The sequence below is a fragment of the Heterodontus francisci genome, chromosome 8 (genome assembly GCF_036365525.1).
Source record: "Heterodontus francisci isolate sHetFra1 chromosome 8, sHetFra1.hap1, whole genome shotgun sequence".
NCBI classification, from domain to species: domain Eukaryota; kingdom Metazoa; phylum Chordata; class Chondrichthyes; order Heterodontiformes; family Heterodontidae; genus Heterodontus; species Heterodontus francisci.
In genome coordinates this window covers 119,466,666-119,570,406 of record NC_090378.1, presented here as the reverse complement: position 1 = coordinate 119,570,406, position 103,741 = coordinate 119,466,666, and the positions used below count along the sequence as shown (strand labels likewise).

General features: G+C 42.9%; 1 protein-coding gene, 1 long non-coding RNA gene and 1 gene segment (V, D, J or C); 1 reads left to right on the top strand and 2 right to left on the bottom strand.

Annotated features, from left to right (window-relative positions):
* Positions 1-19,063: 19,063 nt before the first annotated feature.
* LOC137373107 (uncharacterized) lies at positions 19,064-27,351 on the bottom strand. Its single transcript, XM_068037977.1, has 2 exons — positions 20,465-27,351; positions 19,064-19,331 (listed from the first exon to the last, which is right to left on the bottom strand). Exon 1 carries the CDS (start codon positions 26,990-26,992, stop codon positions 25,979-25,981), a length of 1,014 nt encoding a protein of 337 aa, XP_067894078.1. The 5' UTR covers positions 26,993-27,351; the 3' UTR covers positions 19,064-19,331; positions 20,465-25,978.
* A 10,072-nt stretch (positions 27,352-37,423) lies between these two features.
* On the bottom strand, positions 37,424-94,729 carry LOC137373109 (uncharacterized). Its single transcript, XR_010975585.1, has 2 exons — positions 94,286-94,729; positions 37,424-37,484 (listed from the first exon to the last, which is right to left on the bottom strand). It is a non-coding gene; the product is annotated as an uncharacterized lncRNA (long non-coding RNA).
* Positions 41,961-102,708, top strand: LOC137373108 (Ig kappa chain V region Mem5-like). The segment is given in 4 exon segments: positions 41,961-42,071; positions 42,258-42,563; positions 94,041-94,079; positions 101,762-102,708. Coding segments are annotated over 4 exon segments (723 nt in total).
* The last annotated feature ends 1,033 nt before the right edge of the window (positions 102,709-103,741 follow it).

The following is a 103,741-nucleotide window of genomic DNA, read 5'->3' as shown; positions in this document are numbered from 1 at the left end:
GAAGATTGTATTATAACGATCTTTACAAGGAGACCAATATAGCTGCCCCACCATGTGACTTCTCACAGCTCCTTTGCCAAATATGGTGGGGGTCTAGTTTTATTAACTCCATTTTGGTTTATTGTTGTAAGATATTCATCCTGAGAAGGGTTAAGGAAATCAGTTTCTTTGTCCTCGGAGAAAACCATTCAATTCAAGAATGTCTCCTGATGGTTTCAGGATCGACGTTGGTGACACCTCTTCATGAGTTTTTGAATACACAGATCAGGCCAGCAGGGAGGTGGGGAGAGGAGCAGAGAGGAGTGGAGAGGAACAGAGAGGTGGGGAGAGGAGCAGAGAGGAGTGGAGTGTGAAGAAGCGATCTTCTGGAATGCCTTCAGTGCTGAACTTACTCCGTTGGGCATTCTGCAGTACTGAAACACACATTCATGAGTAACAAAAGCTGTAAGTTATCGGCTTTGTTCTGCTCGAGGTATCTGAAGATAACTCCCTTGCATATCAAGCTTTGTGAGGATTGTGGAGGTATGAAATGATGCTGACAGTTCTTGAATTGTAGGAAGTGGTTACTTTTCTGGTATGATAGCTTTATTGACCGCCTTAAGGTCAATGAATAGTCTAATTTTGCCATTTTTTCTTTGTTGAATGACTAGATTTGATATCCACAGCAATGAATCGATTTAGTCAATTATGCCATCTGTTCCTAGTCGTTTCAGCTCCTGTGACACTTCAGCATGGATTGCAAATGGCAACTGCCTGAAATGTTGTGAAACTGGTTGATTGAATGTGTCAATGCAAGGAACATGACAGTAGCCCTTGATCTTCCCAAATCCAGTAAATAAGGAAGGATACTGGTGTGTATAATCTGCATCGTCAATCCTGTTAATGTGTGCTGCAGCAGACCTTTAAGCTTGAATCCAAGCCTATTGAAAAGGTTTACCCCATAAGGTTTCGGCCTTTGGCTACATAGAAAATGAACCTGTCTAGGGTGATATTTTTACAGCGTACTGAAACTGTGATCATTTCCAAAACTGAAATGATAATGTACTCATAAGCTTGAAGTGTGTCTGTTGCAGGAGTGAGAGAGAATTGCAAAAAATACTGATTCTAGAGTTTGTCACTCAAAATAAGATACTTTCACGCCAACATCAATAAGAAATGACAAAGGGATGGCTGCGATCTCGACTGAGCTCTCCTTAAAATGACCTGGTGCTTTACTTTTTGTGATGGTATATACATGTTATACCTCACTCTCAGGAAGAGACTCCCCCCATGTGTCGAACTGATGACGTCTTTTTCTTTGACGACCTGCAAATCTTTGCAAAATGGTTCCACTTTAAACATGAATTACACTTTTTCCCTCGAGTGGGACATGGTCTTGTGACTTGATGAGCATTTCCACAATATGGGCACAGTTTTGAAGGTAACTGACCTTGATGGGACACCTTTGATGAGGTTGTTAAAGTCTCTTTGTCCTTAACCCCTGCACTGAAACTGGTTGGAGAAGCTGTGTCTGCAACCCTGAGTCGAAGGATGCATGTTTGTGTAACCTCTTTGAATCTAACATGGCAGATTTGATTTGGACTGCCAAGGTTGTGGTGTTTTCCAAGCTTAAATCTTCATCCTCCATGAGGAGGCATTCCCTAATTCATGGAATTGAAGCCTTTTCAATTAATTGGTCACAAATTAGTTCATTGCTTAGTGTGCCAAATTTACATGTAGATGCCTATTGCTGCAATGCTGCCCGTAGTGTTTAATGGACTCACCATGTCTCTGCGATCTCTGGTGGAATGTATCTGGCTCTATCATCACACTTTTCTTTGGCCCGCAGTATTTTTCAAGAGCACTTACTGCTGTATCAAACTTAGACGTATCTTCTGTGAACTGCTTGAATATGCGCTGTCTTTCTGCTCACAATGTACAGGATCGCTTTCTTGTGAATCGCTGCTGCATCTTGGCTGTCAATCCCCAAGGCAAGCAAGTAGGTCTTGAATCCCGAAATCCACCACTTGCAGGACATGGGAGGATTTCCTGGCTTTGAGAGAAATGGTTCTGAAGCTGATAAAGTGAAACATTGCTCAACCAGCCTCGTAGTCACTTCTTAATGGTTGAAAATTAGAGGGAGCGAGAGAGAGAGATGGAGCTAGAGTATGGCAGAAAGAATACAATGTTACAAATACTAAGCAAAATCAATTCATTCAGTTACTTACTAATTATTCCTAGTTTTTAAAATATTTTCCTTCCAATCTTATTTGAGGGAAAGTCACTCATTTGGATTTGTTAGCGTGGGAAGATTGTTTCAAACTTTTAAAAAAAACTCTTGTTATGCGCAGGTGAGGAGGGGTCGAATGGCTCTCCTCTTGTCCCTCTCCTTGCTTGATGGCAACAGAGTTTTTCTTTTAAGCAGTAGGTGTGCCTCCCAATTCAATGAGTGTTTAACCCTTTTAGGTGCTATGATCATAAAAGAACCAATCGGACAGGTTTTCTTGAGTTTAAACAAGAAAGAGTCAGTTTATTATACTTCAAATCAAAACCCGATCTAAGTAAAATAATAAACTATGCTCCAACTTTTACACACATACACACACATGCATGCACACACACACACGAATAGGCTGCAGACTGAAGAAAAATAGATTGGTTGGATTAGAGTCCAGACAAATAAAAGAATAAAGGGCTCAATTTTATCAGCCCCTCAATGCCGCAGGTTGCGGCACACGGACTGGCAAAGTTCTGCGGGGTGAGGCCTGCCTTGACGCATGACGTCGAGAAAGGATGCCGCATCTTAATAGCAGTGGGGGGACCTCAGTGCGACCCTCCCTCCGTAAACAGTGTACGCACTGCGTTTGTTTGTGTTTGTGAAGGAGCAATGGCACTCCAGTCACCCTGTCCGTGGGCAGGGTGCCAGAAAGGGTAGGGAGCATTAAGCTTATATGGATGGTGGGGGCAATCAATGCAGCTGGAAGATCTTGATGTGGTCAAGCTGTACCACTCTGAGTGTTGGCCAAGCTGGGCAATGCCATGCCATGCCACATAGTTGATCCATGAAAGCAGCTGATGTACCCGTCAACACCAATCCCTGCCCTGGAAATAGGAATGGCTCATCCTACATTGTGTGATCCTCTGCTCTTGCGTATCCGTTTGCACCAGAGGCAAAATCAACAGGCAGGTGCGATCCATGTAGAGGCCCCCGGTCGTGAGCAGCAACCCCCAAGGGGAGCTCGCCTTTACGATTGCCGTGCATCTACAGGCCCTGCATGACATGCCATCAGATGTCAGAGTACTAGTGTCAGAGGAGTTTGTGTGTGTAGAGAAGGTGGTGACATGTCTCTGTGCCCTGATCAAGGATGATCTGCAGCCCATGGGCTTTGGTGGAAATCCCATGTCATTGTTCCTCATCATGGCAGCGGTTCTCAAGCTTGACGCCTTTGCAGCTTTTCAGGGGCCTACCAGAGACCTTTGTGGGGTCACACAGTCAGCAGTGCACCGCTGCATCAGGGAGGTCACCAATGCCCTGCACTGGAGGGCCAGTGAGTATGTCCACTTCAGGACAGACTCTCACAGCTAGGCCCAGAGGGTCACCGGTTTCGCCACCATTGCCAGATAACCAAAGGTTTTAGGGTTTAGAGATTGCACCCATGTGGCCATCAGGCCTCCTGCCAGGCTACCACCTGCAGATGTCATCATTAAAGGAATCGTCTCAATCTGGGTGAAGCTGGTAAGTGATCACCGGAGATGCTTCATGAAAACCTGTGCCTGCTTCACAGACAGCTGCCATGACGCCTGAGACCTGTGCCATTCCCAGCTGCCGCCTCTGTTCACTGAACTGGCTCAAATGGAGGGGTGGCTTCTTGGAGATAAGGGCTATCCCTTGTAGACATGGCTCCTGACACCAGTGAGAGACCCCAAAACTGCTGCAGAGGAGAGATACAATGCCAGTCACTGAGCTAAAAGAGCTGCCATTGAGCAGGAGATTGACATGCTGAAAGAGCTTTTCCAATGCCTGTACGGATAGGGAGATGCCCTGCACAACTACGCACCCAATAGGGGCCAGGTCTGGCATGATGAGGAGAGACATCAACAGCATTCCTCCTTGGACTATGAGGACACTGAGGACCGACAACATCATTAATAAGTGAGAATGTTGACTAAAAACCTCAACCTACCCCTAGTGTAAATTAAAAAGTGTAAAGAACATCTTAAAACTATGTACTATGGGGCCTAATGCCCCTCCAGATCCTTCTTCACTTCCCTCTGACCCCACCCCTTCTGATCTGACCCCTTGCCGTGCAATCACTATACTCTCTGACCTCCCTTTCTCTGATGCTGAACATTCTGTACTCAGCAAGGACTCAGTTTTATCCCCTTACGCCCCCACTTCAATGACATTCGCACTGGGCATGACATTGCGCTCGTCTTCTGTCGCCTCTGCCTCCGGGCTCACTTCTTTGACCAGGAATCCTTACCCCGATCAGTAGACCCATTCATCTGCCTCCAGCATTCTCCCTCTACTGGGACCCCTCCGCGGCCTCTTACCCGCTCTTGATCTTTTCTTTGAAAACTGTCGGTGAGACATTGGTCACCTCAATTTCTCTGCCCCTCTCACTCACTCTAACCTGTCCCCCTCTGAACCTGAGGCACTCCGTTCTCTCAGGTCTAACCCTGACATGGTCATCAAACATGCAGACAAGGGTGGTGCTGCTGTTGTGTGGCATACCGACCTCTGCCTTGCAGAGGCTCAGCGCCAACTCTCAGACACTTCTTTATACCTCCCTCTGGACCATGACCCCACCACCGAACATCAAGCTACTGTCCACAGGACTGTCACTGACCTCATCTCCTCTGGAGATCTTCCCTCTACAGCATCCAACCTCAAAGCACCACAACCCCGGACAGGCTGCTTCTACCTCCTTCCCAAAATCCACAAACAGGACTGTACCGGCAGACCCATTGTGTCAGCCTGCTCCTGCCCCACTGAACTTATTTCTTCCTATCTTGACTATCTTTTCTCCGCTGGTCCAGTCTCTTCCCACCTACATCCGTGACTCTTCTGATGCCCCACCTCATTTTGACAATTTCCAGTTTCCTGGCCCCAACCGGCTCCTCTTCACTATGGACGTCCAATCTCTCTACACCTCCATCCCCCACCAGGACGGTTTGAGGGGTCTCCGCTTCTTCCTGAACACAGGCCCAACCAGTCCCCATCCTCCTCCGCCTGGCTGAACTTGTTCTCACATTGAACAACTTCTCCTTCAACTCCACTCACTTCCTTCAAATAAAAGGTGTTGCTATGGGTACCGCATGGGTCCTAGTTATGCCTGTCTTTTTGTGGGATATGTCGAACATTCCTTGTTCCAGTCCTACTCAGGTCCCCTCCCCCACCTCTTTTTCCGGTATATTGATGACTGTATCGGTGCTGTTTCCTGCCCCCGCCCCAAACTGGAAAACTTTATCAACTTTGCTTCTAATTTCCACCCTTCTCTCACCTTTACATGGTCCATCTCCGACGCTTCCCTTCCCTTCCTTGACTTCTCTATCTCTATTTCTGGGGATAGGCTGTTCACTAATATCCACAGCTACCTTGACTACACTTCTTCACTCCCCGCCTCCTGTCAGGACTCCATTCCATTCTCCCAGTTTCTCTGTCTCCGACGCATATGCTCTGATGATGCTGCCTTCCATGACAGCGCTTCTGATATGTCTTCCTTTTTCTTCAACCGAGGATTCCCCCCCCACTGCGGTTGACAGGGCCCTCAACCGTGTCCGCCCCATTTCCCGCACCTCTACCCTCACACCTTCCCCTCCCTCCCAGAACCGCGACAGGGTTCCCCTTGTTCTCACTTTCCACCCCATCACCCTCCATATCCGAAGGATCATCCTCTGCCATTTCTGCCACCTCCAGCATGATGCCACTACCAAAGGCATCTTCCCCTGTCAGCATTCCAAAGGTATTGTTTCCTCCGTGACACCCTGGTCCACTCCTCCATTACCCCCACCACCTCATCCCCTTCCCACGGCACCTCCCCTGCAATCGCAGGAGGTGCAATACCTGCCCATCTCCTCTCTCCTCACTATCCAAGGCCCCAAACCCTCCTTTCACGTGAAGCAGCGATTTACTTGTACTTCTTTCAATGTAGTATTCGCTGCTCACAGTGTGGTCTTCTCCACATCAGAGAGACCGAAAGCAGACTGGGTGACCGTTTTGCGGAACACCTCCGCTCCGTCCGCAAGCAGGACCCCGAGCTTCTTGTTGCTTGCCATTTCAACACTCCCCCCTGCTCTCATGCTCACATCTCTGTCCTGGGATGCTGCAGTGTTCCAGTGAACATCAACGCAAGCTCGAGGAACAGCATCTCATTTAATGATTAGGCACACAACAGCATGCCGGCCTGAAAATTGAGTTCAATAATTTCGGTGCGTGACAGGCCCCCCATTTTACTTTTATTTTTAGTTATTTTTTCTTTTTCTTTTTTAAATTTTTTTTTGTGTTCATTTTGTTTTATTTCATCTCAGTTCAGTTTGCTTACCCACCGTTTTTTTTCTTGTTGGTACCTGTGGCTGTTCAATTTTCAGTCCGTTAACATCCTATCTGTACCAATGCTTTGTCTTTCAACACACCATTAACATATAGTTTGCCTTTGCTCCACGACCTTCTGGTCAGCTATTCTGTGACATTGTCCTATCTACACCTTCTCCTTTGTTATCTCTTGCCCCACCCCTGCTTTACTTGCTTATAACCTTTCACATTTCTAATATTTGCCAGTTCTGAAGAAGGGTCACTGACCTGAAACGTTAACTCTGCTTCTCTCTCCACAGATGCTGCCTGACGTGCTGGGTTTCTCCAGCACTTTCTGCTTTGCTGCCAGATTGACAGCAGCCCCAGTCTTCAACAGAGAGCTAAGTATTTGTTGGACAACTGTCAGGAAGCAGGTGCAGGGGCGCTTTAAATAGGGCCCCAGCACCTGCTGCACAGCTATCAACAGGTTCCTCACTTTGCCAGATTCCCGTCTCTCCCCACGTAATATGGGGGGCAGGGGACGGCTAATCGCAGTGATGCTAATGAGCCCCTGTGCGAAATATCACGGGGCTTTGGCAGTCGCAGCTGAATGCGGGCACCCCGCAGAGTTCAAAGTCTCTGTCTGCAGCAATGATAAACTTGGGTGTTTTGCAGCCCCAGGCAGGGTTTGAATTTACAGCGCTGCCTGGAGAGAGAGAGACAGACAGACCCACTACTTGCATCTGCACTGGTCAAAAGCAGGTGCTTGTCTCCCGTAGTGAAAAGAAACTGCCAATTTTCACACAGATGGAAAGACTGTCATGTCATGGCTGTCCAATGTTTTCTCTCTTTTGTAATTTAGTTAGATCATGTCTGGATTCCAATCTCTCAAGGCCCCACTGTTTCAGTGTTTACCCTTTGAAGTTAGTCTCCAACAGTGTTAATGTTCCAAGATGGCTTTGAATGTCTTGTTAATGGAGGTAAGGCAGAGCTCATTCAAAATTCGCAAGCCATTGTTCTGGTGGGAAATTAATCAGATATTCGTCTCTGCCTTGATACACTGGTATGTGAGATATTTCAATGCAAATTGTGGTGGCCATTTTAGCTGCTTTCTTTTTCAAGTTTAATTCAGGTTTCCAACCAATGGATTAAAAAAATCATTCGGCGTAGCACATGTTTATAACACTCTCCAGTTTGGTTAAAGCTTATTCAAATCATTCAACTCATAGCAACCTCGGAACACCAACTTTGAAACTGATCAAGCTAGTGGTGATAGAGATAAATAGATACACATAGAAGGGTCACTGACCCGAAACGTTAACTCTCCTCTTTCCACAGATGCTGCCAGACCTGCTGAGTGGTTCCAGCATTTCTTGTTTTTATTACACATAGAATTTGGGAAGGAGAGAAGACTGGGATACAAGGAAAACTGAGGAAATACCATAGGCAACAGCAAAAAAATCCAGACATTTCAGCATGGGATGGGGGCAGACAATATAAAATAGGGAATGTGGAAGTGGCCACACAAGAAGTTGTAAATCAAATTGTTCAGACCACCACTTAGGTGAATATCTTTTTGCCTCTTACACTGAAATGGAGGATGGTGGGGGCAGGGAGGGCGGTGGGGGGTTGGAGGTGTGGGCTGATGTTGGAAGTCATACTGACCAGACCAAATAGTCTGTGGGTATGCCCAGTGTCATTTTACAGCTGATGATCAATAATAAAATAATAAAAAAATTCGTACTGGGGAAAACTGGGACAAATCAGGAGGAAAAACAAAGACCTTGCATATGAGGAATGCAAACCAGCGACTAGACTATTGAAGTGTATGTGGTTTTGTTACTCTGTTTTGATCAGCTGTTGTAAAAACATGGTAACACTGCTGTTACCCAGTCACTGGCCTTGGTTTCGAGGATACGGCTATCAATAAAGGTCAAATAGTCACATTCAAGTAGGTGAGCTCTCAATGCATGAAACATGCAGATGGCAGTAATTATGGGCAGTGAAGTAACATTATTTATATATGAAGTACTCACATCATACCAGAACTTTGCTTCCATTTCAAAATAAAATCACGGAGCATTTATGCACTGAAATTTATTTTAGTAACTTTTTAAAACAAATTACATAATATAAAAGGAATATGGAAAATATTTACAAAAATGTACACTTAGAAAATTTCACAAATAACTCAGATGATTTCCTTTAATATCTGTGTCGACTGTTGTTGGCAAAGCCCAGATTCTGAACCTTTTTATAGTGAGTGGCTTTCTGTAATTGTGTCTGATTAGTAAATCCTTTACAGGGCACCAAGTGATGGATAGGAGGAGGAAAGAAAATACATTGGCCTCCCGAAACCAGGGTAATGAGCTCCATAAAGACCCTCCTCATCACAGCACATAGATTCAGATTGGGAAAGGACACTGGAACAGTGTGTGTGGAAGACACTAGAAATGTTAAAGTGCTTCAACACTTGCTTTCTCTGCTGGTTAATTTACACATAGTGCAAAACTGAATTTGATAGGGTCTCATATACTGTTAAGACATTCTTGGAATTTTTGCTACTTTGAAGGGATTTTGTTTTGGATAAATCTATTGAGTGAACATACAGAATCAATGCTGTCCTACACCTGTGAAGTGATTGCACGAAAATGAAGAGGTCAAGGAATTAGTGTCTTATTCGGATCTTGAACATCAAGGCCCCTGCACTTTCACTCACAAAGGGTATTGCTTATTCTTTTAACAGATCACTGTAGGCTAGCCCACACTAGATAATGGCAGTTTCAAGTAATTGAACACAAATAAGGATAAATGGGGGACAAAAATAAGTGTAAAAGTATTCATATCTCAGGGATCTGGTCCCCCCTCTGCATCCTTTGAAGATTTCTTTCCCAAACAAGGCTAACATTTACAAATATATATATACATTGTCATGCAGGCCCCCACCAGCCAAGAATGAGGCACATTAATTTCACCACATGCACGTTAAACTTCAAATTGTTGCTGGGAAAAGAGGGCCTATTACAAGAAATTCCAGGCCCCTAGCCTGGAAAATACATTTTTGCGAACTAGCAGACAGTGTTGGCACAAAGGAACCAGTCCCTGCTCCCGACACACAGAAGACATGGTCAGACTACTTTAGTCACATAAATAATTATAATATAGCATCTGCAGTATTGTGCTTTTATTTTAGTCACCTGACTAACTGGCTGTTGCAGGTTTTGAACTCGCCACAGTGAATTTGAAGACAGAAAGCTACTGGCTCCTGGATTGAGAACATCTCTCTCCTGTCTGCTCTCATTTCATTCTTCCCAGCTTTGGAATCCATTGAAGACACAAGAACCCCAAGAGAGAGAAATGTCTCCAACAGTGAGCAAAGTTTAAGAAGAATACTGGGCCCCAATGAAAAGCAAGAATTACCTACAAGAAAGAACTACCTACAAAAGGACTCTATAGTGAGCTCGAAGCACAGTAACAAGAAACTGTTCAGAGATTGCCTCAAAGTTCTCCACTTGATTTTTCTTCTGCTCTTTCTGTCTCTATTTGCATGTGCCCATCGCGTATGCATGCGAGCTAAAGGATTATCGTTTTTAATCCAAGACTTTATTTGCCACGATTAAAACCCCAGTTGGGGGGAAATGGCTGTGAAAAGAACAGTGTTTAAAACACAATTACCAGAGGACAGGCTGTTGGTCTCACATCAGAAAGGACAAGCTTTTCAAATGCTAAACCAAAACCCACTCCACCCAACAGAGACATTGCCTTCTGCTCTCAACCAGCCACCCACATCATCACTGGCTCCAAGGTGCCTAAGGAGACAATGAAATCCACTGGTTTTATATATAATCAAGTCAATCGGACAACAGAACCCATCGGAAGCAGTTCACACTTCGTATAGTACTCAACTAGATGATGCAAGACCAACAGTTCCCATTGTCCGTCCTCCCCACTCCCCCACCGAAACCAGCCAGATGAAAATACCACAGATTCAAACAAAGCTTTCTCACCAGGGACATGACAAGATCAGTCAGAAAAAAGGGAACATTCCGATTTTGGTGGAAAAAGCAAGACCGCTGAAACAGTAGAAGTGAAGCAGCCTGAGGAAGGAGAGGATTGAACAGTTGATGTCAAATGGACAGCAGCCACACAGCTCTACAGGACAGAAGATCAGAGCACGCTGCTCCCTCTACAACCAGGACCAAAGGAAGTTGCATGCCCTAAGGAATGGTTACAGCCCCAAGGACTTTGATCGTAGAAGACACGACCCGGCATTCAAAGTCAGCAGGGTGAGCAGCCTGCAGAATACTCAACTCACAGTCATGTGGAGAGTTACCTCTGCATGTCCCGACCAAACTTTAGAAAAGGGGGTTAGTGTAGTGTTGGGAATTAACCGACTGTGAGTTAGGGAACACAGAGGGGCTTAGTTTAAGAAGTCCAAGGGGAAGTAATCGATTTGTTGTTAGTCATATAGGAACATTAGCATGGGTTTTGCCACACTGAGATCCGCAGTACATATTGAACATACTTTCATTATTCGAAATCTGAAACCTGCATCGATTGCATTATTCATCATCCTTCAGTTTGATTCATGAAGGTAAGCCCAGACCTTCGACCGTAAATAAGTGGGTTCGGTTGTGACCAGCAAGGCTAAATGAACCTCACACAATCGGAAACACTCTGCAGAGCATGGGGCATGATGTGTATCCGTAGGCGTTAACCGAATTACCATTTAAATTTTAATAAATTTGACTTTTCTTCTTTAAACCTAAAAAAGCCTGTTTGTGCTCATTTCTTTGCCTTATATTTGGAAAGTGGTGAACAAGGATTCACCAAAGGGGGAGCTCAAAACACGGCATGTTTAAAAGTAAAGCCTGTTACAGGAAGACCAGGTGAAGGCTGAAGCGGATCCCCAGACACCTTTCTCACCTGGTCATAATAGAAATTTGGGTGCCTGTGTCCGTAACTTTACCCATAGACAAACAAGAGAAATTGGAAATGGGAAACCTAATTGTTCACAATCAAAAAGAGCAAGTTTTCAATACAGGTTTTCTCCTGGTCGTGTGTGATTGAATACTAACATGTCTGCAACTGAAGCTAGCAGCTCTCCAAGCCAGGGTGAAGTAACTTGGGATAACTTAAAAGCACTGTCTATGGAGGTGTTGAGGAACACGGCTGAGCAGTGTGGGATCACAGTACTAGGAAGTCTGAACTCCGAAGGCTAGTGGCCAACTATTGTCTCCTTGAATCTGAAGAAGCAGAAACAGGGTCCGAAGCAGAATTCGACAGGGTATTGTTCGCAAAGGTACAATTGGAACAGAGGAAACTTGGCTTTGAGGAAAGAGAGTGGGAGAAGGAGAGAGCCTTCCAAAGGAATGTGAAGAGAAAGAGAGAGCCTTCCAAAAAAGAATGGGAAAAGAAAGAGAGAGCCTTCCAGAAAGGAATGAGAAGAGAATGAAAGGCAAAAGAGAGAGAAAGACAGGAGAAGGAACAAGAGAGAGAGGAGCGAGAGAGAGAAAGAATATTCCAGAAAGAATCCGAAGAAAGAGAGCTGAAGCGGCTTGAGTTAACTCAGGGGTGACAGAGTAACCTCAGTGCAAGCATGGCCAATATGGAGGAGCATAATTCAGACTGGGCAAAAAATTGCTAAAACTTACTAATGCCAAAATTCAATGATGAAGATGTGGAGGCCTTTTTTGTGTCTTTTGAGAAACTGGCAAGGCAGCTGAAATGGCCAGCTGAGACCTGGTCTCTTTTACTTCAAAGCAAGCAAACTGGAAAAGCCCATGAGGTTCATTCCTTGTTGCTAGATAAGAGTTCAGCAAATTATGAACTGACCAAAAAGGCTATCCTTGGGGCATATGAACCCTCAGGAAGCAAGCTAATCAAACCTACCTGGAGTTTAAAAGAAGTAAGCAGCTGGCTTTTGACCAGTGGCTGAGGGCTCTTAAAATACCGCAAAGCTATGTGAATCTCAGGGAAGTAGTTCTGTTGGAGGAATTAAAAATCTCTCTCCCACTCTCAATAAAGACCCATATAGTGGAGCAGTGCGTCCAGAATGGCTGGCAAGAGGCCATTCTGGCTGATGTGTTTGCTTTAATTTATCGGTCGGTTTCCCAGGGGAAAACCTTTCCTAATCACTCCCACAAATCCGAAAAGGACAAAGGGTGGGAAGGTGATCTCCACCCAGGCAATCCTGGGAGAGAAAGGAAAGCAGGAGACACAGGGGGCCCTCCTCCAGACAAAAAGGAAGGTGCAGTGAGCAAGAGTGAGACTCGGAGACCTGTGTGCTTCCATTGTAATAAAGCAGGGTATTTAAAAGCTGACTGCTGGAAACTAAAGGGAAAATCGATAGGATTAATCAGGGCACACCTGCTCAGTGAAGACGGGGACCTGGTGCAAAACACAGAACAAGCTGTGGCTTTAACTGCAGCAAGAATGCAACCCAGGAAGCTTACTACAGCCAGTGCTGGAAAAGCTGATAGGATTCCTGAAGGCTATCAGGGTTTTGTGTTTGAAGGGAAATTAACCCCATACCCCTCGAGTGAGGCCAGCAAGCCCAGAGTAATTCTCAGGGACACAGGACCCACTCGATCCCTTTTACTGGGAAAAGGCCTGACCTTTCCCCCAGGGAGTGCAGTGAATACCAAAATGGTTGTGAATGGTGTTGGAGGGCAGTGTATAACTGTACCTGATTACCGGGTGCACCTGGAGTGCAACGTTGTTTCGAGATCAGTGACCGTAGGGATTGTCCCTAGTTTCTCTGTGGACAAGATTGACCTGTTCCGTGGTAATGATCTGGCGAGGGTGAAGGTGGTAGCCCCAATCCCCCCACCAAGTAGTGAAAGAAAGACCACAGGAGGTCAGAAAGACAGGGCAGTGGCAGGAGATGGTCTCCTGCAGTTTCCCTGAATGTGTAGTGGATCGGGCCATGATCAAACCAGCTCCCCCAGAAATTACTGCATTTGCACTGCAGGCAGATGACCATGAGGTCTGCCTGTCCGAGACATTCTTTGGAAAGTTAGAAGACCCAGGGAATGAATTAAATGGATTATCCCTAGCTGTGGCTCAGCAAGCTGACCCAGTATTGCGAGAGTTAGCATGGGTTGTCTGGTCTGAAAGAGAAGCAGAGGGAGTCCCTAATTGCTACTATTTAAAGAATGAGGTACTGATGAGGAAATGGAGTTCTCCTCACAGACCTGAGAGCAAGGAGAGGGCATTAGTTCACCAATTAGTGGTTCCGCAGAGGTACCGGTTGGAAATATTAAGAAGGGCCTACGAGGCCACAGTGGCTGTACATGTCAGTATACGAAAGACCAAAGCCCGCATAAGACAGCAGTTTGACTGGCCAAAACTGCACAAAGATATGGCGGAGTACTGGAGGAGTTGCTACATATGGCAGATTGAGGGGAAACCCCGACCTACGATGAAACATGCATCCCTATGTCCTGTACTGGTGTTAGGCAGACCCTCCATCTGAAGGCTGGTGCACTGTAAGAGACCTCGACCAAGAACAAAAAGGGACAGGCAGGTGCAAGGCTGGCAAAAGTTCAGAAAAAGTAGGGGAAAAAGTGACCAAGAGGGCAGGTTAAAGGAAGCCCGAGAGAAAGTCCTGAAGAAAATCCCTACTGTCTGGTCAGCCAACCCCGAAAAGTGTGAAAAGTTGGACCCCACATCCTCCTACGTAAATGCAGACTCTAGAAGCACCCCACCAGAATTGCTAACATCATTTACAGGAACCTGCAGCGATAAAGAGAGACCTCTAGGGGAGGCACAGAAACCATGAGGGTGATGCCTCACCTAGCCAAAGTGCCACAGGAGAATACGGTCAAGTCTGCACAACTACCTACAGGTATGAGTGTCTCAGAGAACAAAGGGCAGATTAACAAAGAATTTTCCCTTACAGTCAGAGAAAAAGGGAACCAAACATCCCCTGAAGTCATTGGGCATTGGGCAAACTGAAGAAAAGCTTCCCCAAAGAACCACCTGGTTGCTGGGATGCCAAAAAGGGGAAATTAAAGCAGCACCCAGAAAAGACAATTTTATTAAGCTTTAAGATTTATGAATGCATGGAAATGAATGAGCGAAATACATGGTTTTCTTTCTCTCGCACCTTTTAATGAAATATCTTTTTTTCAAATCGCATTTCATTCCCCAGGGTCTGAAGGTGTTGTGCAGGCCCCCACCAGCCAAGAATGAGGCACATAAATTTTGCCACATGGACATTAAACTTCAAATTGTTGCTGGGAAGAAAAGAGGGTCTATTACAAGGAATTGCCAGGCCCCTAGCCGGAAAGACTAGCAGACAATGTTGGAATAAAGGAACCTGTCCCTCCTCCCAGTACACAGAAGACATGATCAGACCAGTTTAGTCATATGACGAACTGGCTGTTGCAGGTTTTGAACTCGCCACAGAGAATCTGAAGACAGAAAGCTGCTGGCTCCTGGATTGGGAACATCTCTATCTTGTCTCCTCTCATCTCATTCTCCCCAGCTTTGGAATCCATTGTAGACAATGGAACCCTAAAAGAGAGAAATGTCTCCTACAGGGAACAAGGTTTAAGAAGAATACTGGGCCCCAACGAAAAGCAAGAATTACCTCCAGCAAGAACTGCCTACAAAAGGACTCTACAGTGAGTTTGAAGCACAGTAACAAGAAACTGTTCAGAGATTGCCTCAGACCTCTTCACTTTATCTTTCTTCTGCTCTTTTCTGTCTCTATTTGCATGTGCATATCGCGTATGCATGCTAGCGAGGGGCGCAGCGTGTATCCGTAGGCGTTAACCGGATTAGAGTTCAAATTTAAGTTTTAATAAATTTCACTTCTCTTTAAACCTAAGAATGCCTGTTTGTGTTCATTTCTTTGTCTTATAATTGGAAAGCGGTGAACAAGGATTCACCAAGAGGGAGCTCAAAACACAGTGTGTTTCAAATTAAATCCTGCTGCAGTAGTCCAGGTGAAGGTTGAAAAGGAGCCCTCGACACCTTTCTCACTTAGTCATAACAATGTATACAAAATAACAGTAAAATATAAAGCTGAACATGAATTCAAAACAATTGGAACATAATGGCAATCATAAACTTTTTTCTAATTTCTTGCAGTTGTCCTTTGTTGAAGATAAGTCTGATTCTGTGCCTGCAGAAGAGATTGAAGAACTGGAAAAATAAGAGAAGGCAGGAAAGGTCTGCTAAAGATCTCAAGGGCTATCCCACTACTGAGTGGTAGATCACACCTGCATAAAACGTTTGTCTCCTCACAGTGTAATCCTGCTTAGTGTATGCATCAAGGTTCCCTCTTTGGGTGCTCTGGGTAGTGTCGAGCACGATTGCGTTTGCAGCCAAGCCAGTTCGTCTGTGTTTGGAATTCTCAGGAGAAGGTCAAGGTTCGCAGGGTACCAAGCACGGACCAACTCTGAAAAGCAGGAGAAATGTACATTGGTATTTACACATACATTTTTATCGTGTTGATTGGATAAAGCATCCAACTATAATCTAGATGTAGAATTATGAATGGCTGAGAGTAATAGGATTAGAATTTGTTGCAAGGATTCAGAATGTATCACAAACCCACAAGTGAAAAGTTTGAAGGTTTACACCATTATTGCATAGGCCCAATAACTGAAAAGAAAAACATTTTAAAATCCATTCTCAGGATATGAGTATTGCTGGCACAACCAGAATTTATTCCCTGTCCTTAGTTACCCCCCCCCCCCCGAGAAGATCAGTACTGGCTGCCTTTTTCGTCACAGTTTGATAGAATTAGGTGGCTTGCTAAGCCTCTTTAGAGGGCAGTTAAGGGTCAACCATGCATGGGCCAGGCCAGGTAAGGATATCAGGTTTCCTTTCTTAAAGAACATGAATGAACAATTGGGTTTTTACTCTGGTCCAACAGTTAAACAGCTATTGAGTTACCACTGCAAAACATTGACAAACGTCATTCTTCCTTCATTGTTGGGTCTGAATCTTGGAATTCCCTACCTAATACAAATGGGGAAACACCATCATCAAAAAAACAGCAGCGGCTCAATGATAGGGCCTGTCCCACCACCTTCTCAGGGCAATGAGGGATGAACAATAAATGACAGCTTTACCAGTGATGCTTGTATTCAGAGAATTTTTTAAAACTCTGACTGGAATATCATTCCACAGGCACTGGGAATCCTCACCTAATGAGGCCTTCTGCTTGGTGGAATCTGGACAGTGGGAGTTGACAGGATTTTTAATCATGAGAGAATCACAGCCATGAAGGCTGATCCTGTCTTCAACTTTTTTCTGGTTTTCACCAGAAAAGGTGGTGGGGAGGGTGTCACTGATTAGCACATTAGGTGCTGAGGACCCCATTGAATTTTCCTGCTTCATCGTCAAGGTGCTCTGCAGCCAACTGAAAAAAGATGGTTCTTGATTTCAGTAAAATAAAATGTTTAATGCATTGTTGAATAATCAATTTGAATTACAATGAAGAAACCAGAATAATGCTGATAAATTCTGAATTATTTTTAGTTAAATCCACAATCAACTCCAGATTTTTACCTATGACACAATATAGCTTTTCGAGGGATTAGCTGACATGAGCCACTAAACTGGAGGAGGCTTTATGCTTTCATTAGGTGCTGACAAATAGCTTGTTACTGAGTAATGTGAAGCTAAATGACTCCAAGTTGGATCCTGCTGAGTGCAGTTGGGTTAGTTCAATTATAAGAATCTGGATTTTCCCAGCTTTTTGTGAAATCAGAAGAAAATATAAATCTGCTGGCAGAGGTTTATGTATCTTTTGGGATAGATTTATCAAATTGAGACAATTTTCACCCCTCACCTCGATCTTGTGAAATGGTCTGTGTGAACTGAGAATTCTCTGGAGGTTCTGTTTCCAGGGTCTGATTGGATGAGGCTCTCTGCAAAATAACAGGTGTCCTATCTTGGTCAGTAACATGAAGAAATAGAAAATTAATTACATTTCATGAATATATTTTATAAAAAGTGCAAAACCTTTCTAAAAGGCAAGGTTCGCAAGTGTTCTGTCTCAGCAACCTCTTCTCAAAGTATGTGAGACAAGGCTTCAATATCATCATCTTCAAATTTGGATACTAACCAGGAATAGCGTAAGAAATCACAGCTTGTCTCTGGACTAGGATCATTTGAATTACCAGCGGCTTCTCCACTACGTAAAGACAATTTTTCCCTCACCAATTCTATCTGTCTGATTTCACTGTCTTTTTGTGCTTGTAATTCCTTCTCAAACTTTTCCCTCTGGAAAGCACTCTCTCTCTCCCTCTCCTCTCATTCCTCCTTTCTCACCTGAAATTCTAATTCAAAGCTGTGGTTGTTCTCCTTTCAGCAGAGAAGGTGATGTGAAGATTTGATACAGGCTGTAAAGGCTGATTAGATCAGTAATAAGATGAAAATTCTGACCATTCGTTGCCTTTATACACCCACTCTGCTGTATTAAAAATTCCCATTTCATATCTTGCAATGGACTGATTCCATGTTTTCAATCAAAGAGGCTTGAAATAATTTTTCCCAACATAAAATATACGAGTGGGTCATTAAGTTATATGGCCTGCGTGTTACCCATGTGACCAATATTGTTTAGATTTGAATAGTCATTTTTGAATCAGTCACATGGTGACAATTCTATTTTGGACTGTACCTTTCTCCACTCCTATTTTTCATTTGCTCTCTTCCCATCTTTGAAACTTCACGTGAGCCAAGGCCAAGGAAGAAAAACTGTTCAAGGACTCTGCTATTATTACTCAATTAACTAACAGGAGGTGCCTGTGGTTAGCTACACACTAATTGTAGAACCCAGCGTTCAATCTGTACCTGCTTGGGACATTGTTGCAATCAGGTACAAGGATGGGGAGAAATCAGAAATTAATAGATTTCAGCTCATTCCCTGAATAAGGGTATGAGTGTGCCACACCTTGGTGTGGCCTGTACATTTAATGAGTAATGTCAGCAAAACTCAAACAGTATTGCAACATTCCAAAAGAAAGTTGAAATGATGGCCAAAATACTCAAGAGACAGAAAAGATATCAACAATGTGGAAATTAGACATTGCGAATTAGCACTAATAGCAGCCACACCGCCATCTTCAATATGACTAGATGGCAACAAATGGTCTGAGGTAATTTTTTTCTTAAATACAAGAGGAACTTTTTTTAAATGTCTGTGAATATATTGACCGAAGCAACAGCCATTGAGCAGCATGAACATGACTAATAGAAACAATCCATGTACTTACCAAAGTGCTTTGGTACAGATCGTCATCCTCTTGCCTGATTCCGATGTTATCGTGGCCATTCTTCTGCCTGCACCCAGGAAATGCCACTTTTGAAATGCAGGCAGTCACTGAGGCCGAACACTTGAGAGCCCAATTGCCGGAAGTTGTTCTGACAGAACACTTCTGAATCCAACTGCAGACGGCTGCGAAGATGGAACGCCTGGGAACCTTGGGAGTGTGGGACGATGATGATGATGATGACGACACACTACTCAGCGAGGATGATACTCCCGAGGAGACAGTGTCCACAGGGCGAATGGGTGAATGAGACGATACTTCAGATGACTGCAGAAATTTATTTTTGATAAAGTGTGTCAATGATTATATCTCAGAAAGTTCCCTCTTCCCAGTTACATCTATTGTGCCATGAAACTCCCTGGCACTTACCACACCCCACCCCGCAAAAAAAATGGAGGCATTGTGGATACAACAGCTTGGTCTTGAGAAGGGGAAGTAATGCATGATTCCATGATAGTTAAACTGTGAAATCTTTCCATTGGTTTTCCTCCCTCGCTCAGCCAAAGTCTGCTCCGAAGAATGATGCCGCCATCTCACATCCACTGGTTGATAAGCCAACATTGACAGTTCATCATTTAGCACGTTTGTAAATTACCCAGTTAGATTGTTAGCACATGGCATGCACAAATTCATCACGGCCATTACATTTGAATACTTATGCTACTGTTTTAACTCTAAGTTATCAAATAATCCCTTTGCTTTTCAGTTGAACACTCAGTATTTGAACACTCCTATATCTATGCAGATATTTACTTGCCTGCCTCACCCAGTTACTCATTGTAACTTTGCAGCATCCACCTATATAGGATGAAGTTAAAACATATCCTGTGGTGCTGCTGGGCTTGAACAAGTCAAGAAAGAGCATGAGTGCAAAAAAGTATTGGTGAGCTTGCCTGAATGAGAAAGCCAGCCAGCGCACATGCAGGCAAGAGCTCGAGAGACAGAAAGAGACAGCAAGAACTAGAAATAGAGAGAGTTAGAAGTAAGGAAATTAGGAGTCAAATCACTCAGTTCATTCTAATGCAGCTCTTACCAGGTGAGTGCAGAATATTGGTAATGAAGAAGCAATAAAGGCACTGAAGAGGGGGTGTATAAGGACCAAAAGAGGAGAATCCATAAATAGGGAGGGTATTTTAAAGCAGAAATAGGACCCTAAAGATGCAGAACAGATATAATAATGGTTAACTGAACTGCTAAAAGACTGAATTGCTGAAATTTCCAGGGAACAGGTGAGAGACACTTTCTACTAAAACCAATGATACCAGCTTACTGATAAACTTCCAGGAAACACCACCCTTCTGTAGAGAAGATGCTAAATAGCAACTAAAGGTCAACTATAGAAAAAACAAAGCCTGCATTCAAGAGGGAATCTGGTGTGCATGCAGGGAGGTGTATTACGTTGTTGCGATTTGGGCAGCAGTTTACTAGATTTGATCCCAAAATACCGTTTTTGATGGACTATGCACTTTAAGCTGCTACAGTCACAGCCCAGGTGCTAACTTTATGGTCAACCATGAAGTCATTAATGATCTTTAAAGAATTAAAATTAAAGATTTTGGTTATTAGTGTGACAATATGTTTTAACACGCAAAGCTTCCTTCGAACATATTTAAAGGATATAAAATATTACACAAAACAAGCCAAGCTTGTATTTCACATAAATCAAATCACTGACCAAGTCCATGTTCTCCCCCGAGCTCCCGCTCTGAGGGGATTTCGGCTGGTCACTGCTCTTGCTTGGAGTGCTGTCTGTGACATCTGTCCCGTGAAATAGCCGACATGAGGGAAAGGGATTCATCAGCAAAAACACTGAAAGAATACTAAAGTTGCTACGCTGTACAGAAAGAGTTTACTGCTGATTCAGGTAGCACTTGGTAGTTGGTCACTCAACAATGGCCCGATATAATGAATAGTTTTTGCAATTTATTAGAATCACCTGCTCGATTCCATCCTGGGCCTGTAATGCAACTTATTGAAATAAAAACAGAAAATGCTGAAAATACTCAGGAAGTCTGGCAGCATCTCTGGAGAGAGAAACTGAGTTAGTGTTTCATGTCTGTGATCTTTCATTAGATCCCATTTATATTTTGATCACAAAGAATTACATTTGAAAAAGGTTCTGTCAGAGGTAGTAACAGTAATAATAACTTTATTTATCTCGCTTTTATCAACATCATAAAATTGTCCAAGATGCATCACAGGAGTGTCAGGCCATAAATTTTGTCAGCCGGTCACATGAAGATAAGGTATATTTTTATGTTAACAGCATTTTGGAATCTGGCAATGCTTTTGTATAGAACTGTCTGCATTAAGGCAGTAAAGTTTCAATGTACAGGTATTTGATTTCTGTGCCTGATTGAAGTAAAGACCTGCTCAGGTTAGGGAAAAAGAACCCAACCCAAACCAGACGGAACCACAGTGGACCCGAGCCCGACCCGGCCCCAGTCCCTCCGATTTTGCCCCAAGCCCGACCCGAGCCCGACTCGACTATCCCTTTACTTACCTTCCGACTCGGAACGTCCAGGAAGCTGCAGCATGTGTGTGATGGCATCATGGAGACGTCACTCACTAACTGCACACACTCAGTTTCCCTGCTTGACGTCCCGCACTCCCAGCTCAGGTACGTTTTATTTAATTTTAATACTGACCAGCAGAGCAATAACCATCTGTGTCCGGCCTGACCCGGACACGGACCCGAACCCGGCCCGACCTGAGCCCGAAAGCCGGACCTGGAAGAGGGGCCCAACCCGACCTGAACCCAACACATGTCGTCGGGTCCCGGTCGGGTCACAGGCCTTTACATTGAAGTCCAAATCATTGATATATCCTGCAAAAAGCAAGGGACCTGGTACTGAACCCTGCAGAACCCATTTGGAAACAGTCTTCCAGTCACAAAAACACCCATCAACCATTATCCTTTGTTTCCTGCCTCTGAGCCAATTTTGAATCCATCTTGTCACTTTGCCTTGGTCCCCTGGGCTTTTTCTTTCATGACCAGTCTGTCATCTGGGACTTTATCATAAACCTAGGTATAATCCATATAGACTACATCAAATGCACTACCCTCATCGACCCTCCTTGTTTCCTCTTCAAAAAATTCAATCACGTTAGTCAGACACAACCTTCCCTTAACAAATCCATGCTGAATATCTTTGACTAATCCATGTATGACTAAATGAAGATTTATCCTGTCCCTCAGAGCTTTTTCCAATATTTTTCCCACCACCGGAGGTAGGCTGACTGGCCTATAATTACTCGGTCTATTCCTTTCTCCCGTTTTAAACAATGGTACAATGTGAACTGTCCTCCAGTCCTCTGGCACCACACCTGTAGACAGAGAATATTGGAAAATGATGGTCAGAGCCTCTGCTGTTTCTTCTCTTGCTTCATTTAACAGCCTAGGATGCATTTCATCTGGGCTTGGTGATTTAACCACTTTCAAACATGTTAAATCCCTTAATATCTCATCTCATTATATTAGTTTTATCTAACATTGCACACTCCTCCTCCCTGATTGCAATTTCTGTATCATCCCTCTCTTTAGTGAAAATAAATGCGAATCCTCCTCCTTCATCCACAGGTTACCCTGGTGGACCCAAATAGGCTCTACTCTTTCTTTCATTATAATCCTGCCTTTCTGTATTTATAAAACAACCTTTAGTTTTCTTGATTTTATTTGACTTGCCAATTTTTTTCATGCCCTCTCTTTGCTTTCCTAATTTCCTTTTTAATTTCACCCCTACACTTTTTATACTCCTCTCGATTTTCTGCCTTGGTATCTGTCATTAATCTTCCTGTTTTACTTTATCCTCTCCTTTCAGCCCCTTGACATCCACAAGACTCTGGATTTGTTAGTCCCACCCTTTTTCTTTAAGGGAACATATTTCTTTAAGGGCGGCACAGTGGCGCAGTGGTTAGCACCGCAGCCTCACAGCTCCAGGGACCTGGGTTCGATTCTGGGTACTGCCTGTGCGGAGTTTGCAAGTTCTCCCTGTGTCAGCGTGGGTTTCCTCCGGGTGCTCCGGTTTCCTCCCACATGCCAAAGACTTGCAGGTTGATAGGTTAATTGGCCATTATAAATTGCCCCTAGTATAGGTAGGTGGTAGGGAAATATATAGGGACAGGTGGGGATGTGGTAGGAATATGGGATTAGTGTAGGATTAGTATAAATGGGTGGTTGATGGTCGGCACAGACTTGGTGGGCCGAAGGGCCTGTTTCAGTGCTGTATCTCTCTCTAAACTAAACTTGCTCTGAACCCTCACTATCTCTTCCTTGAATGCCTCCCACTGATCCAGCACTGATTTACTTTCAAGTAACTGTTTCCAATCCCATATAGCTAAATCACATTTCAGCTTAGTAAAATTAGCTTTCCCCAGTTGAGAACTTTTATTCCTGGTCTGTCTTTGTCCTTTTCCATAACTATTCTAAATCAAACTGAATTATGATCACTTCCATCAAAGTGCGCCCCGTCCGATCCCCCTTCCACCTGCCCAGCTTCATTCCCTAAAATTTTGTCCAGTCTCACAATCCCTCTTTTTGGACTTGATACATACTGGATAACAATGTTCTCCTCAATGCATTTGAAGAATTCTGTGACCACTGAGTCTTTCACATAAACTCTACCCCAGTTAATATTGGGGCAGTTGAAATCCCCCACTGTTTAATTGTTTTTGCAGTTCTGAAATTTGTCCACATATTTGCTCTTCTCTCTCCTTCTAACAGTTTCAGGGTCTATAGCACACTCCCAGTAGTGTGATTGCCCCTGTTTTGTTCTTCAGTTCAACCCATATGGCAACATTTGTTTATCCTTCTACCATATCTTCTCTCCTCACAGCTATAATTGTTTCTTTAATCAATATTGCAACTCACCCCCTCCTGAGATATCCCCATCTCTGTCTCGTCTGAAAACCCTGTAATTAGGAATGTTGAGCTGCCATTCCTGCCCTTCTTTCAGCCATGTCTCAGTAATAGCTAAAATATCATACTGCCATGTGTCAATCTGTGCTGTCAGCTCATATGCCTTATTTCCTCAACTTGTATTGAAGGATATATTATTTAGCTCTGTCAAACTCCCTTGTTTATTTTCTAACCTTCGTTTTCTCTGCCTTCCAAAGACGCTGACTAATTTACTGCCTTCCATTTCGAACTTTTCTTCTCTCTCTTCTGAATCTACTCTCAGGTTCCCATCCCTGTGCTCAGCTAGTTTAAACTCTCCCCAACAGCACGAGTAAAACTCACTGCGATGATATTGGTCCCGGCCCTGTTGATTTGCAAACAGTCCGTCTTGTACAGGGTCCAGCTCCTCCAGAAGCAGTCCCAAAGCCTCAGGAATCTAAAGCCCTCCCTCCTGCATAATCTCTCCAGCTCTATGTATTCATCAGTTCTATCTTCCTATTTCTGTAATCACTAATACGTGGCACTGGGAGTAATCTGGAGATTAATACTTTTGAGGTTCTGCTTTTCAATCTCCCTCCAAGCTGCCTAAATTCTGCTTCAGAACCTCATCCCTCCTTCTGCCTCTGTCATTGGTGCCAATATGGACCACGACCTCTGGCTGTTCACTCTCCCCCGTCAGAATGTCCTGCAGCCGCTCAGTGATATCCTTGTCCCTGGCACCAGGGAGGCAACATACCATCATGGAGACACCTCTGCAGTCACAGAAGTGCCTGTCTATTCTCCTCACTATCGAATCCCCTCCCACTATTGCTCTTCCACTCTTCTTCCTCCCTCCCTGTACAGCTGAGTCACCCATGGTGCTGTGGACTTGGCTCTGCCTGCACTCCCCAGTGGAACCATCACTCTGACCAGTATTCAGAACTGAATACCAGTTGGAGAGTGAGATGCACTCATGGGATCACTGTCCTGCATGCCTGGTCCTCCTTGTTCTTCTGGCCCTCACCCATTCCCCCTCTGCCAGCACATTTTTAAACTGTAGGGTGACCACCTCCAGAAAGCTCTCAGCCTCGTGGATGCTGCATAGTGACTCCAGTCAGTGCTCAAACTCCGAAACCCAGAGCTCGAGCTGCTGTAACCGGTGACACTTCCTGTACATGTGGTCATCCAGGTCATGAGAAGTGTCCAGGATTTCCCACATGACACAGGATGTGTATTCCACAGGGCTGAGGTTCCCTGCCATGTTTTACTTTCTAGACTATTATCTAGAAACACTTAGAGCTGATCACCAGGTCTCGCTGTCTCCCGCTCCATCACTCTACTGCTCCGTGTTTTGTCAAAGATCAGAATAGAATCTCTTCAGTCATTGCACTGAATTCCCTCAATCCCCAATTCTCCGAGTTAGGTATCTTTTGAAGCAGTACTCCATCAAGCTGGACTTGGTGCTGGGCTGCTGGGTGAGCCTGCAAGCCCCTTTGAGCACTGGCATCCACAGCCATGATGGCAGCAGTCTGAGCCTGTGTGGCAGCAAGCTCAGATTACAATACCACAGTCTGAGCTTCGACTGGAGCACTCAGACATTGGGGTGGCCTCTACTTGTACTGCAATTCACTCATCCATGTCTCTGATACTCTGGAAATGTTAATCTGCTCACTTGTGTTTATATTATTCAAATCATCAGAGGAATTTGTAACAGCAATATAATCATGGAGCTTCAGAGGGCAATGTAACCATTGGAACAGGATGATTTGAAGGGATAGAGAGGAATAAAGAGCCTTTGCTGGCTCCATGTGGTTATTCTGAAATCACTTTTATGTATCTTTGATGTCCTCTGACTCAGTGGCAGTATGAATGGAATGTAGCTGTAGATAAAGTAGAATTAGGATAAGACTTGTGAGTGAAACACTGCATGTTGTATTCATACTGGATTGTGAAGTGTGATGTCCACCACCACCGAATGTTGCAGACTGGCACATTCCAAGGTCCAGGACTACGTGCTGAGGGACGCACTAAAGCTTGGGGCAGCCGCAGCAAAGGCTCAATGGGGAAAGACCACAGTGTAAGGTTCCCCCACCAAGCTGGACTGAGGGGCTGGATCCATGGGAAACCCCTCGAACTGTATCGTTAATATTCTGAATTGTTGTAAATGTAAAACTGTAATTGACATGACAATTGTGAAACGGAGGGGTTGGGAAGAAACTCATGACAGTATTGAAGGAAACTGATCTCCCTTGCAATGTTTGTATTTTTTGGTGCAGTTTGGAAACTGTTTGGCAATGTAATTTTTACAGATTTTTATGAATAAAGTATATTTTGGAAATAAAAAAAAAAAGTACCTGAGTACACAGACTGGATTGTGAAGTGTGATGTACCTGAGTACACAGACTGGACTGTGAAGTGTGATGTACCTGAGTACACAGACTGGATTGTGAAGTGTGATGTACCTGAGTACACAGACTCAACTGTGAAGTGTGATGTACCTGAGTACACAGACTGGACTGTGAAGTGTGATGGACCTGAGTACACAGACTGGACTGTGAAGTGTGATGTACCTGAGTACACAGACTGGACTGTGAAGTGTGATGTACCTGAGTACACAGACTGGATTGTGAAGTGTGATGTACCTGAGTACACAGACTGGATTGTGAAGTGTGATGTTCCTGAGTATGCAGACCGGATTGTGAATTGTGATGTTCCTGAGTACATAGATTGGATTGTGAAGTGTGATGTACCTGAGTACACAGACTGGATTGTGAAGTGTGATGTACCTGAGTACACAGACTGGACTGTGAAGTGTGATGTACCTGAGTACACAGACTGGATTGTGAAGTGTGATCTACTTGAGGACACAGTTTGGATTGTGAAGTGTGATGTACCTGAGTACACAGACTGGACTGTGACGTGTGATGTACCTGAGTACACAGACTGGATTGTGAAGTGTGATGTACCTGAGTACACAGATTGGATTGTGAAGTGTGATGTTCCTGAGTACACAGACTGGATTGTGAAGTGTGATGTATCTGAGTACACAGACTGGATTGTGAAGTGTGATGTACCTGAGTACACAGACTGGATTGTGAAGTGTGATCTAGTTGAGTACACAGACTGGATTGTGAAGTGTGATGTATCTGAGTACACAGACTGGATTGTGAAGTGTGATGTATCTGAGTACACAGACTGGATTGTGAAGTGTGATGTACCTGAGTACACAGACTGGACTGTGAAGTGTGATGTACCTGAGTACACAGACTGGACTGTGAAGTGTGATGTACCTGAGTACACAGACTCAACTGTGAAGTACCAAAACATGGGAGGAGCGAGTAGCCAAGGTACGACAAAAGTTGGGCATGTGGGGGCAGCGATCTCTCTCCATTGTGGGTAAGAACCTGGTCATCAGGTGCGAGGCGCTCACGTTGTTGCTCTACGTGGCGCAGGTCTGGCCCATATCCCACTCCTGCGCCGTGGCAGTCACCCGAGCCATTTTCCGCTTCGTCTGGGGATCTAAAATGGACCGGGTCCGGAGGGACACGATGTTCAAATCTCTGGACATGGGCGGGAAAAATGTACCCAACGTGGCCCTCATCCTGATGACCACCTTCGTGTGCGGCTGCATCAAGCTATGTGTAGATCCCCAGTACGCAAACTCCAAGTGTCACTACGTGCTGAGGTTCTATCTGTCCCCGGTGTTGCGAAGGATGGGCCTGGTCACATTGCCGCGGAACGCACCATGCAGTTGGGCGGCGCCATACCACCTATCCTTCGTGGAGCAGTTTCTGCGGAAAAACACCTTTGACCACCGGTCCATCAGGCAGTGGTCTTCACGGAATGTCCTCAAGGCCCTACGGGAAAAGGAAACGGTGGATCCTGTCGGATGGTTCCCCGAGCAGACCGTCAAAGTCATTTGGCGGAATGCCTCATCACCAGAACTTTCAAACAAGCACCAAGACGTAGCTTGGCTGGTGGTGAGAAGGGCCCTCCCCGTCAGATCCTTCATGCACACCCGAAGTCTCGCCCCCTCCGCACAGTGCCCCCGCGTTGGCTGTGGTGGGGAAGAGACGGTCGCCCACCTCCTCCTGGAATGTGCCTTTGCAAAGCAGGTGTGGAAAGAGATGCAGTGGTTTTTGTCAAGGTTCATCCCAAGCAGCTCTGTAACACAGGAGTCTGTGCTCTACGGGCTGTTCCCAGGGACGCACACCGAGACAAACATCAACTGCTGCTGGAGGACTATCAATTCGGTGAAAGACGCCCTTTGGTCTGCCCGAAACTTGCTGGTCTTCCAGCGCAAAGAGTTGTCCACCACCGAATGTTGCAGACTGGCACATTCCAAGGTCCAGGACTACGTGCTGAGGGACGCACTAAAGCTTGGGGCAGCCGCAGCAAAGGCTCAATGGGGAAAGACCACAGTGTAAGGTTCCCCCACCAAGCTGGACTGAGGGGCTGGATCCATGGGAAACCCCTCGAACTGTATCGTTAATATTCTCAATTGTTGTAAATGTAAAACTGTAATTGACATGACAATTGTGAAACGGAGGGGTTGGGAAGAAACTCATGACAGTATTAAAGGAAACTGATCTCCCTTGCAATGTTTGTATTTTTTGGTGCAGTTTGGAAACTGTTTGGCAATGTAATTTTTACAGATTTTTATGAATAAAGTATATTTTGGAAATAAAAAAAAAAAGTACCTGAGTACACAGACTGGATTGTGAAGTGTGATGTACCTGAGTACACAGACTGGACTGTGAAGTGTGATGTACCTGAGTACACAGACTGGATTGTGAAGTGTGATGTACCTGAGTACACAGACTCAACTGTGAAGTGTGATGTACCTGAGTACACAGACTGGACTGTGAAGTGTGATGGACCTGAGTACACAGACTGGACTGTGAAGTGTGATGTACCTGAGTACACAGACTGGACTGTGAAGTGTGATGTACCTGAGTACACAGACTGGACTGTGAAGTGTGATGTACCTGAGTACACAGACTGGATTGTGAAGTGTGATGTACCTGAGTACACAGACTGGACTGTGAAGTGTGATGTACCTGAGTACACAGACTGGACTGTGAAGTGTGATGTACCTGAGTACACAGACTGGATTGTGAAGTGTGATGTTCCTGAGAACACAGACTGGATTGTGAAGTGTGATGTACCTGAGTACACAGACTGGATGGTGAAGTGTGATGTTCCTGAGTATGCAGACCGGATTGTGAATTGTGATGTTCCTGAGTACATAGATTGGATTGTGAAGTGTGATGTACCTGAGTACACAGACTGGATTGTGAAGTGTGATGTACCTGAGTACACAGACTGGACTGTGAAGTGTGATGTACCTGAGTACACAGACTGGATTGTGAAGTGTGATCTACTTGAGGACACAGTTTGGATTGTGAAGTGTGATGTACCTGAGTACACAGACTGGATTGTGAAGTGTGATGTACCTGAGTACACAGATTGGATTGTGAAGTGTGATGTTCCTGAGTACACAGACTGGATTGTGAAGTGTGATGTATCTGAGTACACAGACTGGATTGTGAAGTGTGATGTACCTGAGTACACAGACTGGATTGTGAAGTGTGATCTAGTTGAGTACACAGACTGGATTGTGAAGTGTGATGTATCTGAGTACACAGACTGGATTGTGAAGTGTGATGTATCTGAGTACACAGACTGGATTGTGAAGTGTGATGTACCTGAGTACACAGACTGGATTGTGAAGTGTGATCTACTTGAGTACACAGACTGGATTGTGAAGTGTGATGTACCTGAGTACACAGACTGGACTGTGAAGTGTGATCTACTTGAGTACACAGACTGGATTGTGAAGTGTGATGTATCTGAGTACACAGACTGGATTGTGAAGTGTGATGTTCCTGAGTACACAGACTGGATTGTGAAGTGTGATGTATCTGAGTACACAGACTGGATTGTGAAGTGTGATGTATCTGAGTACACAGACTGGATTGTGAAGTGTGATGTACCTGAGTACACAGACTGGATTGTGAAGTGTGATCTACTTGAGTACACAGACTGGATTGTGAAGTGTGATGTATCTGAGTACACAGACTGGATTGTGAAGTGTGATGTTCCTGAGTACACAGACTGGATTGTGAAGTGTGATGTATCTGAGTACACAGACTGGATTGTGAAGTGTGATGTATCTGAGTACACAGACTGGATTGTGAAGTGTGATGTTCCTGAGTACACAGACTGGATTGTGAAGTGTGATGTATCTGAGTACACAGACTGGACTGTGAAGTGTGATCTACTTGAGTAAACAGACTGGATTGTGAAGTGTGATGTATCTGAGTACACAGACTGGACTGTGAAGTGTGATCTACTTGAGTACACAGACTGGACTGTGAAGTGTGATCTACTTGAGTACACAGACTGGATTGTGAAGTGTGATCTACTTGAGTACACAGACTGGATTGTGAAGTGTGATGTATCTGAGTACACAGACTGGATTGTGAAGTGTGATGTTCCTGAGTACACAGACTGGATTGTGAAGTGTGATGTATCTGAGTACACAGACTGGATTGTGAAGTGTGATGTATCTGAGTACACAGACTGGATTGTGAAGTGTGATGTTCCTGAGTACACAGACTGGATTGTGAAGTGTGATGTATCTGAGTACACAGACTGGACTGTGAAGTGTGATCTACTTGAGTAAACAGACTGGATTGTGAAGTGTGATGTATCTGAGTACACAGACTGGACTGTGAAGTGTGATCTACTTGAGTACACAGACTGGACTGTGAAGTGTGATGTACCTGAAAACACAGGCTGGAGAGCAGAGAGAGGGCTCCCAAGTTTCCCGATGTGACACTGGAGACATTAATAGAGGAGGTACAAAGGAGGAGAGAATCAATGTTTGCACAAGAAGCCAGGAGGCCCTCAAAGCAAAACTCTCAGAAGAGAATGGGAGCGATGACCAGGGAGGTCAATTCCTGGAGTCTGGACCTGAGGACCTGACAGCAGTGTCGCGAGAAGTTCAGTGACCTCACAGGGTGGTCAAGGTCAGTGAATGTATCTTCACAGGACATCTCCCACCAAGCACAGCACCAACCTCTCCTCCTGCTCATTGTACCACACCCCCATCACTCACCCAGTAACAATCCCGAGCACTCAGGATTCACTCCTGACAGTCAAATACTCCACCTCACCCTCACACACCCACCAATGCATCCTAACCGCAACCCCCACCCCCTGAAGAACCATGGTATCTCTGCTCCTACCCACCTCCACTGTTCATGCCTCTGTCATCCTTGAAGCCCCTCCCTCCCCTGGCATTCTGTTTGGCATCATTTAAACTGCAGCAATATTATTCAGTTCAGATTTCCTTTAAAAGGGACAGCCTGCCTTTAAGAAGAGCAGCCTGGCTGCAAAACATGGTTTGTGAACAACACAACTGGGACCCTCTGAGGAACACAGAGGCTGTCATCAGCATCTGTAAACAATTTCTGCTCATCTTGTTCACATCTTGTTAACTTAATTCTGCTTATTGTTAAAACATGAAATCAACATCTCAACATTGTCCAACTTTAGCACAGCCTGTCTGCATATATTACTCAACAGGATATATCTTTACTGACAAGGAGACCTTTTTAAATATAATAATGACACATTTCTGATAATCATATTCATAAAGTTTTTATTCTCCCTTTCATTAGTTCTATGCTCATTGACACAATGCTGTGGTTTCTACTTTGCCAAATGTAGTAGCCATTTGTAATGTTTTTGGTGCTGTTCAAATTTATTTCATCAAACTTACACTTAAAATATGCAGACATTATTCTGAATGGTATTAAATGTAACAAACTCAGGTCTGACTCCCAGCAGCTCAAATAGAGGGAGGGATGGAGCTCAGACAGAGGGAGGGATGGAGCTCAGACACAGGGAGGGATGAAGCTCAGATAGAGGGAGGGATGGAGCTCAGACAGAGGGAGGGATGGAGCTCAGACAGAGGGAGGGATGGAGCTCAGATAGAGGGAGGGATGGAGCTCAGATAGATGGAGAGATGGAGATCAGATAGAGGGAGGGGTGGAGCTCAGACAGAGGGAGGGATGGAGCTCAGACACAGGGAGGGATGAAGCTCAGATAGAGGGAGGGATGGAGCTCAGACAGAGGGAGGGATGGAGCTCAGACAGAGGGAGGGATGGAGCTCAGATAGAGGGAGGGATGGAGCTCAGATAGATGGAGGGATGGAGATCAGATAGAGGGAGGGATGGAGCTCGGATGGAGGGAGGGATGGAGCTCAGATAGAGGGAGGGATGGAGCTCAGACAGAGGGAGGGATGGAGCTCGGACACAGGGAGGGATGAAGCTCAGATAGAGTGAGGGATGGAGCTCAGACAGAGGGAGGGATGGAGCTCAGATAGAGGGAGGGATGGAGCTCAGATAGATGGAGGGATGGAGATCAGATAGAGGGAGGGATGGAGCTTGGATGGAGGGAGGGATGGAGCTCAGGGAGGTGTGTATCTGAGAGGAAAGAGGATGTCCCTCCACCAATCCATGCAGCTCCCTGCTCCCCCATCCTGACGACAGTCTCCACTATTACAGTTCGATGGTTTTCACCTTGTACGTTTTACTGATGTGATGGATGAATGGAGCCTTGGCTGGAGACGGCACTGGATGGACGGAGCCCTGGCTGGAGCCTGCACTGGATGAATGGAGCCCTGGCTGGAGACTGCACTGGATGAATGGAGCCCTGGCTGGAGACTGCACTGGATGAATGGAGCCCTGGCTAGAGACTGCACTGGATGAATGGAGCCCTGGCTGGAGACGGCACTGGATGAATGGAGCCCTGGCTGGAGACTGCAGTGGATGAATGGAGCCCTGGCTGCAGACTGCAGTGGATGAATGGAGCCTTGGCTGGAGACTGCACTGGATGAATGGAACCCTGGCTGGAGACTGCACTGGATGAATGGAGCCCTGGCTAGAGACTGCACTGGATGAATGGAGCCCTGGCTGGAGACGGCACTGGATGAATGGAGCCCTGGCTGGAGACTGCAGTGGTTGAATGGAGCCCTGGCTGCAGACTGCAGTGGATGAATGGAGCCTTGGCTGGAGACTGCACTGGATGAATGGAACCCTGGCTGGAGACTGCACTGGATGAATGGAGCCTTGGCTGGAGACTGCACTGGATGAATGGAGCCCTGGCCTGGAGACTGCACTGGATGAACGGAGCCCTGGCTGGAGACTGCACTGGATGAATGGAGCCCTGGCTGGAGACTGCAGTGGATGGATTAAAGGAAAATGTACATTTTAAATACAGTAACTCAGAGACTAGTCAGGGAGGGCGGGACAGTAACCAGTTCATGTTGACCAAGAGCCCGAGTGGTGAGTTTCTGGTTAGAAACTGGACCTTCTGCAGCTTATCCTGGGTAACAGCTCAATCATTAAATAATGACCAGTTAAAACAGAGGAAACCCATTTATTATTAACACACACTGACACAATTATAATCACACCAGAAATAGGAGCAGGGGAGGCCATTCGGCCCTTTGAATCTACTCCACCATTCAATATGATCATGGCTGGTCTTCTCACTCAATTCCACCTTCCCGTACTATCCCCTATTCCTTAATTTCTGTTGTAACCAAAAATGTATGGACCCCTGTCTTCAATATACTCAAGGACTGAGCATCCACAGCTCTCTGGGATACAGAATTCCAAAGATTCCAAAGATTCACAACATCTTGAGTGAAGAAATTTCTCCTTATCTCAGTCCGAAATGGCCGACCCCTTATTCTGAGACTGGGACCCCTAGTTCTAGATTCCCCAGCCAGGCGAAAACATCCTCCCAGTATCTACCCTGTCAATCACATTACAAATTGTATATCTTTCAATCAGATCACCTCTCATTCTTCTACATTTCAGGGAATAATGTCCCAGTCTACTCAATCTCTCCTCATAGGACAATCCCCTCATCCCAGGAATCAGTCTGGTGAATCTTTGCTGCACTCCTTCCAAGGCCAGTATATCCTGCCTTAGGTAAAGAGACCAAAACTGTCCACAGTTCACCAGGTGTGGTCTCAGCAAGGTCCGATCGAACTGCAATAAGACTTCTTCACTCTTACATGTGGGGAGGTGGTGGTGTAGTGGTACTGTCACTGGACGAGCGACCCAGGGTATTACTCTGGGGAGATGGGTTCAAATCCCATCAGTGCAGAAGGTGAAACTTGCATTCAGTTAATAAATCTGGAATTAATGATGGCTATGAAACCATTGCCGATTGTTGTCAAAGCCCATCTGGTTCTCTAATTCCCTTTAGGGAAGGAAATCTGCCATCCATACTTGGTCTGGCCTATATGTGATTCCAGTCCCAATGCGTTTTATACTTAATGCCTTCTGAGATGGCCTAGCAAGCCACTCAGTTGTATCTAGTTGCTACAAAGTCAATAAGGAATGAAACTGGACGGACCACACATCATTGACCTGGGCACCAGAAATGACAACGAAAAATCCAGTCCTGTCAACCCTGCAAAGCCCTCCTTCCTAACACCTAGGGATTGTGCCAAAATTGGGAGAGCTGTCCCACAGACTAGTCAAGCAACAGCCTGACATAGATATACTCACGTAATCATACCTTGCAGACAATGCCCCAGATACTGCCATCACCATCCCCATCCCCGCCTATGTCCTGTCCCACCGGCAGGACAGAACCAGCAGAGGGGACAGCACAGTGGTATACAGTTGGGAGGGTGTCCTCAACTGTGACTCCAGACCCCATGAAGTCTCATGGCATCAGGTTAAACATGGGCAAAGAAACCTCCTGCTGATTAACACCTACTGCCCCCCTCAGCTGATGAAGCAGTACTCCTCCATGTTGAACAGCACTTGGAGGAAACACTGAAGCTGGCAAGGGCACAGAATATACTCTGGGTGGGAGTCTTCAATGTCCATCACCAAGAGTAGCTCGGTAGCACCACTACTGACTGAGCTGGCCAAGTCCTAAATGACATAGCTGCAAGACTGTCTGCAGTAGGTGGTGAGTGAACCAATAATAGGGTAAAACATACTTGACCTCATCCTCACCAAGCTGCCTGCCACAGATGCTTCTGTCCATGACAGTATTGGTCGGAGTGACCACCGCACAATCAATGTGGAGACGAAGTCCCGTCTTCGTATTGAAGATACCCTCCATAATGTTGTGTAGCACTAGCACCGTGCTAAATGGGATAAATTTTGAACAGATCTAGCAACTCAAAACTGGGCATCCATGAGGCACTATGGGCCATCAGCAGCAGCAGAATTGTACTCAATCACAATCTGTAACCTCATGGCCTGGCATATCCCCCACTCTATCATTACCATCAAGCCGGGGGATCAACCCTGGTTCAATGAAGAGTGCAGGAGGGCATGCCAGGAGAAGCACCAGGCATACCTCAAAATGAGGTGCCAACCCGGTGGAGCTACAACACAGGACTACTTGCCTGCCAAACTGCGTAAGCAGCATGCGATAGACAGAGCTAAGCAATCCCATAACCAACGGATCAGATCTAAGCTCTGCAGTCCTGCCACATCCAGTCGTGAATGGTGGTGGACAATTAAACAACTAACTGGAAGAGGAGGCTCCACAAATATCCCCAACCTCAATGATGGGGGAGCCCAGCACATCAGTGCAAAAGATAAGGCTGAACCATTTGCAACAATCTTCAGCCAAAAGTCCTGAGTAGATGATCCATCTCAGCCTCCTCCTGAAGTCCCCAACATCACAGATGCCAGACTGCAGCCAATGCGATTCACTCCGCGTGATATCAAGATACAACTGAAGGCACTGGATACTGCAAAAGCTATGGGCCCTGATAACATTCCAACAACAATACTGAAGGCCTGTGCTCCAGAACTTGTTGCGCCCATAGCCAAGCTGTTCCAGTTCAGGTACAACACTGGCATCTACCCTGCAATGTGGAAAATTGCCCAGGTATATCCTATACACAAAAAGCTGGACAAATCCAACCCGGCCAATTACCGCCCCATCAGCCGACTCGCAATCATCGGTAAAGTGATGGAAGGTGTCATCAACAGTGCCATCAAGCGGCACCTGCTTAGCAATAACCGGCTCAGTGACGCTCAGTTTGGGTTCCGCTAGGGCCACTCAGCTCCTGACCTCATTACAGCCTTGGTTCAAACATGGACAAAAGAGCTGAACTCAAGAGGTGAGGTGAGAGTGACCGCCCTTGACATCAAGGCAGCATTTGACAGAGTATGGCATCAAAGAGCCCGAGCAAAACTGAGGTCAATGGGAATCAGGGGGAAACCCTCCACTGGCTGGAGTCATACCTAGCACAAAGGAAGATGGTTGTGGTTGTTGGAGATCAATCATCTGAGCTCCAGGACAACACTGCAGGAGTTCTGTAGGGTAGTGTCCTGGGCCCAACCATCTTCAGCTGCTTCATCAATGAGCTTCCTTCAATTATAAGGTCAGAAGTGGGGATGTTCGCTGATGATTGCACAATGTTCAGCACCATTTGTGACTCCTCAGATACTGAAGCAGTCCGTGTAGAAATGCAGCAAGACCTGGACAATATCCAGGCTTGGGCTAATAAGTGGCAAGTAACATTCGCGCCACACAAGTGCCAGGCACTGACCATCTCCAACAAGTAAGAATCTAAATATTTTCCCTTGACATTCAATGGCATTACAATCGCGGAATGCTCCACAATCAATATCCTGGGGGTTACCATTGACCAGAAACTGAACTGAAGTAGCCATATAAATACCGTGGCTACAAGAGCAGGTCAGAGGCTAGGAATCCTGTGGCGGGTAACTCACCTCCTGACTCCCCAAAGCCTGTCCACCATCTACAAGGCACAAGTCAGGAGTGTGATGGAATACTCTCCACTTGCCTGGATGGGTACAGCTCCAACAACACTCAAGAAGCTCGATACCATCCAGGACAAAGCAGCCTGCTTGATTGGCACCCCATCCACAAACATTCACTCCCTCCACAAGAGACCTACAATGGCAGCAGTGTGTACCATCTACAAGATGCACTGCAGTAAGACACCAAGCCTCCTTAGGCAACACCTTCCAAACCTGTGACATCTACCACCTAGATGGACAAGGGCAGCAGATGCATGGGAACACGACCACCTGCAAGTTCCCCTCCAAGTCACACACCATCCTGACTTGGAACTATATTCCCATTTCTTCACTGTCGTTGGGTCAAAATCCTGGAACTCCCTTCTTAACAGCACTGTGGGTATACCTACCCCAAATGGACTGCAGCGGTTCAAGAAGGCAGCTCACCATCACCTTCTCAAGGGCAATTAGGGATGGACAATAAATGCTGGCCTAGCCAGTGATGCCCACATCCCATGAATGAATAAGAAAAAACATGTACAGGAGCTGACACAGAGTCTATCTCTCTCTCTCTCCATCTCACTCTCTCTTTCTATCTATCTCTCTCAATCTCTGTCCCATCCTCTACCTCTGAAGGTGTTCTATGGATGTGAGTGTTTAATATAAGGTGGTGTTTGTCAGTATATTTTCTCTACTGTATGGTTTATGAACATGGTGAGAGGGGATAAGGGGTCTGTTCTTTGATGTGAGGCAGTGATGTCTGTCCCAGTGACTCAGACTGTGATGCTGTTGTTTTCTGTGACTGACACTATGATATCGATTGTAATTTCACTCAGTGTGACAGGAGGTTACATGGCTTGATCAGTGGTGAGGGCGGAGCAGACTGAACAAGGAGCTGTAATCATCAGTCACTGCCGAACACCTTCACACACACCGCACAGTCCGGAAACTTCTTCACTAAATATTCTTTCAGCTCCTTAATTACAGCCCTGGACCTGAAAAAGGAAAAAGAGAAAGACATCTTTTAGAGAGGGTCCTGGACACAATGTAGACTGTGCATTACCCACTAATGACACTACCTCCATATTTAACTCATTGTTTAAACTCCAGCACACCTCCTGTTCCAATCCACATGTTTCAGCCAAAAAGCAGTATAATTCTGCAGCACAGGAGGAGGCCGTTCAGCCCTCGTCTCTCTGACGGCTGTTTGCTTGAGTAATTCACGACTAACATCTCAGTTTAACATCTGTTTTGGGGAAGTTATTTGAATCTGTTATTAGGGACAGAATGACTGACAAATATAAACTGATCAGAGAGAGTCAGCACGGATTTAAAAAGGGTGAAACATGTTTAACTAACCGAGTTGTATTTTTTGAAGCGGTCACTAATGTGGTCGATAAGGGAATGTCTATGGATGTTATTTATATGGATTTCCAGAAGGCATTTGAGAAGGTTCCACACAAGAGACTGTTCGCAAAATGGAAGCATATGGAATGTGAGGAAATGTTTTGACATGGGTAAGGAATTGGTTAGGAGGTAGGAGACAGAGAGTAGGGATAATGTGTATTTACTCCAGTTAGCAAGCTGTGAATAGTGGTGTCCCCAGGGATCTGTGCTGGAGCCTCAACTTTTCACGATATTGATCAATGACTTGGATGAAGGAATAGAGACATCTATCCAAGATTGCTGATGACACTAAGTTCAGCAGCTTGGAGGAGGTTCCAGAGATAGGGAGGGATTTGATAACAAGGATGAGAATTTTAAAACTGAGCCATTGCCGAACCAGGAGACAATGTTGTCCAATGAGCATCGAGGTGATGGGGGAACAGGACAGGACTTTCTGCGAGTTCGAACGCAGGCAGCAGAGTTTTAGATGAGATCAAGTTTACAGTGGGTAGAATGTGTGAGACCTGTCAGGAGAGCATTGGAATACTCAAGTCTAGAGGTAATAAATGCATGGATGAGGGTTTCAGCAGTGGATGAGCTGAGGTGTGGTAGAAACTGGTAATGTTAGCAATGTGGAAATAGGTGGTTTTAGTGATGATGTGGTTTATGTGGTCAGTAACACATCTCAGCATCAACTACAATGCCATGGCTGTGAACTGCCTGGTTCAGTCTCAGACAGTCCCTGGGAGAGGGATGGAATCAGTGGCTCGGGAATGGAGTTTGTGATGGGGACCGAAGACAATGGCAGATGGAGTTCAATGTGGACAGTGTGAGGTCATCCAGTTTGGACCTGAGAAAGATAAATCAGAGTAATTTCTAAATGGTGAGAAGCTGAGAACTGTGGAGGAACAGAGAGATTTAAGGGTCCAAGTACAGAAAGTACTAAAATCTAGTGACAGGTACAAAACATATTGAATAAGGCTAATGGAATGTTGGTCTTTCTATCAAGGGGACTGGAATACAAAGGGGTTTTACTCCAGTTGAATAAAGCTCTGGTTTAACTGCATCTGGAGTAACTGTGTTCAGTTCTGGGCCCCGCACCTCAGGAAGGAGAGATTGGCCTTGGAGGGGGTGCAGCACAGATTCACCAGAATGATACCGGGACTGAAAGGGTTAAATTATCAGGACAGATTGTATAGACTAGGCTTGTATTCCCTTGAGTTCAGAGAATTTAGGGGTGATCTCATTGAGGTATTTAAGATGAATAAAGGATTAAAATGATTCAGAGAGATCAAGAGAAACTGTTTCCTCTGGTGGGGGAGTCAAGAGTATTCAGAGAATTCACTAAACAATCAGCTTTGATCTTCCCAATGTGTTTCCCAGTGAGACTGGGTCCTCAGTGCTGACTGCTCTCAGCTGCTGTTATTTTCACTGATTGGACGGTTATTATTAGAGACTCAGACCACAGCAGAAATCCCCAATGTAAAAAATAACTGCAAAGACTGTCAGTTCGGAAGATTGAAACTTAACCAACAGAGGAAGTGAAAGAAGGAGCTTGGAGCAGCTGGACGTTTGTTAATGACACGGGAGAAAACTGTGAACCGCACACACTATCTAGAATTTTACAGCACAGAAGGAGGCCATTCAGCCCATCGTGCCTGTGAGCTACCCAATTAGTCCCACTGCCCCTCTCTAGCCCTATAACCCAGAAAATCTTTCCTTTTCAGGTATATCTCCAATTCCCTTATCGAGACCTGGGCCCACAGTACGAGACTGTCCCTAACCTGGGCTCGAAATTGGCATCTCATTCATTCATTGGAAGACAAAATGCCTGGTGTGGGAAATGGAGCTCAGGACTCCGAACATTCCCTCTCCCCTCCTGAGCGACACTTCATGCTGGGGTGACAGTTCCATGGGCCCCGACAGCACATTCCTACCTCACCCACTTCCCCATTCTGTGTCTATAAGCCTGGACCCTGTCAACAGGATATTTGACTACAGGGACCATCACCACTGTATCCAATTCTGTCCCCACCCGAAATCCACACCCAACTTGAATTTATATAGCGCCTATAATATACAAAACGTCACAAGATGCTTCACAGAGCTGCAGTATGAGGAACGGAGGAGGTGGTGAGGGGTCTTTAGGAAGAGTGATCAAAGGCTTGGGTGAAAGGATAGAGTTTGATGGAGCAGAGAGAGACCTGGAGAGGGAGAGGGATTAATGGCGGGAGTTCAGAGAGCAGGGCCGAGGCATCTGAAGACCCTGCTGTCAATGGTGGGATGAAGGAAGCAGCGATGGGCAGGAAAGCAGTGTCAGAATATGGAAGAGTGAGAGAGGGAATGTGAGTCTGCAGCAGGAGGCAAAGGTAGGGAGGAGTGAGGCCATGGAGGAAAACAGAGGCCCATGTTTGCTGGTCCCTATTGGATGCCCAGTAGGAAGGAGGCCCATGTTTGCTGGTCCCTATTGGATGCCCAGTAGGAAGGAGGCCCATGTTTGCTGGTCCCTATTGGATGCCCAGTGGGATGGAGGCCCATGTTTACTGGTCCCTATTGGATGCCCAGTAGGAAGGAGGCCCATGTTTGCTGGTCCCTATTGGATGCCCAGTAGGAAGGAGGCCCATGTTTACTGGTCCCTATTGGATGCCCAGTGGGAAGGAGGCCCATGTTTACTGGTCCCTATTGGATGCCCAGTGGGAAGGAGGCCCATGTTTACTGGTCCCTATTGGATGCCCAGTGGGAAGGAGGCCCATGTTTACTGGTCCCTATTGGATGCCCAGTGGGATGGAGGCCCATGTTTACTGGTCCCTATTGGAGGTCCAGTGGGAAGGAGGCCCATGTTTACTGGTCCCTATTGGAGGACCAATGGAACATGGACACTATGGTTGATGTGGAGGACAGCTCCTTCATGTTGTAAATGTTTGATTGTCCGCCCCTCATCCCAGTAAAACTCCAATGACCTGGAGCCTGACCATGGAAGGGGATGGAGACGGGAAGGGATTTGAACATGTTATGAGCTGACAGGATGGGGCAGTGGGTCAGACTCTGTCCTGTCCCTCCAGCTCACACTGATGGGGTGAGGATCTCCTCTCTCTGCTGGGCCTTCATGAAATGAGCTTTCTGTCCAAACCAGTCCCATTGAGAATAGACCAACAGCACAGAACTGCCCTAAATTTAACAATAATCTGCCAGTCTTACTGAGAGAGGCCAAAGCATGGTCACTGTGGGTAATGGGGCCTTACTCCAGGAGAAGGCATGTTTCTGGTGTCAAGGGTTAACATCCATTGGTGGGGCAGAGCAGAGGGAGTTTTACCCTTCATTTAACTGTGCTCCACCTGGGAGACTGTGGGAAAGAGAGAGTGAGGTGGAGGCTGTGAGACAGAGAGAGATAGAGGGGGAGACATTTAACTGCTGCACCAGGCCTCAAAGTGTTCCAGTCTCCAGTAATAACTCCTGTTTTAGAGATCAGTTACAGAATTACAGAACAATGGAGGGTGGGAGAGAGATGAGTAGGCAGAGGAACAAAGACAGAGAGATAGAGAGATGGGGAGGGAGAGAGACAGAGACAGGGAGACAGGGAGAGGAGGAGAGAGCAAAATAGGGAGAGTGAGATTGGAAGAACAAGATGGGGAGACAGGCAAAGAGTGAGGGAGAGAGAGATGAGTAGGCAGAAAGACAAAGACACAGACAGAGAGAGATACAGACAGAGAATGAGGGAGAGAGAGCGGACAGAGAGCAGGCAGAGAGACAAAGAGTGAGAGGTAGGGATGGGGAGAAGCAGAAAAAGAGAGAAAGAGATATGGAGAGAGAGACAAGGAGAATGAGGGAAGGGGAGTGAGAAAGATTTCAGGAGGGTGGGGGAGAGAGAGACAGTGAGTGAGAGGGAGAGGGCAAAAGAGGGAAAGGGATTGAGATAGGAGATAAAGAGGCAGAGAGAGAGGGGGTGAGAAATAGAAGGAGGGAGGTAGTGAGGGAAACAGAAAGAGAGAAGAGGAAGTGAGAGTTGCTGACGTGCCTTTCTCTGGGTGATACCATTTACATACTGAGAAACAGGCAGTCAGACTCTCACAGGCTGCAGCTTTATAAAGCAGAGCCCAGTGAAGGGAGAGTTTATCAGTAACCAGGCACAGAGACAGGAGCAGGCACCATGATTTCACCCATCCAGCTGATCTGGCCTCTGGCATTCTGCGTCGCAGGTACAAATCTCTCTCCTTCCACGGTTAATATTTTCCTGCTGTTTGTTTCAGTCCAATTCTACTGACTTGTGATTGGAGAGAAAATGCTGAAACATGAGGAGCGGTCACTGTCTCTAATAATATCTCATTTTACAGGGTCTTTCTGTGACAGTTCTTACTTCACTCTGTTTCTCTATTACCCCTCAGGTATCAGTGGAGACACCATCATCATGACCCAGTCTCCACCGGCACTGTCAGTGACACTGGGACAGACCGCAACGATCACCTGTACGGCCAGCCAGTCCGTGAGCAAGTATGTAGCTTGGTATCAGCAGCGAGACGGTCAGAAACCCACTCTCCTGATCTATTATGCAACAACTCGATACACAGGAACATCCGAACGATTCACCGGCAGTCAACAGAACCTCAAATTCACTCTGACAATCAGTAATGTACAGAATGAGGATGTCGCAGATTATTACTGTCAGCAAGCTAAAAGCTGGTCTATCCACAGTGAGACAGAGCCTTACAAAAACCTCAATACACACAGTCCCACCTCCTGTCCTGACACATCCCACAGTTATATATAATATATAATAATGGACACACAGTCCCACCTCCTGCACTGACACATCCCACAGTTATATATAATATATAATAATGGACACACAGTCCCACCTCCTGTACTGACACGTCCCACAGTTATATATAATATATAATAATGGACTCACAGTCCCACCTCCTGTACTGACACATCCCACAGTTATATATAATATATAATAATAGACACACAGTCCCACCTCCAGCACTGACACGGCCCACAGTTATATATAATATATAATAATGGACACACAGTCCCACCTCCTGTACTGACACATCCCACAGTTATATATAATATATAATAATGGACACACAGTCCCACCTCCTGTACTGACGCATCCCACAGTTATATATAATATATAATAATGGACACACAGTCCCACCTCCTGTACTGACACGGCCCACAGTTATATATAATATATAATAATGGACACACAGTCCCACCTCCTGGACTGACACGGCCCACAGTTATATATAATATATAATAATGGACACACAGTCCCACCTCCTGTACTGACACGGCCCACAGTTATATATAATATATAATAATGGACACACAGTCCCACCTCCTGTACTGACACGGCCCACAGTTATATATAATATATAATAATGGACACACAGTCCCACCTCCTGTACTGACACGGCCCACAGTTATATATAATATATAATAATGGACACACAGTCCCACCTCCTGTACTGACACATCCCACAGTTATATATAATATATAATAATGGATACACAGTCCCACCTCCTGTACTGACACGGCCCACAGTTATATACAATATATAATAATGGACACACAGTCCCACCTCCTGTACTGACACGGCCCACAGTTATATATAATATATAATAATGGACACACAGTCCCACCTCCTGTACTGACACGGCCCACAGTTATATACAATATATAATAATGGACACACAGTCCCACCTCCTGTACTGACACGGCCCACAGTTATATATAATATATAATAATGGACACACAGTCCCACCTCCAGCACTGACACGGCCCACAGTTATATATAATATATAATAATGGATACACAGTCCCACCTCCTGTACTGACACGGCCCACAGTTATATATAATATATAATAATGAACACACAGTCCCACCTCCTGTACTGACGCATCCCACAGTTATATATAATATATAATAATGGACACACAGTCCCAGCTCCTGTACTGACACGGCCCACAGTTATATATAATATATAATAATGGACACACAGTCCCAGCTCCTGTACTGACACGGCCCACAGTTATATATAATATATAATAATGAACACACAGTCCCACCTCCTGTACTGACGCATCCCACAGTTATATATAATATATAATAATGGACACACAGTCCCAGCTCCTGTACTGACACGGCCCACAGTTATATATAATATATAATAATGGACACACAGTCCCACCTCCTGTACTGACACGGCCCACAGTTATATATAATATATAATAATGAACACACAGTCCCACCTCCTGTACTGACGCATCCCACAGTTATATATAATATATAATAATGGACACACAGTCCCAGCTCCTGTACTGACACGGCCCACAGTTATATATAATATATAATAATGGACGCACAGTCCCACCTCCTATACTGACGCATCCCACAGTTATATATAATATATAATAATGGACACACAGTCCCAGCTCCTGTACTGACACATCCCACAGTTATATATAATATATAATAATGGACGCACAGTCCCACCTCCTATACTGACGCATCCCACAGTTATATATAATATATAATAATGGACAGACAGTCCCACCTCCTGTACTGACACGGCCCACAGTTATATATAATATATAATAATGGACACACATTCCCACCTCCTGTACTGACACGGCCCACAGTTATATATAATATATAATAATGGACGCACAGTCCCACCTCCGAGACTGACGCATCCCACAGTGATATATAATATATAATAATGGACACACATTCCCACCTCCTGTACTGACACGGCCCACAGTTATATATAATATATAATAATGAACACACAGTCCCAACCCCTGCACTGACACGTCCCACAGTTATATATAATATATAATAATGGATACACAGTCCCAACCCCTGCACTGACACGTCCCACAGTTATATATAATATATAATAATGAACACACAGTCCCAACCCCTGCACTGACACATCCCACAGTTATATATAATATATAATAATGGACACACAGTCCCACCTCCTGTACTGACACATCCCACAGTTATATATAATATATAATAATGGATACACAGTCCCAAGCCCTGCACTGACACGTCCCACAGTTATATATAATATATCATAATGAACACACAGTCCCACCTCCTGTACTGACACATCCCACAGTTATATATAATATATAATAATGGACACACAGTCCCACCTCCCGCACTGACACATCCCACAGTTATATATAATATATAATAATGGATACACAGTCCCAACCCCTGCACTGACACGTCCCACAGTTATATATAATATATAATAATGGACACACAGTCCCACCTCCTGTACTGACACATCCCACAGTTATATATAATATATAATAATGGATACACAGTCCCAACCCCTGCACTGACACGTCCCACAGTTATATATAATATATAATAATGGACACACAGTCCCACCTCCTGTACTGACACATCCCACAGTTATATATAATATATAATAATGGATACACAGTCCCAACCCCTGCACTGACACGTCCCACAGTTATATATAATATATAATAATGGACACACAGTCCCAGCTCCTGTACTGACACGGCCCACAGTTATATATAATATATAATAATGAACACACAGTCCCACCTCCTGTACTGACACATCCCACAGTTATATATAATATATAATAATGGATACACAGTCCCAACCCCTGCACTGACACGTCCCACAGTTATATCTAATATATAATAATGGATACACAGTCCCACCTCCTGTACTGACACATCCCACAGTTATATATAATATATAATAATGGATACACAGTCCCAACCCCTGCACTGACACGTCCCACAGTTATATATAATATATAATAATGGACACACAGTCCCACCTCCTGTACTGACACATCCCACAGTTATATATAATACATAATAATGGATACACAGTCCCAACCCCTGCACTGACACGTCCCACAGTTATATATAATATATAATAATGGACACACTGTCCCACCTCCTGTACTGACACATCCCACAGTTATATATAATATATAATAATGGATACACAGTCCCAAGCCCTGCACTGACACGTCCCACAGTTATATATAATATATCATAATGAACACACAGTCCCACCTCCTGTACTGACACATCCCACAGTTATATATAATATATAATAATGGACACACAGTCCCACCTCCCGCACTGACACATCCCAAAGTTATATATAATATATAATAATGGACACACAGTCCCACCTCCTGTACTGACGCATCCCACAGTTATATATAATATATAATAATGGACACACAGTCCCACCTCCTGTACTGACGCATCCCACAGTTATATATAATATATAATAATGGACACACAGCCCCACCTCCTGTCCTGACAGATCCCACTGTTATCTAGAATATATAATAATGGGCTCACAGTCCCACGTCCTGTACTGACACATCCCACAGTTATATATAAGACATAATATTGGACACACAGTCCCACCTCCTGTACTGACACATCCGACAGTTATCTAGAATATATAATAATGGACACACAGTCCCACCTCCCGCACTGACACATCCGACAGTTATATATAATATATAATAATGGACACACAGTCCCACCTCCTGCACTGACACATCCCACATTTATATATGATACATAATAATGGACACACAGTCCCACCTCCCGCACTGACACATCCCACAGTTATATATAATATATAATAATGGACGCACAGTCCCACCTCCTCGACTGACACGTTCCACAGTTATATATAATATATAATAATGGACACACAGTCCCACCTCCTGTACTGACACATCCCACAGTTATATATAACATATAATAATGGACACACAGTCCCACCTCCCGCACTGACACATCCCACAGTTATATATAATATATAATAATGGACACACAGTCCCACCTCCTCGACTGACACTTTCCACAGTTATATATAATATATAATAAGGGACGCACAGTCCCACCTCCTCGACTGACACGTTCCACAGTTATATATAATATATAATAATGGAGACACAGTCCCACCTCCTTGATTTACACGTTCCACAGTTATATATAATATATAGTAATGGACACACAGTCCCACCTCCCGCACTGACACATCCCACAGTTATATATAATATCTAATAATGGACGCACAGTCCCACCTCCTCGACTGACACGTTCCACAGTTATATATAATATATAATAATGGACACACAGTCCCACCTCCTGCACTGACACATCCCACAGTTATATATAATATATAATAATGGACGCACCGTGCCACCTCCTCGACTGACACGTTCCACAGTTATATATAATATATAATAATGGACAGACAGTCCCACCTCCCGCACTGACACATCCCACAGTTACATATAATATATAATAATGGACGCACAGTCCCACCTCCTCGACTGACACGTTCCACAGTTATATATAATATATAATATTGGAAACACAGTCCCACCTCCCATTATGACACATCCGACAGTTATATATAATATATAATATTGGACACATAGCCCCACCTCCTGTCCTGACAGATCCCACTGTTATCTAGAATATATAATAATGGGCTCACAGGCCCAAGTCCTGTACTGACACATCCCACAGTTATATATAATATATGTTCATGGACACACAGTCCCACCTCCCGCACTGACACATCCCACAGTTATATATAAGACATAATATTGGACACACAGTCCCACCTCCTGTACTGACACATCCGACAGTTATCTAGAATATATAATAATGGACACACAGTCCCACCTCCCGCACTGACACATCCGACAGTTATATATAATATATAATAATGGACACACAGTCCCACCTCCTGCACTGACACATCCCACAGTTATATATAATATATAATAATGGACACACAGTCCCACCTCCTGTACTGACACATCCCACATTTATATATGATATATAATAATGGACACACAGTCCCACCTCCTGTACTGACACATCCGACAGTTATCTAGAATATATAATAATGGACACACAGTCCCACCTCCCTCACTGAAACATCCGACAGTTATATATAATATATAATAATGGACACACAGTCCCACCTCCTGCACTGACACATCCCACAGTTATATATAATATATAATAGTGGACACACAGTCCCACCTCCTGGACTGACACATCCCACAGTTATATATAATATATAATAATGGACACACAGTCCCACCTCCTGCACTGACACATCCCACAGTTATATATAATATATAATAGTGGACACACAGTCCCACCTCCTGTACTGACACATCCCACATTTATATATGATATATAATAATGGACACACAGTCCCACCTCCCGCACTGACACATCCCACAGTTATATATAATATATAATATTGGACGCACAGTCCCACCTCCTCGACTGACACGTTCGACAGTTATATATAATATATAATAATGGACACACAGTCCCACCTCCTGTACTGACACATCCCACAGTTATATATAATATATAATAATGGACACACAGTCCCACCTCCCGCACTGACACATCCCACAGTTATATATAATATATAATAATGGACACACAGTCCCACCTCCTCGACTGACACTTTCCACAGTTATATATAATATATAATATTGGACGCACAGTCCCACCTCCTCGACTGACACGTTCGACAGTTATATATAATATATAATAATGGACACACAGTCCCACCTCCTGTACTGACACATCCCACAGTTATATATAATATATAATAATGGACACACAGTCCCACCTCCCGCACTGACACATCCCACAGTTATATATAATATATAATAATGGACACACAGTCCCACCTCCTCGACTGACACTTTCCACAGTTATATATAATATATAATAATGGACGCATAGTCCCACCTCCCACACTGACACGTTCCACAGTTATATATAATATATAATAATGGACACACAGTCCCACCTCCCGCACTGACACATCCCACAGTTATATATAATATATAATATTGGACACACAGTCCCACCTCCTGCACTGACACATCCCACAATTATATATTATATATAATAATGGACTCACAGTCCCACCTCCTCTACTGACACAACCCACAGTTATACATAATATATAATATTGGACACACAGTCCCAACTCCTGCACTGACACATCCCACAGTTATACATAATATATAATATTGGATACACAGTCCCACCTCCCGCACTGACACATCCCACAATTATATATTATATATAATAATGGACTCACAGTCCCACCTCCTCTACTGACACAACCCACAGTTATAGATAATATATAATAATGGACACACAGTCCCACCTCCCGCACTGACACATCCCACAATTATATATTATATATAATAATGGACTCACAGTCCCACCTCCTCTACTGACACAACCCACAGTTATATATAATATATAATATTGGACACACAGTCCTACCTCCCGCACTGACACATCCCACAGTTATATATAATATATAATATTGGACACACAGTCCCACCTCCTGCACTGACACATCCCACAATTATATATAATATATAATAATGGACTCACAGTCCCACCTCCTCTACTGACACAACCCACAGTTATATATAATATATAATAATGGATACACAGTCCCACCTCCCGCACTGACACATCCCACAGTTATATATAATAGATAATAATGGACACACAGTCCCACCTCCTCTACTGACACAACCCACAGTTATATATAATAGATAATAATGGACACACAGTCCCACCTCCTGCACTGACACATCCCACATTTATATATTATATATAATAATGGACACAAAATCCCACCTCCCGCTCTGACACATCCCACAGTTATATATAATATATAATAATCGACACACAGTCCCACCTCCCGCACTGACCCATCCCACAGTTATATATAATATATAATAATGGACACACAGTCCCACCTCCTGTCCTGACACATCCCTCAGTTATATATAATAAATAATAATGGACACACAGTCCCACCCCCTGTACTGACACATCCCACTGTTATCTAGAATATATAATAATGGGCTCACAGTCCCACGTCCTGTACTGACACATCCCACAGTTATATATAATATATGTTCATGGACACACAGTCCCACCTCCCGCACTGACACATCCCACAGTTATATATAATATATAATAATGGACACACAGTCCCACCTCCTGCACTGACACATCCCACATTTATATATAATATATAATAATGGACACACAGTCCCACCTCCTGTACTGACACATCCCACAGTTATATTTAATATATAATAATGGACACACAGTCCCACCTCCTGTACTGACACATCCCACAGTTATATCTAATATATAATAATGGACACACAGTCCCACCTCCTGGACTGACACGTCCCACAGTTATATATAAGACATAATATTGGACACACAGTCCCACCTCCTGTACTGACACATCCCACAGTTATATATAATATATAATAATGGACACACAGTCCCACCTCCCGCACTGACACATCCCACAGTTATATATAATATATAATAATGGACACACAGTCCCACCTCCTCGACTGACACTTTCCACAGTTATATATAATATATAATAATGGACGCATAGTCCCACCTCCCACACTGACACGTTCCACAGTTATATATAATATATAATAATGGACACACAGTCCCACCTCCCGCACTGACACATCCCACAGTTATATATAATATATAATATTGGACACACAGTCCCACCTCCTGCACTGACACATCCCACAATTATATATTATATATAATAATGGACTCACAGTCCCACCTCCTCTACTGACACAACCCACAGTTATATATAATATATAATAATGGACACACAGTCCCACCTCCCGCACTGACACATCCCACAGTTATATATCATATATAATAATGGACACACAGTCCCACCTCCCGCACTGACACATCCCACAGTTATATATAATAGATAATAATGGACACACAGTCCCACCTCCTGCACTGACACATCCCACATTTATATATTATATATAATAATGGACACAAAATCCCACCTCCCGCTCTGACACATCCCACAGTTATATATAATATATAATAATGGACACACAGTCCCACCTCCTGCACTGACACATCCCACATTTATATATAATATATAATAATGGACACACAGTCCCACCTCCTGTACTGACACATCCCACAGTTATATATAATATATAATAATCGACACACAGTCCCACCTCCTGTCCTGACACATCCCTCAGTTATATATAATATATAATAATGGACACACAGTCCCACCTCCTGCACTGACACATCCCACAGTTATATATAATATATAATAATGGACACACAGTCCCACCCCCTGTACTGACACATCCCACTGTTATCTAGAATATATAATAATGGGCTCACAGTCCCACGTCCTGTACTGACACATCCCACAGTTATATATAATATATGTTCATGGACACACAGTCCCACCTCCCGCACTGACACATCCCACAGTTATATATAATATATAATAATGGACACACAGTCCCACCTCCTGCACTGACACATCCCACATTTATATATAATATATAATAATGGACACACAGTCCCACCTCCTGTACTGACACATCCCACAGTTATATTTAATATATAATAATGGACACACAGTCCCACCTCCTGTACTGACACATCCCACAGTTATATCTAATATATAATAATGGACACACAGTCCCACCTCCTGGACTGACACGTCCCACAGTTATATATAAGACATAATATTGGACACACAGTCCCACCTCCTGTACTGACACATCCCACAGTTATATATAATATATAATAATGGACACACAGTCCCACCTCCCGCACTGACACATCCCACAGTTATATATAATATATAATAATGGACACACAGTCCCACCTCCTCGACTGACACTTTCCACAGTTATATATAATATATAATAATGGACGCATAGTCCCACCTCCCACACTGACACGTTCCACAGTTATATATAATATATAATAATGGACACACAGTCCCACCTCCCGCACTGACACATCCCACAGTTATATATAATATATAATATTGGACACACAGTCCCACCTCCTGCACTGACACATCCCACAATTATATATTATATATAATAATGGACTCACAGTCCCACCTCCTCTACTGACACAACCCACAGTTATATATAATATATAATAATGGACACACAGTCCCACCTCCCGCACTGACACATCCCACAGTTATATATCATATATAATAATGGACACACAGTCCCACCTCCCGCACTGACACATCCCACAGTTATATATAATAGATAATAATGGACACACAGTCCCACCTCCTGCACTGACACATCCCACATTTATATATTATATATAATAATGGACACAAAATCCCACCTCCCGCTCTGACACATCCCACAGTTATATATAATATATAATAATGGACACACAGTCCCACCTCCTGCACTGACACATCCCACATTTATATATAATATATAATAATGGACACACAGTCCCACCTCCTGTACTGACACATCCCACAGTTATATATAATATATAATAATCGACACACAGTCCCACCTCCTGTCCTGACACATCCCTCAGTTATATATAATATATAATAATGGACACACAGTCCCACCTCCTGCACTGACACATCCCACAGTTATATATAATATATAATAATGGACACACAGTCCCACCCCCTGTACTGACACATCCCACTGTTATCTAGAATATATAATAATGGGCTCACAGTCCCACGTCCTGTACTGACACATCCCACAGTTATATATAATATATGTTCATGGACACACAGTCCCACCTCCCGCACTGACACATCCCACAGTTATATATAATATATAATAATGGACACACAGTCCCACCTCCTGCACTGACACATCCCACATTTATATATAATATATAATAATGGACACACAGTCCCACCTCCTGTACTGACACATCCCACAGTTATATCTAATATATAATAATGGACACACAGTCCCACCTCCTGGACTGACACGTCCCACAGTTATATATAAGACATAATATTGGACACACAGTCCCACCTCCTGTACTGACACATCCGACAGTTATATATAATATATAATATTGGACACACAGCCCCACCTCCTGTCCTGACAGATCCCACTGTTATCTAGAATATATAATAATGGGCTCACAGTCCCACGTCCTGTACTGACACATCCCACAGTTATATATAATAAATGTTCATGGACACACAGTCCCACCTCCCGCACTGACACATCCCACAGTTATATATAAGACATAATATTGGACACACAGTCCCACCTCCTGTACTGACACATCCGACAGTTATCTAGAATATATAATAATGGACACACAGTCCCACCTCCCGCACTGACACATCCGACAGTTATATATAATATATAATAATGGACACACAGTCCCACCTCCTGCACTGACACATCCCACATTTATATATGATATATAATAATGGACACACAGTCCCACCTCCCGAACTGACACATCCCACAGTTATATATAATATATAATAATGGACGCACAGTCCCACCTCCTCGACTGACACGTTCCACAGTTATATATAATATATAATAATGGACACACAGTCCCACCTCCTGTACTGACACATCCCACAGTTATATATAATATATAATAATGGACACACAGTCCCACCTCCCGCACTGACACATCCCACAGTTATATATAATATATAAGAATGGACACACAGTCCCACCTCCTCGACTGACACTTTCCACAGTTATATATAATATATAATAATGGACGCACAGTCCCACCTCCTCGACTGACACGTTCCACAGTTCGATATAATATATAATAATGGAGACACAGTCCCACCTCCTTGATTTACACTTTCCACAGTTATATATAATATATAGTAATGGACACACAGTCCCACCTCCCGCACTGACACATCCCACAGTTATATATAATATCTAATAATGGACGCACAGTCCCACCTCCTCGACTGACACGTTCCACAGTTATACATAATATATAATAATGGACACACAGTCCCACCTCCTGCACTGACACATCCCACAGTTATATATAATATATATTAATGGACGCACCGTGCCACCTCCTCGACTGACACGTTCCACAGTTATATATAATATATAATAATGGACAGACAGTCCCACCTCCCGCACTGACACATCCCACAGTTATATATAATATCTAATAATGGACGCACAGTCCCACCTCCTGTATTGACACGTTCCACAGTTATATATAATATATATTAATGGACGCACCGTGCCACCTCCTCGACTGACACGTTCCACAGTTATATATAATATATAATAATGGACACACAGTCCCACCTCCTGCACTGACACATCCCACAGTTATATATAATATATATTAATGGACGCACCGTGCCACCTCCTCGACTGACACGTTCCACAGTTATATATAATATATAATAATGGACAGACAGTCCCACCTCCCGCACTGACACATCCCACAGTTATATATAATATATAATAATGGACACACAGTCCCACCTCCTGCACTGACACATCCCACAGTTATATATAATATATATTAATGGACGCACCGTGCCACCTCCTCGACTGACACGTTCCACAGTTATATATAATATATAATAATGGACAGACAGTCCCACCTCCCGCACTGACACATCCCACAGTTAGATATAATATATAATAATGGACACACAGTCCCACCTCCCGCACTGACACATCCCACAGTTATATATAATATATAATAATGGACACACAGTCCCACCTCCCGCACTGACACATCCCACAGTTATATATAATATATAATAATGGACGCACAGTCCCACCTCCTCGACTGACATGTTCCACAGTTATATATAATATATAATAATGGAAACACAGTCCCACCTCCCGCACTGAAACATCCCACAGTTATATATAATATATAATAATGGACACACTGTCCCACCACCTGCACTGACACATCCCACAGTTATATATAATATATAATAATCGACACACAGTCCCACCTCCTGCACTGACACATCCCACAGTTATATATAATAATAATAATGGACACACAGTCCCACCTCCCGCACTGACACATCCCACAGTTATATATAGTATATAATAATGGACACACAGTCCCACCTCCCGCACTGACACATCCCACAGTTATATATAATATATAATAATGGACACACAGTCCCACCACCTGTACTGACACATCCGACAGTTATATATAATATATAATAATGGACACACAGTCCCACCTCCCGCACTGACACATCCCACAGTTATATATAGTATATAATAATGGACACACAGTCCCACCTCCCGCACTGACACATCCCACAGTTATATATAGTATATAATAATGGACACACAGTCCCACCTCCCGCACTGACACATCCGACAATTATATATAATATATAATAATGGACACACAGTCCCACCTCCTCGACTGACACTTTCCACAGTTATATATAATATATAATCAGGGACGCACAGTCCCACCTCCTCGACTGACACGTTCCACAGTTATATATAATATATAATAATGGAGACACAGTCCCACCTCCTTGATTTACACGTTCCACAGTTATATATAATATATAGTAATGGACGCACAGTCCCACCTCCTCGACTGACACGTTCCACAGTTATATATAATATATAATAATGGACACACAGTCCCACCTCCTGCACTGACACATCCCACAGTTATATATAATATATAATAATGGACGCACCGTGCCACCTCCTCGACTGACACGTTCCACAGTTATATATAATATATAATAATGGACAGACAGTCCCACCTACCGCACTGACACATCCCACAGTTATATATAATATATAATAATGGACGCACAGTACCACCTCCTCGACTGACACGTTCCACAGTTATATATAATATATAATAATGGACACACAGTCCCACCTCCCGCACTGACACATCCCACAGTTATATATAATATATAATAATGGAAACACAGTCCCACCTCCCGCACTGAAACATCCCACAGTTATATATAATATATAATAATGGACACACTGTCCCACCACCTGCACTGACACATCCCACAGTTATATATAATATATAATAATGGAAACACAGTCCCACCTCCCATTATGACACATCCCACAGTTATATATAATATATAATAATGGAAACACAGTCCCACCTCCCGCACTGAAACATCCCACAGTTATATATAATATATAATAATGGACACACTGTCCCACCACCTGCACTGACACATCCCACAGTTATATATAATATATAATAATGGACACACAGTCCCACCTCCCGCACTGACACATCCCACAGTTATATATAGTATATAATAAAAGACACACAGTCCCACCTCCCGCACTGACACATCTCACAGTTATATATAGTATATAATAATGGACACACAGTCCCACCTCCCGCACTGACACATCCCACAGTTATATATAGTATATAATAATGGACACACAGTCCCACCTCCCGCACTGACACATCCCACAGTTATATATAATATCTAATAATGGACGCACAGTCCCACCTCCTCGACTGACACGTTCCACAGTTATACATAATATATAATAATGGACACACAGTCCCACCTCCTGCACTGACACATCCCACAGTTATATATAATATATATTAATGGACGCACCGTGCCACCTCCTCGACTGACACGTTCCACAGTTATATATAATATATAATAATGGACAGACAGTCCCACCTCCCGCACTGACACATCCCACAGTTATATATAATATCTAATAATGGACGCACAGTCCCACCTCCTGTATTGACACGTTCCACAGTTATATATAATATATATTAATGGACGCACCGTGCCACCTCCTCGACTGACACGTTCCACAGTTATATATAATATATAATAATGGACACACAGTCCCACCTCCTGCACTGACACATCCCACAGTTATATATAATATATATTAATGGACGCACCGTGCCACCTCCTCGACTGACACGTTCCACAGTTATATATAATATATAATAATGGACAGACAGTCCCACCTCCCGCACTGACACATCCCACAGTTATATATAATATATAATAATGGTCACACAGTCCCACCTCCTGCACTGACACATCCCACAGTTATATATAATATATATTAATGGACGCACCGTGCCACCTCCTCGACTGACACGTTCCACAGTTATATATAATATATAATAATGGACAGACAGTCCCACCTCCCGCACTGACACATCCCACAGTTATATATAATATATAATAATGGACAGACAGTCCCACCTCCCGCACTGACACATCCCACAGTTAGATATAATATATAATAATGGACACACAGTCCCACCTCCCGCACTGACACATCCCACAGTTATATATAATATATAATAATGGACACACAGTCCCACCTCCCGCACTGACACATCCCACAGTTATATATAATATATAATAATGGACGCACAGTCCCACCTCCTCGACTGACATGTTCCACAGTTATATATAATATATAATAATGGAAACACAGTCCCACCTCCCGCACTGAAACATCCCACAGTTATATATAATATATAATAATGGACACACTGTCCCACCACCTGCACTGACACATCCCACAGTTATATATAATATATAATAATCGACACACAGTCCCACCTCCTGCACTGACACATCCCACAGTTATATATAATAATAATAATGGACACACAGTCCCACCTCCCGCACTGACACATCCCACAGTTATATATAGTATATAATAATGGACACACAGTCCCACCTCCCGCACTGACACATCCCACAGTTATATATAATATATAATAATGGACACACAGTCCCACCACCTGTACTGACACATCCGACAGTTATATATAATATATAATAATGGACACACAGTCCCACCTCCCGCACTGACACATCCCACAGCTATATATAGTATATAATAATGGACACACAGTCCCACCTCCCGCACTGACACATCCCACAGTTATATATAGTATATAATAATGGACACACAGTCCCACCTCCCGCACTGACACATCCGACAATTATATATAATATATAATAATGGACACACAGTCCCACCTCCTCGACTGACACTTTCCACAGTTATATATAATATATAATCAGGGACGCACAGTCCCACCTCCTCGACTGACACGTTCCACAGTTATATATAATATATAATAATGGAGACACAGTCCCACCTCCTTGATTTACACGTTCCACAGTTATATATAATATATAGTAATGGACGCACAGTCCCACCTCCTCGACTGACACGTTCCACAGTTATATATAATATATAATAATGGACACACAGTCCCACCTCCTGCACTGACACATCCCACAGTTATATATAATATATAATAATGGACGCACCGTGCCACCTCCTCGACTGACACGTTCCACAGTTATATATAATATATAATAATGGACAGACAGTCCCACCTACCGCACTGACACATCCCACAGTTATATATAATATATAATAATGGACGCACAGTACCACCTCCTCGACTGACACGTTCCACAGTTATATATAATATATAATAATGGACACACAGTCCCACCTCCCGCACTGACACATCCCACAGTTATATATAATATATAATAATGGAAACACAGTCCCACCTCCCGCACTGAAACATCCCACAGTTATATATAATATATAATAATGGACACACTGTCCCACCACCTGCACTGACACATCCCACAGTTATATATAATATATAATAATGGAAACACAGTCCCACCTCCCATTATGACACATCCCACAGTTATATATAATATATAATAATGGAAACACAGTCCCACCTCCCGCACTGAAACATCCCACAGTTATATATAATATATAATAATGGACACACTGTCCCACCACCTGCACTGACACATCCCACAGTTATATATAATATATAATAATGGACACACAGTCCCACCTCCCGCACTGACACATCCCACAGTTATATATAGTATATAATAAAAGACACACAGTCCCACCTCCCGCACTGACACATCTCACAGTTATATATAGTATATAATAATGGACACACAGTCCCACCTCCCGCACTGACACATCCCACAGTTATATATAGTATATAATAATGGACACACAGTCCCACCTCCCGCACTGACACATCTCACAGTTATATATAGTATATAATAATGGACACACAGTCCCACCTCCCGCACTGACACATCCCACAGTTATATATAATATATAATAATGGACACACAGACCCACCTCCAGTCCTGACAAATCCCACAGTTATATATAATATATAATAATGGATACACAGTCCCACCTCCCGCACTGACATCCCACAGTTATATATAATATATAATAATGGACGCACAGTCCCACCTACCCGACTGACATGTTCCACATTTATATATAATATATAATAATGGACTCACAGTCCCACCTCCAGTCCTGACAAATCCCACAGTTATATATAATATATAATAATGGATACACAGTCCCACCTCCCGCACTGACACATCCCACAGTTATAGATAATATATAATAATGGACACACAGTCCCACCTCCCGCACTGACACATCCCACAGTTATATATAATATATAATAATGGACACACAGTCCCACCTCCTTTACTGACACATCCCACAGTTGTATATAATTTATGATAATGGACACACAGTCCCACATCCTGTACTGACACATCCCACAGTTATATATAATATATAATAATGGACACACAGTCCCACCTCCTGCACTGACACATCCCACAGTTATATATAATTTATAATAATGGACACACAGTCCCACCTCCTGTACTGACACATCCCACAGTTATATATAATATATAATAATGGACACACAGTCCCACCTCCTGTACTGACACATCCCACAGTTAAATATAATATATAATAATGGACACACAGTCCCACCTCCTCGACTGACACGTTCCACAGTTATATATAATATATAATAATGGACACACAGTCCCACCTCCTGTACTGACACACCCCACAGTTATATATAATATATAATAATGGACACACAGTCCCACCTCCTGTACTGACACATCCCACAGTTAAATATAATATATAATAATGGACACACAGTCCCACCTCCTCGACTGACACGTTCCACAGTTATATATAATATATAATAATGGACACACAGTCCCACCTCCCGCACTGACACATCCCACAGTTATATATAATATATAATAATGGATGCACAGTCCCACCTCCTCGACTGACACGTTCCACAGTTATATATAATATATAATAATGGACACACAGTCCCACCTCCCGCACTGACACATCCCACAGTTATATATAATATATAATAATGGACACACAGTCCCACCTCCCGCACTGACACATCCCACAGTTATATATAATATATAATAATGGACACACAGTCCCACCTCCTGTACTGACACATCCCACAGTTAAATATAATATATAATAATGGACACACAGTCCCACCTCCTCGACTGACACGTTCCACAGTTATATATAATATATAATAATGGACACACAGTCCCACCTCCCGCACTGACACATCCCACAGTTATATATAATATATAATAATGGATGCACAGTCCCACCTCCTCGACTGACACGTTCCACAGTTATATATAATATATAATTAGGGACGCACAGTCCCACCTCCTCGACTGACACGTTCCACAGTTATATATAATATATAATTAGGGACGCACAGTCCCACCTCCTCGACTAACACGTTCCACAGTTATATATAATATATAATAAGGGACGCACAGTCCCACCTCCTCGACTGACACGTTCCACTGTTATATATAATATATAATATGGGACGCACAGTCCCACCTCCCGCACTGACACATCCCACAGTTATAGATAATATATAATAAGGGACGCACAGTCCCACCTCCTCGACTGACACGTTCCACTGTTATATATAATATATAATAATGGATGCACAGTCCCACCTCCCGCACTGACACATCCCACAGTTATAGATAATGTATAATAATGGACACACAGTCCCACCTCCTGTACTGACACATCCCACAGTTATATATAATGTATAATAATGGACACACAGTCCCACCTCCTGTACTGACACATCCCACAGTTATATATAATATATAATAATGGACACACAGTCCCACCTCCTGTACTGACACGTCCCACAGTTATATATAATATATAATAATGGACACACAGTCCCACCTCCTGTACTGACACATCCCACAGTTATATATAATGTATAATAATGGATACACAGTCCCAAGCCCTGCACTGACACGTCCCACAGTTATATATAATATATCATAATGAACACACAGTCCCACCTCCTGTACTGACACATCCCACAGTTATATATAATATATAATAATGGACACACAGTCCCACCTCCCGCACTGACACATCCCACAGTTATATATAATATATAATAATGGAGACACAGTCCCACCTCCTGTACTGACACATCCCACAGTTATATATAATATATAATAATGGATACACAGTCCCACCTCCTGTACTGACACATCCCACAGTTATATATAATATATAATAATGGACACACAGTCCCACCTCCTGTACTGACACATCCCACAGTTATATATAATATATAATAATGGACACACAGTCCCACCTCCTGTACTGACACATCCCACAGTTATATATGATATATAATAATGGATACACAGTCCCAACCCCTGCACTGACACGTCCCACAGTTATATATAATATATAATAATGGACACACAGTCCCACCTCCTGTACTGACACATCCCACAGTTATATATAATATATAATAATGGATACACAGTCCCAAGCCCTGCACTGACACGTCCCACAGTTATATATAATATATCATAATGAATACACAGTCCCACCTCCTGTACTGACACATCCCACAGTTATATATAATATATAATAATGGACACACAGTCCCACCTCCCGCACTGACACATCCCAAAGTTATATATAATATATAATAATGGACACACAGTCCCACCTCCTGTACTGACGCATCCCACAGTTATATATAATATATAATAATGGAGACACAGTCCCACCTCCTGTACTGACGCATCCCACAGTTATATATAATATATAATAATGGACACAGAGCCCCACCTCCTGTCCTGACAGATCCCACTGTTATCTAGAATATATAATAATGGGCTCACAGTCCCACGTCCTGTACTGACACATCCCACAGTTATATATAAGACATAATATTGGACACACAGTCCCACCTCCTGTACTGACACATCCGACAGTTATCTAGAATATATAATAATGGACACACAGTCCCACCTCCCGCACTGACACATCCGACAGTTATATATAATATATAATAATGGACACACAGTCCCACCTCCTGCACTGACACATCCCACATTTATATATGATATATAATAATGGACACACAGTCCCACCTCCCGCACTGACACATCCCACAGTTATATATAATATATAATAATGGACGCACAGTCCCACCTCCTCGACTGACACGTTCCACAGTTATATATAATATATAATAATGGACACACAGTCCCACCTCCTGTACTGACACATTCCACAGTTATATATAACATATAATAATGGACACACAGTCCCACCTCCCGCACTGACACATCCCACAGTTATATATAATATATAATAATGGACACACAGTCCCACCTCCTCGACTGACACTTTCCACAGTTATATATAATATATAATAAGGGACGCACAGTCCCACCTCCTCGACTGACACGTTCCACAGTTATATATAATATATAATAATGGAGACAGTCCCACCTCCTTGATTTACACCTTCCACAGTTATATATAATATATAGTAATGGACACACAGTCCCACCTCCCGCACTGACACATCCCACAGTTATATATAATATATAATAATGGACACACAGTCCCACCTCCTCGACTGACACGTTCCACAGTTATATATAATATATAATAATGGACAGACAGTCCCACCTCCCGCACTGACACATCCCACAGTTACATATAATATATAATAATGGACGCACAGTACCACCTCCTCGACTGACACGTTCCACAGTTATATATAATATATAATAATGGACGCACAGTCCCACCTCCTCGACTGACACGTTCCACAGTTATATATAATATATAATATTGGAAACACAGTCCCACCTCCCATTATGACACATCCGACAGTTATATATAATATATAATATTGGACACACAGCCCCACCTCCTGTCCTGACAGATCCCACTGTTATCTAGAATATATAATAATGGGCTCACAGTCCCAAGTCCTGTACTGACACATCCCACAGTTATATATAATATATGTTCATGGACACACAGTCCCACCTCCCGCACTGACACATCCCACAGTTATATATAAGACATAATATTGGACACACAGTCCCACCTCCTGTACTGACACATCCGACAGTTATCCAGAATATATAATAATGGACACACAGTCCCACCTCCCGCACTGACACATCCGACAGTTATATATAATATATAATAATGGACACACAGTCCCACCTCCTGCACTGACACATCCCACAGTTATATATAATATATAATAATGGACACACAGTCCCACCTCCTGTACTGACACATCCCACATTTATATATGATATATAATAATGGACACACAGTCCCACCTCCTGTACTGACACATCCGACAGTTATCTAGAATATATAATAATGGACACACAGTCCCACCTCCCGCACTGACACATCCCACAGTTATATATAATATATAATAATGGACACACAGTCCCACCTCCTCGACTGACACTTTCCACAGTTATATATAATATATAATAAGGGACGCACAGTCCCACCTCCTCGACTGACACGTTCCACAGTTATATATAATATATAATAATGGAGACAGTCCCACCTCCTTGATTTACACGTTCCACAGTTATATATAATATATAGTAATGGACACACAGTCCCACCTCCCGCACTGATACATCCCACAGTTATATATAATATCTAATAATGGACGCACAGTCCCACCTCCTCGACTGACACGTTCCACAGATATATATAATATATAATATTGGAAACACAGTCCCACCTCCCATTATGACACATCCGACAGTTATATATAATATATAATATTGGACACACAGCCCCACCTCCTGTCCTGACAGATCCCACTGTTATCTAGAATATATAATAATGGGCTCACAGTCCCAAGTCCTGTACTGACACATCCCACAGTTATATATAATATATGTTCATGGACACACAGTCCCACCTCCCGCACTGACACATCCCACAGTTATATATAAGACATAATATTGGACACACAGTCCCACCTCCTGTACTGACACATCCGACAGTTATCCAGAATATATAATAATGGACACACAGTCCCACCTCCCGCACTGACACATCCGACAGTTATATATAATATATAATAATGGACACACAGTCCCACCTCCTGCACTGACACATCCCACAGTTATATATAATATATAATAATGGACACACAGTCCCACCTCCTGTACTGACACATCCCACATTTATATATGATATATAATAATGGACACACAGTCCCACCTCCTGTACTGACACATCCGACAGTTATCTAGAATATATAATAATGGACACACAGTCCCACCTCCCGCACTGACACATCCGACAGTTATATATAATATATAATAATGGACACACAGTCCCACCTCCTGTACTGACACATCCCACAGTTATATATAATATATAATAATGGACACACAGTCCCACCTCCCGCACTGACACATCCCACAGTTATATATAATATATCATAATGGACACACAGTCCCACCTCCTCGACTGACACTTTCCACAGTTATATATAATATATAGTAATGGACGCATAGTCCCACCTCCCACACTGACACGTTCCGCAGTTATATATAATATATAATAATGGACACACAGTCCCACCTCCCGCACTGACACATCCCACAGTTATATATAATATATAATATTGGACACACAGTCCCACCTCCTGCACTGACACATCCCACAATTATATATTATATATAATAATGGACTCACAGTCCCACCTCCTCTACTGACACAACCCACAGTTATACATAATATATAATATTGGACACACAGTCCCACCTCCTGCACTGACACATCCCACAGTTATATATAATATATAATATTGGACACACAGTCCCACCTCCTGCACTGACACATCCCACAATTATATATTATATATAATAATGGACTCACAGTCCCACCTCCTCTACTGACACAACCCACAGTTATATATAATATATAATAATGGACACACAGTCCCACCTCCCGCACTGACACATCCCACAGTTATATATAATAGATAATAATGGACACACAGTCCCACCTCCTGCACTGAAACATCCCACATTTATATATTATATATAATAATGGACACAAAATCCCACCTCCCGCTCTGACACATCCCACAGTTATATATAATATATAATAATCGACATACAGTCCCACCTCCTGTACTGACACATCCCACAGTTGTATATAATATATTATAATCGACACACAGTCCCACCTCCCGCACTGACCCATCCCACAGTTATATATAATATATAATAATGGACACACAGTCCCACCTCCTGTCCTGACACATCCCTCAGTTATATATAATATATAATAATGGACACACAGGCCACCTCCTGTACTGACACATCCCACAGTTATATTTAATATATAATAATGGACACACAGTCCCACCTCCTGTACTGACACATCCCACAGTTATATCTAATATATAATAATGGACACACAGTCCCACCTCCTGGACTGACACGTCCCACAGTTATATATAAGACATAATATTGGACACACAGTCCCACCTCCTGTACTGACACATCCCACAGTTATATATAATATATAATAATGGACACACAGTCCCACCTCCCGCACTGACACATCCCACAGTTATATATAATATATAATAATGGACACACAGTCCCACCTCCTCGACTGACACTTTCCACAGTTATATATAATATATAATAATGGACGCATAGTCCCACCTCCCACACTGACACGTTCCACAGTTATATATAATATATAATAATGGACACACAGTCCCACCTCCCGCACTGACACATCCCACAGTTATATATAATATATAATATTGGACACACAGTCCCACCTCCTGCACTGACACATCCCACAATTATATATTATATATAATAATGGACACACAGTCCCACCTCCTGCACTGACACATCCCACATTTATATATTATATATAATAATGGACACAAAATCCCACCTCCCGCTCTGACACATCCCACAGTTATATATAATATATAATAATCGACACACAGTCCCACCTCCTGTCCTGACACATCCCTCAGTTATATATAATATATAATAATGGACACACAGTCCCACCTCCCGCACTGACACATCCCACAGTTATATATAATATATAATAATGGACACACAGTCCCACCTCCCGCACTGACACATCCCACAGTTATATATAATAGATAATAATGGACACACAGTCCCACCTCCTGCACTGACACATCCCACATTTATATATTATATATAATAATGGACACAAAATCCCACCTCCCGCTCTGACACATCCCACAGTTATATATAATATATAATAATCGACACACAGTCCCACCTCCTGTCCTGACACATCCCTCAGTTATATATAATATATAATAATGGACACACAGTCCCACCTCCTGCACTGACACATCCCACAGTTATATATAATATATAATAATGGACACACAGTCCCACCCCCTGTACTGACACATCCCACTGTTATCTAGAAAATATAATAATGGGCTCACAGTCCCACGTCCTGTACTGACACATCCCACAGTTATATATAATATATGTTCATGGACACACAGTCCCACCTCCCGCACTGACACATCCCACAGTTATATATAATATATAATAATGGACACACAGTCCCACCTCCCGCACTGACACATCCCACAGTTATATATAATATATAATAATGGACACACAGTCCCACCTCCTGTACTGACACATCCCACAGTTATACTTAATATATAATAATGGACACACAGTCCCACCTCCTGTACTGACACATCCCACAGTTATATCTAATATATAATAATGGACACACAGTCCCACCTCCTGGACTGACACGTCCCACAGTTATATATAAGACATAATATTGGACACACAGTCCCACCTCCCGCACTGACACATCACACAGTTATATATAATATATAATAATGGACACACAGTCCCACCTCCTGCACTGACACATCCCACATTTATATATAATATATAATAATGGACACACAGCCCCACCTCCTGTCCTGACAGATCCCACTGTTATCTAGAATATATAATAATGGGCTCACAGTCCCACGTCCTGTACTGACACATCCCACAGTTATATATAATATATGTTCATGGACACACAGTCCCACCTCCTGTACTGACACATCCCACAGTTATACTTAATATATAATAATGGACACACAGTCCCACCTCCTGTACTGACACATCCCACAGTTATATATAATATATAATAATGGATACACAGTCCCACCTCCTGTACTGACACGTTCCACAGTTATATATAATATATAATAATGGATACACAGTCCCACCTCCTGTACTGACACATCCCACAGTTATATATAATATATAATAATGGACACACAGTCCCACCTCCCGCACTGACACATCCCACAGTTATATATAATATATAATAATGGACACACAGTCCCACCTCCCGCACTGACACATCCCACAGTTATACATAATATATAATATTGGACACACAGTCCCACCTCCTGCACTGACACATCCCACAGTTATATATAATATATAATATTGGACACACAGTCCCACCTCCTGCACTGACACATCCCACAATTATATATTATATATAATAATGGACTCACAGTCCCACCTCCTCTACTGACACAACCCACAGTTATATATAATATATAATAATGGACACACAGTCCCACCTCCCGCACTGACACATCCCACAGTTATATATAATAGATAATAATGGACACACAGTCCCACCTCCTGCACTGAAACATCCCACATTTATATATTATATATAATAATGGACACAAAATCCCACCTCCCGCTCTGACACATCCCACAGTTATATATAATATATAATAATCGACATACAGTCCCACCTCCTGTACTGACACATCCCACAGTTGTATATAATATATTATAATCGACACACAGTCCCACCTCCCGCACTGACCCATCCCACAGTTATATATAATATATAATAATGGACACACAGTCCCACCTCCTGTCCTGACACATCCCTCAGTTATATATAATATATAATAATGGACACACAGTCCCACCTCCTGTACTGACACATCCCACAGTTATATTTAATATATAATAATGGACACACAGTCCCACCTCCTGTACTGACACATCCCACAGTTATATCTAATATATAATAATGGACACACAGTCCCACCTCCTGGACTGACACGTCCCACAGTTATATATAAGACATAATATTGGACACACAGTCCCACCTCCTGTACTGACACATCCCACAGTTATATATAATATATAATAATGGACACACAGTCCCACCTCCCGCACTGACACATCCCACAGTTATATATAATATCTAATAATGGACGCACAGTCCCACCTCCTCGACTGACACGTTCCACAGTTATATATAATATATAATATTGGACACACAGCCCCACCTCCTGTCCTGACAGATCCCACTGTTATCTAGAATATATAATAATGGGCTCACAGTCCCAAGTCCTGTACTGACACATCCCACAGTTATATATAATATATGTTCATGGACACACAGTCCCACCTCCCGCACTGACACATCCCACAGTTATATATAAGACATAATATTGGACACACAGTCCCACCTCCTGTACTGACACATCCGACAGTTATCCAGAATATATAATAATGGACACACAGTCCCACCTCCCGCACTGACACATCCGACAGTTATATATAATATATAATAATGGACACACAGTCCCACCTCCTGCACTGACACATCCCACAGTTATATATAATATATAATAATGGACACACAGTCCCACCTCCTGTACTGACACATCCCACATTTATATATGATATATAATAATGGACACACAGTCCCACCTCCTGTACTGACACATCCGACAGTTATCTAGAATATATAATAATGGACACACAGTCCCACCTCCCGCACTGACACATCCCACAGTTATATATAATATATAATAATGGACACACAGTCCCACCTCCTCGACTGACACTTTCCACAGTTATATATAATATATAATAAGGGACGCACAGTCCCACCTCCTCGACTGACACGTTCCACAGTTATATATAATATATAATAATGGAGACAGTCCCACCTCCTTGATTTACACGTTCCACAGTTATATATAATATATAGTAATGGACACACAGTCCCACCTCCCGCACTGATACATCCCACAGTTATATATAATATCTAATAATGGACGCACAGTCCCACCTCCTCGACTGACACGTTCCACAGATATATATAATATATAATATTGGAAACACAGTCCCACCTCCCATTATGACACATCCGACAGTTATATATAATATATAATATTGGACACACAGCCCCACCTCCTGTCCTGACAGATCCCACTGTTATCTAGAATATATAATAATGGGCTCACAGTCCCAAGTCCTGTACTGACACATCCCACAGTTATATATAATATATGTTCATGGACACACAGTCCCACCTCCCGCACTGACACATCCCACAGTTATATATAAGACATAATATTGGACACACAGTCCCACCTCCTGTACTGACACATCCGACAGTTATCCAGAATATATAATAATGGACACACAGTCCCACCTCCCGCACTGACACATCCGACAGTTATATATAATATATAATAATGGACACACAGTCCCACCTCCTGCACTGACACATCCCACAGTTATATATAATATATAATAATGGACACACAGTCCCACCTCCTGTACTGACACATCCCACATTTATATATGATATATAATAATGGACACACAGTCCCACCTCCTGTACTGACACATCCGACAGTTATCTAGAATATATAATAATGGACACACAGTCCCACCTCCCGCACTGACACATCCGACAGTTATATATAATATATAATAATGGACACACAGTCCCACCTCCTGTACTGACACATCCCACAGTTATATATAATATATAATAATGGACACACAGTCCCACCTCCCGCACTGACACATCCCACAGTTATATATAATATATCATAATGGACACACAGTCCCACCTCCTCGACTGACACTTTCCACAGTTATATATAATATATAGTAATGGACGCATAGTCCCACCTCCCACACTGACACGTTCCGCAGTTATATATAATATATAATAATGGACACACAGTCCCACCTCCCGCACTGACACATCCCACAGTTATATATAATATATAATATTGGACACACAGTCCCACCTCCTGCACTGACACATCCCACAATTATATATTATATATAATAATGGACTCACAGTCCCACCTCCTCTACTGACACAACCCACAGTTATACATAATATATAATATTGGACACACAGTCCCACCTCCTGCACTGACACATCCCACAGTTATATATAATATATAATATTGGACACACAGTCCCACCTCCTGCACTGACACATCCCACAATTATATATTATATATAATAATGGACTCACAGTCCCACCTCCTCTACTGACACAACCCACAGTTATATATAATATATAATAATGGACACACAGTCCCACCTCCCGCACTGACACATCCCACAGTTATATATAATAGATAATAATGGACACACAGTCCCACCTCCTGCACTGAAACATCCCACATTTATATATTATATATAATAATGGACACAAAATCCCACCTCCCGCTCTGACACATCCCACAGTTATATATAATATATAATAATCGACATACAGTCCCACCTCCTGTACTGACACATCCCACAGTTGTATATAATATATTATAATCGACACACAGTCCCACCTCCCGCACTGACCCATCCCACAGTTATATATAATATATAATAATGGACACACAGTCCCACCTCCTGTCCTGACACATCCCTCAGTTATATATAATATATAATAATGGACACACAGTCCCACCTCCTGTACTGACACATCCCACAGTTATATTTAATATATAATAATGGACACACAGTCCCACCTCCTGTACTGACACATCCCACAGTTATATCTAATATATAATAATGGACACACAGTCCCACCTCCTGGACTGACACGTCCCACAGTTATATATAAGACATAATATTGGACACACAGTCCCACCTCCTGTACTGACACATCCCACAGTTATATATAATATATAATAATGGACACACAGTCCCACCTCCCGCACTGACACATCCCACAGTTATATATAATATATAATAATGGACACACAGTCCCACCTCCTCGACTGACACTTTCCACAGTTATATATAATATATAATAATGGACGCATAGTCCCACCTCCCACACTGACACGTTCCACAGTTATATATAATATATAATAATGGACACACAGTCCCACCTCCCGCACTGACACATCCCACAGTTATATATAATATATAATATTGGACACACAGTCCCACCTCCTGCACTGACACATCCCACAATTATATATTATATATAATAATGGACTCACAGTCCCACCTCCTCTACTGACACAACCCACAGTTATATATAATATATAATAATGGACACACAGTCCCACCTCCCGCACTGACACATCCCACAGTTATATATAATATATAATAATGGACACACAGTCCCACCTCCCGCACTGACACATCCCACAGTTATATATAATAGATAATAATGGACACACAGTCCCACCTCCTGCACTGACACATCCCACATTTATATATTATATATAATAATGGACACAAAATCCCACCTCCCGCTCTGACACATCCCACAGTTATATATAATATATAATAATCGACACACAGTCCCACCTCCTGTCCTGACACATCCCTCAGTTATATATAATATATAATAATGGACACACAGTCCCACCTCCTGCACTGACACATCCCACAGTTATATATAATATATAATAATGGACACACAGTCCCACCCCCTGTACTGACACATCCCACTGTTATCTAGAAAATATAATAATGGGCTCACAGTCCCACGTCCTGTACTGACACATCCCACAGTTATATATAATATATGTTCATGGACACACAGTCCCACCTCCCGCACTGACACATCCCACAGTTATATATAATATATAATAATGGACACACAGTCCCACCTCCTGCACTGACACATCCCACATTTATATATAATATATAATAATGGACACACAGTCCCACCTCCTGTACTGACACATCCCACAGTTATACTTAATATATAATAATGGACGCACAGTCCCACCTCCTCGACTGACACGTTCCACAGTTATATATAATATATAATAATGGACACACAGTCCCACCTCCTGTACTGACACATTCCACAGTTATATATAACATATAATAATGGACACACAGTCCCACCTCCCGCACTGACACATCCCACAGTTATATATAATATATAATAATGGACACACAGTCCCACCTCCTCGACTGACACTTTCCACAGTTATATATAATATATAATAAGGGACGCACAGTCCCACCTCCTCGACTGACACGTTCCACAGTTATATATAATATATAATAATGGAGACAGTCCCACCTCCTTGATTTACACCTTCCACAGTTATATATAATATATAGTAATGGACACACAGTCCCACCTCCCGCACTGACACATCCCACAGTTATATATAATATATAATAATGGACACACAGTCCCACCTCCTCGACTGACACGTTCCACAGTTATATATAATATATAATAATGGACAGACAGTCCCACCTCCCGCACTGACACATCCCACAGTTACATATAATATATAATAATGGACGCACAGTACCACCTCCTCGACTGACACGTTCCACAGTTATATATAATATATAATAATGGACGCACAGTCCCACCTCCTCGACTGACACGTTCCACAGTTATATATAATATATAATAATGGAGACAGTCCCACCTCCTTGATTTACACGTTCCACAGTTATATATAATATATAGTAATGGACACACAGTCCCACCTCCCGCACTGATACATCCCACAGTTATATATAATATCTAATAATGGACGCACAGTCCCACCTCCTCGACTGACACGTTCCACAGATATATATAATATATAATATTGGAAACACAGTCCCACCTCCCATTATGACACATCCGACAGTTATATATAATATATAATATTGGACACACAGCCCCACCTCCTGTCCTGACAGATCCCACTGTTATCTAGAATATATAATAATGGGCTCACAGTCCCAAGTCCTGTACTGACACATCCCACAGTTATATATAATATATGTTCATGGACACACAGTCCCACCTCCCGCACTGACACATCCCACAGTTATATATAAGACATAATATTGGACACACAGTCCCACCTCCTGTACTGACACATCCGACAGTTATCCAGAATATATAATAATGGACACACAGTCCCACCTCCCGCACTGACACATCCGACAGTTATATATAATATATAATAATGGACACACAGTCCCACCTCCTGCACTGACACATCCCACAGTTATATATAATATATAATAATGGACACACAGTCCCACCTCCTGTACTGACACATCCCACATTTATATATGATATATAATAATGGACACACAGTCCCACCTCCTGTACTGACACATCCGACAGTTATCTAGAATATATAATAATGGACACACAGTCCCACCTCCCGCACTGACACATCCGACAGTTATATATAATATATAATAATGGACACACAGTCCCACCTCCTGTACTGACACATCCCACAGTTATATATAATATATAATAATGGACACACAGTCCCACCTCCCGCACTGACACATCCCACAGTTATATATAATATATCATAATGGACACACAGTCCCACCTCCTCGACTGACACTTTCCACAGTTATATATAATATATAGTAATGGACGCATAGTCCCACCTCCCACACTGACACGTTCCGCAGTTATATATAATATATAATAATGGACACACAGTCCCACCTCCCGCACTGACACATCCCACAGTTATATATAATATATAATATTGGACACACAGTCCCACCTCCTGCACTGACACATCCCACAATTATATATTATATATAATAATGGACTCACAGTCCCACCTCCTCTACTGACACAACCCACAGTTATACATAATATATAATATTGGACACACAGTCCCACCTCCTGCACTGACACATCCCACAGTTATATATAATATATAATATTGGACACACAGTCCCACCTCCTGCACTGACACATCCCACAATTATATATTATATATAATAATGGACTCACAGTCCCACCTCCTCTACTGACACAACCCACAGTTATATATAATATATAATAATGGACACACAGTCCCACCTCCCGCACTGACACATCCCACAGTTATATATAATAGATAATAATGGACACACAGTCCCACCTCCTGCACTGAAACATCCCACATTTATATATTATATATAATAATGGACACAAAATCCCACCTCCCGCTCTGACACATCCCACAGTTATATATAATATATAATAATCGACATACAGTCCCACCTCCTGTACTGACACATCCCACAGTTGTATATAATATATTATAATCGACACACAGTCCCACCTCCCGCACTGACCCATCCCACAGTTATATATAATATATAATAATGGACACACAGTCCCACCTCCTGTCCTGACACATCCCTCAGTTATATATAATATATAATAATGGACACACAGTCCCACCTCCTGTACTGACACATCCCACAGTTATATTTAATATATAATAATGGACACACAGTCCCACCTCCTGTACTGACACATCCCACAGTTATATCTAATATATAATAATGGACACACAGTCCCACCTCCTGGACTGACACGTCCCACAGTTATATATAAGACATAATATTGGACACACAGTCCCACCTCCTGTACTGACACATCCCACAGTTATATATAATATATAATAATGGACACACAGTCCCACCTCCCGCACAGACACATCCCACAGTTATATATAATATATAATAATGGACACACAGTCCCACCTCCTCGACTGACACTTTCCACAGTTATATATAATATATAATAATGGACGCATAGTCCCACCTCCCACACTGACACGTTCCACAGTTATATATAATATATAATAATGGACACACAGTCCCACCTCCCGCACTGACACATCCCACAGTTATATATAATATATAATATTGGACACACAGTCCCACCTCCTGCACTGACACATCCCACAATTATATATTATATATAATAATGGACTCACAGTCCCACCTCCTCTACTGACACAACCCACAGTTATATATAATATATAATAATGGACACACAGTCCCACCTCCCGCACTGACACATCCCACAGTTATATATAATATATAATAATGGACACACAGTCCCACCTCCCGCACTGACACATCCCACAGTTATATATAATAGATAATAATGGACACACAGTCCCACCTCCTGCACTGACACATCCCACATTTATATATTATATATAATAATGGACACAAAATCCCACCTCCCGCTCTGACACATCCCACAGTTATATATAATATATAATAATCGACACACAGTCCCACCTCCTGTCCTGACACATCCCTCAGTTATATATAATATATAATAATGGACACACAGTCCCACCTCCTGCACTGACACATCCCACAGTTATATATAATATATAATAATGGACACACAGTCCCACCCCCTGTACTGACACATCCCACTGTTATCTAGAAAATATAATAATGGGCTCACAGTCCCACGTCCTGTACTGACACATCCCACAGTTATATATAATATATGTTCATGGACACACAGTCCCACCTCCCGCACTGACACATCCCACAGTTATATATAATATATAATAATGGACACACAGTCCCACCTCCTGCACTGACACATCCCACATTTATATATAATATATAATAATGGACACACAGTCCCACCTCCTGTACTGACACATCCCACAGTTATACTTAATATATAATAATGGACGCACAGTCCCACCTCCTCGACTGACACGTTCCACAGTTATATATAATATATAATAATGGACACACAGTCCCACCTCCTGTACTGACACATTCCACAGTTATATATAACATATAATAATGGACACACAGTCCCACCTCCCGCACTGACACATCCCACAGTTATATATAATATATAATAATGGACACACAGTCCCACCTCCTCGACTGACACTTTCCACAGTTATATATAATATATAATAAGGGACGCACAGTCCCACCTCCTCGACTGACACGTTCCACAGTTATATATAATATATAATAATGGAGACAGTCCCACCTCCTTGATTTACACCTTCCACAGTTATATATAATATATAGTAATGGACACACAGTCCCACCTCCCGCACTGACACATCCCACAGTTATATATAATATATAATAATGGACACACAGTCCCACCTCCTCGACTGACACGTTCCACAGTTATATATAATATATAATAATGGACAGACAGTCCCACCTCCCGCACTGACACATCCCACAGTTACATATAATATATAATAATGGACGCACAGTACCACCTCCTCGACTGACACGTTCCACAGTTATATATAATATATAATAATGGACGCACAGTCCCACCTCCTCGACTGACACGTTCCACAGTTATATATAATATATAATATTGGAAACACAGTCCCACCTCCCATTATGACACATCCGACAGTTATATATAATATATAATATTGGACACACAGCCCCACCTCCTGTCCTGACAGATCCCACTGTTATCTAGAATATATAATAATGGGCTCACAGTCCCAAGTCCTGTACTGACACATCCCACAGTTATATATAATATATGTTCATGGACACACAGTCCCACCTCCCGCACTGACACATCCCACAGTTATATATAAGACATAATATTGGACACACAGTCCCACCTCCTGTACTGACACATCCGACAGTTATCCAGAATATATAATAATGGACACACAGTCCCACCTCCCGCACTGACACATCCGACAGTTATATATAATATATAATAATGGACACACAGTCCCACCTCCTGCACTGACACATCCCACAGTTATATATAATATATAATAATGGACACACAGTCCCACCTCCTGTACTGACACATCCCACATTTATATATGATATATAATAATGGACACACAGTCCCACCTCCTGTACTGACACATCCGACAGTTATCTAGAATACTAGAATATATAATAATGGACACACAGTCCCACCTCCCGCACTGACACATCCCACAGTTATATATAATATATAATAATGGACACACAGTCCCACCTCCTCGACTGACACTTTCCACAGTTATATATAATATATAATAAGGGACGCACAGTCCCACCTCCTCGACTGACACGTTCCACAGTTATATATAATATATAATAATGGAGACAGTCCCACCTCCTTGATTTACACGTTCCACAGTTATATATAATATATAGTAATGGACACACAGTCCCACCTCCCGCACTGATACATCCCACAGTTATATATAATATCTAATAATGGACGCACAGTCCCACCTCCTCGACTGACACGTTCCACAGATATATATAATATATAATATTGGAAACACAGTCCCACCTCCCATTATGACACATCCGACAGTTATATATAATATATAATATTGGACACACAGCCCCACCTCCTGTCCTGACAGATCCCACTGTTATCTAGAATATATAATAATGGGCTCACAGTCCCAAGTCCTGTACTGACACATCCCACAGTTATATATAATATATGTTCATGGACACACAGTCCCACCTCCCGCACTGACACATCCCACAGTTATATATAAGACATAATATTGGACACACAGTCCCACCTCCTGTACTGACACATCCGACAGTTATCCAGAATATATAATAATGGACACACAGTCCCACCTCCCGCACTGACACATCCGACAGTTATATATAATATATAATAATGGACACACAGTCCCACCTCCTGCACTGACACATCCCACAGTTATATATAATATATAATAATGGACACACAGTCCCACCTCCTGTACTGACACATCCCACATTTATATATGATATATAATAATGGACACACAGTCCCACCTCCTGTACTGACACATCCGACAGTTATCTAGAATATATAATAATGGACACACAGTCCCACCTCCCGCACTGACACATCCGACAGTTATATATAATATATAATAATGGACACACAGTCCCACCTCCTGTACTGACACATCCCACAGTTATATATAATATATAATAATGGACACACAGTCCCACCTCCCGCACTGACACATCCCACAGTTATATATAATATATCATAATGGACACACAGTCCCACCTCCTCGACTGACACTTTCCACAGTTATATATAATATATAGTAATGGACGCATAGTCCCACCTCCCACACTGACACGTTCCGCAGTTATATATAATATATAATAATGGACACACAGTCCCACCTCCCGCACTGACACATCCCACAGTTATATATAATATATAATATTGGACACACAGTCCCACCTCCTGCACTGACACATCCCACAATTATATATTATATATAATAATGGACTCACAGTCCCACCTCCTCTACTGACACAACCCACAGTTATACATAATATATAATATTGGACACACAGTCCCACCTCCTGCACTGACACATCCCACAGTTATATATAATATATAATATTGGACACACAGTCCCACCTCCTGCACTGACACATCCCACAATTATATATTATATATAATAATGGACTCACAGTCCCACCTCCTCTACTGACACAACCCACAGTTATATATAATATATAATAATGGACACACAGTCCCACCTCCCGCACTGACACATCCCACAGTTATATATAATAGATAATAATGGACACACAGTCCCACCTCCTGCACTGAAACATCCCACATTTATATATTATATATAATAATGGACACAAAATCCCACCTCCCGCTCTGACACATCCCACAGTTATATATAATATATAATAATCGACATACAGTCCCACCTCCTGTACTGACACATCCCACAGTTGTATATAATATATTATAATCGACACACAGTCCCACCTCCCGCACTGACCCATCCCACAGTTATATATAATATATAATAATGGACACACAGTCCCACCTCCTGTCCTGACACATCCCTCAGTTATATATAATATATAATAATGGACACACAGGCCACCTCCTGTACTGACACATCCCACAGTTATATTTAATATATAATAATGGACACACAGTCCCACCTCCTGTACTGACACATCCCACAGTTATATCTAATATATAATAATGGACACACAGTCCCACCTCCTGGACTGACACGTCCCACAGTTATATATAAGACATAATATTGGACACACAGTCCCACCTCCTGTACTGACACATCCCACAGTTATATATAATATATAATAATGGACACACAGTCCCACCTCCCGCACTGACACATCCCACAGTTATATATAATATATAATAATGGACACACAGTCCCACCTCCTCGACTGACACTTTCCACAGTTATATATAATATATAATAATGGACGCATAGTCCCACCTCCCACACTGACACGTTCCACAGTTATATATAATATATAATAATGGACACACAGTCCCACCTCCCGCACTGACACATCCCACAGTTATATATAATATATAATATTGGACACACAGTCCCACCTCCTGCACTGACACATCCCACAATTATATATTATATATAATAATGGACACACAGTCCCACCTCCTGCACTGACACATCCCACATTTATATATTATATATAATAATGGACACAAAATCCCACCTCCCGCTCTGACACATCCCACAGTTATATATAATATATAATAATCGACACACAGTCCCACCTCCTGTCCTGACACATCCCTCAGTTATATATAATATATAATAATGGACACACAGTCCCACCTCCCGCACTGACACATCCCACAGTTATATATAATATATAATAATGGACACACAGTCCCACCTCCCGCACTGACACATCCCACAGTTATATATAATAGATAATAATGGACACACAGTCCCACCTCCTGCACTGACACATCCCACATTTATATATTATATATAATAATGGACACAAAATCCCACCTCCCGCTCTGACACATCCCACAGTTATATATAATATATAATAATCGACACACAGTCCCACCTCCTGTCCTGACACATCCCTCAGTTATATATAATATATAATAATGGACACACAGTCCCACCTCCTGCACTGACACATCCCACAGTTATATATAATATATAATAATGGACACACAGTCCCACCCCCTGTACTGACACATCCCACTGTTATCTAGAAAATATAATAATGGGCTCACAGTCCCACGTCCTGTACTGACACATCCCACAGTTATATATAATATATGTTCATGGACACACAGTCCCACCTCCCGCACTGACACATCCCACAGTTATATATAATATATAATAATGGACACACAGTCCCACCTCCCGCACTGACACATCCCACAGTTATATATAATATATAATAATGGACACACAGTCCCACCTCCTGTACTGACACATCCCACAGTTATACTTAATATATAATAATGGACACACAGTCCCACCTCCTGTACTGACACATCCCACAGTTATATCTAATATATAATAATGGACACACAGTCCCACCTCCTGGACTGACACGTCCCACAGTTATATATAAGACATAATATTGGACACACAGTCCCACCTCCCGCACTGACACATCACACAGTTATATATAATATATAATAATGGACACACAGTCCCACCTCCTGCACTGACACATCCCACATTTATATATAATATATAATAATGGACACACAGCCCCACCTCCTGTCCTGACAGATCCCACTGTTATCTAGAATATATAATAATGGGCTCACAGTCCCACGTCCTGTACTGACACATCCCACAGTTATATATAATATATGTTCATGGACACACAGTCCCACCTCCTGTACTGACACATCCCACAGTTATACTTAATATATAATAATGGACACACAGTCCCACCTCCTGTACTGACACATCCCACAGTTATATATAATATATAATAATGGATACACAGTCCCACCTCCTGTACTGACACGTTCCACAGTTATATATAATATATAATAATGGATACACAGTCCCACCTCCTGTACTGACACATCCCACAGTTATATATAATATATAATAATGGACACACAGTCCCACCTCCCGCACTGACACATCCCACAGTTATATATAATATATAATAATGGACACACAGTCCCACCTCCTCGACTGACACTTTCCACAGTTATATATAATATATAATAAGGGACGCACAGTCCCACCTCCTCGACTGACACGTTCCACAGTTATATATAATATATAATAATGGAGACACAGTCCCACCTCCTTGATTTACACGTTCCACAGTTATATATAATAAATAGTAATGGACACACAGTCCCACCTCCCGCACTGACACATCCCACAGTTATATATAATATATAATAATGGACAGACAGTCCCACCTCCCGCACTGACACATCCCACAGTTATATATAATATATAATAATGGACACACAGTCCCACCTCCCGCACTGACACATCCCACAATTATATATAGTATATAATAATGGACACACAGTCCCACCTCCCGCACTGACACATCCCACAGTTATATATAATATATAATAATGGACGCACAGTCCCACCTCCTCGACTGACACGTTCCACAGTTATATATAATATATGATAATGGACACACAGTCCCACCTCCTGTACTGACACATCCCACAGTTATATATAATATATAATAATGGACACACAGTCCCACCTCCCGCACTGACACATCCCACTGTTATATATAATATATAACAATGGACACACAGTCCCACCTCCTCGACTGACACTTTCCACAGTTATATATAATATATAATAAGGGACGCACAGTCCCACCTCCTCGACTGACACGTTCCACAGTTATATATAATATATAATAATGGAGACACAGTCCCACCTCCTTGATTTACACGTTCCACAGTTATATATAATATTTAGTAATGGACACACAGTCCCACCTCCCGCACTGACACATCCCACAGTTATATATAATATATAATAAGGGACGCACAGTCCCACCTCCTCGACTGACACGTTCCACAGTTATATATAATATATAATAATGGAGACACAGTCCCACCTCCTTGATTTACACGTTCCACAGTTATATATAATATATAGTAATGGACACACAGTCCCACCTCCCGCACTGACACATCCCACAGTTATATATAATATATAATAATGGACACACAGTCCCACCTCCTGCACTGACACATCCCACAGTTATATATAATATATAATAATGGACGCACCGTGCCACCTCCTCGACTGACACGTTCCACAGTTATATATAATATATAATAATGGACAGACAGTCCCACCTCCCGCACTGACACATCCCACAGTTATATATAATATATAATAATGGACGCACAGTACCACCTCCTCGACTGACACGTTCCACAGTTATATATAATATATAATAATGGACACACAGTCCCACCTCCCGCACTGACACATCCCACAGTTATATATAATATATAATAATGGACGCACAGTCCCACCTCCTCGACTGACACGTTCCACAGTTATATATAATATATAATATTGGAAACACAGTCCCACCTCCCATTATGACACATCCCACAGTTATATATAATATATAATAATGGAAACACAGTCCCACCTCCCGCACTGAAACATCCCACAGTTATATATAATATATAATAATGGACACACTGTCCCACCACCTGCACTGACACATCCCACAGTTATATATAATATATAATAATGGACACACAGTCCCACCTCCCGCACTGACACATCCCACAGTTATAGAAAATATATAATAATCGACACACAGTCCCACCTCCTGCACTGACACATCCCACAGTTATATATAATGATAATAATGGACACACAGTCCCACCTCCCGCACTGACACATCCCACAGTTATATATAGTATATAATAATGGACACACAGTCCCACCTCCCGCACTGACACATCCCACAGTTATATATAATATATAATAATGGACACACAGTCCCACCACCTGTACTGACACATCCGACAGTTATATATAATATATAATAATGGACACACAGTCCCACCTCCCGCACTGACACATCCCACAGTTATATATAGTATATAATAATGGACACACAGTCCCACCTCCCGCACTGACACATCCCACAGTTATATATAGTATATAATAATGGACACACAGTCCCACCTCCCGCACTGACACATTTCACAGTTATATATAGTATATAATAATGGACACACAGTCCCACCTCCCGCACTGACACATCTCACAGTTATATATAGTATATAATAATGGACACACAGTCCCACCTCCCGCACTGACATCCCACAGTTATATATAATATATAATAATGGACGCACAGTCCCACCTACCCGACTGACATGTTCCACATTTATATATAATATATAATAATGGACTCACAGCCCTCCTCCCGCACTGACACATCCCACAGTTATAGATAATATATAATAATGGACGCACAGTCCCACCTCCCGCACTGACACATCCCACAGTTATATATAATATATAATAATGGACACACAGTCCCACCTCCCGCACTGACACATCCCACAGTTATATATATATATAATAATGGATGCACAGTCCCACCTCCTCGACTGACACGTTCCACAGTTATATATAATATATAATAAGGGACGCACAGTCCCACCTCCTCGACTGACACGTTCCACAGTTATATATAATATATAATTAGGGACGCACAGTCCCACCTCCTCGACTAACACGTTCCACAGTTATATATAATATATAATAAGGGACGCACAGTCCCACCTCCTCGACTGACACGTTCCACTGTTATATATAATATATAATATGGGACGCACAGTCCCACCTCCTCGACTGACACGTTCCACTGTTATATATAATATATAATAATGGATGCACAGTCCCACCTTCCGCACTGACACATCCCACTGTTATATATAATATATAATAATGGACACACAGTCGCACCTCCTGCACTGACACATCCCACAGTTATATATAATATATAATAATGGACACACAGTCCCACCTCCTGAACTGACACATCCCACAGTTATATATAATATATAATAATGGACGCACAGTCCCACCTCCTGTACTGACACATCCCACTGTTATATCTAATATATAATAATGGACACACAGTCCCACCTCCTGGACTGACACGTCCCACAGTTATATATAAGACATAATATTGGACACACAGTCCCACCTCCTGTACTGACACATCCGACAGTTATATATAATATATAATATTGGACACACAGTCCCACCTCCTGTACTGACACATCCGACAGTTATATATAATATATAATATTGGACACACAGCCCCACCTCCTGTACTGACACATCCCACAGTTATATATAATATATGTTCATGGACACACAGTCCCACCTCCCGCACTGACACATCCCACAGTTATATATAAGACATAATATTGGACACACAGTCCCACCTCCTGTACTGACACATCCGACAGTTATCTAGAATATATAATAATGGACACACAGTCCCACCTCCCGCACTGACACATCCGACAGTTGTATATAATATATAATAATGGACACACAGTCCCACTTCCCGCACTGACACATCCCACAGTTATATATAATATATAATATTGGACGCACAGTCCCACCTCCTCGACTGACACGTTCCACAGTTATATATAATATATAATAATGGACACACAGTCCCACCTCCTGTACTGACACATCCCACAGTTATATATAATATATAATAATGGACACACAGTCCCACCTCCCGCACTGACACATCCCACAGTTATATATAATATATAATAATGGACACACAGTCCCACCTCCTCGACTGACACTTTCCACAGTTACATATAATATATAATAATGGACGCACAGTCCCACCTCCTCGACTGACACGTTCCACAGTGATATATAATATATAATAATGGAGACACAGTCCCACCTCCTTGATTTACACGTTCCACAGTTATATATAATATATAGTAATGGACACACAGTCCCACCTCCCGCACTGACACATCCCACAGTTATATATAATATATAATAATGGACGCACAGTACCACCTCCTCGACTGACACGTTCCACAGTTATATATAATATATAATAATGGACACACAGTCCCACCTCCCGCACTGACACATCCCACAGTTATATCTCATATATAATAATGGACGCACAGTCCCACCTGCTCGACTGACACGTTCCACAGTTATATATAAGATATAATATTGGAAACACAGTCCCACCTCCCATTATGACAAATCCCACAGTTATATATAATATATAATAATGGAAACACAGTCCCACCTCCCGCACTGAAACATCCCACAGTTATATATAGTATATAATAATGGACACACAGTCCCACCTCCTGTACTGACACATCCCACAGTTATATATAATATATAATAATGGACACACAGTCCCACCACCTGCACTGACACATCCCACAGTTATATATAATATATAATAATGGAAACACAGTCCCACCTCCCGCACTGAAACATCCCACTGTTATATATAATATATAATAATGGACACACGGTCCCACCTCCTGTACTGACACATCCCACAGTTATATATAATATATAATAATCGACACACAGTCCCACCTCCTGCACTGACACATCCCACAGTTATATATAATATATAATAATCGACACACAGTCCCACCTCCTGCACTGACACATCCCACAGTTATATATAATATATAATAATGGAAACACAGTCCCGCCTCCCGCACTGACACATCCCACAGTTATATATAATATATAATAATGGAAACACAGTCCCACCTCCCACACTGAAACATCCCACAGTTATATATAGTATATAATAATGGATACACTGTCCCACCTCCCGCACTGACACATCCCACAGTTATATATAATATATAATAATGGAAACACAGTCCCACCTCCCGCACTGAAACATCCCACAGTTATATATAATATATAATAATGGACACACAGTCCCACCTCCCGCACTGACACATCCCACAGTTATATATAATATATAATAATGGACACACAGTCCCACCTCCCGCACTGACACATCCCACAGTTACATATAATATATAATAATGGACACACAGTCCCACCTCCCGCACTGACATCCCACAGTTATATATAATATATAATAATGGACGCACAGTCCCACCTACCCGACTGACATGTTCCACATTTATATATAATATATAATAATGGACTCACAGCCCACCTCCCGCACTGACACATCCCACAGTTATAGATAATATATAATAATGGACACACAGTCCCACCTCCCGCACTGACACATCCCACAGTTATATATAATATATAATAATGGATACACAGTCCCACCTCCCGCACTGACATCCCACAGTTATAGATAATATATAATAATGGACACACAGTCCCACCTCCCGCACTGACACATCCCACAGTTATATATAATATATAATAATGGACGCACAGTCCCACCTACCCGACTGACATGTTCCACATTTATATATAATATATAATAATGGACTCACAGCCCACCTCCCGCACTGACACATTCCACAGTTATATATAATATATAATAATGAACACACAGTCCCACCTCCTCGACTGACACGTTCCACAGTTATATATAATATATAATAATGGACGCACAGTCCCACCTACCCGACTGACATGTTCCACATTTATATATAATATATAATAATGGACTCACAGCCCACCTCCCGCACTGACACATCCCACAGTTATATATAATATATAATAATGGATGCACAGTCCCACCTCCTCGACTGACACGTTCCACAGTTATATATAATATATAATAAGGGACGCACAGTCCCACCTCCTCGACTGACACGTTCCACAGTTATATATAATATATAATAAGGGACGCACAGTCCCACCTCCTCGACTAACACGTTCCACAGTTATATATAATATATAATAAGGGACGCACAGTCCCACCTCCTCGACTGACACGTTCCACAGTTATATATAATATATAATAATGGACACACAGTCCCACCTCCTCGACTAACACGTTCCACAGTTATAGATAATATATAATAAGGGACGCACAGTCCCACCTCCTCGACTGACACGTTCCACTGTTATATATAATATATAATATGGGACGCACAGTCCCACCTCCCGCACTGACACATCCCACAGTTATATATAATATATAATAATGGACACACAGTCCCACCTCCTGCACTGACACATCCCACAGTTATAGATAATGTATAATAATGGACACACAGTCCGACCTCCTGCACTGACACATCCCACAGTTATATATAATATATAATAATGGACACACAGTCCCACCTTCTGCACTGACACATCCCACAGTTATATATAATATATAATAATGGACACACAGTCCCACCTCCTCGACTAACACGTTCCACAGTTATAGATAATATATAATAAGGGACGCACAGTCCCACCTCCTCGACTGACACGTTCCACTGTTATATATAATATATAATATGGGACGCACAGTCCCACCTCCCGCACTGACACATCCCACAGTTATATATAATATATAATAATGGACACACAGTCCCACCTCCTGCACTGACACATCCCACAGTTATATATAATATATAATAATGGACACACAGTCCCACCTCCTGTACTGACACATCCCACAGTTATATATAATATATAATAATGGACACACAGTCCCACCTCCTGTACTGACACATCCCACAGTTAGATATAATATATAATAATGGACACACAGTCCCACCTCCTGTACTGACACATCCCACAGTTATATATAATATATAATAATGGACACACAGTCCCACCTCCTGTACTGACACATCCCACAGTTATATATAATATATAATAATGGACACACAGTCCCACCTCCTGTACTGACACATCCCACAGTTAGATATAATATATAATAATGGACACACAGTCCCACCTCCTGCACTGAAACATCCCACTGTTATATATAATATATAATAATGGACACACGGTCCCACCTCCTGTACTGACACATCCCACAGTTATATATAATATATAATAATGGACACACAGTCCCACCACCTGCACTGACACATCCCACAGTTATATATAATATATAATAATGGACACACAGTCCCACCTCCCGCACTGACACATCCCACAGTTATATATAATATATAATAATCGACACACAGTCCCACCTCCTGCACTGACACATCCCACAGTTATATATAATATATAATAATCGACACACAGTCCCACCTCCTGCACTGACACATCCCACAGTTATATATAATATATAATAATGGAAACACAGTCCCGCCTCCCGCACTGACACATCCCACAGTTATATATAATATATAATAATGGAAACACAGTCCCACCTCCCGCACTGTAACATCCCACAGTTATATATAGTATATAATAATGGATACACTGTCCCACCTCCCGCACTGACACATCCCACAGTTATATATAATATATAATAATGGAAACACAGTCCCACCTCCCGCACTGAAACATCCCACAGTTATATATAATATATAATAATGGACACACAGTCCCACCTCCCGCACTGACACATCCCACAGTTATATATAATATATAATAATGGACACACAGTCCCACCTCCCGCACTGACACATCCCACAGTTATATATAATATATAATAATGGACACACAGTCCCACCTCCCGCACTGACATCCCACAGTTATATATAATATATAATAATGGACGCACAGTCCCACCTACCCGACTGACATGTTCCACATTTATATATAATATATAATAATGGACTCACAGCCCACCTCCCGCACTGACACATCCCACAGTTATAGATAATATATAATAATGGACACACAGTCCCACCTCCCGCACTGACACATCCCACAGTTATATATAATATATAATAATGGATACACAGTCCCACCTCCCGCACTGACATCCCACAGTTATAGATAATATATAATAATGGACACACAGTCCCACCTCCCGCACTGACACATCCCACAGTTATATATAATATATAATAATGGACGCACAGTCCCACCTACCCGACTGACATGTTCCACATTTATATATAATATATAATAATGGACTCACAGCCCACCTCCCGCACTGACACATTCCACAGTTATATATAATATATAATAATGAACACACAGTCCCACCTCCTCGACTGACACGTTCCACAGTTATATATAATATATAATAATGGACGCACAGTCCCACCTACCCGACTGACATGTTCCACATTTATATATAATATATAATAATGGACTCACAGCCCACCTCCCGCACTGACACATCCCACAGTTATATATAATATATAATAATGGATGCACAGTCCCACCTCCTCGACTGACACGTTCCACAGTTATATATAATATATAATAAGGGACGCACAGTCCCACCTCCTCGACTGACACGTTCCACAGTTATATATAATATATAATAAGGGACGCACAGTCCCACCTCCTCGACTAACACGTTCCACAGTTATATATAATATATAATAAGGGACGCACAGTCCCACCTCCTCGACTGACACGTTCCACAGTTATATATAATATATAATAATGGACACACAGTCCCACCTCCTCGACTAACACGTTCCACAGTTATAGATAATATATAATAAGGGACGCACAGTCCCACCTCCTCGACTGACACGTTCCACTGTTATATATAATATATAATATGGGACGCACAGTCCCACCTCCCGCACTGACACATCCCACAGTTATATATAATATATAATAATGGACACACAGTCCCACCTCCTGCACTGACACATCCCACAGTTATAGATAATGTATAATAATGGACACACAGTCCGACCTCCTGCACTGACACATCCCACAGTTATATATAATATATAATAATGGACACACAGTCCCACCTTCTGCACTGACACATCCCACAGTTATATATAATATATAATAATGGACACACAGTCCCACCTCCTCGACTAACACGTTCCACAGTTATAGATAATATATAATAAGGGACGCACAGTCCCACCTCCTCGACTGACACGTTCCACTGTTATATATAATATATAATATGGGACGCACAGTCCCACCTCCCGCACTGACACATCCCACAGTTATATATAATATATAATAATGGACACACAGTCCCACCTCCTGCACTGACACATCCCACAGTTATATATAATATATAATAATGGACACACAGTCCCACCTCCTGTACTGACACATCCCACAGTTATATATAATATATAATAATGGACACACAGTCCCACCTCCTGTACTGACACATCCCACAGTTAGATATAATATATAATAATGGACACACAGTCCCACCTCCTGTACTGACACAACCCACTGTTATATATAATATATAATAATGGACACACAGTCACACCTCCTGCACTGACACATCCCACAGTTATATATAATATATAATAATGGACACACAGTCCCACCTCCTCGACTAACACGTTCCACAGTTATAGATAATATATAATAAGGGACGCACAGTCCCACCTCCTCGACTGACACATCCCACAGTTATAGATAATATATAATAATGGACACACAGTCCCACCTCCTCGACTAACACGTTCCACAGTTATAGATAATATATAATAAGGGACGCACAGTCCCAATTTCTCTACTGACACATCCACCGTTATATATAATATATAATAATGGACACACAGTCCCAATTTCACTACTGACACGTCCACAGTTATATATAATATATAATAATGGACACACAGTCCCACCTCCTGTACTGACACATCCACCGTTATATATAATATATAATAATGGACACACAGTCCCACCTCCTGTACTGACACATCCCACAGTTATATATAATATATAATAATGGACACACAGTCACACCTCCTGCACTGACACATCCCACAGTTATATATAATATATAATAATGGACACACAGTCCCACCTCCTGTACTGACACATCCCACAGTTATATATAATATTTAATAATGGACACACAGTCCCACCTCCTGTACCGACACATCCCACAGTTATATTTATTATATAATAAACAGACGTTCTATTAAAACAGTTGCTTCAATCTCCTGTCTTATCTATCTGGGAAATATTTGCTGTTTTGTGCATTGCTGCCACATGTGTCGATGAGAGTGTTGACAGAAACATTCCCCTGAACGGTGTGAGGAATTGAGAAAGGATGGAGGAGTTTAGAGAGGACGAGGAGCTGCTGTCTTCATCAGTGAGAATCTCACAGCTCTGGAGATTTGACATTTTGCTTCATTCGATTCTCTCTGGGTTCTCGTGGAGTCGCTTCATGAGCACAGACTAATTATTGATCATTATTATTGACCCCCCATCCCAGGTCAGACACCCCAGGTCAGTTACTATGGAAACAGGTTTCTTATCATCTGATTGGACAATCTGGATGACACAATTTTCACCAATCAAAATCCAATTTAGAAAAGTGTCGAAATGAATAAAACTGAAATCATAAATAGAAAGCAAACTGAACAAATTAAAGCCTGATGTTATTTCCACGATCCACTACACACTCCTGTCCCTGTGGTGCCCACTGCAGCCTGAAGGCCTCAAGTGACCCAGCAGACACCCCCTGCTCCTTCTCCAGGGCCACCCGGGTGGGGACAATGCCATGGTAGAGAGACTGGCAGCCAGTGCCACCACCCCCATGGGTCCCATCCAACTCGGGCCTGTGGATGGACACCTTGGCCAGGCCCAGGAGCAGACCCACGAGGAGGGGCCTCCAACCTGCCCAGTCCCCTCTGCACTGGGTGGCCAAAGATCAGGAGTGTGGGCCTGAATTAGAACCAGAGGATGAGGAGCAGCCCCTTCAAATAATGGAACAGGGGCCACAACCTCTCCCACTCCATGTAGACATGATCCACCGACTCTGAAACTCACTGTTTTCAAATGGTCCATGAGGAAGACCAGAGTCAGCAACAGAAACATCACATTTACAGAAACACTCCTCCCCTTTTCTCCAGGGCACAGGCAGGTGAGCTCGGTTAGCTGGGAGATTTTCATTTTCCAGGAATTGAGTGGCTCCAGGTTTTTCCATCTGATGTGGTGGGAAGAGCAGCTGGAAGATTTATCATCGACAAGTAGAATTCCCAACTTTCCCAAGCATGGCAGCATGGAATTCAAACAGAGAGAGAGAGTGAAGCTGAGACAGCAGGAGAGAGAGAGAAACAGAGACAGTGGGAGAGAGAGAATGACAGAAAGAGAGACAGTGAGAGAGAGAGAGAGAGATAAAGAGAGACAGTAGGAGAGAGAGAGAAAGTGCTAGAGAGAGACAGATAGAGAGAGAGAAAGAGTGAGAGAAAGAGAATGAGAGAAAGAGAGAGAGGGAGATAGTGAGATAGACAGAGGGAAAGAGCACAAGAGGGACAGCGTGAGAGAGAGAGATGGCTGGTTGGCCCAGTGGACATTGGGACTCTGACTTCTGGCCTATATGAGGGTCCCGAGCCTGCCCATGTCATCAGCACTCGCCGGAGCAACTTTCTGGGAGGCAGCCTCTTAATTGGTCACCTCCACACTCACTGTCCTATTAATGATGGCAGTCAGGCTCCCGAGCCTGCAGGCCCAATCAGAGGGCCCACAGTGATGTCAGGCTGGCAGCTCCACCGGGAGAGGTGGGCCCTGCTGAAACAGGCAGGCGAGAGTGAGGGCCCCTCAACATGGAGACGCCCTTGGCTGCCTGCAGAGGAATAGTAAAATAAAAAGGGCTGAAGCCAGTTGGGCCATCAGGTTGAAGAGGGTTAGGGTTAGGAAACTCCTCCACAGGATTATTAACAGGCGGGACTGCAGCTTTTCATCCCTGTAGCTCTGTCATTGGGACATAGAGTCTCCGTCTCCGATGGTCCCCTGGCCTGCTGCCGGGAGGCCTCCTCCATTGAGCTGGTGGCCTCCGCACTCGGGGGTGGGGAGGCCGCTCCGACGTTGGTAAAATACCAGCACCGGCTCAAAAATGGCCCCTAAATGTGAACTTCATTGCTCTAATTGTCTGCCCATCTCCATGGAGGCAGCAGATGACCGGTTCCCAGTACACCCATGGGAAAGTAACCCGGAGGCGGGAATGTGTCAGGGAGCCATGTTGACACGGCTCGTCGTATTTTTCCCAGTCCTGCCCAACCTCCAAATGAGAACCCCGTCTCCATGGCACCGGGAGAATTCATCCCAGTCTGTTAGAGACAGAGAGAGAGAAAGTGAGAGAGAGAGAAAGAGAGAGAGAGTGAGAGGGAGAAAAAGAGAGACAGAGTGAGAAAGAGAGACAAAGTGAGAGAGTGAGAGAGAGAGAAAGAGAGAGATAGTGAGAGGGAGAAAAAGAGAGACAGAGTGAGACTGAATGAGAGAGAGTGAGAGTGAGAAAGAGAGTGAGTGAGAGAGAGAGAAAGAGAGAGACAGTGAGAGGGAGAAAAAGAGAGACAGAGTGAGAGAGTGAGAGAGAGTGAGAAATAGAGACAGAGTGAGAGAGAGACAGAGTGAGAGAGTGAGAGAGAGAGAAAGAGAGAGATAGTGAGAGGGAGAAAAAGAGAGACAGAGTGAGGCAGAATGAGAGAGTGAGAGTGAGAAAGAGAGAGAGAGTGAGAGAGAAAGAAAGAGAGAGACAGTGAGAGGGAGAAAAAGAGAGACAGAGTGAGGGAGTGAGAGAGAGTGAGAAAGAGAGACAGAGTGAGTGAGAGAAAGAGAGAGACAGATTGAGAGAGAGTGTGAGAGAGAGAGAGCGTGTGACAGAGACAGAGTAACAGGGAGTGAGAGAGAGGGACATAATGAGAGAGTGAAAGAGACAGAGTGAGAGAAAACAATGAGAGAGAGACAGAATGTGAGAGAAACCCAAAGTAGCAGAGACAGAGTGTGACACACTGTGAACGACACACACAGACAGAGACAGACAGAAGCACACATAGAGACAGAGACAAATAGATATATATAGAGAGAGTGTGAGAGACAGAGACACACATACACACAGGCAAAGAGTGACAGAGAGAGAGACACAGTGACAGTGAAAGACAGAGAGAGGGTGAGAGTGAGTGAGTGAAACAGAGAGCAGAGGATATTGTACAGCCCCTGCACTGGAAGCTGTCAGTGTGGTTTACGTTCGGTAAAGGAACCAAGCTCAGACTGAGTAAGTAAACCTCAATCCTCCGTTATTAATCCTTTAAATACTGAAACTTTTGAAAACACAAATGCTGAATAGTGGAAGGTGTTAGTAAGGAGCTGCAGTCAATGAAATGGTTCATTGAAGAGCACTGTGTATAACAGGGTGCCCAGCTGTATTTCTTTAGTTACATTCCCCCTTTAACCAGCAAGATATAAGTAACCAACTTTTACCGAGTGTGTAGAGGAGATCTGGACGTTTGCAGACTGTGGTCACATTCCTGCTCCATGGAGTGAAATCCCTCACTAGACTCCTGCCAGTCTCAGTGTGAGCTCTGGGTCTCTGTCACAGTCTCTGATAGAACTGATCTCAGCACCAGCACAGTGAGACACCAAGGTCCCACCTCCCCCAGCTTTAACTCTGCTCTGTCCACTCCCTGCTTATCTCTTGTCAAAGTTCTGATGACAAACAGCGACAGCAGGGCTCCCAATCCAGTGGCTTCAGTGTTCCAGGGTTTTGGGGAGACTCTCAGTTGCTTTGTCTTTGGGTCAAGTTCAGGTCGATTGTTCTGACCAGGTGATGAAAGTCTCTAGGGGTCTTTCACAGCCTTCACCTGGTCTTACTGTAACAAGATTTAATTTGAAACACACTGTGTGAGGCAAAGAAATGAGCACAAACAGGTTTTCTTAGGTTTAAAGAAGAAAGGTGAAATTTATTAAAACTTAAACTAAAACTCTAATTCAGTTAACGCGTACGGATACACGCCATGCCCCATGCTAGCATGCATATGCGATACACACATGCAAATAGAGACAGAAAAGAGCAGAAGAAAAATAAAGTGCAGAGGTTTGAGGCAATCTCTGAAGAGAGTTTTTGTTACTGTGCTTCGAGCTCACTGTAGTCCTTGCTTGTCGGTAGGTGTTGCTTTTCATTGGGGCCCAGTATTCTTCTTAAACCTTGTTCACTGTGGGAGACTTTTCCCTCTTGCGGTTCATATGTCTTCAATGATTCCTGAAGCTGGTCAGAGAGATGAAAGCCAATGGGAGAGAGACAGTGGCAAGCCAGCCATGAAAAGTCTTTTCAGTCCAGGAGCAAACAGCTTTCTGAGTTCAAATTCTCTGTGGCAAGTTCAAATTCAAAAAACTACAACAGCCAGTTAGTCATGTGACTAAACTGGTCTGGCCATGTCCGATGGTGTAGTCGGCCATCTTAGCAGTCAAGCTGGAATGGGAGCTCCTCCATCCTCAATGTCTGGTATTCAAAAGTCCATTGTGGATTGAATTTGTCAGGAAATGGTCTTTTGTCCCTTCCAAGTTCTGTCTGTTATTATGCCAATGTCTTTCCAGTCAAGGGCCTGGTGTTGTTTTTTAAAAACAAGTTCTTTCTTTACTCCAGCAACAGATTAAAAAGCAGTGTTCATATGGTGAAATTAATGTGCCTCATTCTTGGCAGGTGGGGGCCTGCATGACACTGATATTTATCTCTGAACCGATGTCACTGAAAATGTTCATTTACCTCATTGCTGTTTGTGGGATCTTGCTGTGCACAAATTGTCTGCCACATTTCCTGCATTCAAACAGTGACTGCTCTTTAAACAAGTCCTTCATTGTCTGTAAATGACTTTGGGAGGTCCTGAGGTGTGAAATACTCGATATAAATACAAGTCTTTCTTTTCTTTTTATTAACCGGGAGCTCCCACAATACCCTGTTGATTAAAGCTGAACCCAGCAGAAAATCCACAGAAAACCGACTAATGTTTGTCTGATTTGTCTGTGTGTTTATTAGACATGACTGAGCAGATAGCAAGAGTTTCAGCAGCAACAAAGGTGTTACTCTAGTGCCCCTCCCACTTTCCCCATCGACTTACATAATACTTACGGGGAAAGGGCTCAGCACCTGCCATCGACTGGTTAAATGTCACCCCTCTAGACTACAGGTCTCCCGTAATCTGCTCTCCATCTCTCTCCTGAAGGCACTATCTCTGGCTGGGGCACAGCTCCACCCTCCCCAAGTGGCCTCATTCCTCCAAGTGTGAGCCGGGAGGTTGAGAATGGCAGGCTATTCGACTGTGAGGTTTTAGTGTTGCCTCAGTGGGTCGCACTCTCACTTCTGAGTCAGAATGTCGTGGCTTCAAGTCCCACTCCAGAGACTGGAGCACATAATCCAGGCTGACACTACAGTGCAGTATTGAGGGAGTGCTGCATTGTCAGAGGTGCTGTCTTTCAGATGAGACAAACTGACGTCTGCCCTCTCAGGTGAATGTAAAGGATCCCACTGCACTATTAGAAGAGCAGGGGAGTTCTCCTCGGTGTTCTGGACAATGTTTATCACTCAACCAACAGCACTGAAAATCAGATTATCTGCTCATTATCACTCAGCTGTCTGGGATCTTGCTGTGCACAATTGGCCGTAAAACACTTTGGGACATCCTGAGGTAGTGACAGGCACTATAGAAATGCAAGTCTTTCTTTGAGTTTGGAGGCTCCTGATCCTGACCCTCGCGCACACTCTCACCTTCCAGGGGTCATGGGATCATTTGGAGCAGTGACCCTGCCTGACCCCAGTACACTGAGACTGATTATAACCTCACCCTTGACCTCACCCCAGTGTTGGACAAGAAGGTTTTAAATGAAATCGAAAACCTTCTGCACCGACACCCAACATGAATCCTTTCTGACATGTGTTGATACAAGTCTGCTCCAGTGTTCTCGGAGAAAGTTCTCAGGATGTGTGTGTGATCTGAGATTTGTTAACACTGAGCCTGTTTCCTCCAGATAGACTGATCTACAGTTCGAGCTTCCTGTCAGGTTAACAGTGTCTTAAAGGGACACTGAGTCTTTAAACACTCTTACTATTAACCATTTCAGTGCTGAATTGGTGATAAACCTTCATTAGAGACATTTATACAGAGAAACATAGAAAGATTTACAATGCAGATGAGGCCATTCGGCCCATGGTTTCCATGCCAGCTGAAAATGAGTTAACAAACCTAATCCCACTTTCCAGCTCTTATTCCCATATCCCTGTAGGTTTCGGCACCTCAAGTGCATATCCAAGTGTTTTTTCAATGTGATGAGAGTTTCTGCCTCTACCACCCTTTCAGGCAGTGAGTTCCAGACCCCCAACACCCTCTGGGTGAAAATATTACTCCTCAATTCACCTCTCACCCTTCCACCAATTAATTTAAATCTATGCCGCTGGGTTATTGACCTCTCTGCTGCGGGAAGTAGGTCCTTCCTATCCACTCTATCTAGGCCCCTCATAATTTTATACACCTCAATTAAATCTCCCCTCAGTCTCCTCTGTTCCAGAGATAACAATCCCAGCCGATCCTATCTTTCCTCATAGGTAAAATTCTCCATTCCTGGTAACATCCTCGTAAATCTCCTCTGTACCCCCTCTTGTTTGATCACATCCTTCCTGTAATGTGGTGACCAGAACTGTACACAGTTTTCTAGCTGTGGTCTAACTAGTGTTTTCTACAGTTCTGGCATAACCTCCTTACCCTTATACTCCAGGCCTCAGCGAATAAGGGCAAGCATCCCGTAAGCCTTCTTAACCACCTTATCTAGCTGTCCTGCGACCTTCAGGGATCTGTGGACATGAACTCCAAGGTCCCTCAGTTCCTCTACACTTCTCAGTATCATCCCATTTATTGGATATTCCTTTGCCTCGTTTGTCCTCCCCAAATGCATTACCTCACATTTCTCTGGACTGAATTCCATTTGCTATTTTTCTGCCCACCTGACCAGTCCATTGATATCTTCCTGCAGTCTACAGCTTTTTTCCTCATTATCAACCGCAAGGCCTATTTTTGTATCATCTACAAACTTCTTAATACCCCTTCCATTTAAATCTAAATCATTGAAAGATACTATAATCAGCAGTGGACCCAGTACTGAGCCCTGCAGAACCCCACTGAAAACAGCTTTCCACTCACAAAAACACCCGTTGACAATAAAACTTTGCTTCCTGTCACTGACTCAATTTTTGATCCAATTTCCCACTTTTCCTTGGATCCCATGGGCTTTTAATTTTCTGACCAGTCTGCCATGTGGGATCTTATCAAAGGCCTTGCTAAAATCCATGTAGACTATATCAAACATGACGCCCACTTTGACACTCCTTGTAACCTCCTCATGAAATGTAATCGTTAGTCAGACACAAACTTCCCTTAACAAATCCATGCTGACTGTCCTGAATTAATCCCGTGTTTCTCTAAATGATGGTTTTTACTGTCTCTCAGAACTTTTTCCAATAATTCTCCCACTGCCGAGGTTATGCTGACTGATCTGTAATTACTTGGTCCATCCATTCTTTCCTTTTTAAACAACAGTACAACATTAGCAGTCCTCCAGTCCTCAGGGACCATGCCTTTAACCAGAGAGAATTGGAAAATGAGGATCAGAGCCTCCGCTATTTCTCCCATTGCTTCCTTTGCAGCCTGGGATACATTTCACCTGGGCCTGGTGATTTATCCATTTTCAAGGATGTGAAACACCTTAATATTTCCTCCCTCACTAAGTTTATCCCATCCAAGATTTCACACTCCTCCTCCTTAACTACAATGTCTGCTTTGTCACTCTCTGTGAAAAAAGGCACAAAGTATTCATTCAGAAACATGTCCACATCCTCCGCCTCCACACACAGGTTAGGTTTTTGGACTCCAATTTACCCCGCTCTTTTCTTAGTGATTCTCCGGCTCTATATGTATTTATTAAACATCTTTGGGTTTTCCTTGATTTTACTAGCTAATATTTTTTCATGTCCTCTCTTTGTTTCCCTAATTTCCTTTTCAATTTCACCCCTGAACTCTCTACACTTCTCCAGGTTTTCTGCAGTATCAAGATCTCAGTATCCAATATAAGTTTCCCTTTTGTACCTTATCCTACTGTGTATGCTCTTTGCCATCTGTGGTAAATGGAGATTTGGGAGTCTCACCCTTTTTCTTTTGTGGGAACATGTTTGTTCTGAGCCCTCACTATCTCCTCCTTGAATGCCTCCCACTGCTCTGACACTGATTTACCTTCAAGTAGCTGTTTCCAGTCTAATTCTGACAAATCACATCTCAGCTTAGTAAAATTGGCCTTTTCCCAGTTTAAAACATTTACTCTTGGTCCATCTTTATCCTTTTCTATAACTGCTCTAAATCTAACTGAATTATAATCACTGCCACTAAAACACTCTCACATTGATCCCCTTCCACCTGCCCAGATTCATTCCTGAAAACTAAGTCCAGAACTGTATCTTCTCTTGTTGGTCTTTCTACTGATGAGAAAAGTTCTCCCGAATGTATTTTAGGAATTCTGCGCCCTCTGTACCTTTTATACTGAATTTATCCCAGTTAATATTTGGAAAGTTGAAATCCCCTCCTATTACTGGCCTGTTGTTTCTGCACTTTTCAGTAATTTGCCGACACATTTTCTCTTCTCTCTCCCTCTGACTGTTTGAGGGTCTATAGCAGGAGTCTGGAACCTGCGGCTCCGGAGCCACATGTGACTCTTTAACAGCTCATTTACAGCTGCCAACCTTTTCCAGTTGGATCACATTAACATGAAAAAGGCCGAAAAAATTCAGTCAAGGAAAGTAAACTGTGTTTTTATTGTGGGGATAAAAGACTAATCATTATGTTGTACTTTATAGTTTCAAATGATTATTTAAATGAAAAGCATCATCATTGTCTAAATGAACTTGTTTGAGTGGTACAGCTTCCATTGGAGGAACAGCTTTTATGTTTGTGACCATTATTGTTTCTAATATCACTGAGATGATAAATTATTCTGCTATTAGAAACTTCTTTTTTATTACGAGAATCAATAGCTGAAAAAATTGTCTTAATTCTGCACGTCTGAATTTAAATTTTTTTTTTAAATTTTGACTTTACTGACAAAATTATACAAAAACAAGTCAAAAAAATGCAATAATTCAGAGTGAAACCTATTCTGATTTTGACTTTTTTTCTATTGATACATAAATTCAATACATGTATTTTATTTATTATATATACAAAGTGTGCATTCTACCAGAGACACTTGGCAATTTAGAAGGTATTTGGTTTAGAAATGCTGAATTTTGGTCTTGACGCTGCCAGTAGTTTTTATTTTAGGTAATATTTTTGAAAACAGTCTCTTCAGGTAATAAAGGTTACCGACCCCTGGTCTATATATAGTGCAGCAATGTGATTGCCCCTTTTTTGTTCCTACGTTCATTCAAATGTCCTCATTCGATGATCCTGCTTGAATATCATCCCTCCTCACAGCTGCGATTTTTTCTTTTGACTAATATTGTGAAACCCTTCTCCTTTTTTCTCTCCCTCTCTATCCCGTTGGGAAACTCAGTATCAGGAATATTGAGCTGCCATTCCTGCCCTTCTTTCAGACTCATTTCAGTAATAACTGTCATCAAGGCAGCATTTGAGTCTGGAATCAAGAAGCCCGAGCAAAACTAGAGTCAGTGTGAATCAGGGGGAAATCTCTCGACTGTTTGGAGTCATACCTAGCACAAAGGAAGATAGCTGTGGTTGTTGGAGGTCAATCATCTCAGCTCCAGGACGTCACTGCAGGAGTTCCTCAGCATAGTGTCCTAGGCCCAACCATCTTCAGTTGCTTCATCAATGACCTTCCCTCCACCATAAGGTCAGAAGAGCGGATGTTCGCTGATGATTGCACAACCTTCAGCACCATTCGCGAATCCACAGAAACGGAAACAGACTATCTAGAAATGCAGCAAAACCTGGACACTGTCCACGCTTGGGCTGATAAGTAACAAGTAACATTCGCGTCACACAAGTGAAAGGCAATGACTATCTCAAATAAGAAAGAATCTAACCATCTCCCCTTGACATTCAATGGCATTACGATCGCTGAATCCCCCACTATCAACATCCTGAGGGTTACCATTGACCAGAACCTGAACTGCAGTAGCCCTGTAAATACTGTGGCTACAAGAGCAGGTCAAAGGCTGGCCACCTAGGAGGAAAGGCCAGCAGTTGCATGGGAACACCACCACCTGCAAGTTCTCCTCCAAGCCACACACCATCCTGACTTGGAACTATATCGCCGTTCCTTCACTGTCACTGGGTCAAAATCCTGGAACTCCCTGCCTAACAGCACTGTGGGTGTACCTACCCCACATGGACTGCAGCAGTTCAAGAAGGCAGCTCACCACCACCTTCTCAAGGGCTATTAGTGATGGGCAATAAATGCTGGCCTGGCCAGCGACGCCCACATCCCATGAATGAATAAAAAAAACTACCATATCATACTTCCAAGAGCAGTCGAACACAATTTAACCAGTTGAACATCAAACCATCCACTGTCTTTGTATTTTAGACTAAACCTAGCAAGCGAGGCAAATTAAGAAGTGATGGTGCTCATTTCTAACGATTCAACACCAGCCGTAGTTCATTAACTCAGCTGTCTGTTATCTGATGTGACAATTCCAAACACAGAAACACCCACAGAAACATACACATAAATATACACATAGAACACACAAATATACACAGAGAATACACAAATGTACAGACAGAACACACAAATAAATACATAAAACACACAAATATATACAGAGGACACACAAATATACCGACAAAAGACACAAATATATACATAAAACACACAAATATATACAGAGAGCAAAAAATATACAAATAGAACACAGAAATACACAAACATGCAGTGATTAACAGTTTTTCTCTTCTCTTTCAGGCCGAGAGAAGTCTCAACCCACACTGACCCTGATGCCCCCCTCGCCGGAGGAGGTCAAGGCCAAGGGCACTGCCACCCTGGTGTGCCTTGCCGATCACTTCTATCCCGATGAAGTGGGGGTGGAGTGGAAGAAGGACGGTGCAGCCATTTCGGCCGGAGTTCAGACCAGCAATTACCTGCGAGCTTCGGACAGCACCTACAGTGTCAGCAGCCTGCTGACCCTCTCTGGCTCTGACTGGGAGTCCAACGCCCGCTTCTCCTGTGCCCTCACCCACGAGACCCTGTCCTCTCCCCTCAGTAAGAGTGTGAGCAGATCAGAATGTGTGTAGAATGTTAGAGACAGTCCGCAGAGGAGACACAACTTTAAATATAACAGGGGTGAGCTGGGAGGATAAAGGTCATTGTCAGCACGGAATTTCAACTCTCTTCCTTCTCGTGACTGGGTCTGAGACACCTCTGAGGATCAGGGGTTAAGGCACTAAATTGGGACAGTGTAGAGGGGGCTTTTCTCTGTATCTAACCCGTACTGTACCTGCCCTGGGAGTGTTTGATTGGACAGTGTAGAGGGAGCTTTACTCTGTATCTAACCCGTACTGTACCTGCCCTGGGAGTGTTTGATTGGACAATGTAGACTCGTGATGCCAAGTAAAACCTCTCTAAGATGCTGAAGACTGTCAGCTGAGCTAAAATAATGTGAACCTCAGAAGTCGCTGCTTCAGTAAACCAGACCTCCTTCCTGCTCACCCTGCAGTTACAATTTAAAGTTTAGTCTCTGTTTAAAGCGACAGGATTCTCATGTTATTGAGAAAATCTCCACAACTGTTTTAATAAACCTTCATTCTCCCTGTGAATTTCTCCAGCTTCCTCTCACTGAGCTGTTTATTCAAGTCTTTTTACTGTAAATGTAAATCTGTAAAAGGTAATAAACATTAAGAATATTCAGTAAATGTCTCGGGAGTACTTTGGAAATGTCCCACATTCCTGTCAGTTGATTGGCTGTATTTCAGCAAGTGATTCTAATGATTGGCTGGTTGAACTCTCAATCAATAGCACATTAGCATAAGATTTGATTACAAACATAAATACAAACATATGAATTAGGAACAGGAGTAGGCCACTCGGCCCCTCGAACCTCCTCCACCATTCAATAAGATCATGGCTGATCTGATTGTAATCTCAACACCACATTCCCTCCTACCCATGATAACCTTTCACCCCCTTGCTTATCAAGAATCTATCCACCTCTGCCTTAAAAATATTTATAGACTCTGCTTCCATCGCCTTTTGAGAAAGAGAGTTCCAAAGAGTCACGACCCTTGGAAATAAAAGAATTCTCAACTCTGTATTAAATGGGTGACACCTTATTTTTAAATAGTGACCCCAAGTTCTAGTTTCTTCAACAAGAAGAAACAACCTTTCCACATCCACCCTGTCAAAACCCCTCAGGAATCTTATATGTCTCCATCAAGTCACCTCTTACTCTTCTAAACTCCAGTGGATATAAACCTAACCTGTCCAACCTTTCCTCAGAGGAAAACCTGCACATTCCAAGTATTAGTCTAATAAACCTTCTCTGAACTGATTCCAACACATTTACATCCTGTAGGTGTGTGTTTCGGAGTGTGTGTGGGTTACCCAATACTGTCTGTAGGTGTGTGTGTCTGCGTATGTGTGGGTTACCCTGTACTGTCTGTAGGTGTGTGTGTCTGAGTGTGTGTGGGTTACCCTGTACTGTCTGTAGGTGTGTGTGTCTGAGTATGTGTGGGTTACCCAGTACTGTATGTTGGTGTGTGTGTCTGAGTGTGTGTGGGTTACACAGTACTGTCTGTAGGTGTGTGTGTCTGTGTGTGTGTGGGTTACCCTGTACTGTCTGTCGGTGTGTGTGTCTGAGTGTGTGTGGGTTACACAGTACTGTCTGTAGGTGTGTGTGTCTGTGTGTGTGTGGGTTACCCTGTACTGTCTGTAGGTGTGTGTGTCTGA

Coding starts and splice junctions, on each gene's coding strand:
- LOC137373107 (XM_068037977.1), bottom strand. CDS start 26,992: ATGTTTTGGTACTTCACAGTTGAGTCTGTGTACTCAGGTACATCACAC.